Source organism: Camelus dromedarius, chromosome 15, assembly GCF_036321535.1.
Source record: "Camelus dromedarius isolate mCamDro1 chromosome 15, mCamDro1.pat, whole genome shotgun sequence".
Lineage (NCBI taxonomy): Eukaryota > Metazoa > Chordata > Mammalia > Artiodactyla > Camelidae > Camelus > Camelus dromedarius.
This window is the reverse complement of record NC_087450.1, coordinates 37104209-37248387: the sequence shown is the minus strand read 5'-3', so window position 1 is coordinate 37248387 and position 144179 is coordinate 37104209. Positions and strand designations below refer to the sequence as shown.

The following is a 144179-nucleotide window of genomic DNA, read 5'->3' as shown; positions in this document are numbered from 1 at the left end:
ATTAAACCATCATCAACACATCAGCTCTGTGGGAAGCACCTTTCTGGTGATGAATTGTGGAGTGAGGAAGGAGAGAAAATTCTTGAGCCTAAGCAAGACCCAAAAGGAAATTATCTGGGAATCCTGGACCCTTGAGAATGTTTAGCAAGGGATTGAGAAGACTAAAATGGAGTTGATGAGGAATGAGAATAAATCATGCTATGTCTATTTCTTTTCGTGTTGGCTGCTCAGAGACCAAAGTGGCCCCTCGCTGAATTCCATTCAGAGCCACTTACTGAGGACCTGCTAAAGGCAGTGCTCCCTATGCAATGGGTACCAGAGCTACAAGGATAAGTGGATCCATCTGTCCATCAGGGAAGAAGGCCGACGCCCGGTGGGGAAGGGAGTACATGTTGCTGTGAGTGACAGTAGAGGGGAGGGAAATGAGACCATATTTCTCAACTTCTGAGTGGTGATGCTCCCAAGACTGCAGTAGTTTTTAACAATGAGACCTACATGAAGTTCTACCAGAAGGAAGCCACGGACACTAATAACTGACTAAAGAAGATTCACTGGAATCTGGTGGCTCAGAGATCCAAACATAGGTCAGGTATTTGTCACCTTTACACAGTCCAGAACTCACCTGCATAAGCTTCTGCCGTTTCCTGGGAGGAGGAAGTCTCTATCCCTCAGATAAATGGCAGAAGCTTGATGGACAGAGGATCGGTGGAACCTTTTGGTTTATGTGGCAAGATGTTCTAGGATCCTGATCAGGAAGAAAAGCACACAGTGTCTTCATGAAGCCCCTTGGGTTTCACTGTGGGGGTGACTCTGACCTCCCCTTGGCCTCCGCTCACACTCTGAACAAAAGCTGTATGTAAAAGAGTTCGGATGGAGAATCCATTGGAGGAATCTTTCTTTGTTATTACAGGCGAGAGGAAAAAGGCAAATGGAGACAGGCCCCTTGGAGTCATACATTTTGCCAAGTTTTTCATGATTTGGGTATAAAAGCTGCTTTTAGGCCTAAGGAACTCAGCTAATTGGTCAATTTTTCAGGAATGGGCACAATTTCAGAAGAATAGTTTTTCCCTTCCCTGTCCTCTTATTCCATCTCAGACAAAAATGTAGTAAGAAAATGAGGCCAAATGAAGCAAAGTTCAGGAGCGGGAGAAAAGTTACCATAAAAGCTTCAGCGACCACAGCTGGCCCAGGAACCAGCTCCTGATAAAAGGGAACTTCGGGCAAAAGAGCTTGAGATGAAGAAGGTGTTAGTGAGTGGAGCTGAGCCAGCCACACAGTGAAGTTTTGCAGGAAGAGGGGGTGGGGAATTAATTACAACGAATTCCTCCTAAAACACTGAGAGTCGGAGAGAATGCATAACTCAGAGGGTAACTGCTACTTCTGCCGGGTTTCAGAGAGCTACTTACTCAAAGGAAGCTCCAGGAATCTCTGCCAAGCCGATGAAATTGCCAACTTAGAGTCAGGAAAATTTGCTTCCAAGCCTCCTGGAAAAGGGTACATGGACACAGATGGCAGGTTTGCTTTCTGGTTTAGTAAGGAGTAAGCTTCTACTTGTTTGGTTCTTTTACTGGTCTCTACCCCCTGCTGATATTGCCCTTGGCAGAGAATGATTGCACTGACCAAGCCAAATGCAAGCTATAAATCCAGAGATGCCTTATATTGTATTAACTCCAGCGAGGGGTTGGAAGGCCCAACACAAACATGCCCATCACGATATCGGAGGTTCATTATTTGAAGGGCAGACTAAGCCCTGGAGGGATCTAGTGTGTGGAGCAGAGACTGAGAACAGGAATTGAGGTTGAAGCAGGGCGGTGGGAGGTAAGAGGGGGTCACTCCAACTTTGCTTTTGGTCACTCTACTCAGAGGATGGCTAGAAAAATCATTCTGGAGGGGAAGTCAAACAAATGAAGGTTCAGTAAGGCTGAAAATGAAGAAGGCCATATCTTAAAATAAGCTAATAGGACCAAGAAGCAGCTGCCAAAGACTGCTCTAACTCCATTTTATTGGCAGTGAAACAAGTCAAACACTGGCCCTTTCTTAGGAGTTGAAAAAACATCCTGTGTTTTGCTAAGTGGTCTGTCTCTGAAGAGCACTGTAAAAAAAAGAAACTCTAGCTGTGACTTTAGCCAAGGCAGGTGGTCTCACAACTCATGAGGGGCTGACGGGGCCGAGTCCTCAGCATTCAGAGTGAGGCAGGAAATGACACAAACCAGAGGAGAAATATGGAATTCAATATACTGCTTTCTGGGGGGATAATCTCCAGGCAGAATGTCCCCACTCCCTATACCTGACCTGGAATAGGCTGTTACCTCTAAGCTGAGTTGGCTTTGGGGATGAGGTGTAAGGTAAATTGGATCCCCTGTTGGTCTGTGGTTTTAAGCCCAAAGTACTTTCTTGTGGACACAAAGTGGGTGTGAAACATTCATTGACTATTTCCCCTGTTGTTTTAAATCAAGGCTCAGGATTCTTAAAGTAGACCGCTTGTGCCAGAACGAACTACCAGAAGACACATTTGATGAGATAGCCAAAACAGCTTCTGGGGGCTCGTCCTGGGACAGTTGAATTCAGGGGCTCTGGGACAACGCACTGCTTCCTAGCTAGCACTCACACCTGTGTGCCACACTGCCCGTCATCCCGGCCTGTGCCCCTGGCTGTCTCCCTGTGATCCCCTTCAAACTTCACCTAGCTCTCAACATCTGTTTGGCTGAAATTACACAGCAGCATTAGCTGCTGGTCATGGTTGAAACCCTCCTGATTCCAGATTTTCACCAGGGTGGCCCACCCAAGTTTGGGTCTGCAGAAGAGAACGTGGAAATGTAAAGGCATGCTCTCTTACAGAGAACAGTTGACTGTCAGCAAAACACCACCCACTGGCTATAGAGCTGTAAACAAAGGAAGGCTTGTCCTTCCTGACATGTTAAAAACTAGTCAAAAGCTTGGCTGGTTACTGGAGTAGTTACAAAAATAGGTTAAACACCTTGTGCCCTAAGAATATATATTTTTAATAGTCTTACCAGGTGATTCCCCAAGTACGCTAAAAGTTTGGGATCCATGCCTTAGTAGTAGCTCTTGATCCTGGCTCAGAGGAGGATCAATATTTTAAAATGCCACTGCTCACATCCCACTCTCAGAGACCCTGGGTTACTTGGATTGCAGTGCAGTTCTGGCACTGGATGTTTTAAAAGCTGCCTAAATGATTCTGATTTTCAGCCCAGGTTAAGAAACACTACCATTAAGGAGTCTTGCTGGGTGAAAGATGACCACAGATTAATTTCCCCTTTCTCTCTTCTGAGTTATTTAAAGATAGTGGCTTTCAACCTTGGCTGTATTCTCCCAAGGGAGCTTTATAAAGTCCTGATGCCCAGGCCATACTTCTACCACTGGAATCAGAATCTGGGGATAGGACTCAGGCATCACTATTTTTAAGGCTCTCCAGATGTCTCCAATGTGCAACCGATTTTAAGAACCAGTCATTCAGGGCCATAATTCAAAAATCCACACATGACAAATGCTGGAGAGGCTATGGAGAAAGGGGAACCCTCCTACACTGCTGGTTGGAATGCAGTTTTGTGCAGCCACTGTGGAAAACAGTATGGAGATTCCTCAAAAGACTAGGAATAGACTTACCGTATGACCCAGGAATCCCGCTCCTGGGCATATATCCAGAAGGAACCCTACTTCAGGATGACACCTGAACCCCAATTTTCATAGCAGCACTATTTACAATAGCCAAGACATGGAACCAGCCTAAATGTCCATCAACAGATGACTGGATAAAGAAGATATGGTATATTTATACAATAGAATACTACTCAGCCATAAAAACTGACAACATAACACCATTTGCAGCAACATGGATGCATCTGGAGAATGTCATTCTAAGTGAAGTAAGCCAGAAAGAGAAAGAAAAGTACCATATGAGATTGCTCATATGTGGAATCTAAAAACAAAAAACAAAAACAACAGAAACAAAGCATAAATACAAAACAGAAATAGACTCATAGACAAAGAATACAAACTTGTGGTTGCCAAGGGGGTGGAGAGTGGGAAGGGATAGATGGGATTTCAAAATTGTAGAATAGGTAAACAAGACTATACTGTATAGCACAGGGAAATATACACAAGATCTTATGGTAGCTGACAGAGAAAAAAAATGTGACAATGAATATATATATGTTCATGTATAACTGAAAAATTGTGCTCTACACTGGAATTTGACACAACATTGTAAAATGATTATAAATCAATAAAAAATTTAAAAAAAAAAAAAAGAACCAGTCATTCAGTGGGGAGGGTATAGCTCAAGTGGTAGAGTGCATGTTTAACATGCATGAGGTCCTGGGTTCAATCCCCAGTACCTCCTCAAAAAATAAACTCTAATTACCTGCCCCCCACAAAAAAAGTAAAAAAAAAAAAAAAAAAAGAACTAGTGATTCAGAATATTTACCTGCCTTCTCCCATAATTTATTTCTCTTTTTAATTGAAGTATGCTCAGTTGTGTGTCAATTTCTGGTGTACAGCATAATGTCCCAGTCATATATATATATACACACACACACACACACACACACACACATATATTTGTTTTCATATACATATATTTGTATTCATATACATATATTTGTTTTCATATTCTTTTTCATTAAAGGTTATTACGATATTGAATGTAATTCCCTGTGTTATACAGAAGAAATTTGTTTTTAATCTATTTTTATATATAGTAGTTAATTGTGAATCTCAAACTCCCAAATTTATCCCTTCTTGCCCCATTTGCCCCAGTAACCATAAGATTGTTTACTATGTCTTTAAGTCTGTTTCTGTTTTGTAGATGAGTTCATTAGTGTCTTCTTTTTTCTTTTTTAAGATTCCACATATGAGTGGTATCATATGGCATTTTTCTTACTCTTTCTGGCTTACTTCACTTAGAATGACGATCTCCAAGTCTATCCATATTGCTGCAAATGGGATTATTTTATTATTTTCTGTGGCTGAGTAATATTTCATTATATAAATATACCACAACTTCTTTATTTCTCCTTCAACCTCCTAGTTCAAAAGAGCTTGTGAGGTTGAGGGTTAGGGTGAGACTGGATAAGAACTAACAGGCAAGATCCAACCTGGTTCTCTTTGCCACTTAATTCCTGGCCATTGCTTATCTGGCGCTCTGGGAGTAGTTAAAGGGCAATGGAGAAACCTCCAGACCTATTGTTATATATTTCCAAGAGGAAGATTCTTGGACCAGTATCAACCTTATTTTTTTTTTATTTTGATCTTCCCTGAGGTTTCTAAATATTATTCCAGGATAGGGATTTCAACTTTTATTCTTTTCCAGTATCTCATTTATGTGGCATGTGGGATTAGAGAAGCAATGGAAAGCTGGAAGCCATTCTCTTCTAATTAGAAGACGTATCAGTGCTTGAAATTTCTTACAGTAATGGTGCCATTACAGCACCAGGAATGTTAATTACTGTCATTGGTCCTCAAGCCTGTTTCATAACTGATAAGGATTGTTCATATGTCAGCACTGCAGTTAGAGACTCATAAAAGACTTCTGTCCTATATCTATTCAATGTCACTGGGTAATGACTCCCAAATTTGCCTTTGGGTGGGTTAGAAGGCCAAATTTGCCCCCTCCTTTAAAGGAAATGTTCAATCTGGCCTCAGTTGCTAATAGCAGAAGAACAAGATGAAATTCCAGTCACAGCTGCTTCATCTCTGACAGGTTTTACAGTCATGTCGAAGCAGAGGCTGTCTGTCCCCATTCCCAGCAGCTTCAGCCTGATCTTATTACTGCTTCCATGAGATGGAAGGGAAGGTTGTTCTTCCTGTGCCAGCCTAAGTCCCAGGTGCTCAGAGTCAGACTGGAAGACTGGAGTGCTGTAGCTCTTAGTGTTAGGTTCTTTCAGTACACACACACACTCAAATACACTCACACACACTCACACATTTTCTCTAAAACACATCATTTGCACTGGGCTGGTGGACCCTGGTGTTCATTAGGAGTCGTTAGTCCACACCCTCCTTCTCTCTTGATCACCAGTCCTTCCCTGCCATGTAGCCTCACTGAAGTCCAGTTCTGATCTTCAGATAGTTTAATAAATCTGAACTGCAAGTCTTTCTTCCTCCAAAGGGTCTCTTCTCCTTCTTTAATTTATGTCAGCAAATAGATATGGGGGCAGAGAGGAAACAGTACAGCCTGCTGGCATATAACAATAGCATCTAAACCCAAAGCAAAAGGAGGTAGATACTTGCCTTAAAACTGCAAACCCCAAAGGGACCACTCCAGTAATCCTTCCCAGAATTCCAAACATTATCCACCTGAAATGACCTCTTAGAACTTAAAATGGTGACTTCAAAAATATTAACATTTAGTTCCCACCAGCTACTATTCATTGAGTATTGTGCTAAATCCTTTACCTCTGAGATATCAGTCTTCGACAATCCAAAGAGGGAAGCATAATATCATGACCTCCACTTAACAGAGGAGAAAATGTGCCCATGTGTACACAGTCAGGAAGTGTGAGGATATGAGGCAAGGTGTGTCTGGATCCAGAACTACCTCCCGTTAACTGCTGTGCCTCGTGCATTGGCTGCTGCTGTTGCTCCACTGGCTGGCCTTGCTGTGGCACGGGAGCATGGTCTTGCCATTTTTCTGTGCTTTCATCACACTTTCCCTCGTCACATTTGTTGACCTTATCCCTTTTGATAGCCTTGGTCCAGTTCTCTCTGAGGTGGGAGAGGTCTTTGCCAACCAATCTCATGGTTCTTTTCCTAGGTTTCAAATGTGGTGTCTTTGTGCTATTTATTATGAACATATAGAAACTAAGCTTCCAGATCTCTTACGGGTTCCTGGTTTGAGTTGAATTTTTATCACTTGAATGAATGGGTTCACAACCAATACAACATTCTTCCTGTGGATCATTCGATGGTTCCTCATGAAAAAGGAGAGCCCAGATGCTGTTCTGGGACAGATCAACATAAAAATACTTCTCCACTAGTAATCACCCATACACCCAGAATCCTGTGAGAAATGGCTTTGTAAATAGTAAACTGAGCACTGTTACGAGGTAATATTCTTATATCTCAGTGTGAACTGACCTTCTCAATATGAGAGTTAACTGTAAGAAGATAGAGAATGTATAAGGCTTTGGGCAGAGGCTCCTGAGATACGCTAGAATGATTAAGGGAAGAGACTGGAATAGGAGAAGTTAGGAGGAATTGATAGGTATCAAAAATAAACATCTTAATTTTGCCTGAGGCCATGTTTCCGTTAATTGGCTTTTGGACCCAAATCAAGAGTTAGCAGAATTGAAAAACCTAATAAAAACAAAACCCACAGAGAAAAAAAAAGTTTTCATAATAGCCCAAGTGAAAGTAATGACATGAGCTAATCCAATTTGAAGTATAAACAAAGAAATTACTCCATGCAATGGGACTGACTTGTTTTGTTTCAGAACTAAATACCATGAAGTAAAGGGTAGGTCAGGGAACCTGGCCTAAACGTACCAAAGGGTAAGGGAGCTGGAGACTAATTATCCCATTGAAGGAGAGAGAGAAAAGGAACAAGAAGTTGTTCCATGACAACTGACCATAAAGTTTTCAAAAAGAAGCATTCAAATAGCACTTCAACCCACAATGCATGTTCCAAGAGGCTCACTGGGGAAAATATTGTAGATTTTAAAAATTCACTGATAAATAATACATTAAATTTTATTTTCTACTTATAATTGATGGACTCGACTCTTCAAGGCCAGGGAGACAAATTGGCTTTCAGATATTAAGTTTAGCAGAAAGAAGGAACATTTAAATTTTCCTTTAAGATAATAGTTCCCAGCGTTTTTCATGTCATTGCACACAGAGGAAATGACCACAATTGTATGGCATGAAGGTAAAAGGACTAGGTCATCTGAGGCAGAGGTTGCTGACCTGTGTCACCCCAGATCCACCTCGTTCCCAAAGACTGAGGAAGACCTCCCTTTCACCCAAGTAAGCTAGGTCCACCAGTTAGGAAGCTCAGTCAAAGACTGGGCCAAGCCTATACAGAGGCCTCATGGGAAGGAGGACAAGGCACTGCAGTGGAGGCCACAGACCAACACTTTTGTTCCAGCTCTGCCAAGTGTAGGCTATTGGACAAGGCCCTTAACCTCAGTGAGCTCTGTCTCGTTATGTATAAAACCAAGTTAAAGATTCTTACATTCTCTACCTTACAGGGTCACTATGAGGATCAAGAGTACCATGTTCATGAACATAATCTGCAACCATAGAGTACTATAGACATGCATGGCATGATGACAATGGGTGTGATGGGCTTTTCTCCCCAACCCTGCCCCCATCTAGACCACTCTCACTTTCAAGACTCACCCTGCAATGGACAGCAGTTGACACTGAGGGGAACAATACGGCTGCTGAACTAGAGTGACTGGGAGCCTGGAGTGTGGGAGACTATCCTGCAGCTGGGCTTTTGAGTTGGGCCAAAGAGCTAATGGGGTTTTGGCTTCCTGAGCACCTCTGTTGAAACTCCCTGGGGAATTTTTGCTTTATGAAATTCCCAGCAACTTGGGATCCTGCTGGGTTGGTGATTAGAAGCCTGGAGGGCTCCCTACTGAATGAAAAAAAAAATGTGTTTGAAGTCTGCTGGGAAGAGCTGTAGGAGGGAGTTGAGAGTTCTTCCCTGGCTCCACTGTGCATTGACAGAAGTTGCCCATACCACTGTTTATTGCCAATTACTTTTGTCTCCAGAGCCAAAGAAAATATATTTGAAGTGAACCCTTTGAATTAGACCCATTTTTCCAGATGGTGAAATGTTAATGAACGGGTATGTTGCACGATACTTCCAGGTTGCATTAGAATTGATTTTTATAGGCTAAATTATTAACACTAGAGGTGCTTATATATCTCCTGATATGATTAGCAGATTCAGGAGCCATTCACATTAGCACAGAACAAGTTCAGAACCATAAAATACAGTATCTATTTTACTGAGATTGAAGTTGTACATAAAGAGATTGAGGTTACATATAATACATCTCTGAAAATAGGAACAGCAAATTTTGTAATGGACTCCAGCAAAAGCGATTGCAATGCCTACTCTGGAAGTCTCTTAATTTTCTTTTCCCGTCTAGGAAGGGTATTCTATGATATTTACTGAAGTAAGAAGGGATGAAAGAGTTAGAATATTTCTTCTGGAAGTCATGTCCAAGAACAGAACGAATCCTGGATTCCCTCAAATTTTAGTTCACACAGGGAGTTACATTTAAAGAAGTACTATCTAGCAGTTAAGCAGTTTCAGTCTTTTCTTGTGCCTCTTTAATATCATTATTCAAAAGCCTTTCCTCCAGCTCACAGTTCTTTCCCGCCCTTCATCTGCTTCAGATGCTCTCCTATACCAAACCCTAAAACTCTTCTCCAGCCCCGAACAGCTCAATAAAACACATGAATTTTGCTTAGATCCTGGTTTGAGTAAACCAGCTATAATGCAACACTTCTAAAACAATAAGGGAAATTTTATTCTGGACTGCGTATGAGACATTACCAATAAAGTATTATTGGTTTTGATAAATGTAATCATGGTATGGTGGTTATATAAGAAAAACACCCATATTTTAGCAATGTACACTTAAATACATAAGGGTAAGATGACATGATCTTGGGATTTGCTTTAACATACTTCAGCCAAACGAAAGAGAAGAAAATAAAAAATATGGATGAAGCAAAAGTGGGAAAATACTAATAATTCTAGAATTTGAGTGATTGATATTGGAAGTTTGTTATTCCATTATTGCTACTTTTATGTGTGCTTGACATTTTTCCTAAGAAAAAATTTTTAGAAAAGAGAAAGAGGAAAGCAAGTCCAAATATACTGAGAACATCATAAGCAAAGGCAAAAACAAATCAGAGAAATGTATTTTTAAAAACAATAATAAAAGAAGTATTTTATAGACAGGTAAGTCCCTCAAGCAAGCTTGACATATTTGAGTGCCGTTCATGGAATCATGGGTCAAACAGTGAAGTGTGTGGTGTATTTCAATACAAAATATTAAAATTACAAAAGCAGGATTGTACACACAAACATTTTAAGCTTTTATAATTCTTTTAAGCCTGAATGGCCTAGCCTCTTTCATAAGATATTTCCTAAATTTATATCTCTCTTAAAACTGACCAATATCCTCTTGATATCTTTATTTAAATTTTTTTAAACAAATAGATTTTTTTTAAAAAAAAAAACACTGAAGTAAAAAGTAATATGAAGTGAGGTATGACTCTGGGGGAAGAGAAGTCGTGTTAAAGCTTTTCAAAATGGAATTTAACCTCATGTTTTTAAAGCATTGCTTTCTGGCAGGATTCATAGTTTTCCTCCCACACCCTCCGGTCTGTGGCCAGTGTCTGGAAGAAAATATTGCTACTTATAATTTTAAGGATTTTATTTTAAATTTAAGGGATTTTTAAGAAACTAATATGGATTCTAAAAGCAGCAGCCATGGGAAAAACAAAAAACTTTCTGAGAGTTCTAATAGAGTTTAAAGAAAACTGACATTTACAGCCAGTTGTTGCTAAAAGCACAAATTTCATTTGAAAAACATTCAAGAAATTGGAATTGACTTACCCCATCCTGCATGGAATCTTGCATTCCTAATCACTAAAGCAGAGAGCTGAAAAGCAAGGGAATAACAGGGAAAGGGATGGGGGTGAGCAGAAAATCACATAAGCTAGAACAATCAGACGTTTTCCCTTTCTCATAATCACAATTATTTTTCCAGCTTTGACTCTTATTTGAGCAAGACTTTATCCATCAAACATTGATCTAGCCAACTGATGTAGTGGAGAATTTGTTCAAACTGGTTCTTTTGCATCTTGTTGGCAGAAGGGGAAAACGAATGCTTGAACGTTCCAGTTTTCACCCTGACCTATAGAGATTTGAGGATGGGGAAATGGAGGTTCCTCCAGCTGGAGAGGTTAAGATGAACACACAGACAACTACAGGACCAGGAAGAAAGTGGGCCATCCTGTAGAAAGGTGTGATTATATGCCGAGACTTTAAAAGGAGAGAAAAAGACACTGAAACATAAGAAAGAAGCTATTTGGGGTTAGACCTTAAAGGATAGGGAAGGAATCAAACAGCAGATTCAGCACAAGCAAATGCACACAGGCTATAATATAGAGGTGGTGCAGGATGGGGGAGGAGGTTCATTGACTGGAACACAAGGCAAATAGAAGGGAGTAGAGGTCAGAAGATGTTGTTGCCAAGTCCAAGCTCATACTGCTCACTGTACAACAGGCCAATAAATCAAAAGATGAGTTGTTGGGGCAAGGAACAGTGACTTTATTAAGAAAACCAGTCGACTGAGAAGATGGTGGGCTAGTGTCCCTAAGGTCCATCTTACCTGAGTTAGAATTCAGGGGAAGGGGTGTGGCTGGCTGTTTCAAACTTCTTCTTTCAGGAACAAACTTCTTTGTACTTACAGCTGTCCACATAGGTCTGGTCCCAATGTTCCTATAAACCTCCAACAAGACAATTGTTATTTTCTGTTCTGCAACTTTCTATCTCTGTATGAATGGAAATGCGTTATACCTTTAAAGGTCAGAGCCTTGAGAATGGGCCATCCTGTATATTTCAGGCTGTAGGCAACATTCTTTCACAAAAGGTGCAGCGCCAGCATGACTCAGCACAGGCAACAGTGCACAAAGGTGAGAGCTAAAGGAATAGATTCAGTATGGAATCCGGTTTGCTCTTCTCTGTTATAATGGGACAAGTACTTTATGGAAAATCTGGAATGCCAGGATGGGAATGTTAGGTGTTAGGTAGATACTGGGAGTGGCCATTGAGAGTTTTTAAAATATGATTGGAGCTGCTTTGTTGAGGGTAAATCTAGCAGTGGTGAGTAAAATGAATTGGAGTAATGAGAGGACAGATGGTAATAATTACTACTGTTACTGAGTACTTTGCTGGTGCCACTTAATATACGTATACTCTGATTGAGTACTCATAGCAAGAGGTATTATTATCCCACTTTGTAGATGCAGAAAATGAGGCTTAGAGTGTCTAAGCAACTTGCCTGAGCCATGCAGTTAATAAGGAGTAGAGGCAGTATTCTTACCTACTTTTAATCGCTCTGTGTGACTGTTTTTTAAGGAGGCTGGAACGGGTAGGAGGTGATGAGGATCCGAATGAAGAAGATGGTGATAGTAACCGAAAAAAGGGCTCAAACTCTTGAGAAGCAGGATTGGCAAGACTTAGTAAACAACTGCCCATGGAAGTCCTTGACTGGCAGCCTGGGTAAATGGGAAGGTGATACTGTCACTAACCTAAGTAAAGAAACCAGAAGAAAAACCTGCTATGGGATAAAAGATTATTAATTTGCTTTTAGCCATATTGAGTTTGGAATGCCATTAGTAAATTCCACTGAAAATGCTTATTGGGCACTTAGAAACATGGTTTGGTTGCTAAAGGGAGATGGAGTTAGGAAGAAATTGAGACACCATGAGCAAGCAATGGCAAGGTAAACAGGTAAAGGAGGATGGGGAAGGAAATCATCCCAGCGTTTTGTTTTGCTTTTCGTTTCTCTGCTATCTCAACTGAGAACAGAGATGCCTTTTGAGTTTTGTCAGGCATCCCGTCCCAAACTATCTGCCCCCATTCAGGAATGAAATAGAGAAATGTAGGACAAAATTTGACAAAATGGTCATGTAGAATAATTCTCCAGCCTTCTATTGTTGGGAAGAACAGAGGCAGCTTTAGTAGAAGTGTGACGATTCTTAGTAAAATTTTAAGGGGCAGTCCACTCTCTGCCTTCCATCAGGGTAAGACAAGGGCGTCTGTCTTCAGACCTAAAGTCCTGGTCAGTGTTCCAGGGAGCCAGCGTGCATTGCTGTGCAGGGCAGGCTTGGAGGGGTTAACACAGGTCAGGGAGCACTTATGCCTTGTTTTGGAGGGCAAGACAGGCTTAGAGCTGGTAGGATATGCACTGTATCCCAAGATTCTTCATCTAGGAGTCAGTTCTTTCCTAAAACATCCTAAACAACAGGAAGTGCAGTGGAAGGGCAAGATTCCACTGGTGAATTCCCCAGCAGACCTGACAAATGAATGACCTTGTGTCAGTGGGGTAAAAGTGAAGCAATAAACACAGAAGGAGTTTGTGCAATCCCATGTTGGCCAAGGAATCTGCCTCATCACTCTCCTGTTGATGGTAAGCTTCTCCTCCATCCTCCACACAACTTGCCTCAGCAATTTTGGGGTGAAATTGCATGTTCAGAAGGATATTGCATGTTTCTGCTAGGAGCATGCAGGGGTCACGGTGGGATGACTTCCCTCCTATGAACTTGGAATGACGAGAAATAAGATTGCCTGATGAGACTAAAGCTTCCAACTCAATGCTGATGAATCAGAGAAGAAATATGAGAAACCACTTTAAAGAGTAAATGTGTCCCTGGGACAGCAAGATTTGACTGGACCGTGATTGATGAGATTAACGTATGTAAAGAAAAAAGGCATCCATGAGAAGGGGAGTTCTGCTCAGTTATCAACAAGACAACTGCATTCAATGAATATTTGCTGAGTACCTACTATGTGCCAGCAGTGAGTCACATTCTAGTTGGGGAGACAGAAAATAGACAACTGCGTATGTAACCAAATGTCAGGCAGTGATAGTGCGTGTCCCTCAGACAGGGTCCTCAGAGCAAGCAAAGCATCTAGTGTTCAGTTGCAGCAGCAGAGATGTATTCCTTTAAGTTCCGTGCCTTTAGGAAGTATGTTTGGACCTACAGACCCAGACCTGCATCTCCAGCATTTACTAGTGATATTTTAACCTGCTTATACCCCTTCTTTTGATTTCTTCTTGTGTGACTTTCATGAAGACAGAGATAAAAGAGTACATATCAAGAGTGTACAGCTCGATGAATTTTTCAAACTGAGCACATCTGTGTAACCAGCACTCTGAATCCCTCCTCATGTCCCTGTTCAGCCCCTCTACTGTTACCAAACCAAACTAGGGTCCACTTGCCCACACAGTAAAGCCAATCTAGAAGAAGCAAACTTGGATGCCACCGTGACTTTCCTTTTCTCAGGCACCCGGGAAGATGGCAGACATTCAGACTGAGCATGCCTACCAAAAGTGGCTGACCATCTTTCAAAATAAGAAACAGATCCTGCTTGGAGAAACCAGCAAAGAGAACTCCCACAATACTGCAGGAACATCGATCTGGGCTTCAAGACACCCAACGAGGCCATTACTACATTGACAAGTAATGCCCTTTTACTGGTAACATCTCCATCCGAGGTCAGACCAAGATAAAGATGCAGAGGACAGTTGTCATCCATGGAGACTAACTTCACTACATCTGAAAGTACAATTGCTTCGAAAAGCACCAAATGAACCTGTCTGTACCTCTTCCCCCTGCTTCAGGAATGTCCAGATTGTTCCAGTGGGTGAGTGCCAGCCCCTGAGCAAGACTGTGTGCATCAACATACTCAAGGTCACCAAGGCTGCCAGGACCAAGAAGCAATTGCAGAAGTTTTGAGACTGGACCCCTGCCCACTGCCCCAAACAAAATAGTAATTTTCCCACTTAGAGGAAAAAAAAAAAAACCAAAACCTACTGACATTGGGTTGTGGTGAAGAAAAGTGCAGCGTTAACTGCAGGGCACCAAGCAAGGAGACCAGGTGGCTAATGCTCAAAGACCCAAACTTCCTGACGGCTTTCAGGGAAAGGTTTTTAAAGACAGGGTGAGGGAGAGGGTTGTGGTGAGCATGATGAGTTCATGGATACTCTTCTGGTTGGTTGTGGTGAGGTGAGCCGGAGTCAACATCACCCAACCTTCTGATTCCAGCTGGTTTTGGGTATATGAGCTGGTGGTCAGCATTCAGTTAACTTCTCCCACCTGGTGGGGGCTTCAGTATCAACAAAACAGCTCAAGGATATGGCTCAGAATATTACCTATAGCTCTTGAGGAGGAACTAAAGGTCCCTGACTTTGTTTAATGCCTAAACTATTGTTATTTTGTCCTGTTTGTTTTCCTTTGTTTCTGCATTTTCTCATTTCTCTGATTAAATTTGCTCTTAGGAATCAGGGAAGGCCTAGGAGGCTGAAGTTTTTCTACAAACAAGAGGCAGGCAGAGGACCCTGGGAGGTTGGGGTGGGTGTCTGTCGCAGGAAGGCCTCACAGGGTCCTGTTTGGCTATATTACCACCAAGAATTAATCTCTACCGTGACACTAACACCATAGATTTATTTTGCCTGTTTATGGACTTTATATAAATGAAATATACAGTATATACTCAGTACCTAATGGCTGCCTTGTTTTACTCAATGCTGTGTCTGTGAGATACAGTCATACTGTTGCGTGTTCTGATAATCTGTTCTTTTTTCATTGTACATTTCATTGTACGACTATATCACAATTCATCTATCTATTCTATTTAAATGGACACCAGGGTAATTTCCACTATTCTTTTAATAAATTATTTTTCTTAAATTATTGCTTAAATCTGTTGGAGCTAGTTTCTAATGAATCCGGCCTAATACCCTTTTGCTTTAAATTTTTCTTGAGTGGGAAAGTGACCAGAGAGCTCTGCTCTTTTGTAGAAAGTCTTCCTTTTTAACAGTGCTTTGGAGGACATGGACCGTTTTTCCACCAGCTAGTTGGTAAGAAATATCAACTCACTCTGTTTCAATAGTGAGGCCAAATGATTAAAAACAACATTCTGTGTAGATAAAGCTCTGAATTCCCGGCTTAAATACGGTACTTTCTGGAACAACAGCTATAACTTGGGGTCCCTTGGAGTAGCTACACAAGTTGGCTAGGAGGTTTTCTCTGCAGGAGCCGGTAAAATGGCTGCTCCCGGGCATGTGTCTCAGCAGTTAGGGTGGTTTATGTCTCGATTGCACAAGAGCAGAGGTTTTTGAAACTGTGGTCTTCTCCACATTCCCTGTTGCTCTGGCTGCCACCCCCAGGAACTCTGAAGAGCGTTATTACTTAGGCAAACACCATCCAGTAAAAAAGAAAAAGATAGACTCAATTAAAAGACAGTCATATCAGTTATTCATCAGTTACTTCAGTTACTAGGATCTTTCCATTTTGCAAGCGTACATTAACAGTCCTCCCGTGGGAGCCCGCCTGTCTGAGCAAGGCTGTAGAAGAGAAGAATGGACCACTCTGTCTTTTCATCCTTTTCCTCTTTGGCCAGGCTGTATCGACTTATGATGTAATTATTTGCACCCTCACTTTTGAGTAACGAGTTGGACCAGCCAACTGTTGTTCCTCTTGGTTATTTGAGGAGACAGACACTTGTAATAAGGGCCAAGTACCTACTGAGCCCCTGCTATGTGTGCCAGGTACTAGGCCAAGGACTCTGTGTGCACGCCCACTTCATTAAGGGCCAGTCTCTCTACTTCTGCTCTGGATATCATCCCCTCATCCTTCCCTAGGACTTCCCTCCTGCAGTTAACCTCTCCCTCCCCTCCATGACCAATTTCTCCCTCCCTCCTGGATCATTTCCATGAACAGTCAGACATGTTCTAGTGTTTCCTTAAAAAAAAAAAAGAAATCCCTTGATCTCATATCGCCCTCCAGGCACAATCCACTTCTTGGTTCTTTTAAATGCACAACTTCCTGAAAAATTGTCTATTGTCACTTCTCCACTTCCTCCTCTCCCAGGCTTAGCTCAACCAACTCCAGTCAGGCCTTCTTCCTCTCCATGCCATTGAATCTGCTCATTTCCAGGTCACGAACGACCTCCTTTGCCATTCCAGGAGTATTCTGCATCTTCATCTTACTCAACTTCCCAATAACTTTTGACACTAGTGGACCCCCTCCTTCTTCAAATCCTCTTCTCCCCTGGTCTCCAAGATGCCACTTCCTTCTCTTCCTGCCTAACTGGTTGCACTGCTTCAGGGCTTTTGTGCTGGTTTTCCCTTCTCTGCCTGGCCTCTAAATGTTGCAATGACTGGAGGCTCTGTCTTAGATATTCTTACACTATCATCTATCTATCCCCTATCCCTAATCTCTTGTTTTTAATTACCACCTACCTACTGATGACTCTCGAATTTAAAATTTCTAGTCTTGATATTGCTGACCTCTCCCCTGAGCTCAAGTCCTTATAAGCCACGGCCTGCTCTGTATCACCACAGGGACGTCTAAGAACCATCTCAAATTTAGTATCAACAAACAAAGCTCTTGGTTTCCCAATCTCCAACTCCGCCATCTCAATAAACAGCACCCATATTCACCCTGTTGTTGAAAGCAAACATTTAGAAGTCATCTTTATGTCCTGTGTCCCTAACTTTCCCAAATGAATCATTGGCAAATCCTGCTGGCAACAACTATGTGTCAACAGTTAATTAGAAGGGTCTGTCATTCCTTCTAACTTGACAAATTAAAAGAAAGTTTGGAAAATAGGAGTGAAACCACTCGTATTGTCTCATAATCTTTGTAATTGCTGTTTTCATAGCTGCACCTTGTCTTACTGAGTAGACACATCCTCATTTACTTTACACACTGCCTCACGTTGCATCTTCAGATTCTTCTCATATTTGACTACTATAAACAATTATGCAATGAATATCCGCATGCACATATGTGTTCTGTTTTTATTTTTAAAATAGAGAAGCTGACATTTCTTGTTCAATAAAAGATCCCTGAGTGCTTGCCTTAGTTGTGCAATCATGGGGAAATAGGTACCCATTATTCTGGTGTCCAGGTATCACAGAACTCGTTTAAAAACTGTTACTCTCTGAGAGCTATCGTAGCACAAAGCTGATCATTGAAGAGGGGGCAGTTAATTTGTCTGAAGAGCAAGGGCCTGTAACAAGGGAAGAAACGAATATCTAAAACCTACTCCCCACAATCCAAATTAGAGAAGCTTAGAGGGGCAAACTGGTGTAAGCCCCCAAGGTCCTATGGCCAAGAAAGGTAATGAGACCCCAGAGGCAAATGGCTGTGAGGAAAGACAGAATCTGGCTAGCAATTCAGATGGAACATGGTGCTGCTTGGACTCAGCGTGCAGCTGAGGCTAGAAGCTCCTCCAGACCCAGCCACCCTGGCACAGTGCCGTGTTCTGGGAAGGATTACTGAATGTGGCAATGGGGGCCTCCGAGCTGGAACCTTGAGAGCCAAACCACGGAGACTGTTAATAAGCTCAGCCCTGAGTCATGGGATTGTCATGCTTCAAAGAACCTCTGTGGGCTGTGCCTACAGGGACTCCAGTGCAACACTGGACATAGATGTCCTTGTCTGTTTCCAGTAGCGAGGCAGATGGTAGTGACGGAAGCAACAGTAACTGGCACTGGACGATCTGCTGTGGACTAGTCCAATTTTCTTCTTCTCTGTCCCTCTTGGGACCAAATAAGCTTTCAGTATTCTTGATCAATAAAGGTTGAGGGGGTAGGAGGAGCCTCAAAAAGTCAACACTTGGGGACAGGTGTAGCTCCAATGGTAGAGCTCATGCTTAGCATGCACGAGGTCCTGAGTTCAATCTCCAGTACTTCCGTTAAAAAAACAACAATAATTAAATAAATAAACCTAATTACCTCTACCCCAAAAGAAAAATTTTAAAAAAAGTCAGCACTTGACTTCCTGCTAATAAAGCATCAGAAGCTCAAGCAACAACTAGGAAGAGTGGAGTTGTACCCCACACTGTGGAGCGGACTTGCAGTTAACATGGGATCTCTTCCTTAGACCATATTCCCAGAAAGGGAATTACTGATTAAAGGGCACGAACATTTTTCATGACTCTTGGCCAAAAGTGCATTTTTTAAAAAGGGATACACTAATTTCTACTGTCTATTTTGCCACACCTTCTCCAGTGATGAATAGTTATCTGGATTTTTTCTCTTTTTTTTGTCACACCAAGAATTCTTGAGAAGAGTGTTCAGTGTGAGGAGTGGTCGCCCACAGTGAGGTCCAAATCAGTGCTGTGGTGAAGTTAGCAACATTTAAAAATCCACTCATTGCCACTTATTCTAAAATGAGCATTCCCAAGCTCCCCCATCCCCCTCAAGCCCTTCATCCGTTCTCTCAGGGGCATCCCTTTGCACCAGGCCCCTCAGATACTCATGCCCTGGCCTTCCCTTCCCCAGGCCCATTAAAACCAGCCTAGAAGCAGATACGACATCAGTCACTCACCTCTTCATGTGGCTCTAAATCAAAGCATCACTGCTCTAAGCAGAGGCTTGAGTGTTAGCTAGGATTTAGGAATCAAAAGCTTTGTTCTCTGTTAAAGGAACTTAGAGCTTAGATGTCCCAGACTGAGAATCCACCAAAAGCTGGCCAAAGACTCTCATAATCAAGCTGTGATTTGAGAAGCTTCAAGAGGCCAGAGCTTCAAAGTTGGGACCTAGAAGGTGCAGTGGGAGGATAAACCCACCAGAGGAGTGAGGCGGTGGGAACCAAACATGAGATAAGGAACTACACGTGGAAGTCACAGAGGTTGAAATCATGCCTCGCTGATGTCAGAACTTCACCTAGAGTCACTCCGAGGTGAGCATAACTCACTTAAAATAAAAACCTGTAAGTGGCTTTTTATGCCAACAAAGTGCAATTTAATAAATAATTGTCAATCATTTTTATATAAAATGCATGTGAAGCATGAATGGTTTTGATCTTTTATAGTCATGACACAAAAGCTTTTAGTCCTGCTCATGGTTATATCATTGCATGAGCCTGGGCAAGCCTTCCAATATTGCTGGCTTTGCCTTTTATTTATGAGTTATAGACAGTTCTGCCCTGCCTAGTGGCCTGGGGGCTGGTGAGGATGAGAGGCATAAATTGGATGTGTAAGCTAAAGGTGAGATGTGGCCTTTGATAGCTGATTCCAAGCATCACCTATGGTCAGGGTCTAATCTCTGGAAGTCCAAGATTAAATAACAGGTAGAACTGAATGCTTTCAGCTTTTTGTCCAGTGACATGGATGTGTAGTTAGTAGCCTGCAGCCCAGATTTGTAAGACACTAATTGGAATATAGCATTAAACCCACAGAGAGTAACGGATAAAGGGAATTTTAAAATAAGAGGCAGGAAATAAATGATATTTAATTTGGACATGTGCCCCCAGTGCATCTGGAGAAAAATCAACAAAACATAGTTATCAGTGAAAAACCTAGAGAAATGAGCCACAATTACTCTAAAATATATATGCACAGGAAATTGGATAGGAGCTTACAATGTTGTTTTGGGCTGCACAGATGGCCTTTTGAGCCTGCAAAGGGAAATGAGAGTTTATCTCTGAAAAATCAGATGGAATTATATATAAAATCAGGCTAAAATTTGTCATAAGCCATCTCACAACTGCAAGGGTTTCTATAAATTGCAGGTCAGTCCATGATCCTTGGAGAGACATGAGACAGTTGGTAAAGGGGTCAGATTTTGCAGTCAGACATCCTCATGGGATCTTTGCCTCTTACTAGCTGTGCAACCTTAAATGTGTTTTAAATTGTCTGTCCCATTAATTTAGCTCAAGAAAATGGAGAGGGAAAAAAATCTCTCCATTTTGCAAGGTTGTTGGAGGGACTATAGATGAAGTATCTGAAGTTCCTGACACATAGGAAATATCAAATAAATGTCAGTCAGTAGCAGCAGCAAGGGTAGGAATGAAAGCTGACTCCCAGGTTCTCAGACTCCACCCACCAGAGTCCTTCTCTGCCCCAAGTGTCCCACAGTCCTGGTCCACACACCTGTGCTCCTCCTGCAGCCAATCGAAGCTCTAGAATTGTTGAATAAGAGGAATCTGTGTGAAAGGAAAAGCACATGGAGTCAGTAGTGCTAAGAGAGCACTCTAAAATGGAGCCAGGAGGCCATAAAGGAAATGTGAGTTATGCACATCTCAGCCTGGAAGGAATCTGACCTTTGGACCTGATGAAGTCACCCAGAACATCTGCCAGGAACTCGTAACAGCCTATCTACTCATCAGACCCTTACCCTAAATTAACTCATGACAGCCTATCTCCTTATCGGACCCTTACCCTAAAAAAACTTGTGATTCCTTAAGGACAAATATTTTCTGACTTGTGTCAGAGACGGTCACAGTTCTTACCAGTCAACTTTTAAAAATCTTGTGCCTTCTTGTCTTTATAAGCCCCTGACTCTTTCTTTTCCCTGGAACTCCCTTTCAGGGTTACCCAAAGCTGTGTCTCCCAAATAGCAGTTCTTAAGACCCAATAAATTATTTTCTTACTTGCAGCCTCCTGCATTGTTTTTTTGGTTGACACTTAGGAAGGCAATGAGACTGGAGTGCAGGAGGTAGCCAACTACTAGGAGAATCAAGGTCAAGCTAAGCTTACCTGGTAGATGAGGTCACTAGCTGACCCACTAGCCAGCCAACACCACCAGCTACAAGTCCACCTAGAAGGTTTCTTAAATGAACTTGATAGAATCAAAATCTAGGATAGTTCAGCCTGTTAAACAATCCATTTTCCAGCAGCAGAGTACAGCATTTTCCTAGTGTCTTCCTTCTACAAACTATGGTGGGATGCATTTTAGTCACATGCTTTGCCAATTATTTTATGTATTTGTTCATATGACAGTTTTGACCACATGCTTTGCTACATGCTTGTGAGTGGTTTTTAAAAAGCTGTTAAAGATTGGAGCCCCAGCACTCACCCCACCAAGTCATCCATTGGTGCCACACCACAGCGTCCCAGCTTCAGAGAGGCAGTTCCTAGGAAAACAGGAACCCATTGAGGCAATATTTTTGATCCTGATACTAAAGTTAACAAGGGAATATGCTGCTTGTGTTGTATTCTCAACAACAGAAATGACAGTTGTGCCCCTCAGAATCCTCAGAGACCCTGAAAGGAGGGGGAGGGGAGCAACCAGGATGTCTAAGGAGACACCATGGGAAGACCTTTGCTCCCTGACTTTCCCTATCCACAAGTCCTTTATGCTGAAAGCTTGCTTGTGCCAGCTGGATTCTCTGAATATGGGTTTGGTATGTCGACTGAAAAAAGTACACAATTTGAGACCTGTGAGTTCCGTTTTATTTAGGGTAAAATGAAGAGTATAGCCCGGGAGATGGGCCCTCAGATAGCTCTGAGAAACTGCTCCAAAGAGGTGGTGGGGGGAGGTCAGTATATATATGATTTGGTGAAAGGGGATCCATACAATCAAGCCCATTTGGGCAGAAGGTTGCTGCTGGTCACGAGCAGCAGATGTCTCCGTTAATGATTTTAGTGCTTTTCCAGATATGAGAAGGTGCAAGAAATTGGGCTCACAAATCTTCTGAGGGTATCTAACTATTAGAAGGCCCGTCCTGACAGTTTTTCGTAGAGCACAGAGCGCCTCGTTCCTGATCTCCACCCTGAACTCCTCTCAGGGTGTGTTGAAGGGCAGAGACTACAGTAACTAGTGACTTCAACCTGGCAGAGGCAGGTGGCGAGCAACAACTTTTCGTCCACAGGTATAATGCTGATGTTATGCAGATGAGTCAGGATCTCTTGTCCTCACCCAAAACGTCACCATGTTGAATGATGCTTTGCCCTCTGCCCTCTCTCTTCACTGGTTCTAGATAAGTGTAGTATAGCCTTTGGGTCAGAGGACTTGTTAGAGAGAGGACTTAATAATAAAAAATAAAGCCTCTGTGAGCACACAGAGGGAGAATGGATCAGAGCAGTAGACCAAAATTTGAACTATAGGAAAGAGAAATTGGGGTGGTAGGGGAAACTGGAGTTCAGAATTTTTATTAGGACTGACTTCTCAAAAGCTGGCAAAACATTTGAAGCTGGAGTAGAGAATGTAAAGAAATTCATAAGTGGTTGTTACTTTAGCTAACTTAAGGAAAAAGCACTGAACTTCAAATGAAAGTGATATTCAGAGATGAACATTGGGGCCCATTCAAGATGTGGAGGAATAATGAGCAGAGAAATGCCTGCAAAAAGAGACTCCATGGTATTAGGAACAGAAATGGGACTCAAATAAAGGTTAACACACACACATACACACACACACAGAGATAAAACAAATATTTTAATGATTTCCTTTTCCTGTGCTCTGCTTTAGAATTCGCCCCAAAGCCATTTGTCTCTGTGGTTATTCAGATTTTGTTTCTCTTCTTACTACCTCCTACTGTGTTTTCTTGATCCCCAGAGTTTGGGCTGAATAAGGAGAGGAAGTGAAATTCAAATCACTGTGTGGTAGCCTTTGGTAGCTTTTTGGCTGAGAGATATGAGGGGTGAAGCGGTACTTGTGGCTAAATTGTGGTTTATAGACCATGTGGGTGTTGTTTATTTTTGTTTTTAGCTACTGTACTCACATTACCCCAGTTTACCACATCAAGTCCTGTTTGGGCAGGAAAAAGACTCAACAGACATTTGTTGAATGCCTTGACTCTGCTTTGCTCCTGCCCTTAAATACTCCTCAGGAGAGTCTTAGCAACTTCCCAATACAAAATCCATGCTAAAGTCTGATTACTCCAGTCCTCAATAATGTGCTATTAGTTGGATACAAAGTGGTCTAAAGTTGATACCAGCAAAAGATTTTATAACATATTCTCTAGTGTCAGCAATAACGTAAATAAGAGGAATTCTAAAGGATTCAGGAGGATAAGCCTGTTTTCAGATAGTTTAGCCGTAAACATTTGATACCAACAAGAAACATGCTAGATGTAAGTGGCATTTCTCAGGGCATTCAAGCAAATCGGCAAAGACCTTAAACTCAGAGACACTTTCTGAGCCACTGAGTCATGTCATTATGTATATGTATTAATTACAGTGATGCAGCCTTTTCACAATTTTCAGTATTTCAGGTCATTCACTAACCTGGCCTGTGCTTTAATCATTTTAAGTCTGAATAAGTGAGGTTTTATTATGATTTACAGAAGTATATAACATGGCAGGAAGAAGTATGTTCATCTAATATTGGCTGTTTTTTTCTCCTTGTTTAATCTAGAAAGGAAGGGTGGTGGGGAGGCAAAATTCTGTCCGGCAAGATGACTTAGGGCTGGATAAAAAGACAAGTGTCTCTGAGGTCAGTAAGGATTACAAATGTGATTTGGAAAAAGAAAAGAGATCCAAGAAGTTAGAAAGCCCAGCTCAGTGTAGAAAGTGTCATCTGTCAGAACATGGATTCCAATTCTACCCCACCAAGCTGAGCATAATCATCAAGGAATTTAAAATCCCTTCCAGGCCAAGCATTCCCCATGACCTGGGGGAAACTCAGTCCAGCAGCATGCATTGGGAAAGGTGCCAGCCATATCAGGCTTCCAAAGAGCCCTACACTTTGGGAGTTTTGGGAGAGAATCCCAAGGTATCTGGAGAAATAGACCCCGCGCCTCTAACCCTTGCTGGTAAGCGTTACTTCAGAGTCATCAAAAGAAGATAACACTTTTCTTTTCCCTTTGAAAACTGGACAGCTGAAAGAGAAGATAAAGATAGAAAGACATATAGCGTGTTCCAGGAGTCTCTCATCTGTGAATCTCTCCATCTGTGAATCTACCTTCCACTGATGTCATGTCCGCCTTCTGAAATGCTTATCACTCTATCCCAAATCCATCTCGTGGCGGTGAGGGTATAGGTCAGGGGTAGGGTGCATGCCTAGCATGCCTGAGGTCCTGGGTTCAATCCCCAGTAACTCCATTTTAAAAAAAAGAATAACCTAATTACCTCCCCAGCAAAAAAGATTAAAAAAAATAGTTGGCCAAATCTAACTCAGCAACTTGTTCAACTTTGACCAAGAGATATTTTTAAGAAAAGCCCTATAAAAGTATAAAATATTAGATATGGCAAAGGCGATCAATATCTACATAAAAGTGAGACATGCATGGTTCAGAGGAGGATATTTTCCTCTGTGTATCATCTACTATTAAAATTAAAGTGGTTTAATGAAACATTTCCTAGGCTGCGTTGAGTGTGTCAGACTGACCTTGGCTCCTGGGGAGTAGGGGGAATAGAAGAGGGAACCTACCATTTTATCTTAAGCTCACTCCTATCCCTGTGCCTTTGCTCATGTGGATTTCTTTGCCTGGAATTTCCACTTTGTTCTCATTTAAGGCCCACTACAAATTCAATTTCTTCATGAATCCTTCCCACAAACCTTGCCCACAAGTCTCTCCCCTTTTTCTCTTTCTTAGTTATCACTAATTAGTACAATGTCCCCTTTAATACTAGGTCACATAGCAAGCTTTGTCTCATTATATATGGCTGTCTTTTTCCCCCAGTATTTTTTAATATCAGTTTTTTGTTTTGTTTTGTTTTAAGGGAGGCACTGGGGATTGAACCCAGGACCTCATGCACGCTAAGCATGTGCTCTACCATTTGAGCAATACCCTCCCCGCTTCCCCCAGCATTTAAGTTTTTCTAAGGCCTGAAAATTCCTTCCCCTCTCTCGCTAAATTTATCTCTCTCCTCCTTATCTCTCATTCCTTTCTCTCTTTTAATTTTCTGTGCTAGGAAGCTAATGATAACAGATATTTCCTGCATATGTACTACATGCCAGTAAATGTGCTAAGTGATTTACACACTTTATCAAGGAAGATATGTTGAATAAGTAGTCACCAAATTAAGTTGAATTTAGTTGAAAAAAATTAGTATGACTTATAAATTGAATAAAATGTGGTCATTGAATCACCTGCTCTGATCTTTCACCATCTTCCTCCTTTCCTTTTCACTGCTTTTGGAAACTGGGTCACCTCCAGGGACCCTTCTCCACAATCTCAACATCGATATCTCAGGGATTGTGGTTAGGGCAATTCAAAAAAAAAATCAAATTCAGTTGTTCGAGTACCAAGTATATGACTATAAAATGACCTTCTGACGGGATTGGTTATTAGGTTCTGGGCTCACCACCCCTCGGAGGGAACAAGAAGAGAATGCCCAGTAGGTGGAGATAGCTGGTCTATGTCGCTGACAAAGCAGTTAAGAAGAAGTTAAATTTTCAGCCCCTCACGATTCATCTTCCCACTCTCTCTTCCCAAGCCGTTCTTGTCTCCTGAATACGTTCTCATCTGGTTTTCCCAGACCCTAAGTCCTGAAAGAAGCCTCATTCCCTTCTAGATCCCCCTTCCTCCGTGAAAATGAAGACAATAACTATATCTAGTTTCCCCTTCAGATGCTCATATTGACTTGATTTCTAGCCGAGATTAAAATTGGCCAGAGGAGGTGACTTCAACATGAAGGTTAATTCTTCTTTTGAGCACCAGATCAGCAGGACGGGCCCTTGTGTCTAGCAGTCCACCCACAAGGCAGTCGGTTAAATAGACAATGCCTAGAGCTATAGATATGCTATCTTCTTGGCTCCTTCAAATGAACCCTTATTCAGTTGTTTAGTCTAAAGCAGAAAGCCAACTGCCTCACTTCAGTCCAGAGGGCGAACGCTGAGATATTGCGCAAACTGCATGCAGTTTTCTAAGCTTCGGGAAATTTGAACTGAAACATGGACTGAGAAAGCCCACAGTGCACTTACACATTGAGCTGTTGTTTAAACCCTTTTCACATGTGATGAGCTCTTATTCAAAATGTTTTGACTCAACACGCATGAGGGCTTGGCAAGGACTGGTTGGGAGGAGTGCCCTGTCACGGAAAACAGGGCTGGTGCAGCTCGTTCCCTGGGAGCACACAGGCCTTCGCGGGCCAGGGTTTCTGTTATTTAAAAAGGCAAGTAGAGACTCTCTCCTCTCAAACTGGCATGAATTCCAAGGTTACAATAAGTCAACAGTCATTTTTTCCATGCTTCCTACTACAGAGTGTCCCAATAAAGTATATACGTAGTATATTAATATGTGTTTTACAGGGTAGAGCAGTTAGACATTAACCAATATCTGTTTGAGTTTTGTTAAAGTCACAAATGTTTAAAACGGCCACTATCTCAGATTTGACCACATGCAAGATACGTATTGCTTTAATAAATATATTTAACATCTGAAAGGGATTGACATTTTCCTAGGACACACTGTTCTAAGGGAGTTTATAAAGGCCCTCGGTTGTTAGCTGGAAGGCTGATAGGTCTGTTATTCACCAGCATATATACTCTACAACTTGGGTCCAGCCACAGATTTACTCTCAGATTTCAATGCATCTTGAAAAAGTCCTTGGAAAAGACTATCGACACAAGTCATGCATAAAGTTTTTACCCTCAGAAAGACATTCAATTCCTGTGTTTCAGTTGAACCTGTAAGTAATCCAAGTTAAATGGCTGCAATGAATGGACCACACAGAATGCCACGCTGAGCAATGCAGACTTTATCTTTCCATTAATGGGGCATCCGGTAAGGTTTGAAAATTCCATTGGAGGATATTAATCCAGCAGGAGTAGGAAGATGGATTCAAGGGAGTAGGTGTTCTAGGGAGATGTAGGGCCTGGATGTGAGTACTGTTGGTAAGAATAGGAAGGGAGGGAAGAGAAGATGGGATGCTTAGAAAGAAGAACCGACAAGCTCCGGTAGCTGAGCAGATACAGGGGATAAAGAAGAGAGGTGGGTGGGATGCAGGGATGACATCAAGGTTTCTCCAGAGAGCTGGGAGTGTGATGGGGTCACTGACAGGAAGAGCAAAACAGGAATAGAAACCAGTTTGTACTGAATCAAGAAGAGGGTTGAACTCAAAAAATCTTAAAGCTACAACAAATTTTAAAGAAGACACCAACCCCAACTTTCTACTTCCACGATGTATTTCAGAGTCCAAACTGAGGCCCAGAGAGGAGAGCATCCAGGCTCGTTGACGGTCTCACAGCTAGGTGGCACGAAGCACACACTAGCACCCAAACTTTGGTCTCTTGGTTATTTCTGTCCTGTGATCATTGTTCAATTGTCCTGCCCAAAAGCCAGAAATTTTTGGTTGCAAGTGATAGAAAATCCAACCCAGGGTTAGTCCAACATGTCACTGAGTACCCGTTTCTTTTTGTCTAGCCTCTGCCCAACATCCTTGGTGGTTCCGAGATGGGTATGAACAGGTCTCTGGGCTGTGTGCTTGCTCATTCATATCCAGCTGGAAGGAGAGAAGGTATCTGTTCTGGAATTGCAAGCAGAAGTCTTGAGATTTACTCCAATTGGATCTGCTTAGTCACATGTCCACCCAGAACCAAGCACAATGACCAAGGCATCAAATGTGCTGACCTGAGTCACAGGCTTCACCCCTGGAATCAGATGTCATAGAGCCAAATGGTACCCTAAACTGAAATGAGGGTGGCTATTAGGAAGAATACAATAGAAGCTGCAGGATCAACCAAAAATGTCTATTACACATTGTTTGGCCAAATTCCTTTCTCTTTTTTTCCATATCAAGTATATAGTTTCTATGTTAGATACAATGATTAAGTGGTTTGCCCAAAAGTTTCAAAAATACATTAGACAGAAATCAGAATTTTCATACTCACCATAGTATGGAGAAAGGGGAACAGGAGTTTAACAAAAATGTTTCAAAGGGAAAGAAAAGTAATTAGAGTAAGTAGTTTCAAATTCTAAGCAAATGCAACTGAGGCTTTGCCCTTGAAATATATTTCAGGCAGCATTCTCTAAAGCCAAGTAAAATCTGAGGCTGCTGTGTGCTGGGGCCTTTTCTCCTCACTTCAGTGGGCTGGCGTGGTGATTGGTGACCCCTACAATATGAAGGCTGTTGTCACTCTGGCATCAATGATGAGTGGTGTGACAAGGTTTGGTGTATCTTTGATAACTACTTTAAAATGACTCTAAACTACCCTGTTGTTGGTTTGTTTTTGTTTTTGTTTTTTTCCCTACACCATTGCCTAAGGAAGTCTTTAGCAACCACTGGTCTATGCTTCTGAGAAACATTTGACCACAAGTGTCTTAGATTCAAAACACATTTCTTTGTGGGAAGAAAGACACCCACACACACCCATCCTAATTTTGAATGGACTTAATTTCTGAGTTCTAGACGCTGCCTCACAATGCTATTAAAAATAGTAAGAGCCTCATGAAAACTCCAGAGGCTGAGCTCACAAGCAGGGACTAATGGAGTTCCTCAGAGAAAGCTATCTGGACAGCATTTCTAAATTTTGAGCTGTCTGGCTGATGAGGAAGATTATCTCATGGCAGGAATGATTTACAAAATTGTTGACACTGACCAACCAGGGCAAATGGCTAACCAACCAAAGTACACACTGATTCTTATGCTGCCTTTCCTTACCAGTGAAATGTCAGCCCTGCCATGTGAACTGAGGTCTAAAAAGGGAAATTAACACAAGACTCGTTGGAGCAAGAGAAAGGCTGCTTTGAATGGTGAGAAGGGGAGTCAGCCCACCCATCCTAAGTCAAAGGGGACAACCAGTCCCAAGGAGGAGGCACAGATGGAAAGAAGAAAGGAAAGAAGAGGAAGAACAAGTGAGAAGTGGGAGGCGATGGACAAGGCCAGCAGAGCAGAAAGAAAAACAAACAGAGGAGAATAGAAAGGAGAGAGGACATGGAATAACAGACCAGGAGCAAGCGGGGATAGTGAAGGAGACTGAAGAAAGGAGAGACCTTGGAAATTCAGACAAGTAGAGGAGGAAAAAGAATAGTGAGGAAAAATAAGGCAGAACAAGGAGAGGTGTTAAACAGCAATAAGAAAAATGACCGTGTTAATGAGTGATCCTTGTCTCTCTCCACCGTGTGATGCAGGGGTCAGCAAACTGTTCTGTAAAAGGCCAGAGAGTAAATATGTAAGCTTTGTGGATGGTACAGTCTTTGCTCAACTACTCAACTCTGGTAGCATGAAAGCATTCCTAGACAATAAGCAAACAAATGGACACGGCTATATTCCAAGAGATCTTTACAAAAGCAAGTGGTGGGCGGGGTTTGGTCCCTGGGTCACAGCATGCTGACCCCTGGCGTAATGGAAACCCCCTGCAGATGAGGGTGTCTCTGATATTTCTGGTGCCCTTAGAGTGCCCAGCACAGACCTCAGAACACAATACTAGAAAATATCAGAACCACATGGAAGGGCCATTTTACAGGTCCCCAAATGTCAAAAGAGCAGCAGTTTTCAATGGCTTTTGATAAGTTTTTGCCTACAAAATGGTTGTTTCCCATGGTTCATTCTACCTACTGCTTGGTTGGCCATCTGTTGATGGCTAATATATTCCTCTTATCGCAACCTGGTGCTGTTATGTCCCAGACTTTCAGACAGATTTTTATTTTTGTGTGACTTGTTTCCCAGGAGTAAGGTGGTCATTAAATTTGCATGACCAGGTGATTTTGCTATATCGGCCTGGTCTCTTAGCTTTATTAAAAAATAAATGTCTTATTAGGCATTTATTCTCATTAGTGGGGCCCCCTTGAGATTCCATCTCTGAGAAGATGAAAGATTACCTCCACTCCCCACAATACTGGATAATTCATCAGTGCACAGCGCGTCCTGGCGCCCTCCTTCTGTTCACTAACCCCCTTCCTATCTTGTCGTTGAACGTGACCACAGAGCCGATGAGTCCTTTCTGTTCTCAGAAAAGGTTCTACTTTTTCAGAGACACCTTGCTAACTCCCGGGTTCCTGTGTTTATTATCTCCTGCTTTGGCAGAGAGGAACGAATACAAGTCAATGCTTTAAAGCAGACATATTTTTAATATTTTAAAAATAATACCTACATATTCTAATATAATCTTCTATTATAGTCACCTTTCTCTTGTATCATAACTATATTTTTATACATTTATTGCTTTAGAGAATTATTATGACCTCATAGCCTTTTGCAGTCTCACCTCCTGGATGTTTAATCTCTGACGGACACATTTTACTAAAGGGAGAGACTTGTGAATCGTTTGGTCTATTTCCTGAGGCTCCAGTAATATTCAAATAGTTTCCACCAAATTCTTGTTAATCAACAGCACAGCCTTGACCTTAGCAAAAACATCCGGCAGATTGAGTGGATTCAGTCACAAGACTGTCTCCTCTCTTGCCTCTTTGGGCTTAAATGGAAGGGACTTGCTTTCCTACCATTCCTAGTGTGGAAATTCATATCACAGAGAAACAAAAGCTGCTAATGCTTCTGAACACTGAACGGATTCTCATCTTAGGGTCTTCGCTCTTGCTGTCCCTTTTATTTGTTTACCCTAGAGCTTCAGACAGCTTCCCCCTCGTCTGCAGGTCTCAACTCAAAAACTATTTCTCCAATAAGCCTTCTCTTGTTGCCTCAATTAAAGCAGCTCCATGCTCAGCCGCAGTCACTAATCATTTGTAGTAGCTTGAAAATTGTCTCCCCCCAAATTCACATCTAATCTGAACCTCAGCACGTGACCTTGTTTGGAAACAGATGTAATTAAGGTAACTGTTGCGATCAGATCATACTGCTTAGGATGGGACCTAAATCCAGTGAGCGTATCCTTGAAAAGACAGAAAAGTACACACAGAGACACAGAGAGAAGGCCGTGGAGAGACAGAGGCAGAGATTGGAGTGATGCTGCCACAGGCCAAGGAATGCAAGGAGCCACAGAGGCTAGAAGAGGCAAGGAAAGATTCTCTCCTAGAGCCTTTCGCTGCAGCATGGCCCTACTGACACCTTGATTTCAGACTTCTGGTCTCCTGAACTGCGAGAGAATAAATTCCTATTGTTGTAAGCCACCAAGTTTGTTATAATCTGTGAGGGCAGCCATAGGAAGCTAACACACCATCACGCCACCGCCCCGCATTATACTCCACACAGCACCTAGCCTCTTGTGGCTTCCCCACAGCCATCCTGCCTTCCATCTCTTCCTTGTTCATCGAGCCTCCAGTTGGTTTGGGGTGTTTACCCATCCGTGTGTTTAGAGAAAGTGAGCCCCCACCAACCTGGGGGCAGATGACCCATATAGTCATCCCACTCCTCTGACCCATGACTGACTTCAGCACGGGCACAAAATAAACTGCTGGACAATGAGCAGTGAGAGGAAGGGCCTCTGATTGTCTTAGTCTGCTGGGGCTGCCACAACAAAATACCATGGACTGGGTGGCTTACACAACAGAAATTTATTTTCTCAAAATTCTTGAGGCTGAGAAGCCCAAGGTCAAGGTGCTGGCTGGTTTGGTCCCCAGCAAGGGTTCTCTTTCTCACTTGTAGACAGCCACCATCTGACTGTGTGCTCACATGCCCTCCTCTCTGTGCACATGCACACGGAGACAGTATCCCTTCTTACAAGGGCACTCATCCCATCAGGAGGGCCCCACCCTCAGGACATCAGCTAACCCTAATTATCTCCCAAAGGTCCCATCTCCCAATCCCACCACAATAAGTTTAAGGGCTTCAAGATATGAATTTGGTGAGGACAGAATGCAATCCATAGCAATAGTCATAAGAGATGCAAGGAAAAGAAGCAACCATTCCTGCTTTAGGATATGACTGTGTGAGGAGATGGTGCCTGGAGCTGCAGGAGACAGGCTGGTTCGTGAGGGACAGGCCCCGGGAGCAAGGCCAACATCCTGAGGGTGGCTGTGCAGTGGATGGAAGAGCTAGGTCTTCAGTTACACTGTTGGGTCTATGGATTGATGACCTCTGGAGTGGCCCAGTCTGGGCTGTTTCTTACCTGGGGATGTGTGTGTGTATGTGCGTGTGTGTGTGGTTATCCTCTAGGCCATCTGTAGTTGGATATTTTGTTGCTTGTACCCAAAAGCATCCTAAGTGATTCCTTGATATCTATAATTATGATGTATTATCTATTTCATATCTTTGTGTGCAATCATATTCCGCCCACTGGGGGGTAGCCTCCTCAACAGCAAGGCTCATCTGCCTTGTTCCTAGGACTCTCGAGTTTTTAGGTCTATGCTTAGCAGATTGTGAGTGTTCAACAAACATTTGCTAAGTGATCTGACTTTGATGATTCTTCCTACGTCCCCTTACATTCCCACCACCGTCACCTTGGTTCATCTTTATCAGCCCACACCTGGGCTCTTGCTAAGGGCTTCTCACTCATCGCCCTCCCAGTTTCTTCCCACATAAGTGCATGTTATGCTCCTCTCTTAGATTAACCTTATTAAAGCCTCCCATGGATAGATCTCTTGCCTTTTCAAAAACATTTGGTGGCTCCCCAGTGTCTACAGAACAAACTCCCAAATCCTTCCCTCTTCCTTAAAACCCTCCGTAGCACGACTGTCATCTACTTTGCCAGCCTTAGCATTGTGGGTTGCTACACTGACCATCCACTCCTGGAAAACTGATTTTTCTTCTGTCCCCAAACTTGGCCTTCACTTTTCTTCATGCATCTCTCTGTCAGTCCATTTTTCTACTGGGGAGCTTCTCCCTCTTCACACTTGAATTTGTCCAAATGTTACTCATCCTTCAAAGTATGATTCAAATCACAGAAATCTCACCTCTTCCATGGAGTCCATCCTGATGTGGCCCCACAGGACATAATGTCTGAAAGACTCTAACACCATTATTCACACACACCATTATGTTGCCTCTGTGTGTGTGTGTGTGTCTGTGTGTGTGTGTGTGTGTGTGGGTGGGTGGGTGTCTCCCTCCAGTGGGTCTTATGTGCTCCTGGAGAACAGGAGCCATTTTCAAAGCTGTCATTTGTCTGTCTGTTTGTTTTAGTTTTGTTTTTAGTATCATTTTCTGATTTATCCTTCCAGAGCCTTGAACGATATATAGAATGAGGGACAATATGTGGAATGAGTGACAGATTGCCTGCGTTATGTAGACAGATATACAGTGTATTCCTCTGCCAGCTCTGACCTTTAAAGCCTCCCCAAATGCCCCCAGGAGTCTCCAGGGGCCCTTAGGTGTGCTCTGTGTGTTCTTAAACAAGTCTCTCAGCCACAACCTGCTGGAACACAGTCTTCACGTGGTTTCTTGGTCAACATTATCAGATGGATCCAGAGGCAGAGAAGAGGGAAAGTGGCCAGTCCAGATGGCTGCTGAGATAATTTGAGAGGACTCAGGAAGCACCTCTTTGGGATTCCCAGAAATAATCAGGGAAACATTTAGAGGTCCCATACGATCAAGTGACGAGAGTCGGAAGCATATGCTGCCTACTTTGGGGTCACCATTACTGCCGCCTTCACCGCAGTGGTTGCTCCCTACTGTTGGCTGCCTGGAGTCACAGGGAGCCCAAACCACATGTCACTGAAATGTCTCTGCAGACAGAGAGCACACACCTTCTACACACACACAAACACCTAGGTCATTCACTGGACCAGTAGTCCCAGGCAGGGCTGTGCTGTCCTCCCAAAGTCTCAGAGACTTTGCAGAACCACAGTTTCAGTTCTGTGAGCCAAGCCGCTGTCCCTAGGACTCAAACAAAGCCAGTGAGTGCTGACTCCAGACGAAATCTGGCCCAGACCCCTTGGTGTGCTGCATTCCTCTAGCCATTCCTTAGGCGTTATCTTCTTTACCCCCAAATACCCTCCCTTCTTGCCCCAAACACGCTCCTTTCTCTCACCTTTGCATGCTCACAGGTCCTTTAGATTCCACAATCAGTCGTTTCAATACAAGGCTTATTTTTCACTTTGAAACTTTAAGGCTTGATACCCAGGAAACAAATTTTTACCCACCATCAAATTGAATCTGTTCATTGTGAGATGCCGCACCACTGAATTTCTCAGTGCAACAATCCAGTTGAAATACAAGTGAATGCGAACACTGTATTTGAAATACTTCCTCATGAAATATTCCATTCATCAAATAATTGAAAGCCCAAACCACTGATCAGGTTGTAAAACTGTGAAATTATCTCGGTTGCCAGAACTAGTTTGAAATTAAACTGAAAAATGTCTTAGGGTCTCTAAGGAACAGGTATTAATTGTGGGAAGAGCTACGAAGAAAATGACACGCTCCAGTAAGATGCCAGCGTTCTTCCTTAGAGCTCTCCCGAGGTCAGAGGGCCAGTCACCTCCCTGCTGCCCTCCATGGCCCCCTCATGGCTGAGAAGTGCTCGTTCACCATGGAGTTTACTTCCAAACAGTAATTTACCATAACATACTTAATCTTACTTTCTGAAAAAAGTACTTCAACTTTGTATATTGACACCAGCTAACTATGAACATACTAAAGAGAAAGTTCCCATTTAATCTGGCCATTTATGGACACAGCACCCGGGGGAAAACTTTAAACTCTCTATCTCATAAATTAAGAAATTTCTCTGAGAGAGCTCTTGTTGAATTATAGCTGACAACAGTATGAGCGGCGCAGTCACGCCACTGAATTCTTTCCAGCTCCAGCTCCATAATTCACCCTCTCCCAAGTGTCCTCTTTTCTTGAACTTAGAAAATGCTTCTTAATAAGTGTCACTTATGGGATCCTAATTGCAGATGTAAGAGGGAAAAGGCTTAACAGCTCTTCCAGGACTTACAACATTGTAGGGAACAAACGCTGGATTTAAAGACTAAAAATTTAGGATTGAGTGCAGCGTCTACCAGATACAAGATGTGTTTTTCCCTGAGAAAGTCACCTGCCTTCTTTGACAAGTTCTCTTCAGTTTTCTCACCTATTAATTATTCAGTGGGTTCAGTCATTCACCATTGTTTTTATTATCTTCTAAAATCCCCTTTAGGTATTGTGATAGAGAGATGGCTGGCTGGCTGGCTGGCTAGATAGACAGACAGACAGACAGACAGATGATGGATAGAAGAGATGGGTAGGTAGATGGAGGGATAGAAACTGTTATGAGCTGAATTGTGTTGTCCCCTCCCAAATTCATATGTTGGAGCCTTAACCCCCAGTACCTCAGAAAGTGACTTCATTTGGAGATAGGGTCTTTAAAAAGATATTCCGGCTACAGTGGGATCATTTGGGTGCTTCCTAATCTAATCTAACTAGTATCCTTATAAGACTAGGAGGTTGGGACCCAGAAACACAGAGAGAGAAGACAGCCATTTACAAGCCAAAGAGAGGGTCCTCAGAAGAAATCAACCTTGATCTCAGACTTCTGGCTGCCAGAACTGTGAGAAAATAAATTTCTGTTGTTTAAGCCACTCAGTCTATGGTGATTACTATGGCAGCCCTAGCAAACTAGGATAGCTGATAGATGATGATGATAGATAAGTAATAATAATAATAATAATAATAATAATAATAATAATAATAATAATAATAATAATAATGACTGATGATAGGTGGATAGATAGGCAATATGGGCCAGAGAGATCTATTGTAACTAAGATTCAGGTGTTCAAAGTGAGCAAACCCAAGTAAGAAGCATCTTTTTTTGTAATGCTGTCCTGGCAGAGTCAATAGTTCCTGTGTGGATGTGCTATTACAGAGATACAAATATTACCAAGATATGGGTTGCATTTTTTAAATGTAAAGAGCTAGAGGGTCAGTGGAGAACTCCAAATCCCCACTTTTCAGCTGTTTCCAAAGGCTCCTGAGGGAATTATGAAAACAGGAGGGCCCAAAATGATGTAAATTCCTTATTACCAGCGGGGCCTTAGGCCTGAGCCCTAGCCCTGCTGATCTGGGCTGGACATGTGAACAGGGAGGACTTCTCTTGCCCAGAAGGCCAGACCAGCACAGACCAAAAGCAGCAGAGTCGCCAAGTTGGCCTCGTCCCTGTGGCCCACACTCTCATCTGGGGGAGCTAAGGTCTTTGCAACTTGAAAAAGGAAGGAAGGATGAACCCAAGAAATGAGAGGAACGCAAGCTCTTCTCCTGGGGCTGAGAGCAGCTGCTCTGAGTCATCATTCCCTGTGCCTCATCCTGTTCTTGCTTGGCCTTCCCAGAACCAGACGCTCCCACATGTGAGGCAGCCCAGTGCCCTTTGTACTGCTCCAGAGGCCTGGGGAGTAGGATTCCAAATGGGCAGATCCAGCAGAAAAACCAAAGGGTCAATGCCGTAAATATATGAGCACCTTTAAACTCCCCTAACGTCTCCCCAGTAGTCTCCTCTCCCTGGTTGTGGGTCACACCCCATTTTCCCAATGAAGTTGGGGTCGGGGGATGGGGAACCAAGAAAATAGGCTGGAAAAAGCACCTTAGGAGTACAAATAAGAAGTCATAGGCTTCAGTACCAAGATGTCCATGTTTTGTCGTGAACAAATTTGGGGTGGTGCCTCTCCATGCCAGGCACTGTTGTAGGTACTCCTTCTGTTGGACCTTACATTCCAGCCCTGGTGAGAAGCGTGATAATGAAGTGTAGGACCTCACAGCCTGGCAATAATTCATTCACTTACCTCTCTTCTAGACTCTTATGGTCCATTCTTTGTATCATTCTTTTTGTGTTGCCTTCGGGTGGCGCTCTCTGAACACCTTGCCCATGTGAAGCCCTCCAGGAATAAGACTACGCTTCAGTCTCCAGTGCGCTGTCAACGGCTCCCAGCCCAACACCTCCTCATAGAACGTTATGAGGTTAAACGTTAGTGGAAGGAAATATAAGAAAGGAAGAGAGTTTCTTATGGCTTTCTTTGGGAGACTTCTTACTTATTCAAGGAAGAATTAAATTAATAGTCATATATCATATATTTTGAACTCTCCACCTCACAACTGCCATATGTGGACCTATCCAACTGAAACCAACTTCCATTTTAGATGTGTCATTTTATAAAGCAAAGAATAAATCACCAAGGGGCTCTCAGAAACAGGTCATACTGCTCCACCACCGAGAGTGGTTGCCCCAGCAGCAGACACTGGGGTCTCTGACACTGCGTGTCCTTGATTTATCGGAGGGGCTTTCCCAAGTGTTATTTTCATAAACAGTCAGATTAATATAGGGGCTTTTTCTTGCATTTGTTTGGAAAAATCTTGTCCTGATGTAGAACATTCAAGCTGCTCCCTACAAATAAGATAAATCTTTCTTCTGAGCTGTTATCCCTGAGACTTCAATCTCATCTTGTCTGAAGCACAAAAAACAGGCTTAATTTTGTTTTGTTTTCCTTAAAATACAGAAACCACTTCAGGTCAAAGAACTGGAGAGAATGTGAATGCTGACTCTATGTTACGCTTTTAGTTATCTGTGGTTTCCTTCTGGTCTTACTCTACTGCGTTAGCACTATGTACTCCCATTCATCCCCTTTCCCCGCCCCCAGGTATCGTTCTAACCTTGAAGGAGTGGCTTCCTAACTTACCTACAGCCACGAGAGGCCCACCACGTTCTAACAATCGTAGAGTTACACTGGGAGTCCAGATTTGCCAGTCACAAGTCTGAGAGGTCTTCCTGGGCCCACTGGGCTCAACGCTGCCTCCTCCAAGGTCCCATAAGCCACCCAAGATGGTTGATTGTCAGCGTCACCCTTTTCCTTTTCTAGCCAACAGTCTTTGAAAGGAAAAAAAAAAAAAAGACCACTTTGCACCCATTTCTTTCCCAAATAATTCTGTTTAATGAATTCCTTATTAGGCCATATTCAGTGCTCTGTAATATCTGCCAAGCATGTCAGTCCACACAAAAGGGGTTTGAAAATAGCCAGGAGCTAGTGCGAGGAAAGAACATGTGAAAAGACTCGATGAGGACTTTCCCATCCATGGCCGGAGGTCCACCACTGCCTCGCTGTTTGCAGATTTGGGCTGAGCTATGCATCACATTGTTCATGTGAAGAAAAAGCAACTGTTCTCCCCGAGCGCCCCTTTCCCGCTCCGAATGGCTGTGATCAACAGCCCCAAGACCCTAATTGCCACAGCCTATTAGAAATAATGAGACTTACATGGCAGAAGCCAAGGGTAAAAGCGACATCTCACAACACGAAAGGTTAATATCAACATATACTGCTAGTGAGTGCAAAGGGCACATCAATTGGTGACTCATTACTGGGGGTTGACCCATGGGGAAAGTGTCATTCAGCAGAGGGGCTTTCTCAGGATGTGGCAGCAAAAGTTACAAAAGATAAGGACTTGCCTGTGGAACGCGCTCAACTAATGAGAGCTGAAAATTGTTTGAAACATCCCAATGACCTCACAGATGGGGGATGCTGATTAAGGTGGCTACATGAGGCTCCTTTCTTGTCTGACAGCCCATTGAGAAGCTTTGGTGAGATGTGACTAACAGGCCGTGAAGGTGTCTCCATCTTCTCTGACATGGTCCATGCTTTGGGCAAAACAAACACGAAAAATAAGTCCAAACTGATACACATGTTTGAGTTTAGTTTCCAGAGACCTGTTTTGGGAAAAGAGCACTGGTGGGGCCGTCAGCTATGATTTCTTTATGGCAAAGGGGGTTTGTGACTACTTGCGTGACTAATCGCATGACTGCGCTGGGGGTGAGCCAACGGCAAATTTAGGTCTTGAACACTCGACAAAACAACCCCACTGTTCTGTGGGTGAAACGCTATGGAGCTTCATGTGTAATTAAATGAAAATCTCACAAGAGTCTACACCTTAATCATTCTCAATGCTGATCTGTGGCACAAAAGAAGGCTTTTTGCCATATCAAATTGCATCCATGAAACAATGGAGAAATGAAACCAGATTTTTGTTTGCTTTGTCCAACATTTTCTGAGACAGAGACATTCCACCAAAGAAACCCTGGAGTTCTCTGGTTCTTCATTTAATGCCTGGGACTTTGAAAAAAGATCACCTTTATGGATACCTTGCCTGCATCTCACACTAGAGATGAGGATGAGAATGCATCTCATTGTTCATCTCAACTCCTTCTCCAGCAGAACCAGAAGTCAACACTTGCCCATTTGCCACCTCATTTAAAATTACGCCACTCACTCATGTCTTACAGCAATCGTCAGATCACCTCATAAAAAGAGACTATCACTATATTAAATAAGGTTATACAAAGGTTTTTATAGTAAGATTTTGAAAAAACTTCTTCAAGATTTCCTAACTAGTTGTACTAGTTATCAACTGCTTCATAGCAAATCATCATAGTGGCTTAAACAACAATTAACTTTTATTATTTCACATAGTTTCTGTGGCCAGCCTCATTAGGTTGCAGTCAGGATGATGACCAGAGCTGTGATATCATGTGAAGGCTTGTCTGGGACTGGAGGATTCACCTCCGCACTGGCTTACTGTATTCCAGAGGCCTCAGTTCCTTGCCACTCAGCCTCTCCAAAGAGCTGATTGAGTGTCCTTAGCACATGGCAGCCAGCTTCCCCCAGAGCAACAATCCAAGGGAGAGACGGAAGCCACGACTTCTTTTATAACTCAGCCTCAGAGGTCACGCACCATCATACCCACAGGATCCTAGTGGTTACCCAGGTCAGTCCACGTGGGAGGAGAGTGAATATCAGGAGGCAAGACTCTTTGGGTGCCATCCCGCCTCAATTTTTAAAATATTAAAAGAATACCAGCCTGATTAAAAAATATGAAGAATATAGTTGTTGCTCTAGTCAACCAGAATTCTACAAAGAAGACAAAAAAAAAAAAAAAAAGAACTCTGCAGTAAAATTTCTGAAGAAAATATACTTCATTTGACTAAAAACTTGTTTATGATACTAACTAATATACACTTATATGTTATGCCTGTAAGGCCAAAGTGAAGAGGTGAATTAATATGTTATTCAAGAAAAGTTGGTGTTGGTAGATATAAAAAAAAAAAAAGCAAGGTTTTTTTGTAAAACAATTTACTTTTTTTTTTTTACCTCAAGAGCAGGATTTTTGGATTTTTGACCTAAAGCAACTTAAAAAGTTCAGAGTTGCCCTTTTTCAGTACATATCTATGGAGTAATCTTCAATCATTCACCAATGTGCCAGGTACAGAGAATTCAAGAGTAACAAGGTGGAGAAAATCTAAATTGGCTGATTCTAGAATCCATGTTTGGGAGACATCCACCTCTTTAGGGAAATGAACTTGATAAACCTATTTAGGAAAAGTGAGTCCCTGTGAGTATGAATGTGGCCAAGGTTTATATATGTTCTCTATATATTAGAACTAAACTGATTTATAAATTTTATCAATATCTTATTTCATAAAAGAAATTCCTATTTAAACACTTGATGAACCAGTTTAATGAATCAATTTTTCCTATCTCTCTATAAATTATGTGGTAGACTTGTTTACTGAGTTTGATATTTTCACAAAATTAGATGTTCTATTTTTTTCATTTATATTGAATTCTTATATTCTGAATAAGAACCAAAATTTTCTTAGACTGCTTTTGTTTCATTTCACTTCCACCATCAACACTAGAAGTTGGTTTTCTTTTCTAGGCTATTTTTCATCAAAAAATAGAATTTTCATTACCTCATAAGAGTTATTAAATGCACCCTAATGAGTAGAGAGCTCTAATCAGATTTCAGAGGTGAATTCTAGGTAGTCAGCAGGGCTCACCCACTTCGTAGGACTCAAGACTCAAATTCCTGGGAAATGACTCTATGTTGTGTGTCTTCAAGATCACACACGCAGAATCAAGCCACAAATGTGAAATCCACACATGCCAAGGGTCTACTGTCTATTGTATATCTTCCAAACACAAGTAATAAAAGTAAGAGTTACTTACTTACAAGTAACAACTTAACCACTATTAAAATTGTTCATTTAATAGATCCATATATATTACACAGGGCTGAAACCTAGGTCCAAATGACCATCAATATATATTAGTCTCTCCTTTCACTGAAATATTTGAAGTCATTATTATCTTTTATTAGTAATGTAGATGTAATAGAATGTTCTCAGCACAATTAATAGAAATAGGGAAGTCAAGAAAAAGGCACATTTGGGTAAGGTGATAAGTTTAGTGTTGATCATCTAGATCTGAGCTACTTATATATGAAAAGGTAGAGAAGTTCAATAAGAAGGTATCAGCGTGGATCCAGCACTAGCTCAGGTGAGGGGCTGAGAATGGAAATAATCATATGCTTGGAGGGGGGATAAGTAGAAGGACTAAGATAAAAATCTCTGGTAAATGCACAAAGAGAATAGGACCAGGCAAGGATCTGAAGAGCCAGAATCCAAGCCAGATCTATTAAATACCAAAGCATATATCTTTTCACTCTTTGGAACAAAATCCAGGAAAGTTTGTATGGCTCACTGGATGAGGCCGCTTCCAAGGTTATAGGTAAGTGTTTAACTTTAGTCTATTTCTCTGATTATGAAGTAAACAAACTCAAGCTATTACTGCTTCTTTGGCTCTAAGTCCCTATCATAAAAAACAAAACCGGTTACTTATGAGACTAGACTATGTGCTACAACAAACAGCTCCAAAATCTCAGTGGTTTAACATATTAAAATTTAATTCTGTCTCATACAAAGTTCAATATAGATGCCCCTGGTGGAGTAGCGCTCCTCTTCTCCGAGTGGTGACTTGGAGATCCAGGCTCCTTCCCTTCTTGGGTTGTCACCTCTTTAGCAGGAGACTCTTAAGGTCACCATGAAGGGTAATAAGCACATGGGAAACTCAACCACCTCGACCTGGAAGTGCCTGTCATTCCAGCTCACATTCTACAGACCAGAACTGGCCACACAGCCCCACCTGTACGCATGGGGACTGGGAAATGTCATTTCTGGCTGGGCAGCCACTTCCCAACAGTATGCTGCCCTGCAAAAAGGAAGCATGGATTGTCAGCTAGCTGTCTCCGCCACAGTTTGATTTTTCATTTGCGTTTGACCTGAAAGAATGATTTGCATCAATTAAATAAAACAAAAGGGTTATTTGGGCACCTCTTTTAAATAAAAACATGAATAACAGCACTTTGCAGTTTTAGAATGGCTTCTCACATGCTTAGCTCATTTGGTTCTCATGGCAGTCCAATGGAAAAGGCAGTCCAAATGGCTATTGTCCACTATGCTAGTTACAGTTTTATGTTCCTATACTGGACAATGTGTTATCATGCTGCATTTGTCTACACATTTCTAAATATAATAGATATTTAGAAACCAAAACAGTGTAAAAATCTGAACAATGGAAGAGGACAAAGGTAGGATATGATTTAAAACCTGAGCATGTGATAAATTTGCTTTCAAAAAAGCAAAAAGATGTAGAAGAAGAAAAGGAAAAAGGAGAAGGAGGAGAAAGAGAAAGAAGAGGAGACTTTCTTCCAACTTTTGACACCAACAGTTAAATAATAATTGTGAGACTCATGACGGTTTAATGTTGATGACAAAATATTTTGTCTCCTACTCTAATTTCTCTGACTTAAATAAATGGAGACATATAGCATGTTCATAGATTAGAAAATGCTAAAGTGTTAAAATAGCAATGCTGCCCAAATTCTCCCCAAGATTCAACATGATCCCGCTCAAAATTCCTACAGAAATTTTGCAGAAATTGACAAGCTGATTCTAAGATTTATAGGGAAATTCGAATAACCTAAAATAGCCAAAGCACTTCCAACAAGGAACATAAAGGACTTACTCTACTCGATCTCAATATTTACTACAAAGTTACAATAATTCAGACTGTTTGGTATTGCTTAGGGATAGGCATATAGGTCAATGGAACAGAACAGAGTCAAGAAACAGGCCAATTGATTTTTGATAAAAACACCAAAGCAATTCAATGGGGAGAGGAAAGTCTTGTTAATAAACGTTGTTCAATCCACTAATTATCGATATTAAAAAATAATCATCATCCTTACTGCCTATCATCTACAAAAATTAACTCAAAATGTATCACATAGCTTAATGTGAAACCTGAAACTATGAAACTTCTAGAAAAAAAGGAAAAATGTTTGAGAACTTACGGCATGCAAAGATTTCTTAGATATGACACCAAAAGCACTATCCATAAAAGAAAAGATATAAATGATTTAACTTTATCAAAATTTAACACTTCTGCTCTTTGAAAGGTACCAGCAAGAAAACAAAAAGGCAAATAAAATACTGGTACAAAATAGTCACAACACATTTATCTGATAAAAGATTTGCATCCAAAATATAGAGAACTCTTAGATACTCAAAATGATATGAACAGAGACTTCTCACCAAAGAATAGATATAAGTCGTCAATACATGAAAAGATATTTAACATCATTAGTCATCAGTTGTGACATATGTATAACGATGCAAATTAGAACCACAATGAGATACCACTACACACACATTAGTTTGGCTAAGATTAAAAAGACTGAACATACCAAGTGCTTGTGAAAATGCAGAAGAATTCAAACTCGGAATATAAAATGATGTAAACACTGCCAAAGCAAAACATGTACACAGAAAGCTGTAGTCCAAGATAGTATTAAAAAGAAGCAAATATGATATGAGAGAAGGTAATGGGAAGACCTCACAGAGAAAACAGTGCTTAAGCTGAGCCTGGAAGGATGGCAGCATCTCACCAGGAAATGCTGCTGAGGATACAGAAACTCTAGACATAACAGCACGGAGAAAGAAAGCAGGCACACTGGGAACACCAGACAACAGAGGAGCACCAGAGGGGCAAGGTTGTGTGAAAGCACGTGTGAGCCATGAGGGCAGATTCTAGAAGGTCTTGGATAGTAGACAAGGAGTTTGTGCTTCATTCTGAATATGCTGGGGTACTTTTGGATGTTTTGAGCCAAGGAATAATACTGTGTTGTATTTTAGCAGAATCACTATGGCAGGGATATGGCCAAAGGAGATATGAAAGGTGGAAAGAGCGACTCAGAAGCTTTTGTGATGAGCTAAATGGAGCCTAAACAGGGATGGTGGCTGAAAGGATGAGAGGTATGTAAGAATTGATTCTAACGTAGCAGCAAATTGATATAGTGACTAATTAAATTGGACCAGAGGAGAAAAACAAATCAAAGTGGCAAACTTGCTTGACTGGAAAGATGAGAAGACCATTATTAGAAGTACAGAAGTCAAAAATAAAAGGATATTTGAGCAGGATAAAAGGAGTGCTAATAATAAAGAGGAAAAAAATGAATATTTGGATTACATTAAAATTCATAGTTCTGTTCATCCAAAAAACACCATTAAGAGAATGGAAAGCAAACCACAGAATAGTTGAAAATATCTAAAAAAGGAATCATCTCCAGTATATATAAGGGACTAGAATAAATCAATATGAAAAAAACAAACCAATGGGAAAATGGACAGAAAGACATGAACAGGTACTTCATAGGATGATTTGCAAATGGGCAATAAACATGAAAAGTTGCTTCACTTCATTAGTCACTAGGGAAATGTAAATTAAAACAATAATGAGATAACATTGAACACCAGAAATTACTAAAATGAAAAAAACAAAAAAGAAGCAATACCAAATAGTGGCAAAAATGTGGACCAATTGGTTTTTCATGCGTTGCTGGTAGAAAGGTCAATTGGTCTAGCCTCTTTAGAAAACTGTTCAGCAATATCTACTAAAAATGAACACGTATCCGTGACCTAGCAATTCCATTCCCAAGCATGAACACAAGCGAAAAGCATATGTCCACCAAAAACTTACAAGAATGTTCAGAGCAACATTATTCATAACAGCTTGAAACTGGAAACTACCCAAACGTCTATTAACAACAGAATGGATTTTAAGAATTACAGTATATTTGCATAATGGAATATGATTTATTAATGAGAATGGATAAACTATCTCTGCATGGAACAACTTGGAATGATACTATAAACATGAGGTTGAGTGAAAAAGGACAGTCACAGAACACATAAATATAATTCCGTTTAAGTTCAAAAACAGAAAAAACTAATCTATTGTGTTAAAAATCAGCATAGTGGTTATTTTGGGATGGCTATTTGTGGTAATGACTAGAAGAAGGGAGGAGGGGTGTATCCGGGGTGCTGATAATATTCTGTTTCTTGATCTTGGTGCTGGTTACAAGGGTGTGTTCCTGTTGTGAAAATTCCTTGAACTTGAACAGATTTCTCTGTACATTAATAAAAAATACATTCCTAAAAAAAGCAAGTTTACAGGTTAGATGATGCAGTCAGAACTAGAAATGATGGTTTTGGTGGAAATGCAGACGTAAAATAAGCAGGAAATGTCTATGTTAGTAGTTGACAGGATGTTACTGGAGATAATTATATTTGTGTCATTCATTTCCATAGTCCTAGATAATGATAAAGAGAAATGAGGGAGAAGACTAAAGAAAGAATCTTATGCAATGTTTACCCATCGGTGTTAGAAGGAGAAAAATAGAGAAGAAAACAAAGAGAGAGAAAAGGATCAAGAGATGCATGCACATAAGCGACACAGAAGAATCTGTGGGGAGAAAATCATTAGAAGGATAGCACATTTCTCTCTTCAGAAACCATGGGGGCCAGAAGACAGCGTTACAATATTGCTCAGGTGCAGAACAAACAGAACTGTCAGCTCAGAATTCTAGACCCAGTGAAAATGTCTTTCAGGAATGAAGGGAAAAGACAGACATTCTCAGATGAAGGAAAACAGAATTTACTGCTGAAATATCTATCTTAATGGATGGATAAAGGAAGTTTTCTAAACAGAAGGGGAATAGAAAAAAGGAAACTTGGAACATTAGGAAGGCAGACAGAACTCTGTAAGCAGAAGTGTAGGTAACTATAATAGGTTTTCCTTCTTTTGAGTTTTCTAAATTGTTCGATATTTGAAGAAAAATTATGACACCGATGAGATTCTAAATGTGCATGCAAAAGATATTTAGGACAATTATATTAGAAGCAGGTAAAGGGGCATAAATGGAAGTAAAGTTTCAATATTTCACTCAAACTGGTAGGATGACACCAGTGGCCTGTGATGAGCTATGTGTATATATAATGTAATGCCTAGAACAGGCTACTTAAAAAGTCCTACAAAGAGATATACTTAAAAACACTATAGATGAATCAGTACGGAATTCTTTAAAACACTCAGGTAACTAATAATAATGCAGGAAAATGAAAAACAGAAAACAAAAAAAGGCACATTTAAGCCTTTATACATCATTAATTACATGAAATATAAATGGTTTAAATACACCAATTAAAAGAGATTGGTGGAGTACATTAAAAAAACATGACCCAACTATACTCTCTCTACAAGAAACTCATTTCAGATATCACATCAGCAGGCTGAAAGTAAACCACACTTGAGATGTCACTACACAACTATCAGAATGGCTAAAATAAAAAATAATGATGATGCCAATGGCTGGCAAGCCTGTGGAGAAACTATATCAGTCAGACTCTTGCGGTGGGAACATAAAATGGTACAGCCTCTCTGGAAAATAATTCAACAGTTTTTAAGAAACTAAACACTTAGTTTTCCTATAAAACTGATCTATCATAAAATTCAGCAATTGCACTCTTGGGCATTTATCCCAAAGCAATGAAGACTTATGTTCATACAAAGGCCTGTATACAAATGTTTATAGTAGCTTTATTCACAATAGCCCCAAACTGGAAATAACTCAGATGTCCTTCAATAGATGACTGCTTAAAAAAATTAAAAAAAAAAAAACCTGTAGTATAGTCATATGATGGAATACTACTCAGCCATAAAAAAGAATAAACTATTGATACGCACAACAACCTGGATGAGCTCCAGAGAATTATAAAAAGTTACATACCATGTGATTTCATTTATATACCATTCCAAAATGACAAAATTACAGAAATGGTGAACAAATTAGTGGTTGCCTAGGGTTAAGGAGGGGGTGAGGGTGAGAGGGAAGTGTGTGTGGCTTATAAAAAGGGACAACACGAGGGATCCTTGTGATGATGGAGATGCTCTTGACGGTATCAATGTCAATTTCCTGGTAATAGGATTACATTATAGTTTTCAAGATGTTACCTTTGGGAGAAATTGAGTAAGGGGCACATGAGATCTCTCAGTATTATTTCTTACAAGTGCATGTGAATCAGTAATTGTCTCAAAATAAAACCCATTTTTTATGTCACACTCTTTTTTGTAACAAACCCTCGATACTGAGAACAATATGTCCAAATCTTCAGGAATCCCCAAATATAGAAAATGGATGTGCTCCTACAGGCCTTCTCCCCCATCACACTTCCTCTAGAATCACAGGTCTCCTGGAACATCCTCAGTTCACCTCACCACATTTTCAACTTTTGCTAGAGTTTTACCCCTCCCTTTATGTTCACTTCCACAGAGCCAGCCTTATTTCCCCAGAGTCACTGCACCCAGGGCCAAATGAAGAGCCATGGTGCTGCTTCAAGGGGCAGCAGATGCCAGGTCCTGGGCTGCTCAAATCTGGGCTGGGCAGGGCATGCCAGTCACTTTCTTTGTTCTCTCTCTCTTTTTTTTTTTATGAGAAAAAGGAGTCATTGATATCTATTCAGATGTGCCAAAAACATATATAATGCCAGGTAGGAATTATTCGTAAGTGAAGATAATGAAGGCCTTCTGTTTACGACACGCTTCTCTTGATTAGAGGCCTGTTTGAGTATTTCAGTGTAGAGCTACAGTCTAGATCTTCATCGCACTCCATTCAACCTGTAAGTTAAACACGAATCGCTCCCAGTGGAAAGCTCCTTACGTTTACCCAAGGTGTTGTCTTAGCCCGGGCTGCTAGAACAAATATACCATAGGCTGGGTGCTTATTCACCAAAGGAATTTATTTCTCACAGTTCTAGAGACTGGAATTCTAAGATTATGGTGCCAGAGGGGTTTGGTTCCGGTGAGAGCCCATTTCCTGGGCTATAAACAGCTGTATTCTCACTGTAACTTCCAGGAGGTAGAAGGGGCTAGAGAGCTCTCTGGGATCTCTTTGATAAGGGCACTCATCTCAGTGGCTTTCTTGATGATTATTTTTATAAAAGAAAAACCAGGATCTGCACCTTGCTGCTCACAGACACTCAGCACGGCGTCGGAGGGGTGAGACTTGCTGGTGGCAATAGGGGAAAAAATGAATGATTCTTCCTATGGACTCACACTCACTTGGGCGGGGGTCCTGGGCAGGAGGAGGCCCAGAAAGAATGCTCAGTGGGCACCTGGTGCAGCTGTGCTTGGGGCCCCCGGGCTGATGCCGAAGGCCCTCTGAGCACCTCCCCAGATGAAGTCCCAGCTGGATGCCAGAGCTGTTTTTTTAACCTTAACAAGATCTGTCATTAAACGTTACTGGAGCCTGACTTTGCCTCTTTCCCTCCGAGCCTTGCTGATGGAGGTCAAAGGTCACATCAGCCTTCAACACAGGCTCCTGGGCCTCCGGCTTTTGTTTGCCAGACCGCATAGTGATGATGAGCAAGCAGCCTCTGAGTCCAGGGAAGACACAAGAAACCAGCGAACCATGGTCTTTAACGAACGGGGCCCCTCCGAGGCCAGCCAGCAACAACCACTTATGATATTTACAGCTTTCTGTCCGTGCAGATTAAACACAGGGAACGAAAAATGGAACTCCTTTGTCCAGTAAACTTATGTCATTCCTTGTTAAGACAAATTGAGAACAAACCTAGATTTTGATGGGAAACAACTTTTGCTTCTAATGATAGTCCTGGAGGAGGATAGGAGCGTTCCTGGGGACAAGGACATCTTGTACAATATTTGTATTAAGTGACAGTGCTTTCTGGTAATTTCATAAACAGTTTAGCTGTATTGTTTTCTAGCAACAGAATATATTCTGGCCAAGGGCAATATTTCTCACTTGTTCGTTGGCAATTAGTGTTGTAAACAGATACCTTGCGGGTACATTCCTCAGCAAAGAATCAACACCAAAGCAGCAAGAGCTTGGCAGCCTGGGTTATCACTTTTGTTTGAACTATGGACATTTTTGTAAAGATTCATCAGCACTTTGGGTGCCGAGCTTAAGGGAAGTGTTCGGTTCACTGTCCTTGCAATCTGAGAACCATGGTTTAAGGGCAATGGATTTTGGCAGAGAAACTTTTTTTTTTTTTTTTCAAAAAAGACGTATGTGTGAGCCCAGTATGTTAATTTAAATTCAGAAATGCTCTGATTCAAACCAAGTAGGAAACTAGAGCTCACTTGATCAGCAACTCTCCTTCTCATGCCCACCCAACCCTCTGTCCCCATCCACGGTGTCCCTGGACGAGGCTCAGTAAAGCATAGCTGGAAAACCACAGGTCTGTCGAGTGTGTCTGGAATGGTTGCCAGAAGACCTCGATGGAGGCGAGAACTTCTGCAAAGCTGTGTGAAACTGGGGACGCTCCATGGTCTCACTGTCTGGCTTTCTCGTCTGGTAGATATGAAATCCCTTATTCCACCTGCTCGGTGGAGCTGCAATCAATTCAGGATAGAGAGGGAAATCTGCCCATAAGCCCATGGCACCCCACCACTGCCCATAATAGTTTTCCAAAATAACTTTATTGAGATATAACTCACATATCATATAATTCACTCATTGAAAGAACACAACTCCACGGTTTTAGTATATTCCAAGTTTTACAACCATCACTACAGTCAGTATTAAAACATTTTCATCACTCCTAAAAGAAACCCTCATTAGCTGACCCTGCAAACCCTACACCCATTTCCTGAGAGGCTGCGTGGTTTGAGACAACTGAGTGTCTGTGGGTCTGCGTGCAACAGCGTCCTGGGACCTTCTCCGTGCCATCCCAGCCCAACTCAGCAGGCAGGGCTGTGCATGCAAAATTGTATGAAAGTGTAAGAGCCTGGGGTTCAGGGGCAATCTCCCTCCTTATCTGGAGACTCTGGTAGAGGTGTCTCCTTTCAGGGAAAGACTAGATGTAAATAAGGACTCACATTTCTCTTTTCAAAATGAAGGACTCCAGAAGCAGCACATGTATTGACCGCACATCTGCTATGAGCCAGCATCTGCTTTGTGCAACATGATTGTTAATGAACTGAAAAGGATCCTGCTGCTCTTGATTTGAGGGCACAGGAAGCAAAGTGAGGAATTTATTCGCTCCTTAGTTATTTTTTCAGCAAATCCATATTGAGCACCTCCCCTGTGTAAAACAGAAAAGAAAACTAGAATTAAGTTATGGTCTGTTTTCTCTAGACAACGTGGAGGGAAAGGCCACAAGGTTGAGGAACTATATACCGTTGATGTGCCTCATGCGTGTTGAGCACTCAGCAGGGGAACTTATAGTCTGAAAATTACAAAACATTGTTGAAAGAATTTATAAGATCTAAATCAATGAGAAAACATTCGTGTTTAGGGACTGGAAGATTTAATATGGTTAAGATGGCAGTACTCCCCTATATGATCTACACATTCAATGCAATCTCTATCAGAATCCCAGCTGAATACTAAAATTCGTAAGGAAACTCAAGGAAACCAGAATAGCCAAAACAATCTTAAAAGAGAAGGACAAATTTGGAAGGCTTACACATCCTGATTTTAAAATTCACTATCAAGGGTAATAATAAAAAAAATCAATACAGTGTGTTACTGGCAAAAGGACAGATCTATCAGTCAATGAAATAGAATTGTGAGTTCAGAATTAAACCCATATATCTACATAAAAACTGGTACATGAATGCGTACAGTGGCATTATTCACAATATCCAAAAGGTGGAAACAACCCAAATGCCCACCAACTGATGAATGGATAAATAAAATGTGCATCCATTCAGAGGAGTTTTATTTGACCATAAAAAAGAAAGAAGTACTAATACATACTAGATGAATCTTGAAAACAATACACCAAGTGAAAGAGAGCAGTCACCGAAAGTGATTCCACTTATATGAACTGTCCAGAATAAACAAATATATAGAGACTGAAGTAGCTGAGCTTAGGGCCAAGGGGGATGGGGATGATGGAGGATGATAGCTAGTGGGTATGGAATTTCTTTTTGAGTTGATGAAATGTTCTGAAATTGATTATGGTAATGGTTGCAGAACTCTGTGAATATACTAAAACTATTGAATTATACCCTTTATTGAGTCTATGAATTATATCTCAATGAAGCTGTAAGGAAAAACCCAGATATAAACATTCCTTTAGAGAACTTAATGCTCTTTTTTTAAAAGTGGCTTCAAACTGCATCCAGCTAAACTGTACACTAGGCACCCTTATATCCCACAGAAGGACAGAAGTGCATGACTGACTTCTCCTGGTTTCTGTTCCTATAAAAGAGGTGAACAGAGTGTTTGCACTGTCCCTGACTTCAATACCCAGAGTCCTACCCAGGGTCTATCCATCATATTCAGTGGATTCCTGGGAGTGTGTGTTGTCCTGGATGAATAATGTAATAGGATATTTTTGAGGCTTATCAAAGACTGCTGTTTCCAACACCCACTGCTTGGTACAGAACTCCGAGGGAAGGAGATGGGAAATGCTAATGGGGCTCAAGATACTTCCAAGGAGGAAACTGACCAAAACTTACATCTTCTCCTTCAAAAAGATCAATGTTATTAGAGTCTGTGTAATACAATGAGTTTTAACAGAGGTTTTCAGGCAAGAAAGGACACCAAAAAGAATCTCAACAGGGAGGAAAGGAACATGTAGAACAGAGACTGTCTCAGGGGAAGCTCTTGATTGGGGTGGGGCTGGGTGCTAGTGAATCCATCCAGGTGTCCCTCGCAGCCCCAAGACAGGAGCAGGCAGAATGGTAAAGAACACCCAGGGTCGTGGGCCTATAAGGTAGAGGGACTCTTGAGAGGGAGAGTCTGGGATTCCTGCCCAGAATACACATAAGTATACTATGCAGAATGGTGTGACTAAGACACAGCTCTATTTGCTGGTTTAGGAGACTGAGATCTCATATGTAGGGAAAACTCTGCCAGCAGACAATTCTCCAACGCCAATTTTAATAAGATGTTACTTGCTAATTATGTAAAGGTGATTATCTTCAGCTAAAGACAGATTAGTGGAAGCAGCATGAAATAGGTATCTAACTTCATTATTTCTGGGACAGAAATTAGAAATGGAATTAAAAGTTGTTTGTTTGGTTTTTTTTCAAATGTGGTCATTACCATGGCCACTACAGTTGTTACTGAGCTGTAGCAAGTCAGCACACAGACAGGACATCCACACTGTGTGGACCCCCAACATGAATCCGGTTCTGTCTACTTCAGGAGAGATTCTTTTGCATGTTGCAGGATCTGTTCTCAAATTTCTCATATGATTACTCAGTTCACTCTCTACTTTTCTCCTTTCAAATTCCCAAGAAACCTATATTTGAAATCTTCATTTGACCTCATGGTCATAAACACAAACACCAACAGTGAACAGAATCATATGAAGATCTTCTAGAGTAAAGGTAGTGAACTCTTTCTGTGAAATGCCAGATGATAAATATTTTAGGTGTCATGGGCCATACACTTTCTTCACCATTTTCAACTGCACCACTGTAGCGTGAAAGCAGCCATACACATTACATAAACACGTGAGCACAGCTGTGTGTCAATAAAATCTGTTATACAAATAAACAGGTGGTGGGCTGGACTTAGTCCGTGCTTTGTTCTAGAATATCTTTAAATTATCCTAAATTTTACTTTATAATTAAAATGCAAACATAAATTTTTAAAGTGTTCTTAGAGAACTCTTGAACTCTTGAGAATGTGGATCTATGGACTTGTCTGAGGGGAAAAAAAAAATGTTGCCTCAGGAAGCCAGAGTATAAACACACAGATCAAGAATGGGAACCTTGACCCAGTCTGAAAGGCAAAGTATACACCATAAAAATTGACCTCAGATGGTCCGAGGACAGAGGCTTGGGTCGGCTGTGCCTATATCCCATGTTACATTTAGTGTAATGTCTTACCATCAGATAGTGCTCAATAAATGACCATTAAATGAATCAAGTAAAAATCAATAGACGACTTCTGGCTCAAACTCTGACACTGAAGAAGCTTGGAAGTTACCATTCCTGTACTCACAATAAGAAAAAAAAAGCTAAGCAAATTGAACATCAAAACTTTTCTTGGAAACATTAGAGAATTAAATTCACAGGGCAAACCTCCATCTAGAAATCTGGAGAGACAGGTGCATGTGGAAAACCAAAGCTAAGATCAGCTTACCTGAAGCAGAAGCCACTAGTGCCAGTAAGTAGCAGGAACTCTTTAACGGCAATTTTGAAGAATTAATAGAAGCTGAGTGTGGACCACTTGCAATTTAAAAACCCCAGTGGCCGAGGTGGTGGGAGGGGCATTTTGGGGGAAAAGGAGGGTAGGCTACATTTTCATGGTTTTTACCTCAAGGATCTCTACCAGGTTCTCCCAGTAAAGACTGAAGGACAATCCCCTCTTGTTTCCAGCAGAGGGAGGAGGGAAGTAGCCACTTTTTAAATGTACTAGGGGAAAAGTAATGATTTTGACATATGTCCAGAGTACTCTCCATAAGAAAAGCCTGTACTCTAAGGGAAATTATTTTTACTAGAGCCTTATCTGACCCAGGAGAAGGACAATTAGCCAACTCTAAGCCCCTCTAGTCTTCTTGTCTCACATAAGGGGAGAGAAAAGGTTAAGGAATGTTTCTGAAGGTCACAGCACAGGAACTCAGGCCCATTAAAAAGCTGAGATTTAATCACAATATTATAGAACACCTCCCCTCCCCCCATATCCAACTACCACCTCGACAGGGCTCCAGTACACTAACCATGGTATACAACGGAGAGCTCTGAGACACAGATTCTATGTAAGAAGTGTTTGGAGAGACACAAAAACAACAGGAGGAGGGGGGAAAATACAGAAACCAGAGGAAAATGAAGCCTCTGGCACCTACAGCTGTAGAAGACATTAAACATAGCACAGCTCATGCTAAGAACCTAATTACCTCAATTTCTTAACCTAATACATCATGTCCAGCCTTCAACAAGAAAATAAATAACATGCTGTGCAGAAGTGTCTTTGGTGGCCCCAAAGGCCAGACCCAGTGGCTCTCATGATGGATTTCACTCAGTGGCAGCAACCCTTGACCACCGCTAACCACAGCCGGCTTTGTGATCCTGAGAGTTTTTAACACTTGTGAATTTCCTCTGCGTTTCCTCCACAGTGTGTTCCAAAGGGTGTGTCACAGAAAACTAGTCCCCCAGATATTTAGTAGGTGGATTTCCATGTTTAGATGCTTTTGATAAATGCTAGACTGAACAATGAATAGCTCAATGGTTGATAGCGAACATCCCAAAGCCTTTATTATTCTGTGATATAATGTGTGGCTCCAGAACAGAGTATACAGTACTTACCAAATTTATTTGAGGAAAAAAAAAACACCCTCTCTACTTCAGTTGTTTGTTTTGGTGGGGGCAAGAGAATTTTATGGAATTGGTGTCATCATTTGGTACACACTTTGAGAAGTATTACTCTGTCATACGTCACATCAGTGATTCATGGGCCATGATTTGTCTTGTTTGTCACTATGTCCCCTAGTATCTCCAGAACCAAGCACAGCAGTGAGTACACAGAAGGCTCTCAAATATTTGTTAAATAAGTGAATGAACAAATAAATTTTATTAAGATAATTGACTTAACAAAACTCTACACCTTCTGTATCTCTTCTAGATTTTAGTTACACTTCCCTACAGGGAACATTCCAATTTGAACAATCCACATAGGTGTGAAAGAAGGCAAAATATACATCCTCTCACCAGGACTTTCTCTCTTGATCCCAGAGGGTCTGCCACTTGCAAATGAAATTCTCTTCCCAGCTGAGAGTTAGGGACAAATCAAGGAAGATGGGCCTGTGGTTCATCTTACCCTTCCCCCCCCCCCCCCAAATGCAACGTGCTTCACACGAGTCAGTTGAGAATGGCTTCCAAAGAAAACAACCAATTGGATGATGTGAAGTAAATGCGTGACTGTCAAAGCAATAAAGCCTTGCCCTTTCCCCTGCTCCACCAGAAGTTTAGCAAGGACATGCTTTCCCCACATAGCCTGATAACAGCTGTCCCAGAGGATAGATTGCACATGGATTACAACTAATTGGAGTCAAGAAAAGACTGCCTACAGTTTTGTAATACAAGAGCACTTCTTGGGCTGAGAGAGTGCATGTTCCCTCAAATATCTCCCTGCCTCCAGGCTTAGCCCCTGTGACACTTGTTTCTACCTTCCATGGGCTTCTGTCATTGAACAACTAAAGAGCTATTAGCTTCATTTCTTCTAAGGGCTGGAGCACTAGTCCCTCAAAAATACAAGAAAGGAAAAATTTGTTTGGCCAAAATTCAAGCATAAACTTTAAATCCAAATACTTGAAGTGGTCATGATGTCCACATGCTACAAAAATGCAACTTAAAAAAAAAAAACCTGGTGATTGTTGTACTATTTTATGCAGAATGCTGTTCAGTCTAGGGCCATTTCAAACTCTCAAAACTTTATACATGCAAGGAAAGCACACTGAAAGTGAAAGTCACTACGTTTACTCTTATTTCTAAGACTAGTTTCAATCTCCCTAGTTTTCAACACTCATGCCATTGTCCAGACTACTAGATGCAGCCACAGCGAGGGATTTCCTAAGTCACATAGAGAACCTGGACTAAATTACTCCAGAGGGATGTGTGCCATTTCTAAGTTTGTGGCTTGCTTCACCGTGTTTAAAGCAAAGGTTATTAGACACTAATGCTGCACAGATTTTCTAAATAATCTATATTGCCAATGGCAGAGCCAGATGTGAACCACATCAGGAGAGACATGCGTGACAGAGTTTTCCTACAATGCCCGTGATGAATTATAATTTGCAAAGGGGAAAATTGCAGCTGTGTGGTGCCAGGGTAATTTCCTCCAAATACCACTCTCATCAGGTCATTTTCTCTTCAGGGAGAGTCAGGGCTCTCTTGTGTGTGAAATCGAAAGACGTCAGTCGTCTGCCTGCCCTACTGTGAGACTAGCCAAAAGGATCCCTGCTTCCCAAGACGACCTCTTTATTCTCCTCCTATGTATTTTGCTTGGGTGACTCCCTTTGGAATCCAAATCCAACTTCCATCAGAACCTGACTCAAACCTCATTATTTTCAAGGAGCCTTCCCTATCCAGCCTCTCTCCATGCCGACTACCCTCCTGTATTTGGCGTTCTCTGTAGTTATTTGTAAGTTGTCATTGTGACTGTTGGTGGGGCCACTGGAAAGCTTAGCATCAAATATGTGTCCCCCTTAAACCAAGTGTGTGAAACAGACTCCTTGGTGTGCATTTTCTGCACTTCCTCCTTTCCACTTTCTGTACCTTCCCAACTTTGATTTAGCTTTTTTTTCCATCACATCTAAGTTGTTACCTTGCTCTAATTTATCTATTTTTACATGTTATCTTAAATCCCTTCTGGATCAATGCAGAGAGTCAACGTAATTTTTCAGACCTCATTCATATGTGCTTTTCCCTTAGTACGTGTCCTCTCTGAGTGTTGTACCTCCCACTGCTTCATATGCTCCTCCGAGGAAAAAACTCTCTCAGAAGCAAGTTACTGTCTTCTGTTCTAGTTTTTGCAACTAACATTTTTTGTTCCTCATTTGATTAAAATACCGTATGTACAAGACCATTTATATATATTGTCTGAATCCAGAATTATCATCCTTTGTGATATCCATGAAGAATCATATAATGAGAAAAATTAGATGGTTGGCCCAGTGTCACTCAGCTAATAAGGTGGAGCTAAGGCTCAAACCCAGGTCTACCTGACTCCCAGACCCTTGACTCCGCATCCCCTAAACAAACCTAGCACCATAATAGGCACTCGGTGGTCTGTACTAACTGATTGTTAAAGTATGACCAGGGAAATGATCAGGGAAACTTGGTCCAGAATTGAATAAAACCCTGGAGGCAAAGCTATAGAAGGTTGAAGTTGTAAAACTGAATTGTAAAAACAAATTGGCTTCATAAAAAGACTGAAGAGACCCTAAGTAGGTCTCTCTGGGAAACAAGTCAGATCTGTGAAGGGAACCAGAACATGTAGGGTGTAGGGTGAACACAACACTGAAAGAGATACCGTGTGCTGATGTCCAGGTTTGGGATACAGAGAAAAGAGTGGATGCGGCACACTTGTTTGGATTTAGGTCCAGGGCAATCTGATCCTGCTGTGCAACCATCATGACAATTTTAAGGTTTCAGTGAGGGTAACCTTGGTGGTTATCTCCTGAGGGAGGTCTGACAAAATGGGACAGACATACTTTTCACATCTGAAGCCAGAATACAGCATTTTTGTTCACTGCGAGCCTTCACACGTGGTATCTTCTCTGTAGCACTTCCCCTAACTCCTCCTCTGTGCTTCGTGTTTATGTAATATTTACCACATGCTGTTATACCAATGTGTCTGTCTTCCCCACTAGAGGACCACAGTATAATCTTTTGTAAACATCACACATGTCATTTCTCCCCAAACTGATCTAAAGATTGGATACAATTCGAATAAAAAGTCAAATAGAATTGTTGAGGAACTTGACTAATAATTCTCAAATTTGTATTGAGAAGCAAAGACCTAAGGATAAACAAGACACTCCTGAAGAGGAATATCAAGACTTCTTACAAAGCTGAAGTAATGAAGACAGTGTTGTACTCGCACGGATGCAGACAGTTTGCCCGTTGGAACAGACTAGAGTCCCCAGAAACAGAGACAGAAAGAAAAGGGGAGGGGTGGGTCCTTGAGACATGATGGAGAAGGCACTGCACATCACTAAGGAAACAATGAATTCTTTAATAAATGGTGTGGGGTCAATTGGTTACCAATATGGGAAAACAACAACAACAGAAACTGTAATCAGATCCTGCTGCGCACCATGCAGAAAAATCAAAGCCTAGTGGATTTCAGACTTAGACGTAAAAGGCAAAACTCTAAAATTTTTTAAGACAGTGTAGGAGAATATCTTTAAGACCTCAGGGTGGCAAAGATTTCTTAAACAAAACATGAAAGTACAAACTACAAAAGAAAAAATAATAAATTTGGCTACTTTCAAATTAAGAACTTCTGTTTCACAATAGATCCTGTGATGAAAGCGATCAGAAAAGCCACAAGCCAGGAGAAGACACTTGCAGTATGTATAGCCAATAACACATACATAAAAAGGACTTTTTAAATCTTCAAAGTCCAATAAAATAAATGAATAAATACAAAGCCAATAGCCCAATAGAAAAATGGACAAAAGATAGGAACAGGCAGTTCACAGAATAGTAAACATGAGTCGTCCCTCAACACATCAAAGAAGACTCAACCTCATTAGTAATCCAAGAGACTAATTAAGACACCAGTGAGATACCGCTTTTCACCCCCTGGATTGGCAAAAATTAGGAAGTCAGACACAGTCAAAGTGAGGGTGTGAGTCAACTGGAATTTTTAATACACTGTTGGCAGGAGTCTACATTGGTGCAATTCCTTTGGAAAACATAAGCTGAAGTTTCACGTACGTTATAGCCCAGTATTTCTACCCTAGAGAAACTCTTGCACACATGCCTAAGATTCATGTGATACTACTTCTTTCTAAGTATAACTGTACAGAAGCTCTTGCATAGCGGTTTATGTACAGGACCAATCATAGCAACACTGTGATAACAACCTGGACAACCCTTGTCCAAGGGAGCTGGAGAATGAATAAACAATTATTTATTAATACTCATGCTATAAGATGTTACATACCATAGCGAAGATAATGAACTACCTGCCACATGGACCAATCTTAGAAATACAATATGGAGTGAGAAAAGCAAGCAAAAAGAAGACTGGGTATAGTAGAGGATAACACCATTTTTATAAAGCAAGCAAAATTCAATAATATATTATTTGATGTTGTAGACATAGGTGCTAACTTACTTTTTAAAACCAGGGGTTTACAGGAATAAAATTCAGAATGCTGGTCACTTCTAGGGCTCTGCAGGGCACAGTACAGGAAAGGAGCCCATGGGCTGGACGATGGTATTGGCTGTGATTTCTAAGGCTCACAGGTGTTCCTGATGTTATTCTGCTTCATTATCACCTGTGTGATACTCATCTTCTTTTGCAAATATCAACACTGACATAACAATAATAAAAGGAAAAAATCAGGTGGCCAAGGCTTTTCTGAGAACACGGAAGCAGGATTCTTCCAGTTACTCCTGATTTTGCTGGTACCCACGGGCTTGCCGACATCTGCTGTTAGAGGTGGACAGGGCAGCAAGGTCATCTAGGCCCATCACTAATTTTACAGGGGAGGAAACAGGCTCCGAGAGCATAGGCGACAGTTCTGTGATCGCCACCCAGAGCCAGGAGCCAAATCCAGATCTTCTGACACATCTTGCCTGGCATCAAGTCCCCAGGCTGTGCCCTTTGGTCTGGTGGATAATAAAAAGAAAAGAAAACTCTAATCTTCTTTATCTTTGCCTCTCTAAGACCTGGCACAAGGCCTGAGCATTTGTTTATTGGCTCTCAAAATGTCTGTTAATTGGATATGACGGAATTCTCAATGGATTGTCCACAAGGTGTCTCCAGAATGGTAAAAGGTAACTCTCTCTTCCAGTTTAAGAGCTTCAAACCACCCCCCACCCCCCCCCCCAAAAACAAAAAAACAAGATTCCTGGAAGCAAAACAGAAGAAGCTATCAGTCATGTCATTACCGGGCATTCCCAGAACGTAATGTATGGGCACAGGGGAGGAAGGATCTGGGGGAAGGGAGGCCAGAGATCTCAGCAGTAGCCACGGATGGGTTTCCCAGCTGGTCCCAGCAGGCCAGCCTTGCGTGACTGGCTTCTTTAGCTTGAGGTGTAGAACTCAGAAGAAAGGAGCCAATCCCTGTGAATATGTCTTTGTTGTCTCCCAGGCGAGGAGTTGCCAGCATCTGTGGTTTGGCTGCGGAATGAGCAGTGGAAGCACTTTCTCTTCCATTATCTCTGCATAACAGCCTGGCTGATCCCATGTCGTGTGAGTAACTTCCTGGCAAGGCAAGTGGATCCCATCTTACTTCACTGATGGCTTCCCTGAACCTCGGGTTTCCCCCATCCCTAATTCTGTGCCATGAAAGTCCCCTCAGGTATCAATCATTATTACTATTTTTTAGAAAAGTTTTATTGAGTACTAACCATTTATTCATTCACTTGAAATATTTTTTGGAACCCTCCTATGTACTATACGTTTTAAATATTAATTTACTAATATGATTACAACCTAAAGTCGATTTTATCTACAAATTACAGATGAAAAGACTGAAGCCATGTGAGTTTTGATAAGAGGTCCACAGTCGCAGAGTTGAATCAGTTACTACTGCTGTGGAAATACAGATTATTAAAGTAATAACAACACATTAAGCTTAAATTTCTGTGCCTCAGCAATTCAGGATGGTTTCCCAGTCTTGGCTAAACGAGGTCATACATTAGTGGTCAGCTCTGGGTTGATTAGGCAAAAAGCCTGGTGGCTGACTGGCTGGTGACTGAAGTCCCTCAGCTCTCCCCCGTGAGGTCTCCCACCGTGCAATAGACTGACTTGGCCTTACTATTACTCTGGATGCAAGAATCCAAAAGCAAATCAGCCCAATTCAAGTATCATTATTCTTCCTGCCCTGGTTTTACCAGACCTCCTCTATCACCAGAGACTGAGCCAGGGTCCTCATTTGTGGCTCTTAAAGCCTCTGTCTTCCTGTGAAACTTATTTGGGAATTTATATTATATCTATTTACATTTCAGCAGCTTTTGTCATTGAAAGATGCCTCCCCAGATTTTTTGTATCTCTACCTTGGGCTCTTGGTTTGATTACTTTCTAAAATAATTCCAAAATGTTTTGTCATAATTTTTTAAGATAGGCTTTATTCTTTATAGAAATTTTAGATCCATAGCAAATCGAGTGGAAAGTACAGAGGTCCCCTATCCCCCTCCCCAACGTACACAGCCTCCCCCACTAACAACACCCCCCCACCAGAGCGGCACATTTATTACATCTGATGAACCTACACTGACACATCACTATCACTCAAAGTCCCTAGTTTACATCAAGGTTCACTGTTGGTATTGTATAGTCTATGGGTTTTGACAAATGAATGATGGCATGTATCCACCATGATGGTATCAAACAGAATAGTTTCACCACCTGGAAATCCTTGGTGCTCCACCTATTCACCCCTCCCCCTCACTAGCCCCTGGCAACCACTGATCTTTTTACTGTGGTCATAGTTTTGCCTTTTCCAGAATACCATGTAGTTGGAATCACACAGTATATGTAGCCTTTTCAGATTGGCTTCTTTCAATTAGTAATAATATGCATTTAAGTTTCCTCCAAATATTTTCATAGCTTAATAGTCCATTTCTTTTTAGCACTGAATAATATTCCATTGTTGGGAAGCGCCACACTTTATCCATTCACCTACTGAAAGACATCTTGGTTGCTTCCAAGTTTTGGCAATTATGAAAAAATCTTCTATAAATATCAGTGTGCAGGTTTTTGTGAGGACAAAAATATGCAGCTCGTTTGGGCAAATACCAAGGAGCACAATTGCTGAATCATATGAAACTGCCAAACTGTCTCCCAAAGTGGCTGTCCCATTTTGCATTCCCATCAGCAATGAATGAGAGTTTCTGTTGCTTGACATCCTGCTCAGCATTTTGTATTGTCAGTGTTTTGAATTTGGGCCATTCTGCTAAGTGTAAAATGTTGTTTTAATGTCATAATTTTTATCAGCTAGACTGCAATGTTTTTCTGGAGCTTGGAATTCGTTTAATATTTGTTTTTCCCATTCCTTTCCTTCTTTCTTCATCTAATATCTTTGAATGTTAAAAGATCTTATGGTGGTTCCTTTTTTATTACTTCTTATAGAAGCAGGTGATATTTTCCTGTATCAGCTTTTTGCTTTCTTACTCACGTTACTTCGCTGTATTATTCCGCCACTTATGCTGAAATCGGTGGTGTGGAAGGAAGGGGAGAGATAAGGCACATCCCACAGTTCCTTTTCCTTTCAATCCTTCCTTACTCATCAGGAAGCCCAGGGTTCAGAGTGTAGCAGAATGTGCACATGCCAAGAAGCAAAGTGAAAACAACTGAGTTCATTGTGGGCAGTGTTCCTATTGTTCTGGTAAGGACAAAATGCATGTGCGTGCGCAAGCTGCAAAACAAAAACTGTGTGATTTCAGTGGTTGTGCATATAAGTTAAATGCTCTTATAGTTAACAGTCTAACACAGGCATTGTGGAATATAAAGATGAATGGTAAAATTCACACTAATATTAAATTTTCTTAGCAAAACATTAAACAGTAAATTAAAAGATCATGATAAGAGAGAGAGAACATGGGAGAAAGGAAAGAGGTTCATATATTAGGACCTTCATTGGCACTTTTCCCCTGATTTTTGAGGAAGAGTCTTTCATTTTCACTCATACTGAGCCCAACAAATTAGGTAGCCAGCCCTGCGCAGGAGGTTAGCACTGAGAAGACCCTGTTATGCAGCTCAATCCCTTCATGGGACAAGGAAGATGAGGCCCAGAGAGGTGAACTAATGTCTTTCTTAAGAAATTAAAAGGGAAGGGTAGGATGGGAGGAACTTCCTCCATCTTCAGACCTCGAGAAGTGAGCTCAAAACATACTAAATCCAGAGGGAACTGCACCCCTCTAATCTGTCCCTGTCCAGTTTCTCTGGCGCCCATCCCCTCCCGTGATGATCCCAGGTTCCCAGAGCCAGCCTTGTCCCCTGGGTTCGAGCACAGTGGGGCCAAACTCCCAGCATTCTTTGCGGCCGCTGCATATTTTGGCTGCATTCCCACCATCCTGGATTCTCCCGCTAGGCATCACTCCCACACAGGCAACAGCCAGACAAGATCGTACACCACCAACTGTGTCTCGCCAGCCCTGAGCACCTGGGGACTTTCAACAGTGTTCTATTCTTGGGAATGTTCGGCTTCTAATAAGTCCACAAATCCTTTAAAAGTTTAGAAAATGAATTGTTCGAGGTGGGGTTTACAGGAGAAGGAGTCCTGATGCAGTGTCCTGTATCTTCCTCCCTTGGACAAATTTCTTCTTTTCTATGCAGAAAAAATAATAGGGAAAAGAAGGGAGTGTTCGGAGGACTGGCTTGGGAAAGATGTGATGTCTTTTCCTGTTGTCAAAATCCTTGCTGTGAGGCTTGGAAATGCTGATTTTGAAAGATTTAACAGTCTCTTTCCAAGGCAACTCACTGAATAACACATATAACAAGAGTCTTATCAGATGTCATGTCATCTGATATTCCAGCCAGCACCAAACACACACACACACACACACACACACACACACACACGCACATTGTTTTTACTTCTACAAGGAATAAAAAATGGGACACTTTTTCTTAAATTACAGTGAGATAATTTTATCCTCCCATGCAACCCTAGAGCCCAAGCCATTCCCAAAACACAGCAAAGCAAAGTTTGAAAGGACACCATGTACCATTTCATTCCCTTGGATGGAAACATGATTTTGAACTCCACCCTGCCGTCCCTCCACCTTCATTAAAACCCTAGAAGGACATTTCCTTCGAATGATATGTCTTCTGGGATTTCTTTGTGTTGCCTGAAAATTATTTCTTTTGAATCAAAACGTTTGGGGCTAGGTCATCGCTAGCGTGCAGTGGCAGAGCGGACTGGGACTGTGGTTATGTAGAAGGAAGACAGGCCTCGTACCCTGGGGACCACCACACCCTGTCCCAGCTTCCAGCTGCTCAAGCTTTCTTGGAGAAGGTCCTTTCCAGACACCACCAGCCACAGGGTTTACCAAAAAAAAACAAAACAAAACAAAACAAAAAAAAAACCCCAGCCTCTGGCTTCTGTGCTGTGGGGGCAACTTCTGGCTCCACCTCTGCCTGGATCGTACCCCTCCCACCAGCCCTCCCACCAGACCCTTCACTTTGGTCGGGCTCTTTCTTTCTGCCAGCTCCTGTGTGCTGGGCTTTGGGATTCTCATTTGCTTCCTGAGCTTTCTTGCCAGGACTCAGAATCCAGTCCTGCTCAGTTCCCCTCATGCTCTTGCAAGAACCAGTCCAAATGCAACCTCCCCTCCAGGCCTCCCTCACCGTTCTGAGGCCCGTCCTAGAGCATCTGAGCAAGGCCAGTATTCTAGCACATTCTCTTCCCCCTTGTGTTTGCCTGCCCACTCAGTAATAATGATTTATTTTTCAATGCTTCTCCTTCCATCCCAATGCCTAACGCAGGACAGTATATAGGCACACAATAGGTGTTCAATAAAGATTAACTGTATAAATTAAAAGCTCTCCACTGTGAAAATATTTGCAAAACGATGAGACTGACAAAGGCTTAATTTCCAGAGTATACAAACAGCTCATAAAATTCAATAACAAAAAAACAAACAACCCAATCCAAAAATGGGCAGACAACCTCAACAAACATTTCTCCAGTGAAGACACACAAATAGCCAATAGGTACATGAAAATACTCAATACTGCTAATTATCAGAGAACTGCAAATCAAAACTATGATGAGGTATCACCTCACACCATTCAGAATGGCCGTCGTTAAAAAGTCCATAAAACATAAATGCTGGAGAGGGTGGGGAGAAAAAGGACCCTCCTACGCTGCTGGTGGGAATGTAAATTGGTGCAGCCATTATGGAAAACAGTATGAAAGTTCCTTAAAAAACTAAAAATAGACTTACTCTATGATCCAGCAATCCCACTCCTGGGCATATATCCAGAAGAAACTCTAATTCAAAAAGATACATACACCCCAACATTCATGGCAGCACTATTTACAATAGCCAAGACATGGAAGCAACCTGTCCATCAACAGATGAATGGATAACAAAGTTGCAGTATATATATATATATATATATGTATATATATATATATATATGTGTGTGTGTGTATATATATATATATATATATATATACACAATGGAATAATATTCAGCCATAAAAAGAGAATAAAATAATGCCATTGCAGCAACGTGGATGGAATTGGAGATCATCATACCGATTAAAGTAAGCCATAAAGAGAAAGAAAAATATCTTATGATATCACTCATATGTGGAATCTAAAAAAAAAGAGACACAAGTAAACTTATTTACAAAAGAGAGAGAGACTCACAAACATAGAAAACAAACTTAAGGTTACTGGGGGGAAAGGGGATGGGAAGGGATAAATCGGGAGTTCAGGATTTGCAGATACTAACTACTATATATAAAATAGGTAAACAACAAGAACTTACTGTATAGCACAGAGAACTGTATTCAATACCTTGTAATAGCCTATAATGAAAAAGAATATGAAAAGGAATATATATGTGTGTAACTGAATCACTATGCTGTACACCAGAAACAAACACAACATTGTAAATCGACTATACTTCATTAAAAAACAAAAAAGAAACAAGAAAACTCCCCATTGCAAGCACAGCATTCTCTGTTAACATAACCTGCACAAAAACTCAGTAAACATATGTGGTGGGAACTTTGATTTCAGGTCCATAAATGTCTTTCAGCTGTGTTCTCCAAACCCCTCCTCCATCACTGCAAAGGCCATAAAGGAGGTTGTACCCGTGAGATCTGAAAAGTCACGTGGGCTGCTCTGCCCAGCTGTAGGGCACTAGGGGCGGTTGTTGAGCTTTGAACAAATCCTGGGATTATTTATAATTGAAAATCAGACTCCAAGAGCCTTCAGAGCCATGAAGGAGTTTATTATTCTCCACCCCACGTGCTTCCCCTCTGTCCTCTCACCTCCCCGCTCTGGCCTGACATCCTGCCACACTCACAGCAGGCTCAGGCCTCAGAGCACCTGGGCTGGGCAAGTGGCCGCCTTCCCACCGGGTCAGTCCGGGAGTCAGGAGCTGCAGACCACCCTGCACGCCCACACATGCCCTTCTGACTGGGATGGAGCATCAAAGGATGAGAATGGCCAGCTGAGGCGGAAACTCGACAGGACTGCCTTAGTCCAGGCTTATCTCAGCGGGGGCCTGCTGAAGTCCGGGGAAGGGGTGGAGGCCACTGGGAGGACCTGGGTGGGAGCGCAGACCTGTCCCCACTCACATGACGAGCTCGCCTCCGCGCTCCCATTTGACCCCCCCTCAACCTTGCATGCTTGGCCTGAGCCCACCCCTCCCGTCAACACAGAAAGCTCTTCAGCCTCTAACGTAAACCGTGCCCAGGCCAGGTGACTAAGAAAGAGAAATCGTAAAGAACGTCAGCCCTGGAGAGGCAGGTACACATCTAAGCGACTGGACATAGAACTGCTGCAGAGCCCTTTCTTCAAAAGAACCTGACCAGAAAACCCAGTGAGCAGAATGATAAAGCCCCCGAGGAGCAGTCCGCACTGCCGCTCCTCCCTTCGCATCTGCCAGGCCAAGGTGTCTTCACTTTACTCACCTCCCGTACGTCCGCTCCTTCCTGACGTCTTGGAGCCCAGCCACGGTGTGCCCTCGGGGACGCCAAGGCCAGCAAAGCCAAGCCGCAGGCAGCCCTCTCTTGCAGGTCCGGGGATGGTGTTCATGGAGAACCACAGAAGACAGGGACATTGACCAGAGCAATAGTTAGAATATTCCTTCTTGAGAGTGGTAGGAACCCAATACGAACAAGCTTAATTACAATGAGGCTTCACTGGAAAGATACTGGAACATCCAAATACATGTTTGGGCTCTCAATGCCTAGAATTGGGCCTCCGTGTCATGAAGACCGCTCTCTCTGTCTCTCCTCTCTCCTGACCCCTACTTGGCTTTATTCTCACCAGCGCAGGTGGGTTTTCTCCGTGTGACTGAGAACACAGACCCTGGAACCTAGATTCCCATCCAGCTCTCCAACCGCCCTGAGCTAAGATGGCTTCACCACCAGCTCTTCTTTGAACAGTCCTAGAAAGACATCTGATTGGCCCAGATTCTGTCATGTGCCCATCCCTGGAGCAGTCACTGTGGCCTGAGGGATGGATGCCTGCTTAAATCCTGGCCAAGAGCATGGGATTCTGGGATTGGCAGCTCCTCCCAACCACTAGGAAAGGGCACTGGGAGAAGTAGTTCCCCCAGAGAAAGAGGGGGCCCTGTTAGGTTAATGATGACCAACAGCCCAGATTCTTAACATTTTGACAAAGACTCTTTTGGAAGCAGTGCTGTAACTGAAAGAAATCTCCCATGAGTTCAACTTCAACTATTAGGGACTAGGGCAAGGAGAGCCTTGCAGGGCCCCTAGGGCCACCCACAGAGGGAGCCATCTGCCTCCCTCCCTGCACACCCAGAGCTAAACCCAGGCATTAGTGGGGAGCATATGTGTTGCTTTTCCTTTTAAACCTAATTCAACTCGAAAGGACTCTTCATCTTATCTTGTGCAAGTGAGCAAGGGAGAGTGTTGTTGGTTCAGTGGTGCAATAAATAACCTCTCGTTATGAGAAACATGATGCCTCAGTCCCTAAGCCATTTGGTAACCATAATCTGACATTACAGAAGCTTTTCTTGTGAGACCAGAGATATCTGAGCCACTTCCCTTTTCAAACAACTTCAGCTAATGGCTTTCCATGCTATTAGTGGAACGAATCCAGGCTATCGTTGATTTGTGGTCACTTGATTGGGTCCTGAACGGGGAGGTGCAGCCTTGCGAGGAGGAATAATTGCCTGGGAACACTGCAAAGTGATACAATTGTATGGAGTTGGAGGAACCACAGATTTGGAGAAACTCGACTCCTCCGGAGAGATGAAAATATTTGTCCGGGTTTCTCACTCCCATGCTGGCCCCTTCCTCACTCTGATGGCTCACTTCAGCCCTCTCTGCCTCTCCATTGTTCCCGACCCTGGGAATGTTTTCTTAGAAAGGAGGGCCTTCTGCTTGGATCCTACTACACAAAGCCAGGAGCCATGTAGAAAATGATCCAGCCGCACAGCCTGGCTGGCAGGTCTAACCACTGTATCCGTAGGTAAATGTCAGTCCTGGGAAAGCTCCTAAAACTTTGCCTATGCATTTCAGACTCTGACTCCCGTCACCGTCACCACAGGGCAGTTAGAGTGAGCGCAGCAGTGGGTGTGGCCATTAAACAGATCTCTCTCTACTAGGAAAAGAGACACCATCTTGTATAGTAAAGTTGCCTGCCCACCTGCATGCTTCTGGGCTGCCCCACGGGCCCATTTTAGGAGACCTTGGTACCATCTGACCTAAAAGAAAAATGACAGTAGAACCTGACAACACGCTAAGCACACTTCACAGGGTGGAAGAAGGAACACCAGTGGGCCTGCATTTGTTTTGACATTGGAAACCTGGCTTCATTTTTCTGAACCATAACAACCAGAGGTTATCTCAGCCTTGGGAGGGACTTTTTCTTTTTAATAAACTTTTAATTTGGGAATAATTTTAGTTTTACCGAAAAGTTGCAAACATAATACAAAAAGTTCCCTTATACCCTTCACCCCGGGTCCACTAATGTTAACATCTTTCATGATCTCATGTGCTGCAGTTGTCAAAATTAAGTAATTCACATTGGTACCGTACCATCAGCTAACTCCACACACTATTCGTATCTCACCCATTTCTTCACTAACGTTTCAGGATCCCACATCGTGTTTAGTCATTGTGTCTCCTTTGTCTCCTCCAATCTGTGACAGTTTTTCTGTCCTTCCTGGACATGACCTCGATTAGGGTGAAAAGTACCGGTCAGATACGTCCTAGAATGTCCCTTAGTTCAAGGGACATGTATGAGGTTGTCTCAGAATAGACGAAAGTTGCAGGTTTTGAAGAAGAAGACCCAGGGGTGAAGGGCCTGTGAGGGGCTTTTTAAAGAACAGGTAGCTCAGACGTTACAAGTTGACCTGCCTTCAAACCAAATCATATATTGTTCATTCTAATCTCAATTTTTAAGAAATGTCTGTGCCAATTTTGTGCTGGTTTTTCAATTCAGATTTCCAGTTTCTTTAAAAAATAGAAAGGGCCGGTAACTGCAGGCCCCCCTGGCAGTCACGATGGGCACTGGGAAGCAATGCCCCCACCGCACGCAGTGCATCCTCTTCCAGCCCCACCGGTCCGGTGGCCTCCCCAGCTCTCAGGTTCAGCGTCAGCTGCCATCGATCATCATGTCCATGGTGTTGATTTTCCTATAGTAAAGGGGTGGCTTCTGTGTTTCTATCACAACAGAAATGAACCCAGATGGCCCCATGCTTCAAGAGGGAGAATGCAAGAGCAAGAAGTGTGGTGAGCGGCATCTCAAGGAAACTGCAGGTTTCTGAACAACAGGAAAGGGGGTGAATGCAAACTCTGAAAACTGCACATGATTCTCTGTGACAGTTGTCCACCAGACACAGGCCTCACCAATTCTTTGGCAGCAGAAAGGAGGGGTGTGGGTCAGGACGGAAGCCGAGAGGGAAGTAGACATGTGAAGGGAAAGGAGGATGTAGCCTCCACCTGTCCTGAGTTCCCTTCCCCAGGACAAATTCATGTCACTACCCAAGGATGGCCCTGTCGCCTAGTGGGCATGGCCACCTAGTAGGGTCTGTGCAGCTGGGCCTCCTCTGGGCAGGAATGTCCAGCACCGCCAACTCTACCTCAAAAGAGATCCTGCGAGCAGACAGAGGACCTCCTATATCTTTTGTACCCTCCCTGACATACAGGCCTGTTGGAGGCACAGTGGGGGTCTGTCTGATTCTCCTCTACATGGCCCCCTGACTTTGAGTCAGACATCCTCTGTTATATGAGCTAGAATTCTGAGCCCCAGCTCCACCCCCACCCAGGCCAAGCGATGATAGGTTCCCCAACTCCCCCTCCTCCTCTGCCCCTCTCCTATCACACCCATCACCCCAGCCTTAAAGGCTTTAGGATCTGTAGAATGTGACCACACCAGGTATTGGGATAGTGACCAAGCCAAGTCTCTAAGCACCCTGCTAATGTGATGAGTCCTACCCAACACATCACCAGAGCAAACCCACTTGGAGTGGAAACTCAGGCGAAAGGAGTGAGCACTGGACCAGGAGTCAGTGGATCTGGACTCCAGTCTTGATTCCAGTGCTGTGCAGTGTTGGGCCTATCACCTAACCTCTCTGAGCCTGAACTGTCTCAGCTATCAAATTGGGTGACATTTTTACCTGTCTTGGCAACCTCCTGATTTCTATGACGTGTGAAGACAAATCACACCACAGAATCAGCTTCATAACTTGTTCCTTTCACTCTCAAGCCTGAGTTCTATCCTTCACTGTGTGTCCAGAGCAGCCCGCCTTTCTCCAGCAGTGCACTAGCATCACGTCCCTGCATATTTGTTAACCCTGCACCCCTACTCCTAGTAGGACTGCCTTGAGGACAACATACTCATGTTGGAATATGGCCTGGTTGATATCTATTCCAGTGATTAGTACAGGGTATGTCAAGATTGTTTGTTGAATGAACAAAGTAATCAAGCAAGCAAGGAAATAACACAGTATATGTAAAAGCTCTTTGTCAGGCTTTATCTAAATAGGAGGGGCTAGGGTTGGTACCTGACTAGTTCCTGGGTAGCTGACCTGACCTAACCACCCTCCTCTCAGAGAACCTGTTCTGGCCCACAGCCAGTGCTTTTTACCTTGCCCTGCCTTCTGATCAGCTGATTGGACCAGAGGTTGACACCTGACTTAAATTTGTCAATCTATTGGCTGACAAGCCGCCAGTAAGACTCTTTGAATGTTTGAGTTGTCACAGAGATGAAAAATCATGAGGTAAGTGTAGGTGATTGAACTGAGATGTTATGTAGAACCATGACTGCGGCAGCCATCATAGCCCAAGAAGCCCCTAGAGAGAGAGGAGATGGAGAAATAGCGATGAGAGAGGTCCTCTGAGCCTTAGAATCGGAGAGGGCAACCTCAGTTCCAATATTCCAGTTGCATTTTCGGTCTGGCTGCACTTTGTGTCTTGTGCTTGGATGCCTGAGAGATTTTCCCTTGACAGTGAATATCAACCCCTCTTTGCTTAAGCTGGGGGTGGCGTGGGGGTTAGAATATCTGTTCCTTATACCCAAATAATCTTTCACTTAGACCCTAGGCAAGCAAGACAGTCTCTCATTAACAAGTACAGACACACCTACGGGGAGAGGAAAGGGACACCGGAAGGGCTGAGGTGGACGCGAGGGCTTGCTGGGGGCAGGGGTAGGTCTGAGGGCTCTCCTGTGGCGCAGGACAGACCCTGAATCCCAGAGTTGATGACGGGAGTGGTATCTCCCTAAGGAGACACAAAGATACTTCTTTCAGATGAGCAGTGAAGGCTGAGCCATAAGCTTAAAAAACATTCCTAAGAAATAACCCTTCAGCCTGGCACGATATTGCTGGAGCTGAGGGCCACCTGTTAGTGGCTGGACCAGGAGGCTTCCCAGGACTCTCTGCAGAGGTGGACTGGCTCTGCAGGGCTGGAAACCTATCATACCAGGCGATAGCTAAGCTCACGATAGGCAAAAGTGCAAACGAGTCATATGAGCAAAGTGCCGAAACCAAGAGAAGGAGGCAAAGCCGACTTTGGGCCTGGCCAATGGGATCCTGGTAAGAAAAGATTCCTCATCCAGGGACTCATCAGATGGTGTTTGTCGTAAGACTATGAAACACTGTGGAACTTGTGGTCCCTGTGATTTGTCTGTCTCAGAGGAGCTAATGTTTATGGACTTTCTTCTGTAAGAGGCAGAATTATCAATTTGGGTTGCCAGTTTTGAAAGTTCTCAAGTTTCTGGAAGAAACTTGACTGAAAAGAACTAGGCATCTCTGCATGGGTTTTATTCTTAATTCCAGAGGATGCTATAGCGACAGGCTTTACAAACACCCAAAACCATGTTCCTTTTCAAATTCTCAGAAGTTGCAAGTGTTGGAAGAAATGAGCGTTTATGGAATAATGAACATGTGTCAGGCACTGAGCTAGGCCCTTTGATGAGACAGAAGGGAATTCAGTCCGTGCAGGGTCTCCAAAAATTATTATACCTATTTCACTGAAGAGAAAATGGAATTGCAAAACAAAAATGAAATAGCTTGCCCAAAGTTCCACAGAAAAAATGGAGCCAAACTGAGATTCTGAGCCATGTCGTCTGTCTGTCTCAAGCTCCTAATCTTTCCTTGGCACGTACTGCCTCTCTGTGATGGGTTCTTCTCCAGCATTTTGCATATTCTATGATCCTGTTGCAGCATTTGGAACTTCCAAAACGATAGTAAATAACGGTCAATAGTAATAGCGGTCAAAGCTACTTGTTCCTGATTTTTAAATGGCTTCACTGTTTCATAGCTTGCTACAGTCATTATCAGGTTTAAAAAGCTTTATTCTATCCCTATTTTACGTGGAATGTTTATTAGTAATTGCTGCTAGGTTTTATCAAATGCCTTTACTTTCGATTATTATAATAATGCAGTTTTTTTCTCTTTTAGTCTAGTAGTAAATTTTTTGGATAAATTTCCAAATTTTAAACTACCTTTACAAACCTGCAATAAACTTGGACTTAATTTCCTTTCATTCTTTTTTATAACTTTCTACTAGATTGTGCTTACTAATATTTGTTTAGCATTTTAGCTTTTACATTCACAAGTAAAACTGTTTTCTGTTCTTCTTTTTCTATTTTTATCAAGTTTTAATATCAGTAATACTTGGGAGCTATTTCCTCCTGTTTCTCTGGCCTTAAGATAGTTTAAATAATAGCCTGCCAGTTTCATGGATGCTGGTACAAAACTCCAGGATCCAGGACAAAAAGATAGTTTATTACTCACAGCAGTAGTTAGGAGTGAGAGATCACATTTTGGTGCCGATTTCCTCAGGGCGTGTTGAGAGGACCAGGTGACACCTGCGCCTGCAGTGGTTGGATTACAGGAGAGAGCCCTGGGTTTAGGGAACCTGATGATTTAATAATGGGCACTAAACATACCTGCTGTTTGCTCCAGTGCGAGACATACTCTGTCTTCCAAGGTTGTAAGAAATCTGCCCCTTATTCTGTAGGGAACCACTATCTCCACCTTCCATAGTCATTTACCATCCAGACATCCTTGAGAAGATGGCCCGGAACAAGGAGCCGTCAGTAGTTCACTCACAGAGGGTGTACACAAAGGTGAGAGACCCATGGGGAACGACTTCCTAACAATGGATAGCTGAGGCCAAAGTGATGAAATATTAGTACTCGTTCACTCTTAGCAGTGGCATATGAATGTCGTTACATTATTTCCTGTCTTTTTCTATAAAGTTTAAACTTTACAGAAAAAAAAAAAAAAGGAAGAACAAGGAATGGAATAGCTATCTCAGGATTTGATGAGATTTCCAGCGGAATATGGTGACTTCCCTTTGGGGACACTGTGCATTCCTGAATTGGATGGGTGGGGCAGGGTAAGGCCCTTCTAATTAAAAGAATCTACAAAATTGAATGGTCAGCTCTGGATGGACTTCAGAGTTCCTTAGCTATTCCTACTTGTTACCTAGGCATTTCATTATATTCATAGGTGATGCAGGCATAGATGATTGGAAATCAAACACACACACACACACAATTTCCAAACAACTCATGGATGGGATTATCCACGTTTCTTAAATCTCTTTAGTCTTTCCTTAATGAGCTCAGTGGGAGGGCTGTCATTTATGCTCCTAAAGTATTGGTGTATGAAAAACGTCCTGGGCCCAGGAAAGTCAGTGGTGAACAAGATAAACATGGCCCCATCCCACAGAACTTACTATCTAGTGGAGAAGATAAATAATTCAACAGAATAATAAGATGTGATTGGCTCTCAGATTCACTAGAAATTGATTTAGCTCCCTCCCCTTCCATAGCTGCTCACCCACTCGCTCTCTAGGGGGCTGTAGACAGTGCAAAATTAGTGCAGCTTTCCTGTGTTTGTCCCATAGAAAGTAATAGAACAGGAGGGCCAGGGAACCCATAGATGAATAAAAGATCCAGTAAGGTGCTGGTTGACAAAAGGTGTCACTCAGGTACCTTTCCTCTTGTTCAGATTTTCCTTTTCATAGGAAATCCCAACATCTTGCTTCATACATCAAACAAATACTGATTGCTTTAAAGCACCCAGAAAATCTAACAGAGCATTAAATATTCAAAATTAGAATATTCTCTTGAGGTTCTTTGCCCAAATGGTCCTTTGCTCTCTTCTGCTCCCCTGATGCCATTCTTGTGACCATAACAGTATGTCAAACACAGACACATGCATGCATTCTAAAATTTTCTCTTCATTTCTAAAATGCTCTCTTATTCACTCCAAAAGGCTGAGGGAGTAGGAGAGGCAACTACTTCTGAAACAGGAATAAGATTAGCTAATGAGAATGATGGTCTCTTTACCCATCCTCTCAGCAACAACCAAAACGCAGCTACAGTTCAATTTAAGCAAACCCCTACATGAAAATTCTGATTTATAGAAAATATTCAATTAAACTAATATCAAATCCATTGAATAGTCCTTACTTTTGAAAGCATTCAGAGTAGAACTCCTTTATTTAGCAAGCTCCCCTCACAATGATTCCCCAAAAATATTTACTCTGAAAGAGAAAATGTACCTGCAGTTTGGCTTCTTCCCACATTTGATACCAGAGGTACCTAAAGTCAGACAAGCAATGAGCAAAATGCAAAACCAGATGCTAGTTTCCTTCAAAAAGTGAGGTAACAGTTCTAACCTGCTACCAGCTAAGATGCTAGGCTGCCACGAATGATTCTGAAAGATGGACTTCATCTGCCCTCTGCTGTACTACAGGCGAATGACAGGCCATCCTACGTTAGCAGCAGGAGATAAAGCCAAATTTGGCGTGCACCAGCATCTCTCGCTAGAATATAAAAGCTATGCAAAGACTGTGCCTGTGGTTCACCACTGTCTCCCCAGCATAAAGCGTAGTCAGAATAGAGCAGGCAATCAATATGTGCCTAGTGAGTCAACATCCAGGGAAGGAAGTGGGCTTACAAACTGTCTGCATAGGCATTATACCAAGAGCATTAGGGGCCCAAGGAAAAAATGTTTTGTAACTCCCTGTTCATAAGTGTTTGCAATAAATCGGCGGCAACTGGGCATGCCTGATGTCCTCTCATAATTCCCCTGGGTTAAACAAGATAATAAATTTGGAATATTCAGATTTAATGATAAAGGTCAATTTTCTAAACGTTGCTTACTGCCAAGAAATCAATGTTTGAGAGCTTAGGATCTAAAAGCCATGAGGTTAAAAAAAAAAAAAATACGATTGTCTCTGTCAATGGCAGAACCACTTGAGAGAGCACAAAGTTCTGTCATCTTTCATCCCTTTCTCCAGAGACCCCTACTGCTACCAGCCCTCCAGTGACTGTCCGGGTGTCTCTCAGGCACTGGTGAAGGCAAGGATGGGAATGATAGGTGCCATCTTTCGTTGGGGGTGGATTTATTGAGTATGAGAGAAGTCACATTAGGGCTGAGATTTTGACATTTGATATACCTACATACTTAACCAGAAGCTTAGGCATCTCAGGGAGTCAAAAAAAAAAAAAAAAATCAGTGTATGCAGAACAATTCTAAGTGATCTCTCTTTCTTGATGGGAGTAGGTATACACCCACTTTTTTCCATGACTACATTGTTTGCCATGTTAAGTTTGTCAGAAGGTTAAAAAAAATTAACTTATTTAAATAACAGGCCAAATGTCCACCATTCCGACCCCCTGACCAGAAAAAAAAAAAAGGTTATGGACAAGCTTCAGGAAGTAATTATTAGACTATTGGCCAAATAGAGCCAGTAGATGGAGCCTTTAAGATATGCGAAATTGAGTGCAAATTTCCTATGGTATCCGCTTCCCAAGTACCCTTCACATATCTGGTTCTCACCAATCCTGTGGGAAGGGGAAAACTGTCATAAACAGTCAGAAACTGTTAGCAGAGATCCAAGGTCTAGTGCTCTCTCCTCAAAACCCCATCTCCTCTCAGAAGGGTCAAAGAAACCATGTGAGCATTAAAGAATTACTTAATGGCCTAGGAAAATGTCCGTATTATATTTTTAAAAAATACATCATGTACAGGGCAATTCTATTTTTGTGTAAAATAAAAATCGAGTGTATTTTATGCATATATATATATGTGTCAGTAAGCACAGGAAAAGATTCCAATAGCACACATACCAAAATAATGGTCACCTCTGAGGGATACAATCAGGACAGGAAGATTTTCACTCTTGCCTCATATTTATCTTTAATGTAGTATCATGAGTAATTTTCACCTTGGTTCAGTAGTAACAAATCTTTCCTCTACCTTTTAGTACTTTTCAGAGTGCAGCCAAGCCAAAGCTTTGAGTTAGGATCATTATTCATCTGCATCTGAAACTTCACACTGATGCAAACCCCTGAGGCGTAGAGTAGAATCCTGGGTCTGCAGGCCTGAGATCCCAAGATGCCTTTTGTGATAAAGTGCTCTCCTGAGCTACACAGAGGCTGTGATCGCCTCTCCTAAGCGTTTTTCTACTCATCTTTAGGCACTTCTGACCGGGTCAACTGCTAGCTTAAGCACTGAAGAACACAAGGACGTTAACAGTTGAACTGCACTGAAGTACATCAAGGGTAGGTCAATTCCTCAGCCTGAACTCCAGCAAACTGCAAATCTGGAGAATAAACTACTAAGATCTGATAGAAGACTGAGATAGACAAGGTGGCATTTCAAAGTCCTAATGTAGTTGTTCGCCCAAAAACCAGGTGGAAGATTCCCCAAAGTTAACCTCTCTGAGTTTTCAGATTGAATCTCTTGATTAGTAAACCCTGGCCAAGTAAGATGGCCACCAGGAACAGCTGCCAGCTCTCCAAGCTGATCTGCACCATCACCCCACAGCTAGGGCACAAGTCAATTCTCGTCAAAAGTACAGGAAAGTGCAGGCCAGGAACAAAACTGCTGAAACCTGAAAGTGTGTGTAACAGACCCAAGCAACCCACACGAGCAGAGCAGCAGCTAATCAGAAAGCTAAAAGGCTAAGCAACTGCTCAGAGACTTCCTGTGAGGCCGTTTTGAGTATTTACACAGTGGACCACTAACAGCAACGTCATAGTGTTTTCTGAAATTCTATAGTATTTTTAAATAGGTTCTTAACCAAGTTAAGACCCAAACTTTTTTTTTAAATCCCACAATAGTGAAATAATGTAACTAACACCAGTAGCCCTCATACCTACAGCAAGGGTAAAGTAACCTGCCCAGTTCTGGCAGTGAAATAACGAACGATGCCCAGCTCGGAGTTCTCTGAAAATATAAACCCTCACATGTAAAATTCTGCTATTTGGTTTCACAAATAGAGTATGTTCAGTGAAGGAAAGATGACTAGCCAGCTACATGAAAAATGCATAAGGCATACTCAATAGCAGGGTCACAAATGACTGTTTCTTCCACAAAAGTAAATTATTTATGTCTTAACTAGGAAGATACATTTGTTTGTCATTAAGTTTCTTTTTTAAAAACCTACCTTATTATACAGAGTACAAAAAAAATTTACCACAGAAAATATACTAACACCAAAGTTATTTCAGCCAACAGTTTTGAGTTTGTTTTTAATCCCTTTTATTGCTTCTTGCTTAACAATGTTCAGAGTCTTCCAGCTGAAATCAAAGTACTGTCTTGGAATCCTTTACAGAACTGTATCTTCTTTCGGGAAAAACACTCTTTCCAATAAGAAATACTGAGAAATCCCATGGTCTAGATTTCACAACTCTTTTGTTAAAAAAGTAAATAAATAAATAAGCTATGTGTCTTTAATTTCAGAAGAACTGCTATCACACAACAAACTTTTTATTTTTTCATTCATAAAAACAGTCCACAGCACTCATAAAACAAAGTGACAGAAGAAATAGAGACACTTTTCAGGTGGATTCTGTTTAAGAACAGATGAGTTGGTAGTAGTTTAATACAGATGGATTAACAAATACAACCCATATAAAAACAGGATTTGAAATGAGGAGGGAGGAGAGAGATCAACCAAAGTAAATTTAGAACTTTTGGGCATGCAAATCAGCATCTCAATTCTTTTCACTTAAAGACCAAACTAGGCGCTTTAATAGGTGTTCATAGAGAAGGCTACAAAAGTACTGCAAAATGTGAGCCTTACATATACCACCAAAAAAAAAAAAAAAAAAAAAGACAGATGAAAGAAATTAATAAATCCCTTAGGCTAACCACAAGTTTTCCTAACAGAAGCAGACACAGAAAGTAACTTTTTACCAGCTTAGCTTCCAGGTACGATACCTCAGAGCTCTCACTTGGGTGTTTCCCGCTCATGTTCTTTTCAATATAAACAAATATGGTATATGTAATAGAACACATATTCGAAGAATTCCTTAAAAAAGAATCACAAGTTCCATTTTATATATACAACAAATTTTTAATTATGTACTGAAAATAAATTACAGGAAATAACTTTAAAATGCAACAGAGGACAAAGTCACGATAAACATTCCCATTGAATTCCCTTGGGGGGTGAGACTGCAGTGCTCAAGGAAGATAAATATCACAAATATATCAAAAACTTCAAATTGTCTATGCATTCACACACTGACATGAGCCACAAACATTCCTTCACAGGGACTGTACTCATTAGCCTACCACAGAACCAGATTTTGCCATAAACTACAAAACTTTTAATACAAAATTGTATTTATATATTTATAATTCATATACATGCCCTATCTGTGATTTTAGAAAATAAAAGCTACACACTGTACAGACACTCTTAACTCATAGCTGTAGGCAACATTTTTGGATGGAATTTCTCCCCCAATAAAATTAATGGCGTATTTTATGTACATGAAGGCTAAACTGCATAAAGACAGTTCAGTTTCCCAGATATGCATCTCCTTTTAGGGCAGGTTTATAAATTTAAAAAGGCAAGACAAATGTACACCTCAGAATCACTTTCTTAGCTACAAGAGTTGTCATGTAATTTCTGTGAAGTTTCTGACACATGCATTTATGTAATACTGGTATTAAAGGCAGTAAAGCAAATATATACTTTTAATGTCGTGGCTCAATAAAGGCTTCATTGTCATTCCAATCTGATTCTTGATACAGTGATTCATAACTTCTCTAACAATTAAAAATTTCAATGGGACACTGTGTTAAAGAGACTCTAAATAGATTTCTTAAAATATTTCCCTGAAATATCCTTTTACATAAGACAAATTTCAAAAACATTAGATTAAGTAAAAAGGAAAAAAAAAAAAAAAGAATTAAACATGGCACAAGTTGTGCATGATAAACGTACGCTCCTCAGCCAATCGTCATGTCTTAGGAGCCATGAACAGAATGCTTAAAACCAACAAACAATTTCACACTCTGTGGCAGCCATCTGTGAAGCCAGTTATACTAAACTACTTCTACAGTTGATTGTAAACTTTGGTTTATTTTTATTTGAGTTCTCATTGTACAGCAAGCATGAAAAAGAGGGAGAGTGGAGTCCATGAGGAGATGAACTGTCAGTCTGTCTTTAATCTGGCATGATGAGACACCTGGTCAGTCAGGCCTGCTTTGATAGAGTTTGTTACAGACTGCCTTATGTTTTCCTCCATCAAATTATCACCCAGGGGCTTCAATACCTGTGGTATGAGAAATGTGCAAAACAAATAAAAACATGAGGTAAAAGAAGAGTTACATATAAAAATAGATATAAAAATTCAATTCAAAACAACGAAGAAAATAACCAGGAATGTGGGAAATAAAAAGATGCTTCTCCCAAAAAAAGTTATGACGCTACAAATAATGCAGTTAGACATTTTATAATGCAACAAAAATGACTTTCCTCCTAGTCAAACCATTTACAATTCCTATGAGATGGATGTGCAATTCCATACCCTATGTGCAGCATCAAATCTGGTATGTATACAGCATTTATGCAGACCGGCCCAGACGGTCCTGCTTAGTGTCCTACATGTGTAAGTGTGAACACTTCAGATAGAGAAAAAAGTTAAAAATACTGTCTAATTTTTCTTCTTGTTATTGTTGGATGACAGTCTCTGTCGCTGAGCTGATGAAAGAGCACGGTGAACCATTCGACGTCTAGTAACTTCAAACAGTTTGGAAAACACCTAAAACACGGAGTGATTTGTTAGGAGAATGACTCAGAGTGCCTTGAAGTTAAAGAGTTTAAGACTACAACAATTTGAGACTTTTCTAGTTTTCTCACCTTCCTGGGACTCCTCTGAAGCAAAAGAAAAGAGAAATGCAGAAAAATTTAGACAAGGTTTGTTGACACAACACGGATCTTCTGACTACTTATCATCTTACCTCAGCTATACTGAAAATAATTTTACATACTTTAGATTCTTCCATTTAACTGTTTTGTAATAGTGGCACCTCTACAATCCTAGAATCAATGCTGTACAGGAGACGACTGGAAGACACTGTACAATTACTGAAATTCATGTTGCAGAAAATTAGTAATGTTCCAAAATTTTAAAGTAGATAATATTTTTTTAAAGTGAGGCTGTGATAACTTTTAATCCATGTTCTATCAGAAGGTATCAAAAGAATATGAAGAATGTTATTTTTTAAAGATATAAAAATTTAAATTTAACAAATATCCAAACACAAGCTTCTAAATCAGATTTGAATAAATGGAGCAATTCTCTAAAGAACAAACATAAAATCCAAAGGTAGTGGGTCACTGTATAAAATAGTAATGACATTATTATAAGAAAAGTCAATATCCAATCAACTTTCTTCAAAAAATGGTTTACTTCTTCAGTCTTGGAATTTGAAGCCAAAACCAACCTGGACCTACATATCCTAGATCTTCAAATAAGCCTAATACTTCACTGGCCCAGAAATGGTATCTGAAAACCCCTTTTATACTGCCAATTGTAATAACTGTAGCTTTCATTCTGGTTCTTGACATGATGCTCAAATATTTCATGATGATCATTTTAATGACAACATCCTTAAATGGAATTTTCTCAACACAGGCAATTCCAGACAACAGTTGGCTGATATACAACATGGCTTTCCTTAGTAGATACTTGTCAGGCCCAACTCTGAAATCTGGTTTGACATAAAAAATCATGATATGAACTCTGGTTGAGGCAACAAATTATGATTAAGAGAAGCTGGTTCCCTGTGGTACTTTGCTTTGTTCATTAGCATTTCCATAGTACAGAGGTCTAACAAAGTTTCTTTGATGTAAGAAATCCCTGTAAGGTCGTTCCTTGTGTACATCAGTAAATCACCACTATCTTCATGGCAGGCAATGAAGACCTGAATACCATCCAGTATTTTTCCTGGAATGTAAGGATGCATTGTTTCTTGCCAATATTAGTAAGAAACTTCTTTTGCTTTCCTAAAGCAAAAGAAGTGCACTTCCAAACTTCTTTCCTTACCTTTGTAACTCTTGCACTAATTATATTTTCTTTTCTCAAAAAAAAAAAAAAAAAAAATCCTTAAAGACTCTAGCCCTGACCATTTGTCTGGTATAATCAGGCCTATGACTAAGAATCTATCAAAAGGGTATTACAGATTTAAGTCGACCATAGCACACAGTAATTATGACTTTAAAGGAAAAAAAAAAAACCTCTTCAGTTCATACTTTCAAAGATTATAAATCTAAACAAAATAGAAAACAGCCTTTTGACATTCCCCATATGAAGGAAAAGTAGGTGCGCAAATACTAGGGAGTGGGGACGGGGGACGGGTGCAGAGTCACAGGGATGAGACTAGTCACTGAAAAATCACAAGACAGATACCAACCTGTTCCCATAGTGTTTCAGCAATCTGATCAATCATTGTTCCAATTTCTCTGAACTCCCCAGAGTATTTAACATATGCCCAAGTACAAAGAGATGTCAGTGCTAATCCCATGACAAGGTTACACAAGACGGCTATAGAGTTTAGGCCAACGAAGCCAGTCAGTCCTGAGATTATATACATTGCAAACATGACTGCAAACAGCGTAGCAGGGGTACGAGCAGCATAGAAGATATTTTTGCCATCATTGTGCTTTATAAAATTTGCATAGGTTTCTTCAATTTCAGCCTCAAGCTGGTCCTGGTAACGACGGCAGAATTCATCTCCACCCATTTTTTTCACAGAACGAAACTGTTTAATCGCCACATCCTTGAGATCCAGGTGTTTTCGCTCCAGATCTGAAGGTGCAATGTAAGGCTTGTCCCCACCACATACCTGTACAGACAGGATTACAGTAGGACAAATTACATGCTGGAAATAATTCCCACTGGAAGAAGTTTCCTGCTCATAGTTTTTAGTCTCAAAAAAATCAAACTACCTACATGATTCAGTTTTAAATTTGTTCATAATACTTCACACATTATCATAACCTACTTATTTCTTACATGTTTAACTGACTCAGGAAAAATAAATTTTCCAAATTAGTTATATACCAATAAAGACCAAAAAATTACACTGCAATCTGTATCTCACTTCATTTGACCCACCAATACACCAAGAGTACAAAAGACTGCTGGCAAGAGAGTGGGTAAAAGATAACACATAAAAAAGGACTTTAATGTTTGAGTTAGCAAGCTTAGCACAGAAATTGCTATGAACCTAAAGCTAATGTTACTGACATCAGAAGCTACTAATAACAGCACTCTGAATCATGAGTCAGAAAATAATTCACTACCTGTATCCTGCACTTTAACCATGTGAATAATTTTCTTAGTTTATTTCCAGCAGAGATGATAAAGGGAAATTAAGGAATTATGTAAAATGACAATGCATAAGGAGCACAAATTGGTTCACTTATTTTAAATATAAAAGTCTTCTATCTCACTCTAGTGTCAAATTTAGATTTTAGTTACAAACCTGCTCCATACTTTTGCAATAGATCTCTCTTGCTCCTGCTACTGCAGCAAGATTATTAGCTTCCGCTGTTGCCTAAGAAATAAAATAAAATGTGCCAATTTTATGCAAAAAAAAAAGCCTGATGACTAGAAATTCTAATAAATACAACGAATTATGTATAATGAACCAAAGTCTAAAAATGAATCAGAGAAAATATTACCAACTTCCAGTTTTCCTTTCTAGTGAAGGAAATACTAGTATGAAGGATGTAATAATTGCTTGTAATCGGACTACCTGCTTAATTTTCTTGTGCTTAGGTTTGTTAAAATGGGTTTGCAGCAAATACCACATATGCCCAGGAAGTTATACAGAATTAAACAGTTACAACCCTAAAATATGTTAAGTCTCCAGATAAAAAGAATCAAGAATTATTCTTAAGGTTCTCTTTCTCATAATCAGTATTACACAGGATATACTTTTAAATCCACAAAACGGCTTATTTCATGAGTTTTATGGGGGGAAAAAAAACAACAACAACACTGTTTAATCCACTGTAAAACTGAGAAATTACTCAAAGTGGCAAATCTTTACAAAATGAATTAGGGTAAAATAACATTGTCCCCAAAGAATACCTTTTTTAAAAAAGAAAAAAAAATCTATATTTACTAGAAGGAGCTCCCAATCATTAACATCAAGAGCAAATAAGCCTTATTTCAAACAACATTCATTGTCAAAGACTCAGAGACAGAAGCAGCTTGGTTCAGCGAGGCCCATGTGAAGCTATCTTCTGAAACAGGAATTTACCTACACGTTTTGAGCAACTGAAGAGAAGGTACAGAGGGCCCTCATTTCTTGGGGCCTGTGTGTGTAAGGCCTGCTATTGGTAGTTAGAAAAACTCATATAAAAACCTCAGGACCCATGACATGTACTGCCTTAAGTATCTAAAATACATTTGCATGCAAAGAAGCACCACTCCATTTCCAGCATTTATCTCTAAAGCAAAGACTTTTTCTCCTTCATAAATAAATGTATATACAACGCACACACTACCTGAAGCATGGATTTTGGATGTGGAAGTTCCTCTCCTTGGTAAATTTTAATGTAAGCCTAAAAATACAGAAGACTCATTATATCGGTAGGTTATGTAATTTGGCTCCACATCCCCAAAGAAAGAAAAACCATTAAGTAGAAAAATGATTCACAATATTAAAAGCAAAGTCTAGGCTTTAAAAATCATACACTCTCATTCCAGCAAAGTTAACCTATTCTCAATATTGTTAAATGCATGTTGCTAAACAGTAGCAGAGAGAAATGTCTCTAAATATAATTCCAACTTTGCAGGAAAGTTATGTCTCATAATTAAGTTATATACAAAATGCCATCCACTTTATAAAAAGAAATCCATAATTCTCCCCTACTGCCAACATTTCAAATAAATATGTAAGAACATTTTAACTCAGTATTTTACATTGACCAGCTTAAAGTATATTTCAGTTCAAAAAAAATTACCCACTTTGTGGTTTAACAGTAAGAAGGAAAGATGGGAGTTTTTAAGTAAGTCTACATGGGAATCTTTCATCTCAACTTTCTACTGACTCTAAATTAATTCATAACTAAACAAAAATAGTATGAAGGTGATCATTAAGTGTCCATTAAATAACAAAAAAATATACTCTTAGTTAACTGTATTTTCTCTTTCACCTATTTACAACTACGACGAACAAATACAACTCTCTGGCAAGCAAGCTATACAGACTAGAGAAGAGCAGAGAAAAAAAAAGTGACTAATTTACTTGAGCTCAAAAACCAGTTTTGATACTTTTGGCTGTTCTTATCAAGTCCTCAGAACTCTGAGAGAAAGCTTTTGTGAAAACTCAAGATGTAGATTTACGCTCCCAGTACCTCTTACCACTCTCAAATGATAAAGTGGTATCGCAATAACATGATGAATGGTCTTTCTCTCCCTCAGAGCTGGAGAAAAAGGACTGACTATAAACAAAATCACTGCCTGGAAGATACAAGTTGTTGGGTACAATTTTAAATATCCTTAAATATTGATACACCCAATTCAAGGCAGAAAAATAAATTACAAATTTTAATTTTCTGCTTTAAAATAAAGATAAGAAATTTCTTATACATACAGAAGAGTTTTAAGTTAGCTATTTTTCTAACTTAGACAAAGTCATTTAATGTAAGAGTTTTCCTACCTTAAAGTATTCTACAAGATCTCTACAAGTGACTTTAGATCCACTTATCTCTTTTTCTACCAAATTTTCCGGGGCAAGTAGCAATGGAACCAGATTTCGAAGCTCTCGCTTAAAATCTTCATCAATATCTAGTGGACATGAAATTAGTCAACATGTTAGTCAAAAAACACACAAAAACAAGAAGAAGTCCCCAGTGGTAAGAGTTAATAAAATTCTGTTTCATGAAATAAGAGTACAATATCTTATTACCTAAGTGCAGATTCATTTTTAAAAACTCATCCAAACACTGTCACACTGTAACATCTCCTAGGAAAAAATGTAAGTCCCTCTACTCCACTACCCTATTTCCTTCATCTCCCAATAACTCTTTCAGCTCAAATAATAAATAAAACAAACTGTGGATTACCAAAACAAATTCCACATTAAGTATTAACTAAACTACCCTTTTCAAATGGCAAGCAATTCATGAAAGTGTATCAAATTTTAATACTAAATTTTGTTTCTCTAGCCATACTGTTAAGTTTTGTCAATCCTCAAGCCTCTTGCCATCATGCTCAAAATAATCCTAAAACATACACAAAAAATTATACTATCACCCCCTAAACAGATTTAAATCTAATTACATCAATATATTGGTAAAGCTTTTTTAGCAGACTGCAATCAGATGAAATACTGAAAGGTTCTCAGCTTTCAGCATTTTTAGGACATCAGTGCTGGGCAAAAGACCACATTATAAAATATGTTAATCAATATGCTAGGTGTTTCCAACAAACCAGTGGGAAGCTAGAAAGACTACACAGAGCATTAAAATCATGTAATTAACAATGCATCAAAATGCTCTCCAAAAGTAAGAGAGAAAATTTAAGGAACCAAGAATTTTTTTAACTTTCAACCTCTAAAAATTAAGTTCTGATTTTAGCAAGAATGGGAACTCCCACCTTTCAATCTCCCATCAAAACTAGGATTAGTTGCAACTTTAAGACCAGGATGTGGCAAAAGGAAGCAACCAAGATTTGAGAAACAATTGTGAATGTGCTTCCTTACATTCTGTAGCTCTTCATGTTGATTTTGTTTTACCTGGGGACAGAAGGAGACAGGATTATGGTGCAAACAAGAGAAAAAAAAATTTTTTTAAACACACACACACACACACACACTCACATGCATGCACACTAACTCAGATGCTACTCCAGATGGGTGATTTTTGACAATATGGAATTTTACTAAAGACCATTTCTGACTATTTTGTAAGACTTCACTCTGTCTTAAATCAGAAAAGATGTTTTTTCCCATGTGAGCTGCCAAGGATATGAAAAAATACAAATAATAATCAATCATAGTATCTAACACCAGAACAACAAGGTGTGGCTATAATTTATAAACCAGTAAATAAAGTGAAAATTTGCCTTTATAGTACTTATAATGGCAAAGAGAAAAACAAAGTACTAATTTGCCTACAAATAAAAAGGTCAGCCATTGAACAAAATAACAGCTATGCTGAAAGGCTCCAGTGCAGTGCAAAGAATCTTAAAAATCTGTTAGGATTCAGCACTCACTCCAAATGATTATTTATGACCTATGTCAGTTATCAGTGTTTTTCATAAGAGACTGCTATGTATTTTCTGAAAGAAAATCCTAAACTTAGATTTTTAACAACTAGTTATCCCAATGTAACTCACATATTCTCCCAAACTCTTCTCAAAACCATTCTAAAAAAAATTTACGATTCATAATCAATAAAACTTGGAAACTACCTAAATGTCCATCAAGAGTAAAATGAAAAAATTGTTGCCTATTCATATAATGGAATGCTGTATAGCAATGAGACTAAAGAGAACTAAACTACATGCAACAAAACGGATTAATCTCAGAATACATACTGTATGTGATTCTTTTCATAAAAACTCCAAAAACAAAGCCTGTTAGAGGTCAAAATAGCAGTCGAGTGTTGGGGGGGGGGGCTTAGTGGACAGAGGCAGGTGCTTCTGGGTGGTTACATGGCTGTGTTCAATTTGTACAAATTCATCAAGCTGAGCATTTCTGATTTGAGCACTTTCTGTATCACTTCAGTAAGATGTTAAAAAATCTTCTTGTCTTTGAAATACATAATTCTCACTCTACTTAGTATGCCTGATGTGCTTTGTGCTCATTTCTTCAGAACAAATTAGAGAAAATACTGATGAATGAAATTATCTCTCACAGCAGAGTCTGGAAATGCATTTTAAACAATCCAAGAAGAAGTTGGTTTTATTTATTTTCTTTTTACTGGAGGTACTAGGGATTGAACCCAGGACCTCCAGCATGCTAAGCATGTGCTCTACCACCGAGCTATATCCACTCCCGAGAAGTTGGTTTTAATCTCATTTTAGGATTAAGAAAGTTATATCGTACCCAGAGCCTTTGAATGTGGTTGAAAAACTTAATGCATCTTTCCACAGGCAAACAAAATTTTATTAACCCAAAGAGAGAAACCTCCTACTTATGAATAAAGGGATGTTTATGTATCTTTTGTGATGTAAGTAGATGTGCAGTATCTGACCTGAGGGTTTCCCAAGTACTTCCATGGGAGGGTATCTTTAGGAATAAAGGATCATGCTGGTAAGGTTATTTTCTAGGAATGCCTTGGTGTGGTATATTGCATGAGTCAGGCCTGGAGTCCGGATGTTGGGTCCTATTCTCAGTTATCCATAATTAGTTAAGTGACCAAAGGTAAGTCACTTTTCTGGGTCCCAGTTTTGGGGGGTGTGTGCGTGAGTGAGTGTGTGTGTGTGTGTACACTAATGTTTAAGATCCCTTTTCTAGCTCTGTATGCTGCCACTCTATGAGACAGTATTCCTTGGAAAGAGGGCCTCACATCATCTGTGTTCAATGCATGCACATTAGATTTTCCAGCCTGTCCCAAGTGTTCAGAAGCTCAGCTGGGCCAGAAAGAGACGTGCATGCAATCTAAATAGATTAAAAAGTTAGTCTCCTTTAAACTTTTATCCTCTGAATATTGATTTGCTGGCGGGGCAACTGGCTAAGGAGAGAAATACGTGTTCCTTAATTTCTATTCAAGGGTATTTCTGTTGTCCACTTTAGCAAGAGTGCTACCACGTTTACTTCTCATCAGTTATGTATGCAGTTATCTGGGCTAACTTGGGGTACTCAACTTGTTCCAATGACACTTAAGATTTTGGTAGTCTAAGCAGCAGTCCAGGCGGCTCACTCCTTTACCTGGCTTGGTGCTTATGCTGTCCTCTCTAAGAAAGGGGGGCTTACCTGTAATCTCTTTTCAAGGAATTGTTTTCCACCTTCCAAACCGTATGAATGTTCATAAGGATAACTCCAATCTCGAATCAAAAACATTAATGTCTACAGACAGAAGAGAAAAAAGAGAGAAGCCGTTTCTTATAAAAATTTACAAAAAATCACTATTTTAACAACTAAAGCCTCCTTTACTCCCCAAAACATTCCTTATCAAAGTTAACCAAATGGTTTAATACTACTCATTGTTACATCAAGAGCCTACATAAGTCAACAACACTCCCAGTTTCTATTCCAAGCAATTACCTCCATTTGAAAACTTCACGTGTATAAAGAATCACCACATGCAGTAACACAGGATTTTAAAAAACGAAAACCATATCAGAACATACAGGTCACAATTTTAAGTCAAGATTGTGTAACTAGAAACCATCTAACCTAATTCTAGGCCAACTAATTCCTTTCATAGAATGTTTTATTCATACATGCTTAGGTTTCTCAGCCTTAGCACTATCGACATCTTGGGTCACATAATTCTTAGCTGTGCAAGGCTGGCCCATGCACTGTAAGATGCTAAACAGCATGTCTGGTCTCTAAACTAGATGCCGGTGGCATTAAACGTCCTCCCCCAAACTGTGACAACCAAAAATGTCTCCAGACACTGGCAAATGTCCTCTGGGTGTCAAAATTACTCCAGTTCACAAAAACTGGTATAGGCCAAATAGAGTGTATTTCATCCACATACACAAAATGATCCCATAACCTGCCCAAATATTTCATAAAAGTGATCACCTGAGCCAGACAAGACCTACTAAGAATCACGAGTGATGCCAACACACAGAAAGGACTTCATAAACTAACGAACAAACAGGGTAGTCATTCTCACCTACTATAATATATCTAACTAGATAGTACTATGTCAACTTATAAACTATACTTACTTCAAAAAAGAAACTACCTGAAATCAGCTTTGACTCCACAGAAGCAATCAGAGCACATGCTTCTCAAATAATTCCACCCAGGTTAATTTTTAACTTAATATTCTATACTTAGTATTTAAAAGGAATAAAAAAACACATGAGGCTAGAGGGAGTGGAAGAGGGGGAAGAGATATAATAAATTCTCAAACTTTTCTATTTAAAACAAAAATAAAGAATAACAAGTCTAACCTCAACTTTCACTACACATACACACACACAAAACCAATAATATTTTGTAGTAGTTTATCACATATAAAAGAAATCTGCATGACTATCTCAAGTTTTAGAATTAACGTCTAGTTAAGAGAAATGTTATTAACCTCTTAATCTAAGAAAAGTGTTAAGAATCAACCTATATTCATTTGTTCTATTTCCTATCCTTTTACCTGCCACTGATAAGTTGGTGGTGACATTACCATAAATTAATTTCAATTCTGCTGAATGTGTTGCTCAAAATGAGTTTGATGTAATATACTCATGTCTTCAGAGATGCATGATGAGATGGCTTAATAGCTTTTCATAGATGAATTTTTTTTAATGACAAAATATTTATTTACCTGAAATGGCTTCTGGTAGATTTCTTCCATTGCAAGTCTGCCATACTCTGTAAATAACTATTAAATCAAATTATTTAAAATAATGTCCCAAAGAGGTAGAAAGAAGACATCTGTAAAGCTGTTCTATATCAGACCACTAGATGTCAGAGCCTTTAAAATCATTTGAAAGTCAAGTATTTAATTTTTTTTAAGTCTGGGTATATATTAAAATTTCTTCTAGTTAAGATGTTGTACATCAGTTTAAAACCATATAATAGCCAATCTTCTTACAATATTATAGGTTCTTGGTGTAAAGTCACCATAAAGTGGGAACTAAATTCTCAATACTCTGGCATACATTCTTTGAGACATACATACTTGCAAATGTTGAAGATCATCTTCTTGAATATTTTGAGACAAATTATATACCTGTTGAAACAAAATTTTGTTTTTATTAGTGTTTTACTTTGAATACCCAGCTATGTATAACTTTACTTGCGGAAATGAAGGCCATTTCATACCTCAACACAAATGTATGACTTAGTCACTATCTTAACCAGTGGCACATGAAAAAGATTTTCTTTTTCCCTAATAACAGTCAGCATAAAACATTAGGGGGGAAGCAGCGGCGGTAAACTTTGTAAAAATCATAAATACACGCATATGGGACCTAGAAGGCAGCAGACTTCTTTTTCTAAGTACATTATGTACTAAGATGCTCTATACTATGACTTTTTTTTTTTAACATTTTTTATTGATTTATAATCATTTTACAATGTTGTGTCAAATTCCAGTGTTCAGCACAATCTTTCAGTCATTCATGGACATATACACACTCATTGTCACATTTTTTTCTCTGTGAGTTATCATAACATTTTGTGTATATTTCCCTGTGCTATACAGTATAATCTTGTTTATCTATTCTACAATTTTGACTTTTTTTTTAAGTGAAGAGTTTCCACAACTATTTTTCTAAGTCAATAAATGTGAAGGGCATAGTCCTACAAAGATAAATTCCTTGGAACATTTGTAGTATGTAGTTTATAGTTATTCTGTAGGTGCCTCAACTACCATCAACTCTAATTGGTTTTCCCTTTTTACTTAAGCAAACTCATCAGTCTAAATAGCTTAATATGAAAATTTTACCAGACAGTAGTAGCTTAAAAAAATTACAGTAGGTGGCACTGTTGACTGTTCTACAATTTTTTAGGAGGCTTTCCAAGGCACACAGACCAGAGCTGACTAAGTACGCTCAAGAAAGAGAAACTGGAGAAAAGCTCAATAGGTTCAGTCTTTCTGAGTCAAGTCTTTAAAAGATGACCTAGGCCATCAAAAGAGAAAAGTGGATGTCCACAGTTGTCACCTCTGCTAAGAAATAACTCAGGTCTAAAAAAATAGGGTTACTCCAAATATAAAACAATCTGTTCTAAGAGCAAGTAAGTGATAATCTAACTGAAGCACTTGGAGGTCGAGAATATAAACAGCCAATATAGGCTAACAAGCCTAAAATGATATTCTCAGCTGACGAATTCCAACCAGGTACTTAAAAATTAATTAATGGCTGAGATGATTAAACTCCTGATTTAAATTTAAAAACTAAAACCATGACCAACATATTCTTACTCATATGGTCCTCAGCTTTTAGAAAACAGGCCCAGATCTTTTTATTGGCAGGGCCAGGAGAAAAATAGTAAAGACAAAAAAATATTTGTTTGTTGTAGATCATTAGTACTTAGCATACCGTATTGTACTTAATAGACGCTCAATGATTATTTGTTGGGAGAATAAATGACAAAAGGATCAATTTGTCATTGATCTATCAGCCAGATAGCTTATCTAGGGAAGAAGAAAAATCTAGCCTCAATAACCAGGAAAAAGGCAATAATAAAAAATAATTTTAATCTTCTAGATTATTTGTAGTTTACAAAGCACTTTCTTATCAATTATCTCATTTGGATCTCATTTCTGACTGCACACAAAACCACATAAGAGATAGACAAGATGGGCAAAATCCTCATTTTACTGATAAGAAAGTGACTGAGTGGCTTTAAGTCCAAAACCAGGACCCTTGCTATCATAAAGCTGAATCAACAAGAGATCAAGGTACAAGTTTTAGGATAGAGAACTCCTTCATTATAATTTAAGTTAAGCCATAGAACCAACTAATCTAAAGGGCTATAATGTGATAACATAAACACAAAGATGTGGCTTCTGCTTGCCTCAAGAACATGGATGGCAGTTGTGCCACCTTGCAAGATCAGAGAAAAAGAGGTAGAACAAACTGAGAGACTCTGAGGATTCCCAATAGCATCATTTAGTTTGTAATGACAGATATGCCCATCCCTATAATAAAAAGAAGCCATTCCTCTTTTATCACATAATAATATCCGAAACTTGTTTCCACTCTGACAGCTACATACTCTGAAATGAGGAAGGAAGGAAATGGAAACTTTGAGACTGGTCATGTATTCCAGATATTACTGGAAAGTGTCACAAAAATTCCAAGACACTATGACAGTATCACCTATAATCTACCATCAGTAAGAAATATCTCTTATCTCAGGAGAAGTACATACTTTTTTTTAACTTTCGCAAATACACATCTTGACATATCACCAGCTGGACCTAACCACCGTATTTCAATAATTTAGTAATAATTTTCAGCCAGAGAAATATCAACCGCAGATGATCTCAGAAATGAGAAAGAAAAGAAATAACAAAATGACCTGTGGTGGTTTAATTCAATCCAATCAGTCTAAACTATACAGAAAAAAGATGGCCTAGCGTGAAGAGACTAGAACTTGACAGAACAGCAAACACAATTAGGGTACAGTGTAAGTGAAAAAACAGCAAGGATTTTACCCCTTTCTAAATGAAACAGGTGCTATAAGTCCTTAGTTTATTATATAAACATCATTTAGGTTTCCTAAGTTAAATATGAATTAATTCTTATGCTTCTACCCCTATTAGTTCAAATAATTGAGTACTAGTTGTCATATATATCAAATAAAGAACAAAATTTAATTATTTGGTTTTGTTGTTTGTCTGATTTAGCCAAAAAATAAAGATATATTCTGTATCTTACTGTATCTTGGCATATGCCAGAACTCAGCTGAATTTAGTATCAACTGAATATCCTTGAATTCAATTAAGGATAACATGCAATAATATCTTTTCATTTAAAAGGGAAAAAAGTATAAATGCTATGATGAAATACCAAAGGGACTGGCTACTGGCTTACTGTTTCCCTGGTAAGCACTCAAAAGTAGGAAATTTCACATTGTGAGCCTGAATAACAAGTATAGAAATACAAATAACCAAGAGCTTTCTTTAATTTTAATCTTTTTCTTTTCTTCAATCCAAAAGTGTTCTGAGGAAGAAAAAAAGGAATTAGGATTATCTAAACTGATCATACCACAGCATCTCTGTGTCTCACCTGGACAGAGCTAGTCATAGTGCTCAGAGCAAACACTGTTGCACAATCTTTGATAGTTGACTGGCTATCAAAGGCACCCTGGGTATCCATTAGCAGCACAGCCACCTAAGAATTTAAAAGTTTGAAATACTAAGTAAAATATTCACCAACAGTAAAATATTCACCAATTCACCAATATAGTCACCAATAGTGACTATAAAAATTAAATATAAAATGATTAATATCAAAACCAATAATTAAGTCAAGGAAAGTACTCTAAGTTAAATACCTCAAACATTTTGACAAGATAATCCACGTATGTTAATGTTACCAGACATTAATAGTTTTTTGTTGTTTTGATCTTTAATACTAGAAAATTGTTCAAGAAAGAACACGGAAGGAAAAAATAGCAAAAAAAGAGAATTTTACTTTTGTTCCATTAGGTCTGTCAATCACAAACACTTCATTCCAGACTTGTATGCCTGTTGTTTCTCTTTCACAACCACCCCGCCATGTAAAGCCAGTCAATGGTTCATTGTTTCCACCAATCCAACTTTGAGAATCCTGTTAAAATCAAGCACAAATATACAATAAAACACAAAATATTAAGAACTCAAAAGGAATGTCATCCATTCCTTATTTTACAGATGAGGAAGCTAAATCCAGGGAGACAAAATATACTGTAACAGTATATTAGTAGTTAAAAATGTGGTCTCAAATCCCACCTGGGCTGCTCTTAGAGAGGTGTGGTCTTCCTCCAAACCTGAACTTTCTCAAATCTGCTCACATTTTTAGACTCTAGGCCTCTAGATAAGTGGAGTCACACCCACTTTCTCCCATTTTGGAGAGATTTCCTATAATGTTTACAAATCATATAAAAGATAGACAGTAGCTATTTTGACACCACCTTGTACAGATAAGCAAAACGAAGTTCCAAACAAAGTGGCTCTCTTAGAATAGCTTATACTAAAATGTTTCACACTGCCTTAAAAAATTAACTTTAAAAATAATCACAAGACTTGTTTGAAACCTGAAACTATGCAACTATAAAATATAAAAGTCTTTTTTGAACCCAAAAGAGAAACCTGAACTCAGAATGGGTATTTATATTAGATGGTGTTAAGTTGGGGTAAAGATGATTATTTGGTGCGATAATGATATTGTGGCTGTATTAATAATAACAACAACAACAATCATAATAATGAAGTCCTTATTTGTTAAATACTCAAGTACTTATAGTGAAAGAATACACCTGGCATTTGCTTTAAACTATTTCAGGAAGAAAAAAAAAAAAAAAAGAATACAAGGGCAAGGAGGAAAAAAGATGAAACAAGACCAGCAAAATGTTGATAGGTGCATTGGGGTTCATTATACTATACTATCTTGGGGTATATTCAAAATTTTCCATATTAAAATGTTCTAAGTTAAACAACAGGGCTAAACTGTTATAATTAAATCTTATAAAATTACATAAAAGTTAATATACCATAAGGCAATCTCTCTAGAAAATTAAATCTGGGACATAATAAATGAATTAACTTTGACATATATCACGAGCCCTGTACTTTAGTATATTTAAAGCCCACATATCCTTTCCTCAAAGTACCCCCCACATAAGAAAAATGCCTTTGTTTCAGAAATACTTCTAATAAGTTTCACTATATAGTCCAAAACATATAACAAAGCTCAAATTAGGGGCAGAGAAAAGATGGGTAAGGTAGGCTCAATGAGGGATGGAGCAACTTACGAAAAGGAGATAAAAGGTGGGAGAAAAAAGTATTGTCCAGATGATCACTACCTAATGTAAAGATCAGTCTTAAACTTTAAACCATCTATAATTATTATTCCACAAAACTCCCATCCCCAGTAGGTTACCTATCCTATCAATTACAAAATTCTCTTGGACTGCCTTTCCTTTCAGTATCTTCAACTTAAGGCCCACATCCCTCTGTTGGTCACAAGGCTGCCACATGGCACAACTCCATTCATTCTATATACAATAGACTTGAGCTTCAGAACGCACCTTTCACAGGGTTTAGAGGATTAATAGTACCCCGTAGACAAGCCCAATGGTGGTCTTGTCCCTAGGCTATACTTTAGATGCTCCAAATAGACCTGCATCTCCTTCCTGTACCCTCCAACCCATCCTTCCCATAGTCACTTAATTCTTTCAACAAGAAATGTAATCACCCCACTGTATGCTGAAGTCACCTGTGGCTCCCCATTTACTTACTTACAGGACCATCTGGAGACCTGCTCCATACAATCTACCTTTAATTTCTTTACTTTTCCTACCTTTGCTCCTGATATTCTCCATTAGTTTCCCTAACACCCACATACACACACACATCTCTTCCTGTTTCTATCACACCAAAAAGGTCACTATCCTTATATGAGGTCACTAGGGTAGTCAGAGTCATAGAGACAGAAAGTAGAGAAGTGGTTATCAGGGGCTGACAGGAGGGGAGGAATGGGGGAGTTTAATGTGTACAGAGTTTCAGTTTGGGAAGATGAAAAAGCTCTGGAGACAGACTGGTGCTGATGGTTGTACAATAATATGAATATACTTAATGCTACTTAACTGTACACTTAAAATGGTTAAAATCATATGTTTTGTTACGCATTATTAACCATATTTTAAAAAGTGTTCTTCTGTGCTACCAGAACAGAATGAGGAAACACCTTATTAAATTTAGGTTTGGTGTGGGGATCTGACTTTATAGTCTTCCACTGGACTTCCAGTTTTAGCCCTCCCATGGAAAAGGCTAAGAAGTCACCACACCAATCTCACAACAAGAAAAAAGCTGAATAGTGTGAAAACCAATGACTTCTTTCTTAGATCAGAGAACTGAGGTACCAGGGCAAATTACACCCCAAAATCTAGAGAGACAGGCAAATACAAAGAATCATAAGTTGAGGTCAGTTTAATAGGAGCCGAAAGAAGCTGCTGGAGCAATTGGAAGAAACACAAATGGTCATTTGGACAAACTGTTGGAAGCTAAGAGTGGACAAGTTCTTGAGACCTAAGAACTGCAGAGGTTCAGGCTTCACAGGCCCCCATTTTCGTAGGTTTTACCTCAAGGAGCACCCTAAAGTTAAGGGAGATATGAAAAAACTTCCCTCAGGACCTGGGGCAGGGGGAACCGTGCAGTAACCATTTTCAAATACGCTCAGAGACCAAAGAAATCCTAAACTATAACCCATGAACCAAACAACAAAATTGTCCCAGGAGAGTTGAGGAAGAAGAGTTAATTTTCTCTTCCAAAACAGGACCTCAAATCATACAAAACTGTTTAACTCCCCAAATGTTTTAAAGCTGGTGTTTGAGTAATCAGTGCAACACTACATTACTTAAGGTATTCTTCAATAAATGACCTTATAAAGTCGATTGTTTTAGAAATAGTAAATTTTAACTTACAAGAACAAAGACTTCAGAATGGGAAAAGGTCTACTGGAACAAATAATTTATGATTTCTCAAGTCCCAAACTGAAACATGTGATGATATAGGTATGATAACATTGATATTACAAAACAGAAGAATCTACATTTGGGACTTAAAGCTGGAAAAGTATTTCAAAGGCTATGAATGACAGAATATTTTCAGGAAACAGATTCAGGAATGCAACCAAGAAAGGCCATCCTAAAACACAGCAATAAGGACTTTGAACAATATATTGTAGACTCCTCCATCTCATCTGTTTCTGATTCCTCTAGCTTTGGTAATTTCTAATTGAAATTATACTAATTTTAAACTTGCATACAAAAAAAACCCACCAAAATTAAAATTTAGAAACCAAAATTGGGACAGGGGTGGGGAGGATCCAATGTGCTAATGGAAAGAAAGTAGTCCATAGTCCACATAACCTCTATACTCAACCCTTTACCTTATTTTCAGGGAACAAAATAAGCCCACCAATTTTTACTTTTCTCATTGAATCTTATAATTCTGAAATTTTACCTGCTTCTTACATAGGCAAAAATAGTAATATAAAATTTAAAATTTCAGCAGCTTGTTAACATAAGTTATGTAGTGTTTCTTTTGTAATAAGAGCAAATTCAGCTAAAGTAGTAATTAAATGAATAAGCTAAACTTCTACATTAAATCAGGCAATTTTGTGAGCATATGAACCTGAATAGAGTATGGTGATGACTTAAAATTAACAAAACACACACCTATCAGAATGGCCAAAATTTAAAAGACTGACAATACTGTTTGTAAGGTAGAGAGAAATTAAAAAATTTATATTGCTGGTGGAAGTGCAAATTGGTAAAACCACAAAAATTTTGGACCCCATGACCCAACATTCCTACTCCTTCCTGGGTATAAATCCAACAGAAGTAAGTGCTTACATCACCAAGACTTTTACAAGGATGTTCATTAGTGCTTTATTCACAATAGCCAAAAATTACAAACAACCCATATGCCTATCAACAGAAGAAGGAGTAAATAAATTGTGATACCTTCATTCAATGAAATACCACTTGGCAATTAAAAACAACAATTACTGACACATCTAACAACATGGATCAACCTCTTAGGCTTAATACTGAGTGAAAGAAACCAGACACAGGAGTGCAAACTTGATGACTACATTTACGTGAAGTTCAAAAGTAGGCAAAATAAGTGGTATTAAGCCAGAATAGCAGTGGACCCTGAGAGCTGGGGACAGTAATAACTGGGAAGGAGAATGAAAGAGCCTTCTGGAGTGCTGGAAGTGCTCTTTTCCCTGATCTGTGAGGCAGTGGTTACAAAGGTATAGGTAAGTGAAAATTCATTGGCTGGTACTAAGGCTTATGTACTTTATTGTATGTAACTTACACCACACAAAAAATAAATATCATCGTCATCATCATCATCCTAGGAAGAAACTTGTAAAATATATTGCTCTTCCTCTAAATACATTTCTTTCTTAGAAAGAACATGAAACCAAGTTTTTCCTCATGGATTCACACATTTCCAAGTCTTATATCTCAGGCACTGTTAGAGGAAAAGGGGAAATCAAGTTTAACATCCCATTTAGCTGATCCTGAGATAGTTGGACTTTCGGCAAATTATATGCAGCAGCACATATATTCCTCAAAGATAGTTCCTACTCCTGATCTCTAGAAGCAGTTCTGGGAACAACTCTGTAAACAGTAAAGGATTATATACAGCTCCCCTTAAAGTATCTTAGCAATTATGCTATAAGTGGAGCGAAAACTCTTTACTCATTAAGCATAGACACCAGAGGGCAACAAGAAAAATACCATGCTGCACTACTCTCTATACTTCAACTTCTCAAGTAAACATTGAAAAGTGAACATTTACAAAAGAACAATTAGCAAAAATATGGACAAAGACCAAACGGCATTTTACACAGTTTTTAGAATAAAGGTTTTGGTATCAAATTGCTTGGTTTGGAATCCTAGCCTTGCCATTCACTTTCAGCCTCATTTCTTCAACCAAGTTGAAATACTAATATTACTGCATAGGGTTATTGTGAATACTGAGTTAATACCTATTAATTACTTAGGAGAGCACTTAGAAATCAGTAAAGATTCAAAACTGTTATCTTAGAATATGTGCCTCCTCATGGAAGAATATATCATCTGTGAAGTTCTCTTGCCAGAAAGCTGAACCTCAGTCTGATCAAGTCTCTAAATTCAACAATTTACAGGAAATTCATAGAACAAATGAACATGTAAAACTATTACAATGGGATAAAGTCAGCAAATCCAGACTGGGAAACTCTTTATAAGACCAACAGTCAGTTTCTTCGACAAATAAATTTACAAAGACTAGGAAATGGAGAGAAACCTTGGAAGAGTTAAAAATACTTTAAAGACAACCAGTTACAATGTGGACCCCATTTGGTTGGATATTGATTCAAACAAACCATTAAAAAAAAATTTAAAGCATATAAGGGAACTAGGAAATTGATCACTTATAAGATACTATACTACTTACGGAATAATTGAATTTTATGTGTGATAATGCTATTATAATATCAAAAAAGTCCTTATCTTTAAAGAGATACATACTGAAATATTTATAAATGAAATACGGTAACTGGCTATACTTCAAAACTTACATAACATGCGGAATGAGTTGGGGTATAGATAAAATGAGACTGGCGAGTTGATAATTGCTAAAATGGACATTCATCATATTATCTACTTCTACATGTGTTAAAAATTCTTCATAAAAGTTTTTTAAAAAATAAGGAATGCTATAAAAGTTGAAGCTACTGTAAAGAATTAAGAATCTTATCTAGAAGAGTTCAGTAACAGCTATCATTACTATTCACTGTTCAATATATCCCAAGTATTAAGTTTTACATACATTATATAATTCCACTAAACTAAGCTTCTATCTTCCTAAACTGATTCTTGAAATTGAAATTATTTTTACATGACAACTTGATCAGTCAGCATTTTTCTAACAATTCCTCTAGACACTAGAGTAATCTACTTCACTTTGGAAGCATGTGATTCATAAAAATCAACTTACTAAAACTTTTAAGATCAAAGCAAATATCCATTGGCCGTTAAATGGACAAAATATGATATAATCATATGGTGCAATACTAAAGTCACAAAAATAATGGACTATCACTAGATGCAAAACATGGGTACATTTCACAGATACGTTAATAAAATAAGCCAAACATAAACCCATATGGTATGACTTCATTCATTCATGTGTTCAAAAACAGGCAAAACCAGTCTGTGATGAGAGAGTTCTGAAGAGTGGTTATCTTTTGGGAAGGATATAATGGGAGGTTCTGTATCATCATCTGAGTAGTGGTAACATGGGTGTACACATATATAAATTTTGTCAAGCTATACACTTAAGATGTGTACTTTACTTTGTGTAAATTATACTTCAAAAAAAGAACAATTTTTAAAAAGAATAACTATATTTACCTGAACCACACCTCTGAATAACCAAATCACCACTTTGAAAGGGAAAGGCTTACAATACTTGAGAGTGTATATACATATTCCAGAGGGGAAAGTCAACCCCCTTCCACCACCACCACTTGTGTCTCTCAAAACAGATTTTAATCTCCTCTCCTGTTAACTCCTGCTTTTACACATGAAATAATATGGTGATTTTTTTAAAAAATACTGACATAATAGACCTAATAGTTCTCACATAAATTTTTATAATTATTTCATTTTGTAACTTCCCAAGAATGACTTTTACAGTAGTAAGCAGTCTCCTTACAAATTAAGTACATCAATAATACCTGAATTTCTGTGGTATCCATCATATACAGCATTCATAGTGAATGTCATAAGTGATATCCTTTTAAGTTCAAAATATTTCATGCATAATGAATTCAATAAATCAGCAATTCTAGTTACACTCTCATATCTTACATTTCATGGTAAATACTTAACTATAATAATTGATTAATTATCACATGACATGAGGAAATTTTATTCTAGAAAAATTTTTAGTTCATCTCTCAAGTTTACAAAAGTCTCATTTCTTTCCTCCTATATTTCAACTAAAAAACCCCTCTATTTTCACAATACAAGTAGCAGCTCAAAAAAACTGTACAAGAAGCTGTCTACCTCACAAAAAAGTGAGACCTAAAAACCAGAATTTCCACTGTAATTTGGAAGTGTTTGGTAAAACTCTCAGAATATTCTTAGTTTTAAGAACTCAGCTACTGAAATTTTTGTTGTTATCCAACAGAAAAAAGCCCACATTCAGCTGTTATGATTCCTTTACTAGTTAATCAAAATTAAAACACTTCTCTATTTCTAAATCATAAAGTGAAATGTTTAGTTCCTTTCATGAACTGCACCCTTACATAAATTCACTCCAGTCAATGCAAAAGGTGTACAAAGTCAGTGCAATAGGTCCTCTGGATGCAAAACCCACAGATACAGAGGGCCGACTGTATACACCATTTTATATAAGGGACTTGAACATCCAGGGATTTTGGTATCCGCTGGGGGTCTTAGAATCAACACCCACCCCCTCTCCCCGGGATACCCAGGGACGACTAAAAGTCACTGCTCCTCTTCTATCTTCTTCAATTAGCATTCCACCTTTGCAGGGATACAGGTTAATTAAATAGTCCAAAACCATCCCATTGTTATTTCTCCTTTACTTTCATCTCCTAGGAAAAGCATGACCCACCACTAAGTCAGTACAAGTAGAGTCATGTTATCCCCCAAATCAGACACTGTTTAATGCAATTTTCAATTAACAGAATAAAATAATTTACATCAGGAATCCAATATGGAAACCTTATGAATGAAAATTAATAAAGACATTTCAGCTTAGAAACCACTAACTAGGTGTGTAGCCTCACTCAGGCCCTCACTACCTTTCTATGATCAGTGTCTTCCCCATGAAAGAGAAAATTATATTAGTTCAGAGACTTCAAATATATGACACATGTGTGGGCTGATACTCTCCCACCCCCCAAACCCCACCAAACAGCCACTACCGATTGATCAGAGATCAAATAAGAAATGGGACAGGAGGTGAAACTTGCTAGACAAGTGATCTAAGCTTCCTTATTTTGTCTGTCACCTACCTGGAATCAAATACATTTGCAGTGAACAGCTTAGACACAGACAGATACAATATACACAAGTTAACTTAAGGAATCACAATCTCAAAATACAGAAATTCTTTATCATCTCTAAATGTGTAGTCTTTAAAAAAAAAAAGAATATGTCACTAAACATTTGTCTATTTCAGATGTAAAATTCTGGAAAATAACCAAGACTAAGTGGAAAAACTTAAAAATTCTCTACCTTTCTCAATTTCTAACTTGTATAAAAATGTTCTTTAACATGAACTACATTCTCGATACTCAAGTATATTTGAACATACCTGAAGAGATTCCCTATGAAAAGAATTTACTGAAAAGCTTTTTGGAAAATTAACTAGGAATGTTTTACCTTATTATTTATCTCAAGGCAGATGCATAGCCAGTTTCAGATTTATGCAGAACTCACAAAGGTTAACACCCCTGACAGATGTTTAGAAAATGACATAATTCTGTCAAAGCTTTATTTCTAGCATCTTCATGTGTCTTCTGAATGTCTAAAGCCCCCTGTAAAGTCCTTCCCTCTAAGTGCTCCACTCCAAATGTCCAATTCCTCCTTAGTTCCTATCCAACTCCCATTCCCTCAGCCCTACTTTCAACTGTTAGAACATTCTGACTCAAGTAAAAAAAAAAAAAAAAAAAAAAAAAATTTCTTTTTTTACAGGGAAAAAAATGTCTAAATCAGGGAGGGGTGAGGAGTAACCATTGTCTGGTACCATCAACAAGTGAAAACGTGCAGAGAATGGGAGATTCATCAGTAAAAATAGAAAATAAGTGTTTACTATGCGCCAATTATATGCTAGGCATGGGAGATACGGTAATCAAGATAAGGCCCACTCACAAAAGAAGTTAAACTAGCCAGGACAAATAAGTAACTAAAGTAGTATCAATGAAACACAAGATCTGTGCCAAATGGTCATAACACAGTCTTAGAAATCAGGGAAGGTTTCCTATGGAAAGATTAGTCAACAGTACACCAACATTGGAGAGGTAACATGACATACTCAAGGAACTGCAAAAACATACAGAGGCAAGGGGTGAGACTCAGAGATGATGGAAGGCCATGAAAGCCACTTTAAGGAACTGAGCCTTATCTCAAAAAGTAAAAGTCTCTGAAGGAGATTTATTTGAGGAGTGTTAAGTATATCTTTACAGAAGTTTCTATCAGCCTACTTCACCCACTGTTTAAAGGTGATCAAGAAGGGGAAGGTGTGAGGAAATAACAAAAAGGGAGAGACTGAATAGTACTTTAGAGGCTTTAGCTATATTCAGACATCTTGGGTTAGAGCTTGGAACAGAAGTGCTCATCATATGCATCAATATGTACTACATGCAAAAAGGAATTATGTAGATGAAGAATCAAGACCTCAAACAAACTTACAGTACTGTCTTAACTGAGAAGTCTTATCAAGAACTGTATTTTTGTAAAAGTAAAGATACAGCTCTTACTGCTTTTTGTCTATTATTTTTAAACAAGAATGGTTGGTTAGTAATTTTTGTTTTTAACTGGGTTCAATATAAAAGACACTATTCACCTTGTTATACATATATCTAAGCATGAAGTCCAGAAGAAATGATTTCCCTTTACGAAAAGCTCCTGCCACGGATACCACTACTATGTTAAGATCTCGTATGTGCTCCTGTAGCAAAATCTGCTCCAAAGCTTCTTCATCAAGCTCAAAGTTATGGTCATCTTCATGAGCAAGGACAATCTGTACTGGACATGGTTTCTTCATAACCTCATCAGTGTATACGTCAACATCTTCATAATTCTCACCTAGAGTTAAAAAAAGAGAAACAGGTTACTTTGATTCCTGCATTCTGAACTTTTCCTAAAGGATCACAACTAAAGCAAATTTTCAAATAACTTCTTCTCCATTATAGATCATTTGGAAATAGCTGCAAAAAGTGATGTCAAATACATACTGGATTTCTTATTTTCTCTATAATTAGACCAAGAATAACAGTCAATTTCCTACTATATATACGGATAAGCAACAGTACTATGTATGGCCTCTATCACAATTAAGTCTTAATAACTAAATGGGAGCAGCAGGTGTTCTTGAATACTGTATGATTTTATAAACAACTTTTGCTACTGTATGCACACAAAAACTAGATACAGAGAGTGGAAAATCAATTTCACCTAATAATTCAGGTTCCAATTTTCCCTGTAGGTATCACCTGGAAATTACTCCAAGTTACAAAGATTAAAACATATACATAAATTGTAAACGTTACTTTTCATTTTGAAACTTAAAGGGCTAAGTTAAAGTCCTGAGAAGTCTCCAAAAATGGCACATGATAAAGCTAATGGGTCCTTAACTTAATAAGAGTTACATAACAGTACAGTCTCCTTTATTAAAGCACAGTACAGTATTAATGTTTTAATGGAAGACACAAGAATGGTCAGTGGGGTAGAGAGTTTCATCTGCCTCTAGGGCTCTCTTTTACCAAATACCACAGCCACCACTTCAAAGACACGTAGCTCCTAAAAAACAGCTATATAAGGTCTTGTTCAACCAGCACACCAAAAGAAAGTAACCTCTGCGAAGAGGGTATAGCTCAGCAGTAGAGTGCATGCCTAGAATGCACAAGGTCCTGGGTTCAATCCCCAGTACCTTCATTAAAATATTAATTAATTAATAAAAATTTAATTACCTCCCCGCAAAATAAAATGATAAATAAATTTTTTTAAAAAGAAGGTAACCTTTGCAGAAGAACTTTACTGAATTGTAATGAAGAAATAACTATAGAATATGTAACAGCAGAAACAAATTTCTAAAGTTTAGGTCTCTGTTCTTTAAAACAAACAAACAAAAAGAACTCCATCTAATAGTTTCAGAGGCTATGCACCTTGTCTGGGTTTCTTGCCTATCAACTGCTTGATCCCACACAGCAACAAGTTACTCCTGGGGCCTTATCCTCTCCCACATCAACATTCTAAAGAGACTCTCCACCTGAGCTTGTCTACTAAGTGCCAGTTTCCAATCTAAGGAGACATACAGTATCTACCGTGTTCAGTGCAATGACAGCCCCTCCTCTCCTAGGAGGGAGCCAGCCTACTGAGGAGTGGCACGTTATTAGTGCAACAATATCTTACCCACATAATAACCACTATCTCAGAGCAAAGACTATATACATTAATGAACTTTAAATCTCTTTACAGAAAGAAACATCGCACTTATCTGATTTGAAAAGACTACTAGAGCCTTTACCTTCACATCACACGGCACCTTTAACAGTATATAGCAAAATCAACATTATTCCAAAAAGTGCTGCAAACAGTAACAATATAATAAAAGAGCATGCAATTTCAAAGGAGAATCTTTGAAAATAAAAGCAATCAATATTTAATTAAAGAGGATATTACCACTGCCTGTTTCAGTGGTATATAGCCAGACATGCTATTTGAATGCACAAAAAGTAAACTTTCCAGTACAACATAAATTCCAATTTAATATATTATTAAGAGAGTCTAGATAAATCTAGATAAATACAAATTGTGCAATTAAAACCTTCCAAGCCTTATCAGTGGTTAAGACATGAACTAGGGAGTAAAACTGCCTTGATGCATGTCACTTCTCTGTGCCTATTTTTGCATCTGTAACATGGGGATAATAACAGCACCTACCTCATAACGTTGTCATCAAGATTAAATGAGTTGAAATATACCTGATACACAGTAAGCATTGTAAGTCCTTGTCATTAAGGTGACAGTTATTTTTAAATAATCAATCCCACAGAAGCTTTTATTTACACCCTGAAACGCTAAAACTCTACAGTGACTTTCAATTGACCTGTGTAGCTGTGTAACGACATCACCATCCATCAATTTGCTCAGGCATGTGATATATTCGCTATCCATGATACAGCTCTCCTTTTCTTTACCCCTAAATCTAACCAATAACCAAGTTCTTAAATTTGTCCTCATTCAAAATCTACTGATACCATCCCTATTCCCATCACCACCATCTTACCTTACTTAAAAGTGGTACTTAACTGATCTCCCTTCCTGCCCCCTCCTCCAATCCAATCCTCACAGAGTAGCAACTAAATAATATGGTTAAATGTAAATGTGATTAAGTTACTCTCCTTAAAGTCACTGTTAGAGGATTAACAACTACAAACCCTACACATGCCTCTTGAGATCCTGTACTCACTGCCAAATCTCTCCTGCCCCATTTGGTGCTACTTTCCTCCCTGTAAACTACAAATGGACAAGCTAGCCTTTATTCAGATCTTCATGGCATTAAGCTCTTTCTAGACTCATATTTCACTCATGATATTCCTCTGCCTGGAATACTCTCGCCTATGTTGTTCCCCTAATTAATTCATACTTATTCCTTAAATCTCAGTTTAAATGTCATTACCTCAGGAATATCTTCCCTGAGACTCTTAATCAAATTTAGTCCTCCTACACTCTCCCAATCTTAATCCACCCATCATTTGAATATTTATGTAAGTACTTAATTATTATGTCTCCCCTCCTAGACTGCCAGTCTTCTGCTTAAAATCCTCAATTAGTTTCCCACTGTAACCAGAAAATAGGAGGGGGGAAAAAAAACTTCTAAGATCCTTACCATAGCCCCCACAGTCCTGTGTGATCTGGCCCTGCAATCTGTCCCTCTTGCTGTTCCCTGAACAAGCCAAACTTGTTTCCTACCTTAGAATCTTTGTCCTGTGTTTCTCCTGTCTGGAATGCTCTGTACCTAGAAATATACATGGCTTGGTTCTCCATTATCCAGGTCTCAGTGCAAAAGTTATCCATTCCGCGTGGCTTTCCTCAACCACTCGGTTTAAATTACAGATTCTGTCCCCCATTACTTTAATGAAACAGGTTTTTTTCCCCATAGCCCTTTTCAGTATCTAAAACAAATTCTTTCATTTGTTTACATGTGTACCTTATATATCCCCCTCCATAGAATGTATGTGCCACAAAAATAAGGATCCCAATCACCATGTTGACCCCTCGATCTCTCAGCACTTAAAACACTGCCCAGCACCCAACAGGTGCTTAACAAATATTTCTTGAATGAATGAAAGTTACATATTTTACTCAGTGGTTTTACACCTGCCCTTACCTATTTTATAAGCAAATTTGACAATCACATAATTAGTTTGGGGAAATACTTCTAGCAACTGAAGAGTAGTATACTTGTCACAAAATTACAATTAAAAGCATGAAGTTCTACCAAGTAACACATTTTGATAAAAAGAACTGAAAATTAATAAATGCTAAAATATCATAATAACTAAATTTGGAGATCGCAGATTTTGTTAGAACTGATAGTCTTATTCTTATTGTAAAGAAAACACTAACTGGTTTCTTAAAAATAAAAACAAAAACAAACAAATCACTTGGCAGGAAATCTTTTGTCAACTTGAAATTTGACCTAAATTAAATGACTACATTTACCATGTTTTCTTTTATTAGCTTGGATAACGACAGACAGATCTCAGATAGACAGGCACCACGTGTCTACTTATTTGTCACCATTTCTAGTCAACAGACTTCTAAAGGGAAATGCAAAATGTATGTTTCATAGGTATAATGGAGCACAATGATACGATTCAGCTAAATATACTCCCCCATCATGATTTCTCTATCAAATTTGGACTATGTACAGATAAAGTACTTCATTAATCAAACACTGACATAGGCTATTGGATAAAAGAGAATCATACATAAATTTCACTAGAAAACCTATAAATATTAATATTCAGTGACTACCTACAACTGGAAGTCTTCTTAAATTTAGCATTACTCTAAGATTTTAAACTGAAGTTACATCGAGAATAGTGATTTTATTTCCATTCTTCAATGTCAAGAAATTACTGGTAAAGCAGATTTTAGCCCTACAATAGATTTTCCTAATTCACTGTTCCAAGTCAGTTCTCCCCCAAGCCAGCCTCCAAATGGATCTTTCAGAGTCAAAGCTGAAAAATACCTAGAGACAATCAACTGTTCTTAAGTATTCCTCCATACCTTAACACTAAGTACACATAACCTGTTTGCCACAAAAAGACATTGTCTTAGTTTAAAAGATCAGTAGTTGTTAGGCATTAGGGGGAAGAAGAGATGACTAAGTAGAACACAGAGGATTTTTAGGGCCATGAAATTATTCTCCATGATGCTATAATGGTAGAGACAGGTCACTATACATTTATCAAAACCCATAGGACACACAACCCCCATGGTGAACCCTAATGTAAACTCTGGACTTTGGGTGATAATGTCAATGAAAGTTCATTGACTGTACTGTAATAAATGTATCCCTCTGGTGTGGGATGTTGACAGGGCAGGAGGCTGTAGATGTGTGAGGACAAGGAGTATAGGGGAATTCTACTTTCTGCTCAGTTTTGCTGTGAACCTAAGACTGCACTGTAAGTCTATTTTAAAAAAAAAAATTTTATTGCTGTTTAATCATAATTCATCTTAAATTTGCCAAATTCATACATTCAGCATGTATCCCAATACAAAAATTTACACTTCAGGACTGACTACATACATCTGCAAACTTCAGGCTTAATTATAAGCTATGACAATAAAAAGGTGCTACAAATCTGGATTACAATAAAATGTTACTAACATAAGATTACATCAACCCAAAACTAAACTTGCAGGAAGAGAACCAAGAGTTTTTCACTTTTCAAAAGTGATGAAAGTATACACTATACTGTACACCAGAAACTGACACAACATTGTAAACTAACTATACTTCAATTAAAATATATATGTATATGTATATGTATATGTATAAAACCAAACCTACAAAAAGGTCAAAAGCAATTAGTAATTGAACTGCCTGCCACAACAAAACCTAGGTAACAGAATCTAGAATCTCCACAATGTGTAATGAACAATAAAGTATACGATCAGAAATTCTCAGAAATGCAAAGAGGAAAATGTGGCCCACAGTCAAGAAAGAAAATCAGTTGATAAAAACCAATCCTGCAATGGCCCTGATGCTCAACTTAGCAGATAAAAGCTTTTAACAAGATACTGAAAATATGTTCAAGGATTTAAAGGAAAATAAGGTCTTAGTAAATGAAGAGTTAGGGAGTCTCAGCCAAGAAACAGACTATTTAAAAAAATGAATATTCTAGAACTGAAAAGTACAATAATTAAAATGAATTATTCACTGGATAGACTTAACAGCAGACTGCAGATAGCAGAACAAAGAACGAGGAGTTAGTGAACTTGAAGTGAGACCAAAATCCTCTAATCCAAAGAAGAAAGAGAAAAAGGAATGAAGGAAAAACTAACAGGCTCTCAGGGACCTATAGAGCAACACCCAACATGTAATTAGAGTCCCAGAAGGAGAACAAAGAATGGAGCTGAAAAATATTTGAAGATATAAGAGTCAAAGTATTACTAAATTTGGTGACAGAGACTAACAGATCCCAGAAGCTCAGCAAACCTCAAGTAGGGTAAACACAAAGAAAACCACATCAATCAGATGGCTAAAAACCAAAGGAAAGGGAAAATCTTTAACAAAGTGGTGTGATGGAGGGAATAATTCAAATGACTGCTTCTCATTAGAAGCAACAGAGGCCAGAAGACAATAAAATGATATCTTTAGGATACTTTAATAAAAAAGCATGTCAACTCAAACTTCTATATTTAGTGAAACTATCACTGAAAAATGAAAGCAAAATAAAGACAATGAGCAAAAAGGCTAAGCAGATTTGTCACTAGCAGATGTGACTGCATGGGATGCTAAATGTTCTTCACTCTTCAGGTTGAAAAGAAATGGAAAGCCTCTCCATTCCTTCCTGTAGTATCCAAAGTAGTAAATAAGTGGATAAAAATAAGACCGGTTGTTTCCCCCAAGTAATTTCCTTAAAAGATCATTTAGAACAAAAATAACAGATTGTAACGTGGGGTTTATAATGTACATAGAAATAAAAGAAAAAAATTAAGACAAATGTTGTGAGGCCAGTAAATTAAATTATATACTAAGGTTATTATGACTTTACAGTGGAAAGTGGTTAAAAAAAACAACACTCATTCTAAATAGATTCTGATATATCAGAGATGCATATTGTTAGCTCTAGAGCAACACCTAAAAAATAAAGAGGTATAGCTTAGAAAGCCAATAAGGAACCAAAATGAAACACTAAAAAATATTCAATTAACCCAAAGAAAAAACAAGAACAAATGACAAAAGAAACAAATGGAAAACAAATAGCAAGATGGCAAACTTAAACCCAACTAAATCAATAATTACATCAAACATAAATACACAAAATATTCCAATGAAAAGACAGAGATCCTCAGACTGGATAATAAGTGCAAAAACTACATACTGTGTACAGTAGCAGCCCTTTTAATATAAAGATAGAGATAGGTTGAAAATACATAATAGAAAAAAGATACGCATGCAAATAACCACAGGAAAGCTGATGTAGCTACATGACTATCAAAGAAGACTTCAAGACTAAAAGTATTACTAGACATAAAATGGATAAACAGCAAAGACATAACAACCCTAAGAAAGAGATTAAAAATATATGAAACAAAAATTTGGAGAACTAATGAGAAAAATAGACAAATGCATAATAAATTTTAACAACCATCTCAAGTAACTGATACAGGCAGACAAAAAATTACCAGTAAGACTACAGGATAGCTCTGTCCACATGAAAATATGAGACACACGTGTAATTTTAAGTTTTCTTTAGTCACATTAAAAAGTAAAAAGAAATAATTTAATATTATTTTATTTATTAACCCAATATAGCCAACATGCTGTCCTTTCAACTCATAATTAATGTTTTAAAATTAAGATGATTAAATTCTTCTTTCACACTGTCTTTGAAATCCACTGTATTTTACACTTAAAGCACATTTCAATTCAGATACTAAATGCTTATCAAAAATACATGTCTCCTGGATTTCATAAAATTTACAACTGAAAAAGTAGATTCACATACACAAGTTGTTCCAAACATACTTAAAGTTTTCCAATAACTGAATCAAAAACAAAAACTAATTTTCCATTCATGTTTGCATCTATGCTGACAAAACTACTTCTATTTTTAAAAACATAAACTAAAATTAAACAAAATTTAAAAAAATTTTTTAGTCACACTATCCATTTTGCTTTAATATGCATATCTTTGACAAAGGCTGACCATTTTTCTATGTATATTTGTTTCCTCTTATGTGAACTGTCTATTCAAATATAGATAGCTTTAAGAAAACAAACAGTAAATTACCACCCAAAAGTCCCTTTAATTCTCAGTGGCAAATTATTAAACACAAACAGTATATTTTGCAGATAGTTTTTTAAATTCGAAAAAATTTATGCACTGCTCTTTCATGTTTTAGAATACAGTGGAGGGAAATTAATACTGAAAACTAATCAAAAAGGTTCATAATTGCTATACATTTGTTTGTATAATATATAATGATTTACTTCTTACAAAACGCTCAGCCAGGAATGCAGCTTTCAATTTAACATTATAAAGCAAACTGTGTTTTTCCCATAGGAACAAGGTGGTTCTCTCAAGTGAACGGGGGTAAAAAGCTGGAACTGGCTATTAAACAAACAACAGACAGCAAAACTACCTAAAGACCCATCACTGCCTCTCTGCAAGCAGAAATAAGCAAATCCTCAAACTGAAATGGCTTTACTTTCAATAACCCTATCCTGCTTTCATGATCTTTATTACAAATAAGATTCTCACATAAGGGTCAAAATTCAAATTTATAACTATAAATATTATGACCAACTCAAAACTAAGGATCACTGGCTAATGAGCTGAGGTTAATAATCCAGCAGAAAACCTGAAGTCTATGCTTAGCACAAATTTGTACTCTGCTCTCTACTTTTTAAAAATTTTCTTCAAATTTTGGATCTTTCTCTCCCTTATGATTTAAAAAAAAAAAAAGTAAACCACCAAAAGCTAAATTTTTTTAAAGTAAAAAAACTCACTCTAGAAACAAAACATGGCATTTTAAATCTACAGAAGTGAGGAATAAGAGTATCAGTTATCTTTCAGGTTCAAACTTTCATGGTTCAACGAAGCACAACTGTGAAACATAAAGAACTATAACTGAAAGCAGCATAAATCTCTAAGTCAATACAATAACCAGTAATTTTTGTTAAAAGAAACAAACTGATTAATGATGTGGGAAAACTTGATAGAATACATGTATCAGCCAAACCATAAAACTCTGAACCAAATAGATTATTTTTTTAAAGGCACTGAATATGTACAGTCTTGAAAATGCTTAAAACTGGGTGAGCTATGAAAGGAATAAGTTTTTAGCTCAAAAGATGGTTTGAGTAACCCCTAATGAAAAAGGATATGAAAACGAATATATGTATGTATACATATGACTGAACTACTATTCTGTATATTCTGAACTGTGTATTCTGCAGTACACCAGAAATTGACACAACACTGTAAACTGATGGTATTTAAATTAAAAAAAAAAAAAAAAAGATGGTGGACGGTATAGCTCGATCATAGAGCACGTGCTTGGTGTGCACGAGGTCCTGGGTTCAACCCCCAGTACCTCTGTTAAGGGGAAAGAAATAAAAATAGTTTTTTTTTTTAATTAAGAGATGGTATGAGAGGTTTAGGAAGAAAACTGACTGGCACTGAAAATTCAGTAGGAAGTGTTAAATGCCATTACAGGTGGACTGAAGAATTTTCCACTAATGTTACCTAGAGGTTAACAAGGAAATAACTATTTGAAATCACTATCAACAAAACAAAATTTTTTAGAAAGTGAATGCATTAGTAAAGCCAAGAAAAAGACAGCAATGCATAGTTTCAAGGCAAAATTGACCTAGTTGTTAGAATCTTACTCAAAATAGTTCAGCAACAAAGCATTTTCGAAGTGGAAAAGCAAAGAATCATTGAAGACAGTATTTGCTATTCAAAATTTTAGAGCATCATCAAGAAAAATATGAACCAGATGATAATAACTTTAGATATAACTATAAGGTCTTTGGAATAATGTAGACCTCCTAAGCTTGCTAAAGCAAATTCTACAAGGGAAAAAAGAGGGTAGGTATCCTGCCTTACACTCTGTCATGCTCTTAGAAGAGGCTCTAAGAAGCCTCAATCAATTAATTCAGCCGATCTAGTTCAAGAAGAAAAATTTCTTAAAAGGTTGTATTAATGTTAAGTACATAATCATTACTAAATAATAATGTATTTATACTAGATATCTAGTTTATGTTCTTAATAAATGAAGGAAGCATTTGTTCAATCTTCTTTTATTTTCGAGATCAAGCATGATAGAGAGTGAAACAGATCTAAAACAGAACTCAATTAGAAATAATGCACATTTATAGGAACTAATGATCTGACTTAAGACTGTACTCAAGAACCAATTAAGTAGAAAGGTCTAAGGTTTTGCATAAAGAGAATCCAGGTGGTCTTCACTCCCTAGAAATGGAGACTTCAAAAAGGCAGCGATGCACAATGATTAATGGGTGAGAAGCTGATGGGGTAGATTATAATGGATAGATTAACCCCTAACCTCCTGAATCAATCTTAACATTACACAGACAATCAAAAGTTTTGCGGCTCCTGATCTGATACATCAGCAAGCACATAAAGATGTGTTTCTGAAGAAAAACTCTTTTAAAGTATGAAACTTATCAAGCCTCTAGATCCAACTATGGGAAAGAAGAGATAGGAGACACATTCACCACTACCACCACCACAGAGATGGCGTCAGAAATTTCTAGGCTATGGGAAATTCCACTGGAAAAACCAACAAATGGACAAATAAATCGCAAAAGCAAAGGGGAAAAACGAAAACCTACAGAAAAGAGACTTAAGAGCCATATCAACCAAATGCAGTGTGTGGGTTTCAAGTGAATTAACTATTAAAAAATCTGAAATAATTAGGAAAATATGAACTCTGGATATTTGGTGTTAAGGAATTATTTTTCTACTGTGATAATAGTATCATGACTATGTTTTCAAAAAATCTTTAAAAGACACAAAACATTCATACAATCTGTTATTTGCTTCAAAATAATCTGGTAGGGAGGCTGACTATGAAAAATAGATAAAACCAAGTGGTCATTATATTGAAAAATTATTTAATCCAGGAGATGTGTATACACAGGTTCCTTATGTTGCTCTCTTCACTTCTGTACATATCCAAAAATTTCCATAATAGTAAGCTTTTTGTTTAAAGTGGTGAGGCTAATAAAGGTTTTATTAGATGAAGCAGATCTAAGTACAAAATAGAGAAATACAGGCCAGTGCTATTAGAAGAAAGAGGAAGTCCTCAATATTCTAGTCTCTCAAATATTCTAGAACACTGCTGCTCAACATTTCTTTTACTTCCCCAGCATTTTAGTGATTGGGAGGGGCAGGAAGGTACCATGAAGGACCAAGAAAAAAATTTTCAAAATAAACAAGACAAGGTCAAGTGACTGTAAAATTTTGAGCCTACTCCACCATACCCCTCATCCCATTTCCTCAGAAATACAGTTCTAAACATGTATCAATTTTACCGTCCTAAAATCTGGAAGGAAGAACCTTATTCTAAGAAACTCATTAATCATTGGCTAACTAAAAGAACATGCTCATTCTTTAGTAGGGAAAACTGAAAAGAATCAGGTTTAAAATCAAATGCATTAAACACCCTAAAAAGAAAACTTAAAGCCCAGATGGCTTCACTGGTGAATTTGGTGAACTACCAAACATTTAAGGATGAAATTATGCCAGTTCTACAAAGACTTTTACAGAAAAAAAGGGAAAGGAACATTTCCCAACTCATTATTATTATCCCAATCCAATATCAAAACCAATATCAAAACAAGACAAAGACATTACAAGAAAACAAAACTATTAACATCCCTCATGAACAGACAAAAACCCTTAATCAAAATCCAGTATTCAGAATACATAAACAACTCTTACAACTCAATACAAACAATTCCATTTTAAAATGGACAAGAGATTTTAAAAAACACTTCAAAGAAGATATATGAATGGCCAATAAGCACATGAAAATACACTCACACAATCAGATCCTAAGGAAATATAAATTAACACCACAATGAGATATCACTACACACTCACTAGAATAGCTAAAATTTACAAAACTGACAAAAACAGAGCTGGTGGGGAACAACTAGCACTCACATATATTTCTGGTGAGAGTATAAAATGAAAAAAACCACTTTAAAAAACTTTCTGGCAATACCATATATAAACACATACCATACAACCAGCAATCACACTGTGAGGTACTTAAAAGAGAAATTAAACACAGGATAACGAAAGACTGAAATACAAATGTTCACTGCAGCTTTATTCATAACGGCCATAAACTGGAAGCAACCTAAATGTTTATTTACTGGAAAACGAATAAATTGTATTAAATCCATACAATGGACTACTACTTGGCAATGAAAAGAAATGAATCACTGAAATACACAGATAAATCTAAAAAGCATTATACTAAGTGAAAGAAGCCATACACAAAAATTGTACTGCATGATTCCATTTACATTAAATTCTAGAAAAAGCAAAACAACACAAACAGAAAGCAGATCAGTAGTTGCTAGGAGCTGAAGTTAAAGGAAGAGAATTGACTACTACTATGAACTGAATGTGATTCCCCCAAATTGGTATGTTGAAGCCCTTATCTCCAATGTGACATATCTGGGGTGGGGCCTTTGGGGATAATGAGGTCATGAGGGTGGAGCCCTCATGCATGGGATTAGTAAGAGACTTGAAAGAGATATCCCTCACTCCACCAAATGAAGATACACCAAGACAGCCATCTGCAAACCAGAAAGAGGGTTCCACTATACATCAAATCTACTGGCACCTTGATCTTGGACTTCCCAGTCTCCATAACTGAGAAATAAACTCATTTGTTTCTGTTGTTTAACACACTGAATCTATGGTAATTTGCTATAGCATTCCAAGCTAGCACAACTATAAAGGAATACAAGGGAACTTTTAGAGATGACGGAAAAGTTCTATACCATGATTTTGGTGATGGTCATTACAAAACTATACATTTATCAAAACTCATCAAACTACACTTAAAAATCAGTGAATTTCATATAAATTATTTCAGTCAAGCAGATTTTGAAAAAATCAAATCCAGCCTATTCCCCTTAGCACTTTCATTTATTAAATGAGGATAAAGCAATCCAACCAATTTATTCATCACTTTCCAGAACAAAAATATTCTAATTAGTATTGTCCCCTTCAAGGATAATTGCCTATGAAAGTTATACTCCAGTATGTTGAAAAACTAGGGCTGTCCATCAATTCTGACACTGTTCAAATTTAATTTATTTTCTCCTGACCTGAATTCAGGACTTGGAAAGATAATTCTGAGTGTCTCCAATGGTGACAAATTCACACATTTGTAAATCAATTCCTGAGAATTTTCATCAAGCCAAGATATTTTGGTAAAGTTGTAAAAAAGTATTATGAAATTACATACTTATTTTTTAAAGAACTCCAAAGACAGAATTTTATACTGGAAAGGGGGACATTTTAACTCCTACAAGTATTTTAAGCACCAAGAGAATATGCATTCAATCCCTAACATGTCAAGTCATTTAGGACATTCAAGTTCTAGTACAGATGCCTAAAAATTAGCCTCAGTACTCAAAATTAAATCTAACATATCACCCAGAGGGGCTTTAGAGATTATGCAGCCAAATTCACTCATTTTAAAGATTAAAAAAAAAAAAAATCACATGACTAGACCACTGGAGGGAGAACTGGGCAAGGTCTTATTAATTCAGTGTTATTTCCGCTACATTAGTGCTTCTCAAACTTTTAACATGCATATGAATCACCTGAGGAACTTGTTTAAATGCCTATTCTGATTCAGGAAATCTGAGATGGAGCCTGAAACTGAGTTTCTCACTAACTCTAACGTGATGCCAACACTGATGATCCTCTGAACATAAGAGTACCAAAGATCATGATATTTTACAGGTATTTAGTACATAAAGATCGTTCATTTTATTTTATTTTTATTCCAGGTAGTTTCTAGTGATGTTAAAGTTATCACTGAAGGAAAAAAGCTTTCAAGCTAAACTATAATCCTCCATTCTTCCTGGAAGACTGCTAAAAACTCTGATAGAACCAATCACGCCAGTCAAGCTACTGTGGATTTGGTACAAAGTGAAAAGAGGCAGTGTACACAGACATCCCTACTTTAAAAATAAAAATGTAGAAAATGCTTTAATATGCTGACATGATAGATAGCTAGGGGTGAAAATTATTGGTTTGGAATTATCAGTCACTTGGGTGAGCTTTTAATAGCGAGCTTTCCTTCCCCTGCCCAAAACAAGAGTAACAGCAAAGACACAAACCTGGATTCCAAAAAGGTTTTTTTTTAAGGAGAGAAGTGGCTATTAGCCAATCATGTACTATAAGAAAAGGTTTTAACTATTTGATCCTATAAAATAATGCTACTCAGAACTTACAATGTTAAACTTCTCTCATATACAACTGAACTATGATGCAAATTGCAAAAATAAAAACTTCAAGGACTCCAGAAGAGGAACTCTTAATAATGTCAGATATCAGATACTTTCCCTCATTAGCTTTGCCCCTTTGACCAACAAGACCATCTTAAATGACCAATCTTTAAAAATACTCTCAATGTGTATATAATGTAGTTCATATTTCCTTCCTACATTACTATCAAAGCAGGAGATTAAAAAACAATTATTTTCCTATAAGATTCACATATTATTTTCCACTTGAAATCTATTCTGCTTCCATAGTAATCAGCACTGATGTCACAGAATCTTTGTTCTTCCCATTTAAAGAATACTGAGGAATAAAAATGCTTTTACCCATTTATCTAAATAGATGAACAAAAATGTAAAATACATTGCAAAATATTTTCCCAAAGCTTACCGTCAAACATTAACCACCTCTTAAGCATAGATTTCCTGAAGTGTACTTAAAGATAAGAAAAACGTTTTTAGACTGAACCTAATTTAGGTTACTTTAAATGAGGTTGCAGTTTATAGTCAATTTTGTTCGCTAGTTAGGAGATGCTAGAATAAATAATGGTTTTGGATACCCTAAGCAATAAGACAGAAATTTAGAAAAATTCTTACTTAGGTTCTGCAACTTAGAGTCTTCTCTATTTTCTTCTAAAGGGAAGTCTTGCAGGATATCTCTCCAAGTCACCCCAGGGGTCTTTCATCTGTTAAGTACTTTTCTTAAAATACTTTTGTTGTGTGGTCCAAATTTTTAAAGAATTAGAGTACACAATACTGAAACTTTCAAACTTTAATTTCCAATTAAGTTATTTATATGCTAGAGGAATTCTTACACATATGTACAGAAGAGACAAGGTTCCTTGTTCAATGAACTACTGTTTGTAACTGAAAAAAAAAAAATTGGAACAACCAAAACATCCATGAATAAAACATGAAATAGAGAACTAAAATTAACAAATAAGATTTAAATACATACATATGTTTAAACCTCAAAACCAATGTCAAATGAAAAAAACAAATCAAGACACAAATACATAGTCTGAACCACTTACTAAAAATGTTTAAATATAGCACAATATTATATATTGTTCACAGAAAAAATTTAATGTTATAGGACTATTAAAAACCAGGAAACACATACACCAACTTCTAGATAGGTGTATATCTAGGGAGGGAGGGAAGAGGAGAAAAGAAAGATGTCTGGAGAACCCTTCGACTGTACAGTAACATTTTATTTCTCTTTGAAAAAGGATTCAAAACAAATATGGCAAGTATTATGGTATTAGAGCTATGCAATGGGCACTTGGGTAACCATTATATTTTTCCCTGTTATTTTTATAAGTTTGATTATAATCATTTCTATTATAATAATTTCTAATGAAGCATTTTAAGTTGCTTAAGAATTTACATCCACAGGGAAAGGAACTTAATGACTGTGACTTTATGCCAGGCACTTTGATAGGAATCCTTTCAACAACCCTGTAACTTAGCAATTATTCCCATTTCAGAGAGAAAATGTGGACATTCAGAGTCAAAAACAAAACAAAACAAAAAAACCTCTTCAAGACTCTACCTCTAAAAATTAGTATATGAATCAAGATTTCTATTTAGGGCTTTTAATTAAGCCCATGCTATTTCCTCTATACCAAACTGCCTTTCAGTGTTACAGGATAATTCTTATTAAGATCAGTCTTTGTTCCCCAGTGGCAGAGCCATATGAAAGAGGCTCAGATCAGTCCATAGCTTTGAGTGATGCTTATCATTTAAAATAAATCCCTAATATCAGCTCATCTATTATTATGAGTTAAAAATAACAAGTAGAGATTAAGTGTGGGTTTAAAGGGTTTGGTTTGTTTGGGAGAGGTAGACTGATAAACATATAGTATTTTGAGATTTTCAACTTTAAGTTCTGGATTAAACTGAATTTCTGGACAAAAACTAGAGTATCCAAAACAATCAAAACTACAGATACACAACTCTTCCTTGACAGATCAACAGGAAAGAAACTGTTTGCTACAGAACAGTTGATTCTTCTGTAACTTAATTATACATGGGTCTGAAACTTAGTTATACTGTCAATATTTAATGAGCCACACCACAAAACATACTGAAGCTTAAGAACCACTTTGTTTGGAATACAGATTCTTGGATCTCACCTCCAGAGTTGATTTAACTCATCAGGTATGGGATCCAGGAACCTACAACTGTAACAAGCACCAAAGTAATTCTGATGCAGAGGTGAAAGGACTAGAGTAGGGGTGCATAAGACTTTATTCCTTCAGTAAATATTCACCTATGACCTGGTTCTAAGAACTGCAGACTCAATACCACTAACAAAATAAACAATAAAAAAGAAAAAATCCTGCCCTTAGGAGTTTACTACATCTTAAAGGTGAGGAGATAGAAGACAGATAGATGACAGCAGCTGGTGTTAAGTGCTACAGAGAAAAAATAAAGCAGGTTAAGGGAAACGGATGGAAATGCACCATTTCACAAAAGAATGGTCAGGCAAGGTTTCTTTAATAAGGAGACATTTGAGCAGAGAACAAAAAGAAGTGGCTATCTAGGAGAAGAGGTGAAAACATTAGTAACTTTCTCATTCCTTGAAATAATTTATTGTATGAAATAATTTTAGGTATTCTACCTCTTACCAGAGAAAAGAGAAAAACACTTGGAGTACCTACTCTGTGCTATTAACTATGTAATCCTCAAAATCACTTTGTGGAATAGCTACAAGTTTCCTTGTTTGTATAAAGAAGGACACTGAGGCTTACTTTAAGCAATTTGCAAGGACTTACATTTTTTAAGTAGTCAAATCAGGATGCATACTCAGGTCTCTGTCAGATCCGTCATCTTCCAACTAAGCCAAATGAGCATGTTTGCTGAATAAACAGAAGTTAATTCTTACGTTTTTAAGATTTTTAGAAAGGTGAGAAAAGTTACCAACAATACAATTTGTTTAGAAGCAGAGAAGTTTCTCATCTTCATAACATATCTTGGCATACAGCTGTATTTCCCTTTACTTTTTCCAAAAATTTCCTTGTCAAAACTTAATCATTTATTATAATCAGCAAATCATTTTTAAAAGCCCCCAACATTTGGGAAACAATTTTGTCTTTGTAAGCTTTCTAGAAGGGCAGATTTTAAATTGTAGACTTTTGAAATGTAAGATGCAATAAAATTATATTCTCCCATTTTTGGTAAGATATGCATTCAGTTCATTGTGTCATATTCACTGACTCCCAACAATGCTCCACAAACCTACACAGTGTTATGAACTGAGGAAGGCTTCCCCACCCTACCTACTTCAAATTAGTAATCAGAGAGCAAGGCATTATGCTAGATGCTAGGAAAGTACAATTCACTACTAATAGTCCTTACTCTCAAAGTTCTGACATGAACAAGTATAAAAGGACAGTATAAAGAAAGAGCTACATTGGATTATTCAAACTAGGGTTACCAATGAATACATTCTGGAGAAGGCTGCTTCCCTCTGAGCCCTGAGAATCAAATTAAGCTAACCTTAAAAGTTTAGGCTAAGAATATTATCATGAGGAGAGCCACGGAAAATTTTAAAGCAGAGTGATAGGATCAAAGCTGTGCTGCAGAGATAAACTGAAAGTGATGAGAGAGTAAGAAGAATAATGAGTTTAAAAACAGGGAAATCAGATATAAGGCAACTGGAAGAGCCTGAGCAAGAGGAGAAAAGCCGAAAGTCAAGAGGTGACAGTAAAAATAGAAAGATGCATGCAAGAGCTAGCTAGTTCTTCAACATCCTTCTTTGGAGTAGGCAACAGATAACACTAAATTATTCCATTTTTTTTTTTTTACAAAGGACATTCTCTTTTCTTATAAGCCTTTATAAAGTGACAATGCACTAAATTTCCATTTCCAAAAGTATTATTGGTACAGTGACTCCAAGGTTTTGTAACACAGTGATCACGAATCCAACAAAACCAGAATAAATTGCCTTGATTTAGGCAAATAGTTTAACTGTTTTCTTTGTGGCCCCCAAATTAACTCTGTAATAAGTTAAAAGACATTAAACTCATAGAAGAGCTATTGAAATTTAGGATAACCAGTTAGCAAAGGAGTTATTAAAAGAAAAACACACACAAACTTAAATTTAGAATAGAGTTTTCATGACAAATCTCAAATAGGTATCTGCCAAGACTCTGGAAATAAGACACTGAGTTCCATTTTGCTACCACTCTACCTCATATGACTTATTACAGCAGCAGTTTAAAAAAAAAAAAAGAAAGAAAAACAAAGTATACACTCAAATCCCAACCTTGGCCCAGTACAGGCAAAATTCCTACTAAGAGAGCAACTATAAAAAGGGAATAGTGCCAAAGAGAGACAAATAAACATCCTTCCAGCTAGATAAAATGTGGCTAATTTTTAAAAAACAAAAGGGATAAGAGAGTCAAAGGTTCCAACTATACTCTCCTTTTGTCTTTCTCTAGTTTGGAGATTTTAAGTACATGTCAGGATTCCTGGTGGTAGAGAAACACACATGCTCAAAAATAAGGGCAGGGAGCACACATCTTTACAATTTTTATGAAGCCACATTTGGGGGACTATTCAGAGAGTTTTTCCAGGAATTATTCAGTTATTGAAATCAATTCTTTGCTCTATTTGGCCACAGAAAAACAACCCACTTCCCTTTTTATTAAGCATGCTCTTAACACATTTGATGTTTCATTTCAGTTGCTTCTAATTGCTTTTAAAGACTTTTTAAGCAACCCTTTTAGAAAAATTCTTAGAAAGCAGGGACAAGTGCTCTATTTTATAAAAAAGCATCCCAACAAAATGCCTATCTTTTTATCATCAAACAAGTGATAGATCCTACAACTGTGCTGAGACCCACCCATCTTCAAGGCCTGACAAGCCCAACCTCCCCCATGAAGTCTTCCTCAACAATACTAAGACACGGTAATTTCTACCTCTGAAATTGTAAACTTAATGATAAACTTTACTCATGAATATGCATAAGGTCTCTCTGACCTTCCATCCACATGAAAGCCTAGAATCAGGGATCTGTTCTACACTTTTCTATGTAGGAATTCATTACAAGCAACAGAAAAGTTTTTTTTAATTAAGATAGGTGCTCCATATGTCAACATAACATCAAGACAAAGCTAGTTCTTTGTCTAAATATGGTCCTCTACCTGCCTGCCCTACTCCAGGTCTCTACTCCCAAAGAAAACTAATCCCAGCCTCGTCAGATACTCCTTTACCCTGAGAAGGAGTAACTTTCTTTGTACATTCAACACATTCCAAGTGCTTTTAAGACATTTTCTTTAAACTTAAATGCCTAAAGTAGGTTTTTTTTAGTTAAGGATGCTGAAGCTTGGTGAAGGTGGTAGTGATGTGAACCCAGCTCCTAAGCATGAAGCTTCTACAATATACTGGGCACTGAAGCAGATGCCCATACTCTGGCATTAAAAAAAAGAGACAGGAATAAACAATCAATATCTCACAAAGAATTGAAAACAGTAAAAAGAAAGAAAACAAAAAACCAAAAACTCCAGTGGGATACCTAAGGATTCAGAAGAGACTAGCACAAGCACTAAGTTAGTAAGTTGACAGTTGCCCATTCATTAAGAAAAACACTCATACAGACCCACTTTAAATGCTTTTAAAACATACTATTCTCCTCCCCTCAAAACACCCCCACAAAATTAAAAGATAAACATGAAAAAGAATTTCTTCATAAGGTCCTTGGTTCAATCCCCAGCACCTCCATTAAAAGGTGAATTTTGTGGAATGCGAATTTTCTTTCAAAAAGCTATAAGCAAACTTTTTTTTAAAAAAAGAATTTCTTGTACGCAAAACGACTTTTACAAAAACATGAGGAACACTGAGAGGCACTGAGAAAAAATGCAATTTTCTCAGTTAAAGAAAAAGAATTCACATTCAATTACCATATTAAAATTTAAACATTAACTGTAATCAAAGAAATGCAAATGAAACAGTGAGATCCCCATTTTTCCTGTGTGTTGACATTAATTTTTAATTAACAACACCCACTTCTGAATAGGCACAAATCCAACCTTAATGGAAAGAGACTAAATGGGTACAATCTTTCTGAATGGATTTGCTGATTGTGTATCTTCAATCTTGAAAATGTACAGGGCATTCGACCCAGCAATCTACTCTTAAGAGTCAAGGTTTATCTATAAAGATGTTTAACCAGCAATAGTGACAAGAAATAACCCCATAACCAAGAGGAGTTTTAGTTAAGTAGTAGTATAATGCCATTTTAAAAATCATGTTGTTAACTTAAAAGACGTATTTCTAAATGAAAGAAGCCAGTCTGAAAAGGCTACAAACTGTATGATTCCAACCAAGTGACATTCTGGAAAAGGCACAGCTACAGAAACAATAAAAGATCATGGTTTCCAGGGGGTTGGGGAGAGGGAATGAGGGAGGAATGAATAGATGGAGCAAAAGGGATTTTTAGGGCAATGAAATTATTCTGTATGATACTATAGTTGTGGCTACATGTCACTATGCATTTGTCAAAACCCATAGAATGTACAGCATCAAAAGTGAACCCTAATGTAAACTAAGGACTTTGGTTGATAATAATGTGCCCATGTTGGTTCATCGATTATACCAAATATGCCACACTGGTGAAGGATGTTGAGGGTAGGGGAGTAGATATATGTGTGGGTGGGGAGGGCTATATGGGAACTCTCTGTATTTTCTGCTCAATTCTGTTGTGAACCTGAAATTGCTCTAAAAGAATAAAGTCTGTTAAAAAACTGTTGTAGAGATTATCTAATCAAATAGGGAAATACAATATGAAGTGAAAAAGTAAATTACAAAACTACAACAAGATCCCAATCTGGGAAAAATTATATTAGTCATTTAAAAAAGGATGTATACTAAAATGTTAGCAGTGGTTACCAACAGTTGGTATGATTTTTACTTTCTTTTTTCCTTTATTAGTATTTTCCAAAGTGTCTACAAAGATTCATTGCTTTTGAAATTAAACTGTAAACTTTTTTGACAAAGCAATAATTACCATATTACTTGATTACTCGATTAGGTTAACAGTGATCACAAGCCCTGTTCAATCACAAATTTAGTTGTAACTTAAAGGCAGTAAATTTGTATCTTAATATCCAGTTGTAAGACATTTGGTATCAGCTACATTGCTCAACCTTCCCAAGGACTTCTAGCCTACTTCAGAATTTTTTGAGAAAAAATACCTAAGTGCATGGCCCTTTTCCTGCAATATAAAACCTCTTGACTCTAAACAAAAATTCCACATAGCCTGCTCATATTGTCATATCTATTTTAGTGCTGCTGAAAAGAAAACAGCAATTTCTGATGATTAATAACTGTCGTCAAAAAATCTAAGAACCTGGGTGATTTCTGTGTCAAAATTTCTCTCCAACTTATCATTCAAAACTCAACTCCCCCACACCATTCTGATAAAAGTGAACTTAATCCAACTTTTAATATCTCAGAAATCAATTCACTCAAATATGAAAAGAGCAGCTTGTTGAGTGTGCCAATTTCACCCCCTTTAAGAGTTTCTTTATAGAAGGCTTTAAAGTTTCTAAAGTGCCTTCATGGATTATCTATTTAATAAAAAAATTTTTTTTAATTTTAATTTTAAAAAGAAAGACCTACAAGTTTACTAGGGTAGATATTAACCACCAGAAAGGAAAAAATATTCCATTTAGAAGGCCATAGGAAGTTTGCAGAAATTAAAAGTCTTTGGTTAAAGTAAGGACATTCTTATCACTACCCATGACTCTACAGTTAATGCTAATTACACGAAGGGGAAAAAAGCTTTTTATGGGATCCATAATTGGTGTGGTTTCAAGTCAGTCTTTTTTTAGGCATTCTTGTGCGTTCTTGTGCGTAACAGACGTAAATTAGATTTTGCACATTTACTGTTTGAAAAGCCAATGCACGCTACTTGAAAACTCTCATAACCTTAACTAAAACATTAATTCATATTGAATTCCATAATTGAAACAAATAATTTCAGGAGAGTATTTCACCACATGATTAAATGATTCTCTAAAATGCAAATTAAAATAAGGATAGCTGAGAAGCATGAATGTATATTTTTATCTTATAAAAACTGAACAAAGAGCTTTCAAGTCACCAATTTTAAAAATTAAATGTGTAGTTCAAAGTCTCAGTCTTAACCACACATTATAGTAGTAACTACCATCAAATAGAATGTTTGCCAGTGGGTTAAGCACATTTATTCACATTTAATACAATAACTTATGAACACATTATCAGCATTTTACAAATAAAGTTAAAAATTTATCCACCACCCTTGCCCAAACTAAACCTGTGTCCACATTACAGGGAAAAAAATTATAAGACTTTCTGATTGCAAAATATACATATATAATAGAACAAGTAGTCAAACTGGCACGTTCTTACTTATATGTTACTGTGTCTCACACACAGCTTTACAATCAAGAAAACACTTGTACTGTATCACCTCTTTTGTTTCCCACAACAGCCCGTATGGGATTATTATCACTACTGTAAGGGGTTTCAAGACTCAGAGTTTAAATGAAGTCACTCAGCTTTTGATTCCACATTCTTTTTTCCACTACACTATCTTGATTCCCTATGATTAAAGAAGCACTGCCCCCACAGAGTATTATGCAATAAAAAGGTGAAATGTACTAGCGATCCGGATAAGCACCTTTCACCAATAAGTTATTAGTCACTGGTTATTTTGATGCCAATCATAGAAATACAAGTTGTACAAACAGTTTTTATTAAACTGGTACTGTAGCAAGGGAATCCCCTAAATTCTACTTGTACTGAACAGCAGACTAACCCCAAAGTCTACTTTATTTATTCTTCTACTTCTTTCTACCATAGCCACCTTTTCCCTTCCTACTCTTAGTGACTTGCCCTATATTTAGTTTTAAACTGCCCCATCTTCTCACCAGTATGATTTCAAACTTCTTTCAACAAAGTGTGACCCAGTCATCTCTAATTATATGTGATAATTTACAATGAATAAAGGTGCCTACCCTCCACCAAATCTGATGAGCAGTAAGAGTACCTCTGAGTAGTTTCTGCAAGTGTAGACAAGTCACAATCACTCCCTTTAATGGGAGTAACTTAATTTTCTCACAGGAAGGTTTTAAGAAATAAAATCAGAGCAAGATGTTTAAAGTACTTTATAAAGTATCAAGTATTATCCAACTGACTTCATAGTTTCAGTTTGGTGTTTTTTTCCCTGGATATCCATTTTTAAAACTATGGAGAAAGCCCTCAATAGTTCTTCTGTACTATGGGTAGTGAAGAAGAGTAAAAGATAGGAAGAAACTTACATGAGTAATGAATTCATTGGGGAATCAAATTTACATAGAATATATTCCATATTCGCATTTATCTTCCTTAGTTAAATAATGCCCAAGAAAATAAATAATACAATCCCCAAATGGTTACACATCAGAATACCATTACACTTAAAAAAAAAGGGGGGTGGGGGGGTGGGAATAGCTGTCCCTGCACCCACCCTAGAGAAAAACTCCTTCTGTAAAGCTATAAATCACCATTACAAAAAAGTTGAACTTCTATTCCTACCCCTTCCATTTCTGGCTCTTTGACAGTCTGCCAAACAGCTTTGCTTACAATTGTGTATGTCAAAGAAAATCTTTCAATTAAGTATAAACAAATTTTTTAAACGTACCTTATTACTAGGTCTCACAATTTAAAAAATATGTCTTGAACGCCAGCATCAAACTAGGTGACAGTCCTCCAGGTATACTTTGAGCAGCTGCTTAACAGCAGACGAATGGAAAACGTACAATTTTGGAAAAGATCTAACAATTTCAAGAAAGTTACTTTCATTTATGAATATTAAAAAACTTCATCCTAAAGTTAAAACACAGGGGCAAACTAAAAATGAATCTGAAAATAGGTGCACTCAACTTAAGGCCAGAATCTCATTTTAACTCATGGTTTACTTGCCCTCTAATAAATACCTCTTTATTGTAAGGCAACTCCTTCTTCCCCAGTAAAGAATTTTGAAGGATTTCAAAACATTTTACTAAATAGATTTAATCACATCCACAAATTCTTATCATTCCACAGTCATTAATACAGAAGAGTTCGTAAGTGCTTTAAAAAGGTCTTATATTTCTAAAAAGAGTAAGCACTTCTCTTTAAGACACAAAGCATCTTCCTAAGACTACTACTAGAGTGGCACCTGACTCATCCCAACTCAGCTCTTCAACTTTTATCCAGAAAGCAGGAGACAGTTTCTACATCTAAAATTAGATGAGTCTCTACTCATTCACAGCCTGTTGGTTTTTACTTTAAACACAAATCTTCATAAGTTTATTGGGTTTTTAATGTAGTAATGGATGACTCAGAGCAAATTAGCAGGGAGAGGGACTATTTTAGGCAGTCATTTGATAGGAATGGCTATCAAGTGAAGGACTAACTCCACACCAAAAAAAAAAAAAGACAAACATTTGAGTAGCAGAGCATTTAATAAATGATGAACCCTATTTATCAAGTTTTAAGAACTGCATTTCACCTCCATGTGCCACAGCCTAAAAATGACGTTCATAACCATGCATCATAAAGCTATGCTTCTCCTAATAAGGTAAGCACATTAAACACTGTGCAACTACATCTAAAACGGTTATTTTAAGTTTTTTTTTAAACTCATACATGTATTTTCTTGGGGGGGGGTTATTAGGTTTGTTTGTTTATTTTTAAAGGAGATACTGAGGAATGAAACCAGGAACTCATGCATGTTAAGCACGCCCTCCACCACTTGAGCTATATCCTCCTAAAACGGTTATTTTAAATAAATGAGCATGCGCAACCCCAAGGTCCAAAAAAGCTAAACTAACCAATCCATCAGCATTCCAGAACAACTAATTACTTGAGACTTCCAAACAGAAGAGATTTAAGGCAACTCTCTCTTCTCTACTAGCATTTTTCCTATGTAAACAGTTCTATCAAGTGCTTCGGTTGGCAAGAAATAATAAAATAAGCTTTATTTCCTGTTTGTCCCCTTAGCAAAACTCTAGTTTGTCATCACCTCTGACCTACGTTCAACACGTCCAAGGGTTATCGTGAATGACAAAGGATTTTTCACATAAACTTTTCTATTAAAGTGAGTCTTCATGGCTAATATTTTATCAAAATGTTTCACATCTTATCCCACAAAACCTTTATCACATCTGAAAAACACAGTTCATATTTAGTGTAGTTAATAGACTCTATGCCACAGCCATACTAACCTAACCATAAGCTTTTACTATTTACAAGCCTTTGAAAAACTTTATGCCTTTAAGTACCATCAAAATTCTCAATCAGGATTTCAGGCTTTCCATTCACACCACAGAGAAAGATTAAATGCTAAAGTACTAAAAATAGGGGCTTTATAAGTGAGGGACAGACAACACGCCGCCGCCAAGGCGAACCCGTCTTCCAAGGGGCAGGGGGGCTCCTCGTACACGTACAGTAGGAGCTCACATTCAGTAAGACCGGGAGCGAAGGATCAGGTGACTTCACACCACCGGCACTTTCAGTGTGACCGGGCCATGCTATGGTTTGAGTACTAGTAGACGGCTCATAACCCCAGTTTGACAACTAAATCTGAACTTGTATACCAGCTCCGTGCTACCCGCGTGAATGGGGTTCAGGAACCAAGGGGCCCTGGAACGCGAGCCCCCGAGCCTGGCCTGCGGACTGCGGTTCCCTTTTGGAAGGGTGTCTGGAGAGTTCTCCGACCTGTCAGCGAGGTGTCTGCTCCTCCCGCGGGCTGTGCGTCCTCCTCCTCCACGGGGCCCATCGCGACCTGGTTAACCCTTCCTCCCTTTCCGAGCGAGGGACAGTAGGCAGCGAGTGTCCGCCGGGTGACAGGTCGCCCGGCCGCGTACGGAGCTCCCCAGGACAGAGCCGCGCCGCCGCCGACCTGCCCGCGCCCTGGGTCTGCGGCCCCGGCTCAAGGCCGCCCCCTCAGGTCGGGGCGGACGCTACGGCAGCCACGCGGCGGGCGGGCAGGGGGCCGGGCCGGGCGCAGACGCGCGCGCCGCCCGTTCGCCCGACAGCTGCGGGAGCCACGGCCCAAGAACCGCCCTTTCAGGCCGCGCGCCGCGGGAGCACGGGGTGCGGCGGGGGCTAGGCCTGACGGTCAGACGCGGCGGCGGGAGGAGGGCTGAGCCAGCCGCGGACGACGACCCCACCGCCTGCCGCCGGTGCCCGCGAGCCCGGAGCGGCCCGCGCCCTCTCCCCACCTGGGCCCTGCGGCCTCCGCCCCGCCGGCCTGTACCTAGGAGGGTCGTGGACGAGACGTGGTTAACCGCGGTGCTTGGGTCGCTGGTCCGCCTCCGGCGTCGCAGCCCCTGGTGCGGCTGCTGCCTCCGCGCTGCCTCGTCCCCCTCCGCCATCTTGTACCGATTTAAAATTAACTCCCCACTGACGTCAAACGCCGCCGCCGCTTTATCAACCTCCCAGGAGCAGGCAGAGCAACGACGGGTCCTAGCGCCGCCCGCAGCCCGGGCCTCCTTGTCCGCCCCACGCCCTCCTTCGTCCCGCCCATTGGCGCCCTCGCTCCGCCTCCGTCCTGCTTGCCGGCCTGCTTGCCTGCCGCTCAATTTTCCCAGCCTTCCACTTCTGGCAGAAATTGGGCGGCGCCCCCACTGCGACCGTCTCACACCCCGATCGCCCTAAACTCAATACCACACCCCCTTAGTTCTGGGCTGGTCTGGGTAAACGGACAAAGGATCTCCGGAGAACAAATTCCCTCCTTCCCAATTTAGAAACCCAGTTCTCTTCACAGCACCTCTCCGTAATCAATGACTCGTGCATTGCACGTGAGGTTGCTTTCATACTCCTTTCTCCCCTTCTTATCCCCCACCTCCGCCCCCACAGCTATTCTCCCACCTTCCTCCCTCGCTTTCCCGTACTCCCGAGCTATTGCTTGTGCCCTGCTTCTCCTCTTGATCTTTCCTCGCACAAGTCTCTAATGTTGTTTCCCATTCAGAGACCATCCTACAGTTTGCCATAGCCCCCTTCTACTTAGGAGACACTACTCGTGTCTTCTCAACGGTGCATACCCCTACCCTCCTGCTACCAGCACCTTGCAGCAGCCAGCCAGAAAGCACTCTAATCAGAAAATGACTTACAGCAGGTCCTTTCCCAACTGTGGTGAACCTTCTTGTGGAGATCCAGTAACATCCTATAGAAAGTTCAGGTTACTTTTAAAAATACCCATCAGCCTCTGTAGTCTTCTGTGAACTGTGATCCCTATTGTTTTGGATTTTTACCAGTCTCACCAGCTGCATGAGAAATTCCCTTTTCTGCGGTAAAAAGCATGTATCCATATGTCCATATCGCTTGTCCAGGTTTTCGTACAGCCTTTCATCCTGCATGACCTCTAGGAAAGCACTGGTGTCATCGGAGCTTACAGGGTGACTTCTAGATGGATTTTTGTTAGGCTGTTTGTTTATTCATCTGTTTATTAATGGAAAGGGATTTGGAGATCCTCCTGGACTTCCTAACTCATTGTATCCTAGTTCGATGCCCCTGGGGCAACCTAAACCCCAAGTCATAACCCCTGCTTGATGATGGATTTCCTTTCATAATCTCCCTATGAGGCATCTATTTAATACTGCCCACAGTCTGCTTTATGCAGGGTGTCATCTAAGGCGTGAGAGGTGGTGCAGAGATGAGTACTTTGGTTATCAAAGAATGAACTTCCAGTTAGAATTAGCAGTTAACTGAGCACGCCCCATCAGGGATCTCCTCTCCCCCCCAACTCCTGCCAGAGAGTTAAGGCTGCACTGCCAGTCAGCTGACCTCCTAACTGGTGTCCTTTCCACTATTAGACACTGTTTATCTCATAGGAGAGGTCCAAAGCTCCTGACTCCAAGGAGTGTAGAGAGGCCAAATACAAGTACAGTCAAGAGATTGAGAACTGTCCCATGGTCACCTCAAATTTAAAAGGCTTTCCCCTATTTTCCTCAGTCAGCCATCCCCCTTCAACTTTTTTTTTTCCACTGAGGCATTTTATTTGCACGTATGTATCACATCCCTAGAAAAAGAATCCAAGGATTTTCCCTCCTGTGTGTTTTCACCTTGCTTCTTCATGGTCCGTGATGCCAGCTGAGGTTGTTAGTACAATGAAACCAAACTGATGGGATGGGAGCAGGTTATTCTGCCATTTTTCTACATCTTTGAGTTGCACATCAAATCTGGGGCTGATCACTCCACACTTATTTAGCCTGCCTGTGAGGTTCATAACAATTTTCCCAGCTCTGTGATCATCGATGATTTCAAATTCGCCAATGCAACCATGCTTCATCATCACAGTTAGAAACTAGACAATGACTTTGGAGCACGGCATATTAAGAACCTGGCGTTTGCCTCTCTTTTTGGTATTGTTGATGCTCTTGAGAGGATCAGCCAGGACGTTCATGCGCACCATTATGGCGGCACGGAAAGATGGCAGAAAGAGACCCCTTCAACTTCTTATCACAATGAAACCTCAGTGTTACTGCCCACTTCCTCCCTCCCTCTACACCCAGCAAGTCCGCGAGAAGTCAGCTCTGACTTCTGAATCTCTGTCCAGCTCACCTCATCTCCATGCCCTCAGCCTCCCTCTTAATTCAGACCCCAGCACCTCCCACTAGACTTACTGTAACCACCTGCCTGCTGTTCCCTCTTCTCCTCTGGGTCCTCCCTCCATACAGACTTTGCTTGTATGCAGATCGGTTCATGTGACTTTTCTGCTCTGGATAAAGTACAAACTCTTCAGAATAGTTGACAAAGTCTTCCATGATTTGGGTCCTACCTATGCATCAAGCCTCACTACTCTCATTTATTCCTTCATTCTTTCCTTTAACAAATGAATTTCAATACTGTTGTGTGTGCTGAACAGATGAGTAATGAACAAGACAGACAAAATTGGTTTCCTTGGGCTTTGCTTCTTTCCATATCCCACACAACCCCTCCACCACACAAAAAAGTGAGCTTCCCAGAGTGCAAAGATCTGTCTTGTTCAGGCTGTATCTCCAGCACCTAAACCAGTGCCCAGTACATAACAGAGCCTCAAAAAATATCTGTGGAGTGAATGAATGAGTTACAATTCTGATTATATCACTGATTCACCTGATGTTTCTAAACTTTCAGGTCCTCATTTTTCATAATTAACTATATAACAGGATTCCTATGGGATCAAATCAATGTTTTGAGAGCATTTTCTTGATTCTAAAATAGCCAACATGTATGGCGTGTTTACTGCTCAACACACTTTACATATGTTAAGTCATTTAATCCTAACAATAATCCTAAGAGGTAAATGCTTATGTTATTCTCGTCTTACAGATGGAGAACCTGAGGCACCAAGAGGTTAAAAACTTGCCTAGGTGGCAGGACTGGCATTTGAAGGCAGGCAGTCTGGGTCGAGAGCTTCTGCTCATCTCCACCGTGACAGTGTTCAGCTTACAGACTGAACTCCTGGAGGGCAGAATCCATAGCTTATCCACAGCAGGTACTTTGGGATTCTGCCTTCAGTTCATGTAGATTGTATTAAGAACTATTTCTGCCAAATAAACAACTTAAAAATTTTTACATCCTACTAATAAATGGGCAAAAGATATCCACAGACAATTCACCAAAAAGAATTATCAAAGTGGACCTTAAACATATGCCAAAATGTTCAGTTTTATTCATAATAAAAGAAATGCAAATTAAAACGACACTGAGACACCATTTCTCACCCATCACGTTGGCAAAAATTCAAAAGCTTATGATTACACTCTGTTGGCAAGGATGTGGGGGAAAACAGGCACTCTCATACATTGCATTCTCGCTGGGAATGCAAAATGGTATAACCCCTATGGTGAAGAACTTGGCAACATCCAACAAATTTCATTCACATTTACACTTCGACATGCCAATCTCACTTCTGGGCATTAACTCTGAAGATACAACTCCAATAATACACAAAAAATATTTGCACAAGGTAATTCACTGTAGCATTATTTGCAGTTGCAAAATATTGGAGACTAGCATAGGTGATTGGTTAAGTAAACTATGATAATTACTCATGATGAGCACTCTATAACTGTAAAGAAAGAGGGGAAGATCTCTATGAACTGATACAGAGTGATTTCCAAGAGACATTGTGTGTGTGTGTGTGTGTGTGTGTGTGTGTGTGTGGTGAAGGAAAGTGTGGCATTTATTGCAGGACACCAAGCAAGGATTCTAGAGCAGCTTATGCTCGAAACACTCGAACTCCTTCTAAGAGACATTCTTCAGTGAAAAAAACCAAATGGCAAAAGAACGTAAGTAGTATGCTACCTTTTGTGTGAGAGAGAGAAGTAAGAAAACATACATATATCTATTCATCTGTCCAAAAGGAAACTTGGAAAAGTTAAACAAAAAACAATAAAGTTAGTTCCCTCCAAGGAGTGGGGAGGGAAGGGAATAGGGTAGAAATAATACAGAATAGAGCACACCTTTTTATATTGCGCTGACTTTTGGAAATATGTTCTACACGATCAAAAAAAACGAATTAAACCAACAAGGATGTGAAGAGGGTACTAAAACTGAATGCAAAACAAATAAATGATAACAGTATTTAAATGAATAACATAACCAAACTGAAGAGGGAAGATAAAAAACCCAACTAATCTAAGTAATGTACAAACAGCACTGAACTACAAATACTTCTCAGTCTTGGTCAAGGTGAGGGGAAGATAGGAAACAAATCTTGAACTCTTTTTAGTAGACTTGTCTATGCAGAGGTATGGGCAAAGCAATTCTGAACCTGTTTTCAATGTGTTATAGAAGTAAATAAATGAGTAAGTGTGTTTTATTGTTGAGAGCCAGGGTTCTTGATGGGAAAGAAGGGACATACAAATAATGAAAGGGGGAGGCAAGATAAACCATAGGGGATGGATTAAATTGGAGGTACTGATATGGACCAGAGATTTCTAAAACATGTGTATGAATGTGTGTGTGCAAGTGTAAACATTCATGTCCATGTGCACGCATGTGTACAGATGTGTATATATGTATATACATGCATATATTTCCTCGCTCTGTCCACAGAAAAGGCCTATAAGCAAAGACACCCAGGTAGCAATGATCATACCTAGCGCCCACACAATCTCTAATACCATTCCCTCCTAAAAAGAAGTGGAGTCCTTGGAGAAACAGCTGGTCCCAGAGCTGGGGCAGGGTGGGTACAAGGTGAGCCATGAGCATCACTTTTGTGGCAGAAATTAAGGAGAAAGTCAAAAAATGATGGGGCCTATCTCAGGGAGACTTTATTTCTGAGGCTTCTAGGGAAGGAAAGCACAGGGTACTGAGCTTATGAAAGCTGGCTGGAACCGACTCTAGGATTTTTTAACCTCCATGGAAATGGTGTAAGTTGGAAGCAATCTCCCTCCCTAGAAGAGGTAGAGATTTGCATATCCACGAGTGGAAACCGTTACCTTGATTTAGGGGACACCAAATGGATGGGGCAGGGTTACAGCAGGGGAACAGGTAAACAGATACAAAACAGTGACCACAATAGGAAAGATGTTGGATATGGCTGTCTCTAAAATGAGATAAATTGCTCTCTGAGAATGAAAAAGTTTGTGTTAGAGGCAAATGGCATCTCTGTGGACCTTACCCATTCAGTGATGTGTTGCTTAGAAGTATAATTTAAGGTACAACATGTTTGCAAATTGTTGCTCCTTCGTATGAAGATATGTGCTTTTTTGGTCCAAGAATGGTTGACAGAAGATGAATGAGCCATTTCCCTGAGACAACGTGAGACTAGTTCTGGGTGCAGGAAGGATTGCTTCAGGGCTCAATTGACAAAAGGAAGAACAAGGCTGGGAAATCAGCCCGGAGACTGGCAGCGCTGGGAGCACTGATGAGTTTGACCCAATCACTGGCAGCTCTTGGTGGATTCTGCAGGCTCCTCTCATTGACTTCAGAGGCAGTGGCCACTCATTAACCCCAAAAGTTGTGCAGTGACTGTGGCTAACAAACCAATTTGCCTCATCTGAGGCTTTCTTTGGGATTAACATTTTGAGGGAGGGGCCAGAGAGGAAATTTTTTGCAGGGAAGGAGGGAAATCAAAGTTCCTGCTGGAGTAGTTGTGAACAAGAATAGGGGCTCTGAGTTATTGACTGGCAGGGACATTTTATTTATATCCAAAGCTGATAAGCCAGTGTCAGTGAATTATATCCTATAAAGGAGATCAAATCCACAACATCAAGGGTTTCTTGGGGCTAACACTGGGAGGACCCTGGCCATGGGTGCACACCCCTCTGACACCGCCGCGCTGCTCTCGCATTGAGAACTGAGGGCCTCCTGAAAGGTAGCTGCTCCACATGGAACACTGTGGGCAGATGGGCTTCCACCCAGCTTGCTGCTTAATATTTGGTGTCCACTGTTCTCTGGAGCAAGGGACAGCTGTCCCTCATGAATGTAAGAGGGAAATAATGACCCTTCCAATCCATATTCATCCTCAGAACAATGATTTGAACTGAGGTATTTGAGCATCAGTGTCACTTAGAGAAAAGAACACCAACTCTGGGGTTCAGACCCCAGCTCTACTGGTTGGTTTTATGACCTTGATAAAGTTAATTAACCTCTTTGACCCTCAGTTTCCTCTGCTGTAAAGTAAAGCTCTATTCCTAGCATTCTTTCATGATGATTACAGATAATACAGATAAAGTGGCTGGCATATAGCAATAAATGATAACCATCATGATTATTACTCCAATCAAGTCTAAGGAGAGACTGAAGAGCAGGAGCATAGTGAATAACAATAATACCTATTCATAATTTCACTTAATCTATAAAACACCTCTATTTGGCAAGGATTATTGACACCATCAGCCTTTTACAGAAAAAGAAGCTGGGGCTTTAAAAGGTGGCATAATTTTTTCAAGGCCACATGATTAGTAAATTGTGGAGCTGAGATTTAAATGCTGCTCTGTCTGCCTCCAGAGTCGATGTTTTTAACCATACATCTCTAGATAACATGCTGGTCTTGGGATGGGCACTGGAATCTCTGTAATCCTAAGAACCATGTATGCAGGCCACTAGTAGCTAGAAACAGCTACTGGATGTCCAGGGAACTGTTCCAGGTAGCTGGAGTGCAGGGAAACACCACCGAAGTCCAGCACAAGGGCACCCATGAGCACCGTGACAAGCACTCTCCTTGCCCAACGGGAACATCAACTTGAATGATCAACTTCTATGAAATTCACAGATGTCTTGTAGTCACTGAAACAGTTTAGTAGTGGGAGTAACAAAAATCCAAATTCTTGAACTGGACTTTGACTTTTGCTTGAGCACATTTTGCAAAGTAGATAGTGACTAGCATTTAAATTAATACCAGCATACAAAAGTCAGGAACTCCTTAGGAACTGTGTTATATTCTGTAACACTTTTTGAAAAGTAAAGATGAGGGAGTGAACTCAGCCACCAGGATACAGAAAATGTGCTTGTAGCTTGAAGCAAACACTGCCCTGTGCTTTCAACTCCTATGAGAACAGGGCAGTGAACGTATCTACTGCAGACAGCCTATCCAGAGGCACCTAACATCCCCCCAGAGCTCCCGCCCTCAGGAATGCCTTTGAAGTCAGTGGGAAATCCATGCTTCATGGAAGGAAGTGCCTATCTTTTAAGATTAAGACATTGTCCACATTGGCCTTATTACAATCAATGTCCTTTATTTGTAACTGAAGAGCAGCCGAACCTTTCTTTCTATCCAGCCGAACCTTTCTTTCTATCTCACACCCAAGCTCAATTCCAAACTCCCCAAAACCGGCTGGCTAGTTGGCAGGCAAAACATCCACCTTGATAACGCCCTTAGAATTACCTGTCCTTGTGGTAACCTACTTAATTTTAATCCTCGGATTCCCTGCCACTAGTAGTTTCATCATTAAATTTTGACCATTAAATCTGCACCTCACCTCAAACACCTCCCCCTAGCCCAGCGCCGTTTCTCCCCTCCCTCAATGTTTTTGAGGTCTGTCTTCAAGTTTATATACTCAGGAAATGAGTTCCTTCTTTCTGTTTCCCGTTTCAGTTCTTTGCTCAAGCTGAGATACCTGCAAGTAATGCCACTGCCACCTGATCTGCCTGGCAAATATTTATCTTTCAAGCTTGTCCTGATCACCCTCCAAGAAGGTGAGCTATCATAAGACATAATGATATGATTGTTATTTTAGCTTTAAATCTACAGCAGTAGATAACCAGACCCCAGACCACGTGCACATAGGGTAATACCAATGTGTGAACATATATATGCAGTAAAAGTACAAAGTACTATTACAAACTGCTTTTGCTCCATAGCAATAATACACACTAAACTGAGGATAGTGGTTATGGCTCTGGCAGAGTTACCTGTTTGCTTCTGCTGTCTACAGCAGCGGTTCTGTGTTGTGTTGTTTTGTCTTGTTTGATAGCGATACACATGATAAACGGCATTCACTTCCAGGTCACACTCCCACAGACGTGCACAAATACCCACTGGTGGCCACTGTCAGTTATACTACTGACCACGTGTCTCCCTCAGGAGCAGATCCAGGATGTGTGGGGTCTAAAAGCATCTACAAATTTCCGGAAATTCTTTAAGAAAACAAATTATGACTCAAACTTAGATTTGAAAGTTAAGATGTATTTAGAATGAGAAAAGAAATCACATATTTTATAAAGCTAACATTTCACAAATGTACAGAAAAAGTATACTTTTATTGATTACCTTCATGGCATACCTCTCTAAAACTTTTCTTCTGGCCTTTTTTGGCTGCATAGTCTTTGATTGGCTGTCTTCATATCATACAAATTTGGGTCCATTTCCTAAAGAGAAAATAGAATGACGATTTAGTTTTTCCTCTAACGTAGTTAATAAGGTTTTTGTTGATTGATGGCTTAGAAAAGTCCGTTTCAGCTTCATAACATTTTATGGTTGGTATGTATGTTTTTAGGATTATTGTCAACTTTGGCCAAAATCTCTATCAGGTCTCTTTCACGTACGAGCTTGAGATTTCAGGGCATATTAAGTTTCCTCTTCAGTGACTAATCTCAATACTCTTTAAATTGAAAATGCAGGGGCATTTATAATTGCATATGCTGCATTCTGCAGTAGATTCTGAACAGGAGACAGATTCCATCTTTAATTATCATTGGTAAGGACACAGTCTTCTTTTCATAATTTTACCCATCAAGTGTTGAAGGAATTTTCCACAGATTAGTTTCTGGCTTCATACTTTTCAAACAGTGTTTTCCCTCTGCTCCCCACATACACATTGTCAGTGTTGGGCTCTCTGGGACACTTTTCCTTCTGACCCTGCACATGAACTTTGAGTCTTCAAACAGGAATAGAGAGACAAACGGTACATGTGTTCTGGTCTGTCTCTAAAGGTCTTATATCCAGGAAGTCAATGTTAAATAAATTGAAGAGAAAACAAGATTAAAAAATTTTTTTTTCTTCTGTATAGCACAGGGAACTATATTCAATCTCTTGTAGTAACCTATAATGAAAAAAATATGAAAACGAATATATATATGACTGAAACATTATGCTGTACACCAGAAATGGACACGTTGTAACTGACTATACTTCAATAAATTAAAAATAAATAAACAAAATAAAAAAAAAACCAGAAAGTCAAGGGGGTCTGTGTCCTGTTCCCCCATTTAGTACTCGGGGAGAGAACTACTCCACTGAGTGGCCTTTCTCCTTCAAGAAATGGTTATAGCAGGTTAAGAACAATGGTGCATGGAGTTAGGTGGAAATAGGCCTTAGTTACCCGCTTCTGAGCATCCTTTGGCTAGGGCCTAGAGGTCATCACATACATCATGGAGGACTAGGAAGGCAGCTAAGTTGGGAACCAGAGGTCATCGTTGGGACCCAAGTGTTCAACCCAAGCTAGGAATCAGATGGTGGTTGTAGGCAAGGTCCAGACAGGTGTACCACACCACAGTGACCTGAATCAGCAAAAAAGAGTCGTGGGTTCTGGACACATCGAAGAACAAAACACAGGCAGTCAGCTCCATCTCCAGCTCTTCAGATTAGTGCAGTATGCATACGGACCTGACCAGCCAAGCTACTTCACAGTGGATCCAGCAAGGCCCCGCACGAGAGCACTGGGGTCCATGTATCCGGGACCCCTCTCTTGCCAAGTGGTCACCTGAGTAAGCTTTCCTCTCTCTCTGCAACCCTGTTCCTTTAGATATTGCTCTAGGAAGAAGTAGAAACAGTGGAGCCCAACATACTAGAATCAGATTTTAAAGTGATAGGGGAAGATTCCTGGAATCCTATACTAAGACTTCTAACAACAAAAGGAAAAAATTTTTTTCTTTTTCTTTCATTTTGTATCTATATAAGGTGGTGGATGTTCACTAAACTTACTGTGATAATCATTGCATGATGTAAGTCAAATCATTATACATAACACCTTAAACTTGTACACTGCTGTATGTTAATTATATCTCAATAAAATTGGAAGAAAAAAATCAAGTGCATTTCTTGCATGCAAAAAAAAAAGTAACATTTACCAGGTATTTATATGTGTCTGGTATATATCATAGTACATAATAAGATATATATTTTATATTTTATTATATTCTTTTAGTTAGTTAATAATAAGTTTAATCTCACATTTTTAAGTCCAAATGATAAAGTGTAGAATTTGAATAATTTTGCTCAATGTTTGAAAATGAATCAAAGATTGAATTTGTCTATGAACAGTTAGTGGAATCAGGAGTTTATACTTGAGTGTAGTGGTTACTAGTTTGATGTGTAACTTATGTATACTGTAGACTACCAACTGTACGACCAAGAGCTCTTGGGATGGCTTGACTATCACTACTACAAGTCCTTCCTTGTCACACAATGACATCTTGAGGGAGATCTCGATTATAGGATTGTTGCTTCAATGCAGTAAGTATAGTCTGCTTCTCAAATTCAGAGCCCAGACTGCTTCAGGGGAAGGTCACCTGTTGCTGGAGAAGAACTACACATCAGCCATAATCACCCTGTGGATAACACCCCGGGCCATGCTGGCAGCGGCCAACCTCACCCTCCATCACATACCCATTCTCCACTCCATTCCAGCAGCCTGTGTTGCATTTTAAAGGCATGCTCACTCCCAGCACAGCCATGTTTTAATTTATGGAAATTCATCCTTAGAAATAATCACCCTTGCTAAGGATAACCCAGAAACTGGAGCAGCAAGGACTCCAGATTGCAATTCTGACTCTCTGCTAAGAACCCTTGAAAATGCATTTAATCTTTATGGACTTTCATTTCCACAGAATGGATGGGGGTAAAACATATCACTGTCATTTATAGGCTGTTTGGTTTGTTTTTTCTTGGGCAAGAATTCATGTTCAGGGTACTTCTCTGCCCAGCCTTGCCGTCTCCTCCAACATCCCATCCCATCAGCGTCTGCTTTCTTCATAGCTCTTGAGGACAAAGCCATATCCTTGCTGGCAGTACCCGTGGAGAGAGCGAGGATCTGTGCCAAGCATGCAGACTGCTGATGCTCCCAGAGCCTCTGGTCCACTGGGTCCCACAGCTGAGAAGATTCCATACAAAGGCAGTGAGATCAGCCTCCAACCAGCTCTGCCACGCTTTGTTCTAAGCAGTTCTGCTTGTGCCTAAAGATTCCTAATGTCTCTCCTGATGGAGACTTTGCAGTTTCTTCCTCTTACCTCTTGCTGCCTCAAAGTCTTATGAAGCCATTTCCTCCATTTCTGGTCTCACTCCTCCAACCAAGGGTCTCCAGCAGCTTCCAGAGAACAGGCAGGGAACAGACACTGTTCCTTTCCTCTACTGCCCTCCTCTCAGGCCCTCCCTTCAACTAACCCTGCCTGTCTCCCCCCAAGGGCACTGGATGTCTGACCAACCCGGCACAAAACGATGCACAGTAGTGATAATGATGGGTGCAAAGCTGAAAAGAATTTGAAGGAGAAATATTTTGACCCCAGCTCTGCACAGCAAAATTGCCCTGTAACAGATGTGAAAAACAAACACACTTAGGAATTTCAGCATATTTTCCTCCTGTTCTTACTTTACAGATGTAGAACCAAAAAAATGTGCACCTCCATTCGGAAAACAGCATTTAAAATTTTTAGATCATGGACATATTTCAATCTGAAGGTCATGACCAACAGCACCCTGGATCCTGTGGCTGGGACTCTCTCCTCACAAACATTCAGGTTTTCTTTTATTTCATCCTTAATTGATGGTGACTGATAGGATGGATTAAATTCAGGTCAATGGAGAAAAACTATGGGAATGACTGTAGGTAGGGTACCTGTTCTTTACAAGGTAAGCACATTATTTCCCATGATAAAAGTTGCAGTTGTATAAAAGGATGCAAAAGCTTTCAGCCTAATACTTTAATAAGGAAAATGATTACAGAGTGGCTTATAACATCTTTCCTTATGCTTATTTGCGATCTGAGGAACTGGTAGCCATTCTGTGGGGAGGTTAAGTGGTATATGCAGAAGACTGGTGCACAGCTATGTCCCCAAAATTAAGTCAGGAGAGCTCAAAGAAACCCCTGAAATTCCAGGGGCGCACACAGATGCTCTGGGGAGGGTGGAAGGAAAATAAAAGGCTTCCGGTGAAAAGAAAGGAAAAGAGATACAATGGGATAAAGGAGCTAGCCATGAGCAGTTAAGCATGGGAAAGAGAGGCTAAGAGGAAGCCAGACTTGTGAAGGTGAGAAAAAGCCCATGGTGGATCAAAAGCGAGGAGAGAGAAATTAGGTGACGTAAATTCAGGAATGGAAAAAAAAAGAGAGAGAGAGAGAAAGAGAGAGAGAATAAATGGGATGCATTAAAGTCCCACATGAGTCTGGGAACTCTGCATGTGCCCACTAAATGTTGGTGTTCCCAAGCCCCACAAGCAAGGACATGAAGAATTAGAAGATCTTGGTTTCTGGTCCATCCTCTCCAACAACCACCAAAGCAATTTGGCCAGGTGTTCTCTCTTGGGAGGCAGGGGGATAACGGTAGATTTAGGCAACAAAGGTGGAGGGAAATATAAAGGACAACAAGCAGCAAATATATAAATACAGAGACTTGGGAGATGCTGCCGAGGAAAACCTGGAGATGAGCGCAGGATCTACAGTGAGCTGGGCATCTGGCAGACTGAGCCTCAGGGTGTCTAGCACTGGGCTTGCAACTGGTGATCACAGTCAAAAGGCAACTTCCCAGGCTCATAGATCTTTGATAATTTCAATTATCTGCAGTTCAGTGAGTGTGGGGGATTTAAATCTAGGACAAAAATTTCCCTTAGACTTTCTCTCAGTCACATTGCTCAGAGCTGCTACCCATGCTGATTTCCAAACTAATCTCTGACAAGGAAAATGGACTTACTTGATGTGATGTAAGTAAGATCCACCCTGCGCTGGGCTGGTACCAGCTCTCCTGCAGCACGTAAGCTGCCAGATACCTGAACAAAGTTGAGATATTGTTAGCAAGGATGAAGGGAGGAATGGTCAGTGGAGGAGCAGCTGATGGTGTCTGTCATAGATCAGAACATGGAGCATGACTTCCCAATGCACCCTGACCTACCAGCTCCTCCTCTTCTGCTCCAGGGATCCACTTGCCACAAGGAAAATAAACTTACCCTCACATTCCTCAAATTTGGGCATAACCAAAGTAATGAAGGCCTTTCTATAACAGGCTAGGAGCAGCCTGGAAGCCCTGAGACCCAGTCAAGAAATCTACAATGATCAGAGAAATTAATGTGAGTCATAGGCAGCTTATATTGAAACCTGCCACCAACTGAGAAGCGTAAGTCTTCCTCCACTTTATGATGGGATAAATCCATCGTAAACCCATAAACCTAACTTAAGGTGAAAGTGTCATAAGTGGTAAAAGCATTTAATACACCTAACTTACCAAATATTATCATTCAGCCTAACCTACCTTAAATGTGTTCAGAACACTTATAATAACCTACAGTTGGGCAGAATCATCCAACACAAAGCTTATTTTATAATAAAGTGTTGACTACGTCATATAATTCATTGAATAGTGGAAGTGAAAAACAGAATGGTTGTATGGGAACAGAAGTGTTTTAAGTGTGTTGGTTGCTTCCCCTCGTGGTGGGGTGGATGACTGGGAGCCAAGCTCACTGCCTCTGCCCAGCATCACGAGAGAGTACTGTACTGCACGTCACCAGCCCAGGGAAAAGATCAAAATTCAAAATTTGAAGTACAACTTCTCCTGAATGCATACTGCTTTCACACCATCGTAAAGTTGAAAAATCATAAAGTTGAACCATCACCAGTAGGGGACCATCTGTCTAGTCCTCTATGACTTGAAGTGACTTAAATAAGTTGGGTTTTTCCCACCAGAAAATCAATTTAACCTAGAGACTCAGGCTTGGAAGCTGAATGAGACCTACAGATTTGTTTTGTTTGATACTCAGAGTTGGCCTGCAAAGTGATTTTGTTTTAAATTTTGAATTAATATCAAACATTGAAAAATCAGCAAATTACACACATTTTTAAAGAAGAATCTGGATTTCTGGCTTTTCTTGAAAAATAAGAAGATCTGATCACCTGGGCCGGCCTACCTCCATAGTGGCCATTGTCTGACTGTACCCTCTTTTCAAAGAGAAACAGACTCTCCAGCTTGCCATAAACCCCATTTCATATTCATGCTGCCTGCTTGATCCACCCCAAGCATTTGCACTGACAGCACCTAATCAAATATACCCATGGAGTATCCTAATGGACCTGAATTTAATAAACCCAAGCGTCACAGCCAGTT

At 39.5% G+C, this 144179-nt stretch overlaps 1 protein-coding gene, 1 non-coding gene and 2 pseudogenes across 4 annotated transcripts; 2 read left to right on the top strand and 2 right to left on the bottom strand.

Moving 5' to 3' along the window:
• The first annotated feature begins 13946 nt into the window (after window positions 1-13946).
• Window positions 13947-14523, top strand: LOC105103642 (small ribosomal subunit protein uS17-like; annotated as a pseudogene).
• A 64028-nt stretch (window positions 14524-78551) lies between these two features.
• ATL2 (atlastin GTPase 2) lies at window positions 78552-129844 on the bottom strand. 3 transcript variants are annotated; one of them, XM_010997254.3, is made up of 14 exons: window positions 129697-129835; window positions 103458-103699; window positions 93793-93927; window positions 93385-93489; window positions 90327-90377; window positions 89970-90026; window positions 88448-88540; window positions 86125-86263; window positions 85187-85314; window positions 84030-84086; window positions 83000-83071; window positions 81926-82357; window positions 80370-80384; window positions 78552-80271 (listed from the first exon to the last, which is right to left on the bottom strand). In XM_010997254.3, exons 1-14 carry the CDS (start codon window positions 129812-129814, stop codon window positions 80164-80166), a joined length of 1752 nt encoding a protein of 583 aa, XP_010995556.2. In that variant the 5' UTR covers window positions 129815-129835; the 3' UTR covers window positions 78552-80163. The 3 variants fall into 3 exon arrangements, with proteins under 3 accessions (XP_010995556.2, XP_064350644.1, XP_031322721.1); XM_064494574.1 differs by lacking the exon at window positions 129697-129835 and adding an exon at window positions 129156-129366; XM_031466861.2 differs by lacking the exon at window positions 80370-80384 and having other exon boundaries at window positions 78552-79782; window positions 129697-129844.
• Window positions 104477-104548, top strand: TRNAS-AGA (transfer RNA serine (anticodon AGA)). Its single transcript has one exon. It is a non-coding gene; the product is annotated as a tRNA-Ser (tRNA).
• A 1568-nt stretch (window positions 129845-131412) lies between the features above and the next one.
• LOC116157450 (small ribosomal subunit protein uS8-like) lies at window positions 131413-131897 on the bottom strand (annotated as a pseudogene).
• Window positions 131898-144179: the final 12282 nt, after the last annotated feature.

Coding starts and splice junctions, on each gene's coding strand:
- ATL2 (XM_010997254.3), bottom strand. CDS start 129,814: ATGGCGGAGGGGGACGAGGCAGCGCGGAGGCAGCAGCCGCACCAGGGG. Junction 103,700..129,696: donor CTCGTCCACGACCCTCCTAG/GTACAGGCCGGC, acceptor TTTTAACTCTAG/GTGAGAATTATGAAGATGTT. Junction 90,027..90,326: donor ATGATCTTCAACATTTGCAA/GTATGTATGTCT, acceptor TTGATTTAATAG/TTATTTACAGAGTATGGCAG.